Below are 144,179 nucleotides of genomic sequence, written 5' to 3' on the forward strand. Positions count from 1 at the left end.
TGAATATAGGGGGTAACTTAGATACTTCAACATATAAAAATACACACACCACACATGCATATATCAACATCAGGAGAGTGTTATGGTGGAAATTTATTCATTAATATCACATCTTGATAGTAGCCAATTCTTCATATTAATCATTATTGTGGCATACACAAAACTATTTTAAAAGTTATTTTCTAAGTTATATGTCAGCATATTGTAAAATGGACTTAACTACAGGGACCTCCTGTATAGTTATTGCTGATGGCTTATGGTCTTTGGTGGCTCATAGCTGCTGTGGTTAAGGTGACAGGCTTGAGAACTGTTTGAGAAGAGGAGGCACTGAAGTGGTCTTGTCTGCTTTTTTCTTGGATATTTATGCTAATGTCTTCTGATTTTATGTTGTTATCCCCCTCCAAAAGGGGATGGGAATCTGTTCTTTTGTGTCCAGGTGGCTGTGCTGCCTATTTGCAGACCGTTGTGCTTATCTTGTCCTTTGTATAACAAGTTTTGTTACTTGGATGCTTCCTGTGTGCATCTTTATTGCATCTTTGGTGACTGCCTTGTAAAGCCAGTCATGTAAAATTATCTGGCCAGTGACTAAATTATTTTATAATATATCCTTTGATCAATTACTGGTTGAACAAAACAGCTCAAAACTTAAATGTCTACAGTTCAAGTTGCAGAGCTGTGCCAAGTAGTTTGAGAAACTGTCTTGCAGATGTCTGTGCTACTCCAGGCCGAGTGCTTCAGAACTGACTCATTTTTGAGTCACCATCCCTGGAAGGGTTTAAAAGACATATAGACAAGGTTCTAAGGGACATGGCTTAGTGCCAGAGTTAAGTTATAGTTGGACTTGATGATCTTAAAGGTCTCTTCCAACCAAAATGATTCTGTGGTTCTATGATTCCTAAGTAGCTGAAGGTATGTGGAGGCTGCACAGCAGATCACGGAGGAGACATTCAGTAAACCAGCTTCACATGGATTATTGCAGTATCAGGATGCTTCTGAATTTGCCTATATGTTTTGGTTTGGCAAAAGACCTTAAAGGTTGTGGGAGGAGGGTAGAACTAAAAATGAAGAAGTGTGCATTGTGGGATTTAAGAAGTTCAGTGCAGTCCTGGGTAGGTGTCTAGGTCCCAGTAATCTAAATGCTTAAGTATTTTTTAGACTTCACTTGCTTGAAGAAAAATATTGGAAAATCCAAGATTTGTGTGTTGAAAATGAAAGTTAGTTTCCCAAAGTGTTGAACTGTGAAAGCATGTTCTTTGTAAAATTTCTTATATAGTGAAGATTTAAAGATTCAGTGGTTTAGTATTCAAGAAATATTGCAAATAAGACATGATGGCACCCCTGGGTCTTCTCCAAGCTGAACAAACCAAGTGAGTTCAGCCTCTCCCTAGCAGTCCTTTCCTTGAGGCCTTTCACCATCTCAGTCATCCTCTGGACTCACTCCAATATTTAATTGTCCTTATGTTGAGGCGCCCAAGACTGCACACAGCACTTGAGGTGGGGCTGTACCAGTGCGGTGTTGAGTACTGCTGTTGGAATTTGTTAAAGTGGAGAACAATTAGCTGCAGCCTAGCTGCTAAAGTGCTGAGGGGTTTTTTTTTCTTTTCTTTTCTTTTTTTTTTTTTTTTTTCCTGTAAACTAAAAGAAAAAATAGTTTGAGTGAATTGAACAAGCTGAGCCAGTTTGGTGAACGAAACTCCATGCAGGAGTAGGTCTCAGTGCTACAGATTTGGCTGGGATTTGAAAAAAACATTTTAGGACTGTAATGCTTGAACAGATAAACATTGTTTATCTCTGTGACTTACTGAAATAATGACTACTTTTCTGTTACTGAGTCAGGAAAAATGGAGAGCAAAAATTGACTCTTACTATTTCTGATAAACTGATTAGAAGAATTTGTAAAGATTTAGTATTACTTTTTTTTAATAAACCAGTGATAACGTAAATACTTAAAAAATTGTCTGCATTTTTATAAGTAAGCAAAAATTATACTCGCTTTTAAAAGATGCTGCTGCAGACAAGCATCAGATAGGATTCTGGAGAAGCATCACAGTAGACTTGTACTATTATTGTGCTTTTCCTCAGATATTTGCCGTTTGCCATTATGGAGCTGAAGTACTAGGTTAAATGTGCCCTTTCTCTGATCTGCTATGGTTGTTTGTGCTCTAGTGTAAGATATGTAAAACAATTATGTATATATATTTACTGACAAAACTAATAACATTTTTTCCTGATAAAACCCCCTCTTTTTTATCATAATTCTCAAAGAGACCTCATAATACTTATTTAAGTTGTACATTTTAACTTTGATTTTAATACTAGTATTAGACTCTTAAAAATTTTAAATTGGTAAATTTTGAAGAACAAGAAAAGACATATTCAAAGGAAAAGAAAGAGAACATGAAAAAAACCCACAGCGTTTCTTGTAGTGGGGGTGGATTGCGTGAAAAGTAGAGAGATTAATTTCTTCCTTTCAACTTTAAATGCTCATAAATACAACAGGACATTAACTAAAAAGGTTCAGGCAATAAACCAAAGTGATTCCAGAGAGAAAAATTAACTAAATGAGGAATATTGCTCTTGGGGATCGTCAAAGTGAATGTTTCCTTATGGGACTATATCATTGAGAAGGCAGTGGCATCTTCCTAACATTTCTCAAGTGTTACACTGAACCTACTTCTGTGTTAAAAGGATTCACACTCACATTTGTAGGAATTTTTGAGGACTAAAGTTTGTAAGAGCAGGAATTGTCAGAGGCAGTGTATCTGGGTTTCTTTCTCAGAAGCAAAAATTACCTCCTCTAACACCTTTAGCAACATAAGGTAAGTTCATGGAACACCCTTTAAAGAAAGAGGGTGATATAATAGAAACAGCAAGAGTTATAATATTCACATTAGCGCTCTAGCATATTATAAAAATAAATAAATAACCTTAGCTCTGAAATTTGATTATGTATGAAAGCTTGCGAAGTTTTCTTATTATTTCGTGAAGTTAAGGACAAAGATTTCAATATTTAGGTTTTTTAAAACACAAAATACGTTTAATCAATGATGTTGTTCTGTTACTTGCATTTGTATTGAAACAGTCCTTCCCTCCATGAAAGGAGACAAAATTTCTCCTTTAAATATCAAGCATTTACTGAACATTTGCAGCATGAAATCTGAACAAATCAGTACATTTTACTGTACCCTATCCTAAATGTCTGATTTCTGTAATATATTAAACAGAAGAGGTGCTTCATTTTACCTGGGATTTTGCAATAACAGCTCTTTATTTTATTTGAGTGCAAGAAAACTTCAGTTTCTGCTTCATTAACTTTACAGATCTCATTTTGTTCTTATTCGTTGTTTGTACCCTAGGTTTTTTTTTTCTTTGGTATTTGAAGTGGTGGTTCAGTTTTCATAAAAGTCAAGTGGAAATACGACCTGAACTTCAAAAGGCCGAGAGTCAACTCTTAAACAAGTAAAGCATTAAGTAAATGTGTATTTAAAATGCCATACATATTTCAGCTCTTTTCTCTTACTACTGTGAAGACTTTTTCCCTGTGGGTAAATATTTATTTATATAACCTTAACTTAAGCCAATTAGAATACAGTTCGAGTGTTCTATCAGACTTAATGTAAGAATTTACATTTCCTCATCAAGCTAAAGCTTAAGAGGTCATCTAGACACGCAGGAATTTTTTCGTCTTATTTTCACACTGCAGCTTGATTTAGCTACGTCTGGACATGTGCATAAAATTTTGTAATATAGCTTTTGTGTTCTTTCAAGGTTAATTTTTTATTTTGCTGTCTTGGTCTATCAGGTCTAAACAAAACACTTTTAAAGCACTTGGAACAGCTTTTCAGACCATCATAACCCTAAACCACTGTCTTCCATTTCTAACAGATTCTGGAAATGATATTTGGAAGTTTTCTTTGTATTTTAAAAACGTTATCCATGTATGCTTCTTGATTGTACATGTGTCTCAGTTAAGCCAGAGAGATCAGGAAAATCTATTTGGAGTGAGATTGTGGTGCAGTTATCCACTTCTGTCATTTTCGTAGGACTTCAACATCAACTTCTGATGGAGTATGAATGCTAGTAGATGAATGATTTTTAGATAGGTAGTTTATTTAGGTTTGGGAAAAAACATGGTAGAAATTCCCCTGGACCTTTCCATGATGAATCATTGTGACTCTTGCTATTCTGGGGACTGGTTTCACAGGGTGAACTTGATTGACACATTAATGTCAGGTCCTGCATAGTTTACAGCTACTGAGGAGGAGAAAAATGAGAAAATACTTGGAGATTGTGAGACCTCTCGCTGATCAAAGGCTAATTTTGCCCTTCTAAATACTGGAAAGAAGAACGGTAGGCCTGGATGGAAGCGTGGATCTGTTTATAATCACAGACCTGCTCCATGTTTGCACAACAAGAAATTTGAGTGAGAGACTTTGGTATCTCCTTCCAAAAGGGGCATGATTCAGTGTCCCTGAACTCATGCACCAGACACAGGAATGTCTGAAAATTCACACTTATATGTGTGTAAATGCACAATGATCTGTCATGGAACCATATGTCTGTATTTGTGTCATCCTTCACCTGGGTGATCAAACCAACATTCTGCTGTTCAGGAATTGTTTCTGTTGTAGGTGAAATAGTTGTGTTCATAACCGACACTGAGCAGATCTAAGAACCTGATGTCTAAAGCTTGATTCTGAATGTCATTGGCTTTATAATGGTCCTGCTGGAGCATTTGAAATACAGTGGATGGCTGTAGAAGTGATCTTCAGTGATTATTCCTCCCCCGCCCTGTATTCTTACTGTCAGCTTAGCACTTAGGCTCTTTCTGGTTGTTTCCTCCCCACTACTCGCACACCTATCACACTGCTGGTTATTAGATGAGTTGCTCTGTTTGATTGCCTTTAGTCATTATCTAGCACAGGTTTAATTATAAATATTCTAGCCTGATTGCTTTTTGGACTTCATTGGTACTGGAGATGCCATAGCTCACAACCACATTTTTAGATCTGCTCTATTAGATACCGAATGGACACTTGTAACAGTGCTTAAAATAACTTGTTACTAACTGTCTTGAATTACTTATTTGTTTTCACTGACATCTGCATGCCTAATTCCATCAATTGCAGCTCTCTTTGAAATAGCAGCAATTTTTTATCAGTTCAAAGACGGTGTGTTGTAGAGCAACACTCAAACATATATTTTAAAAAATAGTCATTTGGAAACAGCCTTGAAGGACACGTTCCATTACATACCATTGATTTTACAAGAAAAAAGCTACTCTCTTCTAACAGTAACAGCAGAATTCTGAAGGATCTGGGGCTGTGCAAAAGATTTTCTGGGAATTCCTTTCATGTTCAGTTCAGAGAAGCGTAAGTAGAAATTGCAGAGTGGCTTAGACTTTAAAGCTCGGATTGACAGCAGGTATACTGTTTACAATATGTTTAATATTAATACAATATGTCTGGGGCTTTGAGAAGCCTGATCTAGTGGAAGGTGTCCCTGCCTATGGTAGGGGGGTTCAAACTGGATGATCTTTAAGGTCCCTTCCAACCCAAACCATTCTATGATTCTATGAATTGTGTATCTTGGAAAAAAAAGGGGGCACATAAGAAAAAAAAACCCTCTCTCCCCTTAGTGCAAAAATAAAGTTCAAGTATGTTTGAATTTTTCTCATAATAAAGACATTCAGTGATGATTTAGTTTAGATATAAACTTGAATGAGTTAATTATGTATTTACATGAATATCAAACTACCCGTGCTAACTTTGTTTAGAACAATAGTCTTCATCAAATCTAACTGCCAAGGGTTCCTCTGGTAAGGAGCATTCCTGCTCCATTTTCAAGATTGTAGGTATTCTGAAATTTCCATAGAGATAAAAAGCTAAAGGGAGCAGCTGAAATTTGTTAAAATAAAAATGAAATAAAATTTCAGATGGTGTTGAAGTGCCTTCAGTGTTACCGCTGCATTTGTAATGTAGTTGTTGCTATTAAAGGTGGCTTCATTTTTGATAAGTGATATCTTTTGATATTTCATGACATTTCAGATGCGAAAATAGGTGAAAATTGTGGCTGTTATTGTCACTGCTCCTCATGTGCTTATTTATGTTTATGAGCCCTTTCCATTACAATCAAAATGTGTTTAAACAAACACATTTTTGTTAACAAGAACATTTGATAAAAAGCAGTGAAAGTTCTGTGAATGTGTTGTGAATAAATGCTACATGAGAATCTTTTAACCTCTCTGCTTTTAATAAATTCTATGTTTTAAGCTCAGAGAAAAGAACTGTTAGACTTGGTTAGTAGAAGAGATGTGTTAAAATTGTATGTGCTATTATGACTAATTTTTTTTTTTTTTTTTTTTTGGCTGGGGGGAATGTCACTCACAATTAAAAAGGATTTAGAGATTAGATTAGATTAGATTAGATTAAAAAATGTTTGTAAACTGAGTTTGAAGCTGTTTATATTTTAACTTCATTCCATGTCTATTATGTTCACTTTTAGGGAGCATATTGCAGGGATAATACTTGAATAATGCCGTTGGTGCTACAAATAATTATTTGCAACAGCACAGACACTCTGTGTGTAACTTGCATATGCCAGTTCTGTGATTCTTTCTCCAAATCTAGCCACATATAGGTACATCTGCAAGCTAGAAGCGGACATGGAGAAGATGTAGCTGGGTTTTAGTTAAGAGGAAAATAACCTTCGGGTATGAGGACATTTTAGGTGATCAGTGTGATGCAAAAATGAAACTAGTGAATGAGGCCCATGCAGTGGTATTCTTGCAGGATTGTACATGGGTTCTCACTTTTAAGCAGCAATTTTTACTGGTTTGCTTAGAAACTTGCAGTTTGTGATAAGTGATATAAAACAAACAAAAAAAACCAACAAAACAATCAAGATTAAATTTATTAATGGTATTTCATTTTTATGGTAAGGATAGATATCTGGCTTCACTTACTGTTTTTTCCTTATTAGGGACCTTCCAATGCTGGCCTTTACAATCTATTAGTCTTGAATGATGTGGATTAGAATGAAACTGTGTTCCTTAGTTGGTACCAGTGTAGCTCGTGATGCCTCATCTCTAATTTGCTTAGTTTCTCAAGCCTGATGTGAGATGCTGGAGTTTGATGTTGGCTATATAGATTCCTTTGAACACATTTAGCAATACTAAGAAAAGAACCCAGCTATCCATAGCTCAGTAATTTAAGAACTGCTGTTGGGGTTTTTTGCCTGTGTTTTTTCTTTATCTTTAAATTGTTCATCGTAATAAAGCATTGTAGTTACTGTCACATTAAGATGAACTGAAGGAAGGATTAATTTCTCTGGTGTTACAAGGTCAGCTTCTTGAAAGTTGTTAATGATGAATGCTTTTTTTGTTTACACTTTTCTTAATGAACAACTACTTGGATATCAGGGATTTTTCTCCCATGAGTTGCTAATAAGCAGTGTTAATTTTAGAGTTCTAGTGATGTGCAATTATAAAGATTATTGGACATCTTAGCAAAGACAATATCAAAATTTTTCAGATTGTTCTTCTGTTCAGTCATTATTTCTCAACTTTGTTTTGAATTCAGACAAACAAATGTGCTGTTAAGCAACAAAAATATTAATGTGAAAAACACAGTAAACACTTTATGGGACCGAGCTGCTGCCCATAGGAGACTTGCAATCCGGTTGAGGATGGGGCATGGTGAAACCAGACTGGATAGCTGGTAACTTTCATGCAGTGTGCTTCTAGTCACAAAGAAATCCAGCTGGAACATGTTCATGCCCTGTGAATGTAGTACTGTGTGATAACTGCATGGTTATTTAATACATTTTCTTCTGGTGTCTGCAGTCCGAAGAAATCTCAGTTATCTGCTGATGAAGCCTTCCATCCTTCCATCCTGGCTGTGCTGGATGAGGGCCCCGTGGGGAGCAGGAGGGAGGTAGGAGTCTGAGGGGCAGCAGAGTCCGTTCACCTCTTGGTGCTGGGTGCTGGCTGGGGCAGCATCTGATGAGGCAGATTCTGCTCCCCTGGGAAGAAATGGCTGAGCTCTCCCTTCACCTCCCATACACATTTCACTAGGTTGGTTGGGGTTTTTTTGTGTGTGTGTGTGCGCGCTTTTTGGTTTTGTTTTGTTTTTATAAGCTGCCATTTGTACTCTTGGATAATTATAGCACCTGGGTAGCTATCACCAAAGAGTGCAATTCAATTTAAAGAAAAAAATATGTTCAGGCTCCTACATTGCAGATGGTCATGCTGGGCTGCTGAAGGCCTCTGTGCCACTATGTGGGCTGTTCTAGTATGGAAGCCAGACATTGTTACTGATTTGAGACCTAAATGATTATTTAAATTTAAGCTGAAGAGGAAATTAGTTTCTCTTTAAAGTATTCTGTCAGAATTAGTGCAGGTTCATTCTTTTCTTTCTCTGGTGTGCCTTCTTGTTGGAGAAGACCGTCTGTTTGTCAAGGGAAGTAATAATAATATTTGACGTGAGATTTGCACTAAAATCCTGACATCTAGTAACTGCAGTTATGAAAACAATTATCTGTAATGTGCGTAATTCATTTATGTTTTAATTTTAATCCATCAGTGTCAGATAAAATAAGTTATTTTTCCTTCTGTTCCTGGGTGGCACCTATAATAGCTTAATGTTTTCTGGATAGTAAAATGGTAAGTTTTGAAGGCCTGCTGCTAGCCAGGGGGCTTTTTTGTTGACAAGAGCTGCCCAGATGAAAGCTGGTTTTGGAGATAATTAAACTTTGTGTTTCTGTAGTTAATGATTGTATTCCATTTCTTAAAAATTATTTGCCTATCACAGTTGTTGGAAGCCATATGTGAAGGGAATATGAATTAAGGATAAAGCAAAAGCAGGTACAAAATTCTGTTTGGATATGTGGACAGTGATGAGAGTTGAGAAGAAACAGATTCTGTTGGCTAATCTGAGACAGTTTCTTTTGTATGTTGCAAATATCGTAAAATACATGGAACATTAACAAAGCAGTTGTATGCTGTTCCAGGTTTTCTAATTTGTCTCATCCCATTGGATTGGTGATTGCACTATTCTTTCAAAAAGTTTATATTTACCTCATTTCTTTATTTTCCAAGGTTGAATACCAGCCTTTGAAAATATGTGGCTTGGATCCGTAGCTTGATAAGACATCCGTAGATATTATCTGAACTACTTCTCAAGGAGTTTCTATAAATGCAGACTTTGTATGACTTTCAGAAATTATAGCTTGTTTTTAAGGTCAGAGAGATGCTTTTAGAAGAATCAGAGTTATCTCCTTTTAGCAAGAATCAAACATCAGAAAATAGTGTCCCTTGCATGATCTTGCAAGATGATGATCTAGGCTTAAGTCATGACATCATATTGTTTTCCACAGTGGTTTGTATGATGATTTATTTTCAGTGAATTTTATTTCAGGCTGTTATTTCACTAACCTTTTTGTTAGCCTTCATATTTTTGACCCCCTTGTTAGGTGTGGCATTCCTAAATTCATTGTTCAGCTGAGTCTGGCCTTCCCAAATAGCACCAGAGAGACATGTGCTCACACACTTTTGCCCGTAATGATGCATCAGGATCTTAAGAAACAAAAGCCTACAAAGCTTATCTGTTTCTTTAAGTAGTACTTTCGTATCTTGAAAGTAATTTTGCCTTGAAGTACACCAAAGGGTGTGCTGCCTGTTTATTCATAGTCTCCCAGCTAAAAAGTGACAAAAATATATAAAGTTCAGTATCTATTAATATAACCCTGTATAACCCCATCTTTTAAATGTTTTATCATATATCAAAGTGAAAATTGACCCTTTATTACCACTTAAATGGTAACTACAATTAACTATTTCTGGAACATAACCCAACTTATACATAACCCTCTCATTTGAACTCCAATTATTTTTACAAATCAAGACCTGTCTCCTCAAAAGGGCAAACTTTCCATTGATCTCATTATCAGCTTAAACATCTTTGAAGATGTGGGCCCAAGTGCTTTTATCATTTACAAAACTTCTTGAGCGTATTTGAAACAACCTGTCCTTTTCAGGCCAAACTGGGTATGATTTAGGCCTTCAGCATTGCAAGGAGTCATGAATAAATAGGCATGAAGTGTTAAACAGGGAGACAGAAGAATCCTGCCTTGTTTTATGTGTGCTTTTGATCTGCTATTGGCAGAACAAAGGAATGTATTGTAACCATATCCTCTTTTAGACAAAAAGTGAAAATATGACAGCCACATCACACAGATTAGTTCAAGAACTTTTAATCAGTGAAATATTTTTCTTTCTGTTGCTTCAGACTCAGGTGTTTTCTTCATAATGCCAAAGGCTTTACAAATTTTATTTTTATAGAATATTCTGTGACAAATCCTTTAATCTGAAAGTTTGATTTATAGAGGACTGTTTCTTCTATTTCATTAGTTTCCACAATGCAAACCCAGAGGTTCTGACTTCTGTTTTACAAGAGACGAGTGCGGTGTATTTTATCTGTTGGTGCACTAAGCTTCTTTTCTTCACTTGTCTCTTTACTGAAAGTAATGCAGCTATTCTTGCTATAAAACATCCTTGTGTTACCAGGAAGCGGGTGTGTGGCAAGCAGCTTTGTTCTGAGGTGCTGACAATGTGATTGGTTTTCAGTAGCAGGCTAATTTGCCTATGATTGTACTGAAGCTCTTCATATAGATACGGTTAAACTAGAAAAAATAACATGATGAATTCAGAGTTGTAATTTTAACTTTCTGGATTCCATGTGCATGAGCAAAGACTGTTTTTCTGTCCATCTTGAAGATAAGCATAGCCGATAGCAAGACTTGAGAGACAGAGCTGTAGGTGTGACATACTGTGGTCTGCTGGTCATCCTGGTCAGTGCAGCCTCTTCCTTTGTGGAAGAGGAGAGAGCTGGTGCTCACTTGGGTGTCCCTCTCAGGTGGACTTGGGACTACATCAGGGAACACACCTGGTATGGGTGTAGAAGGACTGAAAGTTGGCTTTGATTTTGATTTCTTTTGTACCAAGGAACAGTGAAGTTGGTAGTTTCTTGAATATTCAAACACCTCTCAAATGTTTTTCTATGATGTTGTCTTCATGAATGAAAGGAGCTTATTGTAAACAACATGCAGGAGAACTGTTACTTTCCTTTGTGACTGCAAAGAAATTTTATAATGCCATGACAGTTTGAAGAAACCACCAGCAGAAATACAGCTTAATTGTTGAGGGTGTGATTGTATAACTTTACCTCTTACGCTTCACAGAGTGAAATCCGCCTCACTGCTTAAATTCCATTGTTAAATGACATATTTCTTCTAGCACAAAATGCCAAATTTTGAAGAATCCTCCTCTAAAAATGTACTCCCAATTCTATCATCAAATTAGAGAGTACCCATTTTGTACCTGAACCTACAATTATGAGAGAAATAAAGATATTTTGGAAAATAGACAGAAATTACTGTCTGCTCTAAAGAAGGGGTGCCAAATACATGCTTTGTCAGTTACTTACCTCCAAATTTAAAAAAGTATTTTCAGATTCATTCAATTGTCCATTTCTGATGGCCATTTTTGCAAGCGAGGAACTGAATTAAAGATTGATTAGTGGTTAGAAAATGATTTGGTTTTATTCCTTTATATCAGAAAGAAAATATAATAATCTCTTACAAATGGTAAAATAACTGCCCTATTTGTTTCTTAGTGTGCTTTTTATGTACTGTTGTTAAAACAAAACCATGTGGAATAGCAATTTTTTCTGTCAAACATCAAAACAACAGTCTTAACTATATCATGCATGTTAATTTAAGAATAGCTAATTAATCAGTCTGATCTTTGCATTCCCTGAAAAGAAATGCTAGTTTCCATTCCATTACCTGCTGCTTTGCTCCTACAGTTTGAAGAGTCAAACCTCAGAATCTGATGGTTCAGTTTAACTAGACCTAGGTTTGGGACTGGGCTCTTCAGGGTTTTTTTTGTATTTGTTTTCCCCCATTTCAATGTATATTTCTTCTGTGTGTGCTCCATATACTCCATATTCTTAAACTATGTTAAACAGTCCAAAATGCCGTTAATTATTCTATTTTAAAAAGTCAATAACCTAAGTGGCTTTATTTACGCCCACTGTAAGCTTCTTTGTCTAGCTTTGCAGAGAGAAATACCTACAGTGTGTCTAGAAAAGATTTTCAAATACTATGCTATTCACTAGATACTTAGGGACAGTACATTTAGAACTAGAGTGGATAATGTGTATACTTTGCTATCTCCTTCTGGCACCATCCATTCTGTTGGTGTTCATGGCAGAAAATAGCTTCAATAGTGAAAACCAGGGTTTTGTAAGAGGAAGAAGGAAGAATGGCACTTTCCTTGCCATTTCAGAATCAGTGTTGTCTCATACATACAGCAAGAGAGTGAATTTCTTCAACTGAGAAATGTTTTACTCTAAAAATGAGGCAGCGTGAGACTCTGAAGTGGCTGACGTTTTTGTGCATTCAGCTTGTGTTATTTACTGATATGTGTTATCTGAAAATCTACGTTGTTTAACTTCACTTAAATAATAAAAGAATAAATAAAAGATAACAAGAGTAAGGTCTATTCTTTTGTGATGGCCTAGATTCATGTTTTAAATATCTTGTCTACCTTTTTCTCTGATATTAAAAAACTGTTTTAATTTTGGAAATCTTACAACACTATGGTTTCCAAATATTTCTCTATTAGGAATACCCTTTAAATATGCTGCTGATGCTCAGTCCTTTGATACTCTCTCCAAATAAAAATAAAAAGAAACAGTGATTTCTAACATTTTTATGTATGGTAGTCAAGATCAAGAGAGAAGATTTCAATAGATGGTTCCACAAGTGCTACGTATTCCGTCTTTAGGATAGTTCTTTTAACTTTTTATGATCTGGTCTTCCTTCCTACTGTTTGTTCAGTTTTCAACATCGTGGAACAGGTTTGGTTGCAGTCTGTAAATTTGACTGACACGCCAGAAGGCTGTGCTGCCATCCAGCGGGACCTGAACAGGCTGGAGAGTTGGGCGGGGAATAACCTAATGAAATTTGACAAGGGCAAGTGTAGAGTCCTGCATCTGGGCAGGAACAACCCCAGGTTCCAGTATAGGTTGGGGAATTACATATTAGAGAGCAGTGTAGGGGAAAGGGACCTGGGGGTCCTGGTGGACAACAGGATGACCATGAGCCAGCACTGTGCCCTTGTGGCCAGGAAGGCCAATGGCATCCTGGGGTGTATTACAAGGGGGATGGTTAGTAGATCGAGAGAGGTCCTCCTTCCCCTCTACTCTGCCCTGGTGAGACCACATCTGGAATATTGTGTCCAGTTCTGGGCCCCTCAGTTCAAGAAGGACAGGGAACTGCTGGAGAGGGTCCAGCGTAGGGCAACAAAGATGATTAAGGGAGTGGAGCACCTCCCTTATGAAGAAAGGCTGAGGGAGCTGGGTCTCTTTAGTTTGGAGAAGAGGAGACTGAGGGGTGACCTTATTAATGTTTATAAATATATAAAGGGTGAGTGTCACGAGGATGGAGCCAGGCTCTTCTCGGTGGCAAACAATGATAGGACAAGGGGTAATGGGATCAAGCTCGAACACAAGAGGTTCCACTTAAATTTGAGAAAAAACTTCTTCTCAGTAAGGGTGACAGAGCACTGGAACAGGCTGCCCAGGGGGGTTGTGGAGTCTCCTTCTCTGGAGACATTCAAAACCCGCCTGGACATGTTCCTGTGTGACCTCACCTGAGCGTTCCTGCTCCAGCAGGGGGATTGGGCTAGATGATCTTCTGAGGTCCCTTCCAATCCCAAACATACTGTGATACTGTGAACTAACTAAAATGCACAAAACCCTCCCCCCTCTTCAGTTTATTGCATTTAAACAAGGAGTAGGTATTTCATCTCAAGAATTTGGCCTAGTTATGGATTTGGTATGATAATGGAAGGTAACTCAAACATTTCCTTTTTGTTTTTTTCTTTTTAGTTTAAAATACATGACCAACCTGCCAAACAATTTTTTTTCATACAGTTTCTGTCCTCATACTTTTACTGTTCATACAAGTATGTTTACTCAGCCACTGTGGTTATTTCTGCACACTCACGTGTCCCTCAAACACTAAAACAGAGTTTGACATGTTAGTGATGTGAACTTTTGTTGCCTCTTTTCAAACCAAAGGAGAAGGCTGGTTGATTATTGTCTCTGATTCATGGTGAGGAGCCTTGGGGAACAGTCCCACTGCTCTTGGGAGGTTACTGTGTTACAGTTCTGAGGTGATTCTTCTTGTTGTTGTTTTTCTTTTCTGTATTCAGTAGCATTGAGAAACATCACACCATGACCTTTGATTAAAAATTAGAAAGGGGTTGTGGTATTAGTTAGTTTTCTTGGAGACTTTCTCTTTTACTACTTCTACATATTCTCCTGCCCACCCACATTTGCCTCTTCTGGGGGTGCATAGCAAGGCTCCCAAAGAGCAGGAGGTAAAATACTGGACCACCCATTAAAATAATAATTCGTAGATGTCTCAAGGGAAGGGGTTTCTAACAAATGTGTCAACAGCTAATTAAAGCTTGTTTGGCTTTGTATCCAACACTGACTTTCTGTAATTTGTTGACAATTTTTTTGTATGGCTGTTTTTTGAATTTCAAACAAAAATTTGGTAGCAGACTATCATGTTTCAGTAATCTCCCTTTCACTCTACTATTCCTCCAATATGTAACTGTTTCACTACATCTTATCTAAAGAGAAGCCTAAATCTAAGTCTTTACATCAGTGTGTGGGATTTATACCATCTTTGTCACAGTGTCACTAAGGATGCTGCTGTGGCTCGCACTGAAAAATGAAAGAAAGTATCTTTACAGAAGTGGCTATTGCTTACATAGACAAAAGGTGGGGATAATGAATTGTTAAGTACTTTATTTTGTTGAGAGAAAATAAATCAGCCCAAGGTCCCATGGAAAAATTTGGGGAAAATTAAGTGAGTAAACCTGGATAGCACAAGCCAATCTGTTGCTTGTATTACTAAGCCTTTGTGTGTAATTGAAGATATGAGTTTTGTACGTTCTGCCTCTGTCGCAAGGCTAGTAGAATATTCTGGAATGCAGTGTGGACTTTGTTGTCCGTAGGTGGTAACAATGTTGACTCTTTCAACTTTTGCATTCTATCTCACTCCCACTGAATGCCTAAATAGCACCATTTGTTTATTCCTCTGTGAGAATCAATGTTGCTAAATGAAGTTTTGTGTAAAATGTGAATTTTTCAAACTTTAATAAGATCAGATTATTTTCTTCAGTACAAGTAAGAGCCCAGAAAGTGTTCCCCCAGCCCCTTTTTTTTTTTTTTCAGTCTTGTTTCACTTCTTACTGATGATTTGATGTTGTGTAGTTTTGGTGTTGTGTTTTTTTTGATGTTGTTTTTGTTTTGTTTTGTTTTGTTTTGTTTTCCCAGACTTATATCTAAATTAGCCAAGAACTGTCAGGTACACAAGCAGAACCTGCTGCTAAGCAACAAAGCTGCATTACCTGGAGAATAATATTACACTGCACTGAATACTGACAGAATTGGCAAATGGTCTCGAAGGAAGAGGATCAGTCACCGTTCTGTTACAAATCTATAAATACAGATGGCAGCAGGGATTAGTAGTCAGGAGTTTTCTGGCTTAATAATTTACAGCCCATGTCTTTTCAAGACATGCACTTCCATTGAAGTTTGTGTCATCTTAGCCCTTTAATATATTAAGTGTTGTGGAATCTACAGACTAGCAATTTCAAAGAACACAGATAAGATTTATCAGGCTATGAAAATTTAGTTTAGTTTTTATAGTGTTGAGAAAATTCTTTAGAAAACCCAAACTTGTAAATGTTGCAATTGCCTAAAAGCCAACATAAAATCTTTTTAGTTCAGTACTCAGTGATGTGTAGGTTAAAAATAAAGACCATTTGCAATGATAAAATTATCTAGCTATGGATAGCTGCATATTATTCCACAGTAAATGGAATATCACTGAAGAGGAAAACTGAAAATGAGTTTTTCTGAGACTTAGAACAGGCTTAGATCTGGTAATACGCCATTTTATGCATTTCAATATATACTACTTTGTAACATGTCTTATGCATTTTTCTCTTTATCTATGTGATTTCTTTAGCTGTATGATGTATGGCTAGGTAAACCTCAAATCCATGTATTTGCTTTCATGAATACCTGTATTTTTAGGGACACGTTAAAATGATTGAGATTACACCTCCCTTTTCTGGAGCTTGCTATGTTGTGTTGTTTTTTTGTATATAATGTCCCCCAAAATAATAATCATAATCTCTCAAGTAAATGTATTTCTCCAGTCTCATTCTGTTTCTTTTTGGCTTTTCCACATAGGAAACAAATTCTTTAATTCTGGAAGCACCCTTTAACGTGGTGGCTCATCACAGTGTGAAAGGAAGATACAGAAAATGAAGTGGAATTGAACAGCAAAACACAACTGTGTCAAATATTAAATAAGCTAATAAATACTTATTGTTACTTTTCTATGCCATTTGATGCATAGCCAACATTCAGTGTCATTCTGATTTGGTGTCATGCTGTATAATACACAGAGACAATCACTTCTATGCATACTTGAAAATACGTACCCTCTTTTTTAGAAAAAGCTTGGTGTCCTCCTACTTGGTGCAGTTTACTGCTGCAGAATGAGCTGTTGAGCCAGCAGGTCCATCAATCCATCATGCATTTTCTTTGAGAAGACTCTTCAAAAACAATAGGAAGTTTTCAAGTAACTGTGGCTATGAAGTTTGTGATACTCTTATTTAACTAAGTTTCCCCCTCTTTAGATGAGCCATGAAAACAATAGTTGGCATTTCTCTGTCCCTTTATTCAAGGGTATCTATGTATATGTACAGGTCAAGGAGACATAAGATGCAGGTATTTCTGCTCTTTCTATTGCACTTAGGAAGGAATTTTTTGCATTTCATTTTGATTTCTGACCTTTTTCAGAGACACCGGTTTCTGTTGTGATTGTGATTCTGATAGATGGTGACATTTTTAAGTTTCCTGGTGGGGTCACTGAAGGGACGTGTTCTTTAAGTAAACATTTAATCTTCTTCACTCCCTGTCTCTCCCCTGCCCCCTTTCCCTGTTACTGGTCCTACAGTACACTCTTCAGGTGGACATTATAGGGGGTGGTTTTCAAGCATCCCAAAGCTTGTCAAAATCTTTCTCTTTTCAGATAGGTTAACATTATAGCTTTCCAGTGTCAAGTTTCTAATGGATGGTCACATGACCAGTACCACACCAAGTAATTTATTCAGCCCAGTATCTGTTTACAATCTGAGGATGATGTCCAACAAGACTACTTCATCCTTCTTTGCATTTTACAATTTATTCAATATATACTCCAAGGACTGGCCTATGCATTAGGCTGTCATCAAGTTAGTACCATTGTTCTGAATCAGTAATGCAAAATTTTCATCATTTTTAAATGAACACCAAACCTATTCAGGATGACAGACTTTGGTAATCTTGGAAACTATGATATATGTTCATTTTAGAGACAACTGATTTATTATAGCAGTGCCCAAATGTTTTGGGTAGAAAGTGACTTACACTGTTTTATTTGTTAAAATACATTTATATGACTCACTTTTGTTATTATTACTCTTAAGCTATTTTTATTAGTAGTAGTATATTTAATGAACACTTCTCTGTTTTGTAGCACTTTGGAACTTCATTGATGAGTGAAGCACGAAGTCTTGGATTTTATTTAGAAAGGCAGTCTTTGCTTCGGAGAGATCATGCTCAAAGGCCTTATTAATTATTATTAATACTTGCCAGATAGGTAGATTTCAGATAGTTTTACGAAAGGGATCCCATTTATAGACAGTTCAGGGGAGAATTAAAAGAGTTTTGAGAAGGCTATAACAAGTGAATAAATGTAAAGGTAAATTGGGAATTTATTTTTCTTTTTCATTTGAAATTGCCAGTATTCAAATTTTATTGTGTAGGTTACACTATTCTAGAGAACATACTTTCAACCTTATTTAATTATTGACATAAAGTTTTAGCGTTTATTTAAAAAGTATATGTGTGAAAAATCACTCATCTTCTGGAGGAACATCCTCATCTTTCAGTGTTACTGGTATTATATATCTTCAATAAGACATGATTATTTCATGTGCAGACAAATAATAATGCTTAAAAAAAATCAATTAGAGCTCTTTCTCTCTGTTTTGAAACAAGAGTAAAACATAGTTATGGTTTTCCATAGCTGTAATAATGTGTGTGTGTCAGCGACAGAATGTCATCATACTGCTTGTTAGCACGTGTGGAGGCACGCTCTTCTAAAATCCCAACATTGGTTTTTCACTGTGTGGTCTGACTTAATCTCTATTTCACAGCTACATATGGCTGCTGGCAAGACTGAACTTTAGCAGGAACAGCAAAAGCAGCTATGTGGGAAGACTGGGGTCTTTCAAAATAATTTAAGAGGTTTTGCTAAGCAAGTGTGAACTTGATAAGTACTGGAAGAATACAGTTGTCACTAGATGTACCTTTGTAAAAGAGGTACTTTGTTGTTTACTTCCTTAACAACATGTTTTCAAAAGAGATATTTTGCTGTCGTCTCCAGTGAAAGCAGAGTTAAACAGTAAGTGTATATATGGATGCTTTTGACAAATAACTCATGTTTAATTCTAGAGCTTTTATTGAAAGTGTCCTTGACACTATCAGCAAACTTCTTTCAGCTTTTTTTTTGATTTTTTTTCTTTTTTCATTCTGGACTGAAAAAAAATGCATTTTGAATATTTTCTTGCAATTGATTTGTGTCAGAAAAGATGCTCTCAATTCAGAAGCCTCGATTTGTCTCTTTTCTTAAAAAGTTTCAAAATATTTCTAAAACTACTAAAAAACATTGTAGGAAAACAAAATGTTTCCATTACAGTTTTGTTTTCAATGGAAGGCCATAGCTCCACCTTCTGCAAATTTTGCAAACCATTTTAAAGCTTTGCCTGGAACAGTGGATTACTTCTTGGAAAGACTTAAATCACTATCGCACAAACAGAACTTTCTCTAGTAAAGACAGTGCCAAAATTCATATGGAAAAGGGAAAAAAAATGATTTTTCTCAACAAATAATAGTAAAATGAAAATTAATTATCACAAAGTAAGAAGGTAAGGCTTAGTAGTGGGGTATTTTGTTGTTTATTTCATTATTATTCAAATTATTCATTAAATTCACATCAAATACTGAGCATCTTGTTCCTCTAAATTTCTGGATGTTGAAACAGGTTTTAGCACTGGGACCAGTGTATGACTCAACATAAGATAGGGAAGGCTGCTGTGTAGCCAAGTGCTGCCATTCTGTTTGGATCACATGCTCAAGTACTTGTACTGTGCATTCCTACTGCATGTCATTGTGAATGGATGCATCAAAGTCCAGGTGCCACATAGAGGAGACGGCAGGAGAAATATTGGAAAACCTCACTTTCCGTTCTAGTGTCACATACAATCACAGAAAAGGCAACATGGGTGAACAACTGAAGTATTTAATGGTTTCCCCTTCAAATTGTAGCTTGATGTTAATATATCCTGAAATAGCTTTTAATTCTTCATTATACTTGTAATTATGCAAATTTTTAGAATACTATTGTTATGTATAAATATTCATTTCCTTATATGAAGGTATTAAGGTACATAGAAGTCAGATTAGCATACTGCAGTGAATCACAGCTGAGGAAAACAACAGTGTATGTCAATGTGTTTTTAACTGGAAATGGGCAGTGAGAGCCGCTGCAGACTGAAAGGACAGCTGGCATGACAGCATTTGACATCCTGTGTGTAATTGGTTTTGAATGCTTGACAGATTTTTATAATGGTACAGAGGCACTTAGACCAGCAGGTAACTGTTGGGAATAGATTGAGTGGTGGTGAGCCCACTTTCATATCACTCTTACTTGAGAATCCTTTAGACACACTTGACATCAAAGTTATGTTCTCTTTTAAGTTCAAGTGCTTGTCAACTGTTACACCCTTTTTAATCAAATTCAAGAAAAGCAGAGCAACTTAAACCACCTGCATGTTATTTAATTAAGTGGTCATTGCTAAAGATGAAATTTAATGTGCAGTTATATGTAGTGGGGTGGGACACTGAGTATTGGCTGGGCAACCAGCCTTCAGATTCTATGTTTGAGTTATTTTTGTTGGCAAACCCTGAGCAGAGGATCACTTGTGAAATGGATGTCAGAATTAGATCAGCCAGCCTGACAACTACAGTCAGGGACAAGACCAGCTGCTTCTGTCTGTTGGAAGTGATGGCTTTTTTATTTTGTAATATGTGCCAAGTAAACTGTTCAAAATAATACAACAATTCTTAGAGAGAATTCTGGTTTTGTTTTCCTTTTGTGTTAGGTGACTGCAAATTGTTAAGTAAATACTCACCTCTCTAAATAGGCTTGATTTTTGCATGACTTTTCTCTTTTTTTTTTTTTCCTCCATCTGTGTTTCTGATTGAATGGAAGAATACACGGTTCACCACCAGGATTTTGGAAAAGGATTAGATACCTTCATTCTGGGATAGTGAATTTACAACATGGTAATGGAGTTTGCATGGCAAACAGTTAAAAATACTGTAGTGTCTGAAAATCAGGCTACCTGGAATCAAACACCCAGATACTCAAGATTCAGATATAACAAGTTGCTGTAAAAATCTAGGTCATAAATTTCTAGGCTTTTGGTCTTTAAACTGGTGAATAAGTATTTTGTTCTCAGAAAATATTTTTTTTAACTCTGTCATCATTTGCTGCTGCTGGTTTGGCATTTCACATAGAGTCCTTTAAGGTTTGAATCTAAGAGGATATTTGAATTTGGGACAATAAAATATCTCACTGTAAATATCCAAAGCAACTGCTATGTTAAATTTAATAGACTGTGCCAAGCAATGTTCATAATATTTTATTAATAGCCGTGAATTGGATCTAGAAATCTTTATAGTGGTTGGTCTGACCACTCATCCAAAAGATGGAGGCACTTAATTGTGTCTAAGCAGCTGTCAATTTTGTATGCCCTTAAGATGTCCCTTTCTCACTTCGTTGATCACATCATGTTCAGAGCTTCTGAAATGTTCAGATTGAACCAGAAGGTAAAGTTTTGCTTGTGACAAAACTGTAACAGCTTAACCATTATGGTGTGTGTCTACATCTTTATATGTCTCTGAAAAAATACCTGGAGTTACAGGAAAGGACAAAGACAACTAAAGTAAACTTTTATAAAAATCTAAATATCTATCTTGCAGTGTTTTGTGTACTTGCGAAGTAATTTGTTCAGTGGTGAAACGAGCTATTTTGATAAGAGATGAGAATTCTTTCCAAACAGAAATAATCAGCATTGCTGTGCTCCTTAAAACTCTCTTTTTCACCAGAGGCTATATCTTTGAACAAAACCATGAAAAGATGGTGCACTGGTGGCCAAAAATTCACAGGAATGGAGGTCAGTGGACTCGGTATTTTATTTTATAAAGTTTATCAGGTAATTTCAAGTCAGATCCTTTCGGTTGTACAACTGTTCTTCATTTTCTGTTGTAAAGATCCGTGTGGTGTTTTATGTCAGAGTAAAGATTCAGTGCATTCTATCTTAGTGCCATTTGTAATTATTGGGATAGAGGAGGTAAAAAGGATTAAATTAGGAGACGAAAGAAGAAGATCTTGAGTGATCCTACAAAAAATAATATAGCATGGCAAAGCTAACAAGTGGTATGGTTCTGCTAGTAACTATAGCAGCTCTTAGAAATTACTTGAGCAATTATACATTTTACCTGTTCAAAACTCATTAGTTTAGAGGTCATAAACAGCCACTTAAGTATTAATCTTATCACCTCTACTGTGTCATCATCTTCTAAAGATTATTTGGATATGAGAGGCTTTTCAACCCATTTGAGGGAGATATTTCACTTCAGTTAGGTATTTGTCACAAATGTCAGATGAATTGATTCAAAATTTCTTCTTTAATGTTGAATAATTTAAAGAAAACCCGTATTTTTTGCAGTTATTACAAAATAATTTCTTAGCAATTTAGATTCCCTAAAGACGACCCAGAAATCTCAGCTAAAATATTGCTGTAAAATAAAAAAAAAATCTGCATGACTTGAAGGATGTTTATTAAAGACAAGACATAGTTGAGATACCCACTAATCTCCTTTTGGTTTAATAATTAAATTGTTTCCACATAAGTAACTATAGACAGCCCTGTGGTTATATATGAGAAAGGTGTTGCTCTGGTCTGAGAGGCAGTCCATAGAAAATTAGGACTAGTCCATAGAAAATTAGCCTAGATTAGCATAAAGTGCAAAAAGTACTATTTACCACTAGGAGAGTCACTAGTAAGGCATTCTCAGAAAACACGTTAAAGTCATGCTCATAAAATGCAAAACGTGTAGGCTGATGCGCTCTATGTAATGCTGGCCTTGTTCTTAGCTGTGTTATGTTCTGTTAAAACACATAAGAAGGTTGAAATATTTTTTCCTTTTTTAAAGTAGAAATATATGTATATTTTCTTCTGTGTGTGGAGGGGAGGGAGGTTTGTGGGTTTTTTAAATTTAATTCATTTTTGTTTGTTGTGGGGTTTTTAGTTATTGGGGGTTTTGTTTGTTTGTTTGGTTTTTGTTTGTTTTGGTTTGGTTTTTTAACTGGTTAATTTCATTGTTCTTTCCTCAAAGTAAGGGAAATCTTACTGTTGATCATAAAAACCAAGAACTAGGGTGTACTTATCCTCCACAGTTTCAAACCTGGGAAAATACTCTGAGCAGAAACACTGTATCTTGCATTAAAATGTGACAGAGCAGTAATTTAAATTATGTAGGAGGGCCAGTTCCCACTGAAGCCTATCTAAGCAGAATTTAGCATACCTGTCATAGTCCATTTCATTTTCAGGAGCGTTATACATCTGCTGCCTCCCAAAAGATAATCTTGGAAAACCAATTTGTATCAATATTTGACTTACATATTCAAAACTTCTATCCTGTCCAAACCACTACACAGACTGTTTTAAATATACTGCATTCTATCAGTATTGCAGCTGTGAGTTTTGGATGATAAAAGTAAAGATTGTCTGAGTATATGGTTGCAAAAATGTGATGTGCTAGATCCTCCCTAAGGTATTTTATTTTGTGACCATTAAACTAAGATAAAGATTATTTAGGTCTAATTTACATACTAAAATGGATTATAATTTTAAAGGAATATTCCAGTGTTGTTGGGAAAATTTTACATATATTCCACTTTCTCTAGGTAACTATATCTAATTTTTCTCTCTTAATTGCTGAAATTCAACTGAACGTGACTTCCAGTGGCCAATATTTTAAAAAGTATCTAGCATGAATACTAGCTCTGTTTCTTTTTCTGTCATTAGGAACTAGTACTGCTACAGTTGGCATGAAGGCAGAGCATCCACACAACTGTTTGATTCTTCAGGAACATTTGCAGCTTTAACATATATAATTATATTCTTTAATCTTCCAAGAGAAATTACTTCATTACCATATGTGTGGGTGGGCCTCCCAGTACAATCTCTAAGAGAACTGCATCCCATCGTAATGCACTAAATACAGTCTTTAATAAAGGTCTTCAAAGGACTTGCAGAAATAGAGATACTTGACCCCCATTTAAACTGGATGGAAGATCATGGTTATTTATGTGTTATTTATGTATTGTAATGACCATGTTTGGAATAAGAGGCTTAGCAGGATTTCAGTTTCAGGATTTCCCCTCCCTTTGTCAGGGGGGAAACACTTGTGAGATGTGAGCACACATCTTTCCAACCACACCTTTGCCCTCGCTTTATTTTCTGACAGTAGTAGGATAATTTTGCTTCTGCTGGCATTTTGACCATGTTCTTCTCTGTCTGTAAATTCCTGACATGTACTATACTGTGTTGTCTCGCTTCCTTATTTCCTCTTCTTCTGCTGCTGCAGCCCCTTTAATTTCCCTCTAGTTCAGGTAAATCTAATCTAGCTAAGTACTTGTTTTATTTTCCTATTATTTATCCCTGTGGTATCTGGGCAACTTAAAGCTTTTCAGCTTGGTTGCAATAAAAATAGGTTTAATCTAACGTAAGTTTCTCCATGTTGCTTCTATTTCCTGTCTTGTACTATTTCCATTATGGTAGAAAAGCTAAGTTAAAAAAAAAAAAATCAAGTATAGTGTTGAAAATTAGGATCTCTTTGGTCACTGTGTTTGCTCACAGGATGTGCCCAGTTTTTCTTGTAATCTTGAATCCTGAGGCTTTGTTCAGAGACAATGGTCTGTTCATGGAGAACTCTTGAGTTTTAACAGAATTCTTCTCTGTAGAGGAATAAGGTCTTAGTATTTTCTCACAACAAGTTTTACAGCTGCATTAATTATTGGAATAACCTTTGATTTCTGTATGTCAGTTTCTATTCCATCTTCAAGTCTTCTGTTATCGTTTTTTGTTAAATCTTTCTGGGCTGGTAAAATGGTGAAGTCTTCCAGTTAAGGACACTTTATTGAGTCAGTGATCAAATCAATGGTGTTATATCATGAGTGAAAGACGTTTCTTCCCTTCAGTTCATTATATCTGTACCATAGTGAAGACTGTCATAGGGTACCAAAGTTTTAGAGTTATGCTTCTAATCACTAAGTTTCAGGTGAAGCTTTCTCAGTACTTGATGAGCCTCCGACAACTGGAGAACTTTGAAGACCCCCAGTGTCGGGGGTTAAGACCCCGGCATGGGTTCGGGCCTACGGCGACGGAGGAAGAAATACAGCCATCCGTTGCGGATGATAAACATGCTTCGTTTATTGACACGAGCCACTGGCTTTTATAACAGTTCTATTAATTATGCCTACTTGTCAAACACCGATTTGATAGCATACGTAATGAGCCCATCCCAACATACATAATGAATCCATCCCCTTGAGTCCATCCCCTTCTGTGGCCCCCCTGGTATGTGAGTTCCCTCGTTATCTCGGAGCTGCCTCCTGGTACTTGTTTATCCAGGCCTTTCTCAGGAGCTGCCTCCTGAGACTGTGAGACTTGTTTATGCAGGCCTTTCCCAGGCAATACCTTCTCACCCACCCTTGCTCAGCTCATGCTAACTGAGGCCTACTCATGCTAACTAGAAGAGATCCTCTCCGTAGAGAGGGTCTCATGCCCTTTCTCTCTTGGCCATTCTCCAACACCCCAGCACTAGACAGGATCTAGCATGCAGTATTAGTAACATGAATTAATCTCTGCTTATGAAAAAATGGCTATAATCTCCTACATCAAAAACAGTTTCAAGGGAAATTCAGAACAATAAAGCATTTTTTTAAATTAATTTATGCTTGGAACTTCCACTTTCAAATGTGTAATAAAACCAGGATAGTGTTGAGTGAAAAATGTTGTAAAAATACAGAGATTTCTCAAGTCTAGATCATAGTATTATTTTATAAAAAATGATTATAAGCCTCTAAAATTAATATCCTATTCAGCATTGAAGGCGAATTAAATGCAAATGAAATTCCTCAAATGAACGCATAATGCTTACTGCATTGAGGTTTCAAAACACATTTGTGCTGCTGAGCAGAGAAAAAAATCAGCCTTACATTGAATGTACTTTGCAAATGCAAATGTCATCATCCATTTCTTTTTATGCTTTTCTGGTTTGTGTTCTTTGTTTTGCAAATATGGTAATTGTAATGCAATTGTGTTAAAATTGGAAGAAGTCATCAAAATTCACCCAGCAAGCACACTGTTCTTCCAAAGATATTTGGCTCAGAAGTGTAAAAATCGCTTTGGAATATTTGAAGTTACCAGTTTTCAAGCTTATCATGTTACATTTATGTATTCTACTATGGCATGAATGAGATCAGATATACTGACACACTAGTACGGGACTACAAAAAAAAAAAAAAAAACCAAAACAAAAAACCGCATGTGTTAATGTGCAATTTATTTTTTTAAGCAAGCCACCTGAAGAATTTTGTTTTTCTCAAGATAAATGTTTTACTGCATATATTGAGACCTGTACTTAAACTTTGTATGGTGTACTTACATTTGCATGTTTATTTTCTTCCTTCAAATATTTTGATTTCAGGAGTTACCTTAAAATACCAATGTCTCTACGCAAGTCCCATAGGAAATAGCTTTTTAGGCTTAATGAATTACCTTAGAGTAAATCCATTTTACAGTTCTGTTTATCCATAACCCGTGATGCCTGGCAGTGCTGGGAAGAGCTCTTGTGGCTGTTGCACCAGCACTGACTGCAGTGCCCTGTGAGGCAAACTCACCGTGTTGAAGAATCTTTCTGCAATGCACTGTTAAATTTGGTCCACAAACAAGTGTACATTATACTAGGCATTTTAATCTAATGTTAGTTGTGACTTTGTGTAACGTATGCCATTGGACTTTTGGGTAAGGAAAATTCAAATATCACCCTATGATTAACATTGTGTGTTAACGACTTGCTAGGCATCAGTCAAAGCTGACAAGCTCAAGACAGCCCAAGTACTGGCATCTTAGCAATTATGTCTTTTCTAAAAAATAATACATTTCTAATGTCAGATTTTTCTGAGGTACATGTTGCACCAGCAAGAAAGTAGTGAAAAGTTAACTGGTACTGTCCATCTGGGATTCACAGCACAGATAGCAGATCAAGTCCATTAAGAAAGTCAAATTTCTCTAAATGGCTGAAAGACTTTATTTTGCTATAGTGCAACTGGAAGATGCTGGAGAAGAATAGCAGTATGTCAGGTATGTGGCCTGTAGTGCTCTATCATAGATCCTCAGCTTTGCCAAATTCAAAAATAAAAATAATGTTGAAAAAAAAGCCCAAACCCACAGTTCTGGCAGGTCATAATTAGTGACAAGGCATGCAGTGCACAAAGGTTGGATAGAAGGCTTCAGAAAATTGACCAGCAAGAAAGGTGATTATCATATAACTAAACACAAAGCACAAGAAAAAAAGCTTAATTTCATGCACAATATCTGGTGAACAAGAAAGCTGGAGGAACTTCAGGGAACTGATTATCAGAAAAAACCCTCAAAGGATAACAAAAGTTAAAACATTTTGTGGGAGATTAAAGTTACACCCTGTGGTGAAAGAGACTTTCAGTCAAAGAAATATACCTATGTATTTTCATTTTGCAGCATAGCAGCAAAATCTGGTTTGATCTTGTTTGTCTAGTTACATGTTTCAACCAACTCTGTGTCCATTGTCCTTAAATCCTATAAGAAACAGGTTAAGATCCTGTGTGCTGTTTGTCAAATTTTAAGATGTAAAGCAATGCTCTTAGAGGCTTAGCAACTTCAGTTAACCACAGCATGGTTATGGTATGTGGTTGAGAGGCTGAATGAATATTACAAGGTAAAGCAGATCTTCAGTTATGTGGCATTTGATTCGCGGGGAAATATGAAAAAAGTTGTTTTGCAGTTGCAGTGTTTTCATGTTTGTCATCAAGTAAAAGGAGACAGTGTCCTTGCTGTACGCAGCTACCAGAGGAAAGAAAATCTTGTGAACAGCACAAGCTACACCTGAGGGCCTAGAATCAGACCGACTGCTTGGAAATAAAGCTGAATTGTTGAGTTTATAGGAGTCTCTACCATCATTTGCACAGGATTTTGGAATTGCTGCTGTTCTTGGATGGACGGGTAAAGAAGAAAAAGGAGGTATTTCTGTGTGTGTATATCAGCTACTGGTAAAACCTCAGTGACAGTGTAAACACAACTGTAGTTTTGACACTTTCTTGTAATGTTTTAGTTGTGTACTCCAGTCTATTAGAAATATGCTTTAGCTGCTGACAGTCTCAAATGCTAAATCTTAGTTTATCATATGCTTGCTTTAAAAAAATCTATAACTGTTGACATGGGAACAAAAATGCTATTGAATGTCCGTGATACTGGGGGCTGTATATTTTATAGAAAATATCTATATAATATAAATATTGATTGTAAAATACTTAATTATTTTTGACCATGAAGTAAAAAGTGAGCAGATGTGATCAACCTCTCAACTGATACAAATACAAATTAGGGTAATTCTGTGAATTGGTGGAGTTATGCTGGCTTGCCCAGGAGGACTTGACAGAAAATCTGTAAAAGCTGACATGATTGTTGATCTATATTGGTTAATCTATTCAAACAATTTGTGTCACTTTTTTTTTTTTTTTTTTTTTAATAGAGAAGTTGTTTAAAACAAACACCAAAAGTGCTTATGAATGAGGTGGTTTCAGGTGCTACATACACAATGATGCTTAAAGACTCACAATATCTTTTGTAACAAATTCTGTCATGGAGTGGCCAGCTAAATCAACAGCAACCAGTAAACCATTGCCAGGCAACACACTGGATGATGACCACAAACCAGGAGCAGGTTTGATACTATGCAAGTTATGTGTGGGAGGAGATGCCGAATATGCCAATGCAGAGTGCTTGTTTGCACAGCCGCAGGCTGATGATTTTCAGGATTTTGAGTATGGCCCCCTCTGACTGTTAGCTTTCAATAATCTCTTTGCTTTTTGACGCTATGTTCTTTTAACTTCTCTTTACATACATGTCTCTTTCTTAATGACTCTGTGCATGTGGGACCTATAAAAATACGTTCTAGTTATAAGAATTACAAAAAGTAAATACAGCTGGCCTTTCGGACTGTACTGATTTGAATCACTAAAATATGTAACTGCATGTAGCAGTTCTTCAGTAGATGAAGACTTTTTCTCTGAGTCAGTTGTGGGTAAATCAATTTTCCAGCATGGTGGGTCATAATCCATCAATGATTCTGCTGTCTTTAGGGCTGTTTTCATTCAACTGAGATGTAAACATGAGGGGAGTTCAGTGAAAGGTTTATTGTGTAGCTTTCCTCGCTAACTTTTTTTTTTTTTAGTGCATGTGTCAATGGACTAGAGCTGTTTGCAAATAAATTTATATACATATAGAAATAAATTACATTGTTTTATGCAGTGTAATCAGCAATAGTTAAGAACTTTCAGTTTTGTGTATTCTTAATGTCACTGTTTTGTTCCAAAAATCTGTTTTTTAAGGGCTAAATTATATAAAACATTTTAGGTTGAGTTGGTAGATGCAATTAATTTCAAAAATATTCCTTTTCAGGTCTAGCTGAATCCATAATTTTTCCTTGTTTTTGTCAGGTTAATCCATACTTTATTCATTTTTGTAGCACTAAACCTGAAATCCAAGCTAATAGCACTTAAGATCCCTAAACAGAAAAAAGTGTGCACCTGGCTTTATTTAGAGAATACTAAGTCCTGTTTTGCAGATATGCTGATGTTTATGAAACTATCAAGCTTTGACCATATTGGTTGATCCAATTTAAAGATTTTTAGAATTCTAATTTAACCTTCAGCTTGAGGTGATCACTGGTGATAGTATCAGAGAGAGAGAGAGAAAGTGATAGCATATTCGGAACAAAGACTATATACGAGCATTTGCAGCTATTACCATTTAAATAGCCTTTGTCAACCTAAACAATACACAAGGGTTTGGATGACATTTTTTGTGGGAATTGGATTCCAAGGATCTTTATGGTATGATAAGCACGAGATCCAAAATGACATATTGTAGAGATATTCTGAGCTGGGGCAAACACATCTCAAGCAAAGGATGATAGGTAAAACTGCATCCCATACAGAAAGAGCAAGAAGTAACAAATAGATGGAAAGCACTTTTAACTTTGTCCTCCAATATGTACAGAACTGTATTGTGACATTCATCACAGAAATCTCATCTTCCAAAGCTGCTTCCAATTTTCTGCAGCCTATTTGAATAGATCAACTTCTATTAGCACCAAATTTAGTGGACAAGTAGAGTTTTTGTTCTAGCTGCATCTGTACTGCCAGAAGACTATCTGTACAAGTCCTGAACTCTGATTTCCTCAGTCTCTAAATATCATACATTTGCTTACAGGTACATGCCTGAATAACTCATTAAGGTTAGTGTTTCAAATACAACTAGGAAAGAATTTTCAAGATTGAGGATTAGGGAAAATAATATTTTTTTGGTTTTGTTGCTTTTACTGCATAAACATTCTCTGTAGATTTTTTTTATGAGAACCTCCAGAGGGATACATGCTATAAATAAACCAAGGTCTGGAAAAACAAGGTTTAAGGACTCTTGGAGTTATAACCCTGCACTTGGAGCGTTAGGCTGGAAGGAAGTTCCGATGCTTGTGACCCAGTCCCGCAGTGCCAGGGGCTGCGGGCGGAGGGTGGGGAGGCCGATGCCCACCAGAGCTGGGCAGGGGCGAATCGAGAGGGAGAATGCAACCTTTGGTGTCAGAATCTGCTCTCTAGGTTGATTTTTAGAACACTGAGTTTATGTTAAGTTACAGCTTAACACTTAGTTGTCTAAATGTGACACTTTCATGATAAACACAGGCTGCCTGGGTTCATCTGAAAACAATCTTACATGTTTGCTTCATTTTATTCACGGGGACATTTTTTATGTCATCTGCTGAGTGCGTTTGGTGCTTTTCCTCCTTTTTTGTTCTTTTGCAAATCTGGCTTGGAGAACTTGCAAGGAAAGCAGAAAACAGACACTAAGAGCATTTAAAGTTCTTCATTGTGAGAAGTGTGCCTACAAAATTTGTCTTACAACTTTGAATATTTCATTTTTTGTATCATTTTTGAGATCTCAAAGATTGAGGAACATATTTTTTTGCTGTATTCTTTATCTGTAAAGTTGTTCGTTGTTTAAAAAGACATTTTTTAAGAAATGGACAAGAACACGTTGGTCAATACTGACATCTACGAGACAGTTTCTATTTGCAAACAAAGTTTTACTTAATGTTCCTGTCACATGAAAGGTGACGTGTGGCACTAAGAAGTACAGACATCTTAACATTGACCTTGCCTTCAGAACACCATAGGAGAAATAGTGTGAATGACAGTATTGACAATGTTATTGTGTTATTGTTATTAATTTCTGTAGATGTACTTTAAAGTGATCTATGCCTGGGAGTCTTCCTGATTAAGTACATTGCCAGTGGTTTAATTAACAGTGCTATATACTGGTGATGTACATTGTAATGTATTTGAATGTTCTTTATATAGATGTCAGTCCATCACCTGTCTGTGAAGTACTCTCTGAAAAAAAGATTCCTTACTTTCCTTGTTTCAATATCTGGTGACACAGATATACATATATAGACATATATAAATATGTACACGCAGCGTGTCTGCATTTGTGTGGGCCATGAGAATTGTAGAGATGGTTGTTCACACTTCAACTACTTCCTATAAACCAATTTTGATTTTAAAAGCTCATTGTAATATAAAATATGCTTATGATGATCTTTGAATTGAAAGCTAGTCTGACATATACTGATATCTTGCTAATAGATGGTGTATGACACATTTTCAAAGAAGAAAGTGTACCATTTAAAAAATGGCATTCAACATTACTGGCAATGTTAAATGATGCAGCCCCATCGGTTTTGAATCAAGTTAGATTTTATCATCATTTATAATTCATTTGAATTCCTGTTAAAGTCTGCTTCAGGCATCTCCTAGGTGTTTAGACTGCAGAAAGATAAAATGCATAGATGTATATTGCTGCCTAATAAATCTCTTTCATGTTTTTCACTAGCATAGACAGAGTAGCCTGACCTTGAAAAAGGGCTATAATCTAGTGTCTTTATAGAGATGAGGAAACAGCTTTGACAAGTAGAAGTTAAACCCTAGATGGTCCAGGACTATCTAGCCATTGCTTAATCTTCTTAATATGGTAAGACAAATCCCATTCTTCATTTTTATATTAACATATTTCAATTTTATTACAGTTTTTAACTCTTAAGCAGAGCTGTAGGAGCTTGGATAGAAATGTCAGGCAAGCATACACATTAAAGAGAAAAAGAATTCTTCAGCTCAGCAAGCCCACAAATTTCAAAAAGCTTATTTTAAATGGCTGTGAGTGAGAAAAAATTAGGGCATTGAGCAAGCCCACATACCTGCTGTAGAGACAATATAATAAGGTGTATAAGATGAGAATTAATTATTATTAAGAATAAAATACATTTATCCTGTGTAGGACTTGCTGTCAGGATAGGATCCCAAATTGGGCACAGGCTTAGAAACGTCCACTTCTGATTGTTACCTGCATCATCAACAAGTTTCATATTTGTGGGAGCAGGACATGATTATCTCCAGTTGTTTCTGAAAAGGAACATATAATGTCAAGTTTAATCTTCATGAGGTAACTGCCGGTTATAATAGCCTGTTACAGTGCACAGAGACTGACCAGAAAGGTTTCACTTTCAAAACTATTTCTGGAACTGCAGCTCTCTTTTTTTCCTGGATCTCTTTTTCATTTTTCCCTCTTGAACTAGTATAATAGATATTATTTTGTATTTGAAGAAATTGTCTGCCACTGAGTGGGTGACACGTGCCAGCAAAGCAGTCAAATAACTGTGTCATGGTTGAAGTTGACCTGATGATTAAGGACATACATAATATTTCCAAAAACCCATACCTTTTATTTGAAGAATAGTTATATATTTTATGGTTAACTTAAAAATACTTTGAGTCATGCAAACATAGGGAAGGAGAGTCTATGGTGTCTGCCCAGTGTATGCTTTGGATATTTAATTTTGTGATTTGAGCTGTAGAGTTATCTCTATATGTCACTGTTTGTGGTGACTATCGTTAGATTGTATGACATTTTCTAGGAAACTTGTCCACTTCCGGTTTCATTTCTTCAGTAAATAATTATGTTTCTTCTGTGAAACCAACAAAATCTACTACCGTTTTGAAACCATCAAAAGGAAATGTTTGCTTCATAACTCTGTAACTAAATTGTGGAATTCCCTGTCAGAGTGTATGATGGAGATATGAAATGTAAAAAGGCTGAAACGGGATTTTCTTATTTTGTACTGTAATGAATAGGCCCAATATCTTCAGATATAATTCCTGCTTCTACTTTCAAATACAATATCCTGTGGAAGGACACACCATTCTGTATTTTCCTAGTTTCTTACAGTATTTCCCAACTGTTGACCTTTGTTCAAACGAAATATGGCTGTTGTTGTGATCTTCAGACATTTGTGAACAGGATCAATTTTATCACGATAAACAGTTTCTCTGTGAAGTGTGATATTAAATGTTTGCATATGTTTACACTTCAGTCTTGTAAAGTGCACCTGCAAGACATCCATGCAAAAATGTGCTGTGCTTGAAAAGAACTTATCGATGGTCCATGTACTTTCTTAGTACGTTTATGCACATGAGCTTTGCTGTACACTGTCAGTATTTTTGGCAGTCATGGGTGATGACAGGGACAAAAGTGTATATGCAAATATAGGGACTGGGCTTTGCTGCTGTGTGGTTACTGTTGCTTTTGTTTGGAAAAATTGCTTTTGATAATACAGTTACATCAGCTGTCATCTTGAACCTTTGGACTAGCAATTTTATGTGGCTGGAAATTAAAATCAAATAAAGAGTAGCACAGATCTTATCTTTTCCTGTTTGGGGCCTTGTACCCCTTGAAATGCTCCGTTACCAAGTTGCAGATCAGTCCTCAACTGGGAGCTGAAATTTATCCATTTACTTAGACCTGCTTTTTTTCCTTTCAAATGAAGAAGCAGTTTGAATGATTTTGCAATGCTCATACTACTAGGGATTTTTGGAGCAGCATGTAGCCTGTTTCTCTCTATTTACTTGCCAGTTTAAGGACCTACTAATGATTTTAAGGTTTTTATTTTTTGTTCTTTGCTTTTGTGATCCATAATAGGCATTCTGTTACTTTATAGTAAAAGATACAATTTTGTGAATCTATGCCAGGTCTTTCAGTTTGCAGGTTTCCTTTTCTTGTCATAAGGAGTTCCATGGAATGGAAGAAAATGGGCTAAGAAAGAACTAAGACAGAAGGAGGAGAAAATAAATTCACTAGAAATCTGAAATAGCCCACGTGAGAAAATGTATTGGCAGCAAATTCTACAAAGTATTTTTCGTACAGAATGAGGAAGAAACATATTTGAGAAATAGAGGATGCTCTCTGATTCCCCAAAGCCTCCTGTTTCTACTTTGGCTTGAATTTGACATGTCTGGCATGTCTTCCTCATAGCAAAAATCCTGGAAAGTGAAGAGTGGTGTAGCTGGTCCCTGGCTAGTTCATTGCTAAGGGGAAATCGTAATTAAAGCTGCCTTCATTATGTATTAATATGTCCTTGGAAGGGATCAGATGTTACATAGAATATTGCATGTCAGGGACAGCTTTAGAGGATACTGAGCAGGGAATACAAGTTCTTTGGAGCATTAGGTGTTTTAAAAATAGATTGTGGTAAGCAAAGGTAGACTTTTGGAAAATTTGGCCTTTGCTTTGGATCCACAGTGGTTTGGGCACTCTGCCTCTAACTGTGCACTCACATCCTGGAATTTCTGCCAGTCACCTGCCACTTGATGTGATAACATTCAGACACGCTTCTGTCCAAGTCCCAAGGGACTACTCATTGCTCTGTGCTCAAAGATTTAAACCAGATTAAAAAGTAGCCACGGGAACCAGAGCATGAAAAGAATCGTTAAATATCTGGGGAGCTTACACTGGCCTCTTATAAGTCATGACACATTTTGGCACCATACAAATGATGTGAGTGCCAATGGATGTCAGCTGAGAGCCAGAGCAAGCTGGTGATGCATACTTCTGACAGCTGCTGAGGAACATCTAGCTCTATTGATAGTTTAAGCAAAATGTTGCATTGACTTGAAAACAATATTTTGCAATATTGCAACTGCAGTATTTCAAGCTGGGATAATTCTGCTTGAAATTTATATGCAATTTTAATTTTCCCCATGGGGAAATAAAAAACTGTTGGTCAAACTCTTCCCTTGCGTAGAATACTGAAATGGCATTTCTTAGTAATTGGTTTAATAGAAAAATACTCAACCGAGTAACGAGGAATTTGAGATTAATATCTCTGACTAAAAGTTGTCTTCTCATCCAAATAAAAATTCTTCCACTTTTTAAGCCCCTTGTAGACTGTACACGTAGGCTCAGGCTTCTGTGTGTTGACATAAATGAAGGAACAGTGCTTGTTTAGTCTTCTGAATTTATAAATCATTGTTTTATATTTGTAAAAAAACCCCCACTTTTCATAACTAAATCATAGGGGTGAAGAACTTTCATAAAATATTTCATATTTTGCTAGGGAAGCTTTACAAAGTCTTCACTCCTGAACAGATTGAATTTAAAGGATTTGTATTAAGCATGAATATTTGGCCCATCCGTTTCATTTTGCAGATACGTAGTAAAGTCTAGGAAGTCCAGTTATTTCTTTTCAAATGTATTTTGCTCTTCCTCAGGCCTTTTTAGTGTCAGTGATTTCTTAAATCTCATAGTTGATGTATTTGTAAAACTTGTCTCATGATGATAGAGGACACAGCCTATTAAATCACACAATGCATCTGTCAAGCCAACTGGGTGAAGAGGTGATTTTACTGTATACATGTGTTTCTCCAGATACCATTGTCTTTTGCTGAGAAACAAGTGACTCTAGCCAAATACATGAACAGACGATACTATTTGTGTAGTGTTTGTTAATGGTATCTGCTGGAATACTTTGCTTCCATTTTCCAAATAAGAAATGTGCAGGCATTCTCAGATATATTTCAGTAACTGTTCTGTAGCTCAGTGAAACAAAACCTGCAGTATTTTAATTTGTTGTTGTTGTTGTTTTTGTTGTTGTTGTGCTGGTGGTGATTTTTTTTTTTTTTTTTTTTTTAAATTCACATGTCTGCGTCTCCATAAAAACAACTCCAGTGGGATCTTACTGACACTATTAAATCTTTTGAGAGTATGGTACATATCAGCAAATTCAAAGGGAATTGGAGAGAGAAAATGGATACGTTTTTAAATAATTCAGATTATTTTGAATTGTCAATATTAGCTTATCAGTTTGGCAGTGCATTGACATATTTCACCCCTCCGCCTCCTTGAAAATGTTTGCACATTTGAAACCGTGTGTCTGCTCAGATATAAGTACTCTTGGCTGTATTTAGCTTATTATTGGTATTTCCAAGGTCAGGCCCACTGCAACATTCAAGGACTGAAGAAATGAATTCCAGTTTGAGCCTTAACAGTGTAAACCTATGGCAAGATACAACATTTTAGTGGGTTTAATTTGACTGTATTTTTGAGAACAGAATATTACTTTTATTATTACACTGACTACAATTTTGTATGTTAAAAAAGTAAAAAAAAATGTTAACAGGCTCAACCTACTTTAGAACCATCATTTAAGCCAAAATTCTTTAAAAATAAGTTCCACAGAAGAAATCCTATTGGCATTTCAGGCACCGACCTGAAATGAAAAACGCTTTTATATACAAAATGCTTTTATATACAGATTCATGCCAACAGCTTTCTGTCCAACAGGTGACTTTCTACATTAAAAGGTTTGTAGAAGTGGAGACTGTAATAGGATGAACAACCTTGATAAAACACTTTGATTCTTATCTTTGAAATTTTTTTCCTTATTACATTTGCCTTAGCTGGTGCTGCTGTAGTTAAGGGGATGTCAATGCTCCCCTTGTAAATGCCTTTCATGGGGTTTTAGGACTTCATGTTAAAAAAAATAGCTTTTGTCTGAAATACAGTATTTTCTTTTAATAAGTCTTTGTTCAGTTAAATAGTCAATGTTAACTTGAAAAAAAACACGTTTGTTGTAAATGAAAGGGCAATCTTCAGCTAAGTAATATCAACTCAGATTAATAAAAATGACAGTATTTTAAAAATCCAATTTTGTTTTCACAGTTAAGGTTGTTTGTTTGATTACCTTTTTTGCATTGCACTTTGTTTAGACAGGGAAAATCGATGAAGTTAGTTTCGGTGGGCTGGTAATCATTTTCCCTCTCAGGTTGTTAGTGCTGCAATATTTAAGATGCTGTAGCTGCAAGGTAAATTTGATGAAAACAGCTGCATATATTGGAATTTTCTGAAAAGTTCTAACGTTATATCCATCAGGTTTTGGTTGCATTTATGTGTCACAACACAGCAGCATTCACCTGCTCAGCTCTCATTTCTCCCCTCTTGCCTGTGAGTCTTGCTGCAAAGAGCCCAGCTCTCCAAGATGCTGTCTGGAGTTCTTCCTTTCTCCCAGTTCTGAGAGGCCGTTTTCACAAGCAAGAGCTGGAAAGGGAATGAGGTGGGAATTCAGAGGGGCAAGCTCCTTTCTCCGCCCTCCTTGTCTTGTTGCCTTGCAAGCCCAGGCTTCTCCCTTTCTTGCTACCTGACTTGTGACAATACACTTGCTTTGTCTGTTGAGTTCTCCTGGCTTTTGGGTTTATGTTCTAAGCAGTGATTTTGCTGTCGTGTAGCTTAGCAAAATTACGTTGCGATGGCATGTCAGTCACTTCTGTCTCAGTGGCCTCAGTACTGGAACAAATAACCTCCTTGGCAGACGTATGAGTTTAGTGTTAACAGGTTCTGTTTGGGGTAGCTATAAGAAAATGGTGATGCTTCCTTTCAAATCTTGGTGTTTCAAAAGTGCTTTTGTTTTTGCCTACAGGGTTAACGGAGGCAGCAGATTTTAAAGGCTTTTTCTTGTGAACCTACTGTAAGAATTCAGGACTCAGGAAAAGACAAGTCAGGGGAGTGGAGGCAGCTTGGAGGTCTTTGGGCTGTCAAGTGCAGCTCCCTTGTGGAACAGGTTGGCATATGGAGGGGTTTGCTCTTCCACTGAGTGCTGGGAAACCAATAGTTTTTCTCTCCTTGATTAAAACACATCAGAACAAAGGCCTGTGTTTATTCTTTCTTTAATACTCACAGCTCAGATCTTCAAAGTCCTGTGAGCTCATTATTTGTCTTTATGTGCAAGTTTATGCAAGGTACGTACTGTGAAATACAGGAATGAGCTGCTAAATATGTAGTAATTTGTTACTAAGTATCTTTTTCTTGATTGTGCTGTTTTCCCCTTGTTTACAAAACGGAATTAACTACTATTGTGTCATTTCCTTAGGATGGTTATACTGGAGTTTCTGAATAGCTTTCTCTATTGGGTAAGGTCCTATCAAAGGGTAGCAATGGTAGTATAAGGAATAGCCTGAAAACCCTTGCAGAGACAGCATTTAATACAGCACAAAATTGTGTCACTACTGTCGTTAGCAAACAGGACCCATTAGATTTGACTGTGAAGTGTTTTTAAATGTGCCAATCCTTTAAGAAGAGATTTTCAAAATGCCTGTCTCAGTTTATTGAAAACTACCCTCATTTGAAATTTGCAGACTTGAATATATTGCTTTTGTGATTCAAAACACAAGGCAACTTTGTTTTGTTTTGTGTTAGGAAATATCTGAACCACACAACAGTTATATGAAAGCTTTAACTAGAAAAGGTTTAGATTTGTAATGCAAATGAATTCATGGAAATGATCCACTCAGAGTAGATGAATAATGGAGCTAAGTTATTGGAAAGTAAAGATAATAACAGTATCTCTCAGATCTCATTGTTCAAGAACTGCCTATAAATATAGTGCATTATTGCTCAAGCATTACCAGGTTGACTTCATATTGCTCAAATTTCTGTGAAAGACTTTTTAGTATCTGTGGAAAAATGGTCTGAGAGGACCTGGCTATTTTGACTTTTGGTTGCTCATGTTTGTCTCATACAATGCAGACTGAAAACAATTGAGTTTCATTGCTAGAATCAAGTAACATGGTTATCTAAAAATGAGCTTGAGACAAGATTCATTTGTTGCCCATTCATCATGAATAAGGAACTTTAATTCAACTGTGAAATGAAATAAGTGAAGATAAACTTTTTTTTTTTTTTTTTTGGTATGTAGCCTCTGCAATCCCTAACACCTCACTGACTTCTGGATAATCCTTAAGTGAAAACTGTTCTTTCATTTACAAATTCTGCTCCTTCCACCTTCATTTTGAAGGAAAGGTTGAAGTTGCCTACCACGTACACTCAGGAGGGACAGGGACAGCAGCCAGGAGTGAGGGTTGCAAAGCACAGGGGTTGTCCCACTTGCCTCTGGCTGAAGAGGAACCACCGGGGAACTATCCCTCTTCCAATGGTTGCTTTATGAAAAGTAATTTACAGAAGAGGCTGAGATGTTCATACGTGCAGATAAGTGGCCTAACCACTTTCCCTTCTGGTAGTCCATCTGTTCAAAATGTCTCTGCTGTGCAGTGGGATGATTGCAGTACAATTGTGTCTACCAGTGACAGCCCATAACTGAGTAGCCACAATTTTCTATACCTGATAGGAGACGCAGTAGTAAATCCTTCAGCAGAGAAAGAAAGTACATTTTAATTTTCTATACTCATCTGTATGATCATCTAAATTACAGAAGTATTGACCAGAAGTGTGCTCAATAAACCTGTTTTCCTCACCTGACTTTTTTTTTTTTTTTTTTTTTTTTTTTTAACAAGAAAAGCACAAGTTTTGCATAGTTTTTTGGAAGGAGGCTGCTTTTGGGGAGAAACCTCAGCCAGTTTACTGCAAATGAAGCCTCTCCTCAGCCATCAGTGAAGTGCGGTTGAAGACCCATGTGATTTCGCCCTCCTGCCAGGTTTCTCATGCCAACTGCAGGCAGCTCTGCTCGCTGTGCTGGATGGGGTGTTTTTGTGCTTGGTATGGGCCATTGTCAGAAACTAGGTTTGGATTTAATGATGGGAGATGGCATTTAACAGATAGTAGTCACAGAATTTATTTTTATGGTATTCTGTTCTTTTTCAGTACAGCACTATATGACAAGGACATTTGTTCTTTCCAGATATGATTAGGTGACTTCTCCATCTTTTGTGAGGCTGAAACGGCAGATATTTTGGGCTGTGTATGTGAGCCTCTATTCTTTAGGGAATAAAGTATAAGAGTCTGTAAAAACTTCAGCTAATGAGCAGTAAATTTATCTGGCAAGGTATTGTCCTTTTCCCTTGGTTTATTCTTAGGCTACAAAACTTAGTTTAGAATACATATGGAGAAGAACAGATTCCCTTGACTCTCTGGCACCCTCTCTGGGCTTCTCTGTGGTATGGAAGGGTTAACATTGAATGCAGTTGTCCCTGTTTAAAAATAAATTATTGGCCAGTCTCTCATCAGGGAAAGCATCATAGATCATGGGAGAGGGTTTTTTTTAATTTGCTTTAGTATGTGTCTATGTGAGAACAGGGATTTTGAGGCAGGCTGGTGTTCTCCAGCTCCTGAAGTCTTACTGGTATCAGTAAAGCCAACACTTATTACACCTCTAGTAATGCTTCACGCTCTAGTCCTGTTTCTGGTTTTAAGGGGCTTCATTGTTGTGAAACAATTTGAAGAGGTTGAACTGGGTAAATGTTTTCATTTTCAACCAGCAAGAGAATAAACAATATGACCAAACTATTAGAGTGAGAGAAGGCCTTGATTCCTCAGCTGAAAGTGTTACAACAATATGGACTGTATATAGAAAGTAAATGTAACACCACCTTACTGCTTGATTACCTCTGCCTGACTCTCTCTAACTGGCTTCATTTTAATTATTATCTCCTTGCCTCTTCCTTTACCAGCACATTTCTATTTCAGCAATTATTTACAAATATTTCAGTGTTCCTGCATTGTATCAATTTGGCTATACTGGAAATGTTTCATTTATGCATAAAAGCAGTATAGCAGAGACAGTTGAGCAACTTGTTGTGGTATGGGAAGGTACTTGTTTCTCATTCTAGTTTTAGTTTTCCTCTTCAAGCTGCTTTCTGGCATGTTATTGTTATTCTCATGGGGTTTTTTGCTTGTTTGTTGTTGTTTGGTTTTTTAAACAAAAATAAGCAAACATCGCCCCCCCCAATCCCAAAACCAACAACAAAGCATACCTACCCATATGCTATATTTTCATGCTCCACATCACGACTCACAGGCCATCTGAAATGACGTTTGACTTGGTCAACTTAAGCACACTTTCGAGTGAGTATTCCAGAAAACCAAACACCATCTTCCAAAGTTAATTAATTCTATTTATAGCTAACTTTTTTCCTTACATCATGATCTTACATTAAGTAGTTTTTTTACAGTGTATTTTTACTACGAGGAGGCAAAGTACTTTTTGAGATGGAAATCTCTTGCTGGTTATGCCTCTCCAGTCAGTGCTTCTGTTATCTGCTTATGCAGAAATCCAATTTTAACACTCTTCCTTTCCCTTTCCCTAAAATGTGATCACAGATGAGTTGGATGGCACTAGTAATCCAGCAGAAAACTGTAGAGGACAATTCAAGAAGCAGCCAGAATGCCACTGGCCCAGAAAGCCTTCCACAAACCAAACAGTTTCACTTAATTGTTCATCCCTCCCTCTCTTCATCTTAGACTTATTTTAAAGTTCTTTCATGTGTAGAGCATTTTCAGAGGAGTTAAGACCTGTCAAAGCTGGAATACCAGAGAGAATGCTTAGAACCTGTGTGCTGAAATGGTTTTCATATGGTTGTGGAGACTTGGTTGAGGTGCTGCAAATATCTATTCCTTATTCCTCTGTCTCAACCTCATTCTTGTCTCAGCATTATAGAAAGTAAAACGGCCAGGACCAGTAGGACACACCATGAATCTGACTGTTCAGTGAGTGTCCTAATATATAAGGGCTTTTATATTTGATCTCACATTTTTAATATATAATCATGAAAAGTTAATTTAGTTCAAGTTCTAGAAATATCCATATTCTTAGCTGTTATTAAAAGGTAGTTTAAAAAAATATAAACACAAGGAAAAAAATCAATGCAGTGTTAATGTACCAGTCATGCTTTTTAGAATATTTTTTTCATTTATTTCTATACTTCTCTTTTATTAAGTCTTTTTCTATATCTGATGCAATTCAAGATTCAAGACTGTGTATTATAGCTCAGCTTTGCATTTTAGTGATTCCGTTAAAATGTAACACATACTTGCTTACATCTTAGCCCCTATGTCTCTCTGTGTATACTAAGACAGAAAGACTTGTCAGGTTACTGTGTGATTAAATGCTGATATGTCCCACAGATCTATTTAAGACTGTAGGTTTATTAAAACATTCAATGTAGATTAAAAAAAAAATCACCATATAATAACCTGAAGTAAACTTTTCCTTGGAATATTAAGTAAACACAGAAAAATGACACATTACCTAGGTGCATGTGTAGAGAAAAAATAATTTCAACAGTTTTCATCACCTGTTCTAAAAGGAGAAAAATGCTTTATGGTACTTTAGATAATGCAGTTCTGAAACAGACCTTGCTGCCCCACTTCAAGTAAAATCCATAGAATGGCTATATTGCAGTGAGGATAAGATCATCTTATAAGTACCATAGAAGTGCAATCTGCCATGGTTTCCCAGTTTTTCCCTTTTCCAGTTCCTTTTTTAATTCAGACTTAAATAAACTTGCAGCAGCAGTTTATCTGTGCTGCATCAGAAGATAGATATTTTAGGTTAGTGATAACAAAAAGCCCTATAGGTAGTAATTGCTGCTCTCTCAAGAACAATTAGCAAAGAACATCTCATTCCTCCAAAAACAAGAAAATGAAGTTATTTTCAGGCACCCTTGCAAACAAAAATAATCCTGAACTATGTATTTTAATAGGGAAAATACTACTGGCATATGTAATTGGAAAGGCATATACCTCAATGATGAAAGAGATTTGTTATAATGTTTAAAAACATTAGTGTTGACAAGGACAGCTTTAGAAAGCAAGTAATATTCCATTTTAATATAAATTGTGGCATTTATTGATATTGTTGAAGCCAGGGAGCATATCTGCAAAAATCAAATGCTATAAGAAAGCAGTACTTTACCAAGTGCTTCCTAAAATGGACATATTGTCCAGCTACATATGTTCTGGCTCTGCCATTTATAATATTTGAATCGTGTACACAATGTATTTGTTAGCAACATGTCTGGGTACATTTAAATAAATAATAATGTAGGAAAAGTGCTTTTCAAAGCACTGAGGAAGAGATCTGAAACTCTTTTTTATATATGCTCCTTAACATAATGATTCTGATGAGAGTGTCTGGAACTTTCCATAGCTATACATCACCCTGATAAATAAGGGTATTGTACCATCGCACATTTTCTAGGTGTCATTTGCCTCCTTCACTAACTTCTGCAGAAACTTGTGGGTCGCTGATATCTGTTGCATTTATCTTCTAAGGATCAGCACCTTTTCTCCAATTTGGGCAAGCAGGGAAGTCTGTTTATGGACAGTTATTTACCATTGTACAAACTCTCACAACTCTATAGCATTGTTTACCGACCTGAGATGCTCAAGAAAAATTATTTCAAACTGTGGACAGGAGACACAAAACCAGAAAATAGCAGGAAGTCTTTCCAAAAGGAAAATATTATGTTATAAGCTCTTAAATAAAATTGAAATTTATTTCGTTTGAATGAGAGAAGTGCGGCAAACAGTGTAGCCTTCAGTTATTACAAGGTATTGTTGTTGCATTCTGAATATCTGACAGCATAAACCAGCCGGTTTTAGAGGCAAGTCATTGAGGACCATGCTTTGTACTGATGGTCCAGGTAGGAGTGATGTTTTTCTTGTCATCATACATGATTTTTCTTAGATAATTGTTGCTTGTGTCAGGGAAATGTGACCTGTCCTGGCCTGAAGACACTTTTAGAGACATCTGAATGCCTGTTAAATTCCTGCACAAAATTCAAATGGAGTATGATGTGTTAGGTGTTTAGTTTCCTTTGCATACCCCTGGAGGACCATTGACATACCTGTCCAGAATTATGTGGAGAGAACATATTTCAAAGTAATTTGGGTAAAGTACCTTATGTGGAAAAAAACAACCAATCAACACCCTGTTTCCCCAACCCCCCAAAAACAAACAAACAAACAAACACACACAATTAAACAAACAAAAACCCAAACAAAACAAACAAAACCAAAGCAAAACAACAAAAACCCAAACAAACAAACAAAAAACCCCACAAAACCAAAACAAACCAGCAAAACACAAAAATAAACCCAAAATAAAAGCAACTTCTCAGCTTTCTTTACCAGTTAGCAGTGGCTGAAGCTCAGAAGAAAGTTCCACTGAGTTTTACCCTCTTCAAGGGTTTTTTACTAAGCTTGAAATCTACCACCACTGATGAGTGTGTCTCAGGATCATGTTTTGACCAGACTGGTGTGAGGCATTTACAATGGATAGTTTGGTTTGGTGCCCTCTTGTCTTCATGGGTCACATTTCTAGGAATTCCTTCTGAGCACCAACATGGAAGTACGTTTGGGATCCCGCAGCATGCCCTGAAGGTTGCTGCTCCCACTGGGGGCCAGTGAGCAGGGATCCTCAGTAGCATCTTGGAGGCAATAAGAAGTACTGACTGCAGCCCAGGTGCGAGCTTGACTGCTCAGCTCTGTCTTCAGACTAAGTTGTTCCTGTGTCAATTAATAAGATATTAGTCTGATCATCAATGAGTTATGGACCCTGTCAGTACTGCATTATGAATATCCTCAGCTTTGTATTGGATATATAACGCTTCTGATTATTTTTAGTTTTGCATCAGTAGTTGAGTGGAGAAAACAAAAACCCCTCTTATTGGTTTATTTTTTACAGCAAGTGTAGTTTGTTTTAGATTTCTGTCATTACTGGTGCCTGAGTCCCAGCTTACTTCACTGGTAACTTATCTGTGCGTTAGGGCCAAATGGTGTTTAAACATTCCCCAGCCATTTTCTTTATTTCCACATATTTTTCAGTTCTACTAGAGATTTAACTTCTCCCTTATCCCATTCAGGATTTTATTAGTTCATTTTATTTCTACTACTGCATTGTTTTCCAGCAATCACTAAGAGGCGGGATGTTGGGTAGTCATGCTTTGCTCAGGATCTGAATTCAAGCCAGAGCCTCAATATAACAAAATAATTGACTCCAAATCAGTTTGGACCAGTGACTCTGAAAGATACAGTTCCCCATCTGTGACTCTGCTTCTGTTTCTTGTTCTTATCCAGATAAAACACCTTCTGAAGTGATGAACTATAGGGGAAATATTATCCCTTACAGATCATCTACACTGTTGGGTACTTAATACCCAATCTGTGGCAAGTATGAAGATGTATGTCCTAAAACGATAAATGAAACATGGAAACAGCGCATTTCCTTCCCTGGTTTGTAAAGCCAAGCAAATGGGCCTTGTGTAAGAATTATTTGACATGTTCATAAATACAATGAAGTGCCTTATTTCTTGAAGTATTTTAAATTTCCATTCTTTCTAGTAGGATCCTCCTCTTTGGAGGATTCTTTCTTGAAATGACAATTCAACAGCAAGTAAATTCTTAGACACTAGGAGTGAAAGTAAAAGCTCTGTTTATTTCAGAGTGTCACTCACCATTCTGTCCAGTTTCTTCAGCTGACAGCCAAACTTCAGAAGTCTGTGGCATTCTACATTGCGGATTTCTTTTCTTGGCTTATTGTGAGTCTCCCTGGTTTGGCTTGAGAAATGAAGAATCAACAGAAATTTTCTTGCAGTGACCTACTGGGGAAATAATGCAGGCACTGGACCAGAAGTTCTTAGTATTAGAGATGTTTTATGGTACAGAAGATGAAAAGGTGTAAGTTGGGGAAAGGTAACTCATTGGAATGTGAAGTGTTTTCACTGATTTCTGTTTAAGAGGTATACTGTTATTCCTGCTAGTGACTTAAATTTCTGAGGGACATACTTTTGCTGATGTGAATCACCTTGTATCATTTCAGCAGTCTGCACTACTCTTTGCATTTTCGAATGTTATAAACAAAATCTCCCAAACTTCTTTGGCTGGAAGGATCTTTTAGCATCTGTACTGTAATCTCTTCAGTTACATAGGAAAAAAAAATCTGCTGAAATTGTGAGCTCTCACTGCTTGAGTGATTTGAAACTCTTGGTCTTATAGCCAGTTTCTACATGTTCCATCTTTATTGATACTGATTAACTGAATTATAATGTGGTCTGCCAAGCTGCTCCGAGACTGCTGTGCTAGGAGCTGTACAGCCACAAAGAGGATAGCTTCTGCTTCAAAGAACTTAAAATAAAGTATTTTGTTTACTGATAAATACACAGATGATATTACTTGCTCAAGGTTATTAATCTGGTCAATGAAGAAGCTGTGTAACTCTAGCTTCCACTCCAGTTTGGCATCATGTAAATAATTCTGCTGAACCATTAACCATTTTTTTTCCTTGCCAAAATGGAATATATTAAAAATAAAACCTTTATTTGGCATTTTCAATGAGAGGGTTCCGTTGAACTACCGATCTCCAGATTGGTGGTAAAGACATAATGGTACCTCTGCAGAGCCTTCCATCCACCATATATCTTGTCTTTGCATATTTAACTATTTTTTTCCTTACTGTGACACTTACAGACTATGAATTGTGGGTAATAATAAACTTTGTACTTATTTGCTCCTGTTCTTTGTTTTCTTCTTATTACTGTGACTGGGTGATACAGCTTTCTTCTAGTCCCAAAGAAAATATTTGCCACCTTGTTTGTATTATGTGTTTGTGTTTTAATATTTTCTCTTGGTGGAGCTCTGTACCACCTAGTGGGTTTCTGTCTACAAAGCTGAATCAAACCTGTAGGTCAACGCAGATTTGCACTCAGCAACCCCTCCCTTGTTAACCTGGCTTTCCACCTCAATTTAATCACTATGAATTTTACTCCCTACAATCTATAACAAGATATGTAGACATTTTTTTGTATTAGACAAGTTACCTTGCAAAAGTAGGCTGATTTTTGTTTCTTGAGGGGCATTGTGAGCTTTCCACGATCTTGAGAAATCCCAACTTCAGCCATAGAATGCATAAACTTGTTGGTGCCTGAGGCAATACAAGATAAGAATTTATAAACTCAAATGTTTATACTTTCAGGAATAAAGCCTAGCCACCATAATTTCACAAGATGATTCACTTGCCCATGGCTTATTTATAAAATGCTTAAATGTTAAACACAATTAGCATAAGCATCCTACTCTCTCTAGAGACTCTTTGCTCATAGTATTGCTTGGAGGCTGTGTAAAGTAGACTGGAGTATTTGATTTCTTTGTTTTTGTTTGCTTTTATTTTTTGAGGCTGAATAGGAAAGGAAATCTCAAAGATAAAGTATTTTCTTTCTTCTTGCAGGCTACTAGGCTCTGCTGGTGAAGGTGTGATAGGCTGGCTCCCTGGAGCAACATGATACAATCTGGGTACCTGTGGTTTTAGTTGTATTGGTTGGTGAATGTATATGTTTAGTGTGTATGGTATGTATGGTTTACATTTAGTACGTATTGGTGATTGGTTTTTACCACCATAGGAGACATTGTAATGTGGCCTGTATGGGACTATTTCTTGTCATTGGCTAGAGAAAAAAACTATCAGTTTGTTTATTAAGTAGATGACGATGCTGGGAGAATGTAAAACTAGTGTTTGCTGCAGCACTGGTCTGTGTCTGCCTAGGAAGTCTGACAAACTAGAGAACCTGCTGACATTCTTTAACTGCCCTTTTAGTTTCCTACGTTTTGGTGGTGATGTTTGTCTTGAGTGACTGCAGTAATTGGATGAAAGGAGGAGTGGCTACAGTGGGATTTACCATGGCAGCATATATGACATGAAGTAATGATGAATTTACATTTTAGGTGTAGCAATGTACTTTTTGATTAATGTTAAAACATCTGGAGTGTATTTGATACTTACTAGACTTTCAAATAAATTAACTGTTCTTCTGATATGCACATCACTGATGGCTAGCAGAAGAGGGTCATCCTTCCAATTGGCACTTCTAGGCTGCTGATAGTAATTCACACATGGACTCTTACACACTTAATGGTATGAAAAGAGTGATTTTAATGAGTAGACACTAAAAAGGACCTCGTAGCTTCTCATCTTTGTGGAAAACTGTCAGCTTATGGGTTCAGTGTAAGCTAAGTTCATTTATTTATTTTTTTATCTGTTAAGACAGTTAAAAAATGTGGATGGTGGATGGAATTTTTTTGCAAAATTCTGAAGGAAAACAGTAGGCATTAAGAATTTTGTGTCTCCATGAAATCTCACAAGTGAGAGCTTAGTATCTGCCACAAACATGGCTTGGGTTCAGGTCACTTTGAACATTGTATAAAAGGAAGGCCAGATTAAACAAAGCTTGATGTAAAGGTGATTTGACAGCAATAGAAATTTCTCCTTAGTCTTTGGTGAGTTTTAGGGCACTTTTTTTCTGAATTTTCTGAGGGCTCAACAGCAAAGGCAATTAAATCTTGAATAATAATAAAAAAAAAAATCAGGCAAACATTTTTCACAGTTTTTTTTAACCTAATAAAATCGAGTTTGAGTGCAAAGATCATGCGTAAACAGAAAAGCACACAAATACAACAAAAAAACTACCATAGACCTGAAGGAAAGCTTTATCTGAGTAAGTCTCTCTAAGAATTGTTTATGGATGGTAGCACTGTTTGCTGAAAAGGATTTCTGTTTCTGGGCTTTATGGAGGAAACCTTTAAATAAGGATTTCTATGAAAAGTGAGACAAGACATAGTGAATTGCAATGGATATTAGAAACCAAGGAAGAAGAAGAAATTGTGAAAATGGGAACAGGAGAAGTGACGTAAGAGCAGAAGCAAGTTTGTTCTTCAGCTCCTCAATATAGTTTTTGGGTACTGATCTCTTCAGCCTGAGAATGTCTAGTCAAGGGAATAAAGGCATTAAGGCTGGTCATGTTGATAGTGAGGTAATGTCTTTTTAGTGAGGATGCAGGACATATCTGCAATACTTTGCCATACAGAACCTGAAGCAGTATAGTTAGATCTTTATCATATTCCTAGAAAACGTTATTTCATTCTGCTGCCGCTGATTTCAATAGCAGTGATCGTGCTTTTAATTTGTGACTGATATTATGAACACAGCTGATGACATCTAAAATCCCTTCCATTTGTTTAGCTTAGGATTCTGCTGCTATGCTTTATCTTTTGGCTTTTATCCTCACATCTGTACCAAAATATGTGTCTCAAATGAAGATATATATGAAATAACTTTACCTGTGACAACAACCAGATTGTAAATGAGATCTGACAAGTCAGAGGGTGGATATTCTGGTTTAATAACTACAATTAATCAATCGATCAATCACTCTATGTCCCTAGGGAAAATGGCACATTGTATAGTTGCAGTTGCCTTATTACGTTATTTTATGATCTGTTGCATTGCCCTTGGTGAAGTCCAGGTTCTCTGTGTGATAATCATCTACTCAGAAGTGACAGCGAATTTAAAATACCACCTTTACCACCTCCCTAAGTTGTTAGGTCGTCAGATTTGATGATATAGTCATGAGTCAGTGCAGATGGTCTAAGCCTCTGTTCTACCCAAAGAAAGTAAGAGAAGTTTTGTTGAGGTTTTCTGAAATTTGACTGTAATAGAGCAAGATAAAAATTAGTATTTTAAGATTTCCTTTATGATTACATACACTTAGTTATACGAACTGGTGAATATAGATAGAGAATTAAAGTAGATGGATAATTTAACAGAAACTCTATCCAGGTGTGTCTTTTGCAGAAATCCTAATTTAGTCTGAATTACAGGTATGGTTATGTTTTGTTCTTAATGTTAAACACACCCTCAAATCCAATTCATTTGTCTTTGATCTTGAAAAGTGATTTCTTGTCATGAAACATTGAAACCCTGCAGGATGAACTGAAAGGCAGTTTATTCCTGACAGGGAACATTTTGGCCCTTTTTCACTAACTATGACCCCCCAGCTGTTTTAACATGACACAGATAGACTCTTTTGTTTGAATGAACCATGTAGAAAACAGCCTGATTGAACAATTCTGTCTGTATGTATCACCTACAGAGTACTTTCTTCTTGTTTGTGTTTTTTTTTTTTTTCTATAGTTTTTTCAGAAATAATATCTTTACCCCTTATTGCAGCTTATCTATTCCTGCATTTTTTCCCTCACCTGGAGAAATAATCCTCTACTTGCAACAATGTCAGTATCCCCAGGGTAACCAGCTGCGATGTCACAGACAGCAGTGGATTACGATTTCTACTAAAGAATATATATAATTTTCATGACTTAATGTACATATTAATGAGAAACTAGTCTTGCTGGTCATCCAGATAACAACATTAACATCCAGTTGCTTTGAATGTCACGGTACATAAATATAATGAAGAATACTTCCCACGATGTGAGCAGTATATTGTTGACAAGATGGTATCCTCAGTTATTCCATTGAGGAATAACTGTCCTTTTGTTATTATTTAGCTCTGATTTTAATAGATTTAAAGGATAGATAACCAAAAATTAAGTATAAGCAACTGTATTGCTTCAAAGAAGGAAAGATAATGTAGAGTAAGGAAGAACTGTTTCTGAACTATTCCAATTTAGCACTGTTTTGTTTTCAGTAACACTTAGAGGGTCTTGCGAAAGCAACTTGCAGTTGTCTGCCTTTTAGTTAGGACAGCAGTTCTGATTTTTTCAAGGAATATATTTTCTCATATCTTTTCATAAAGAGTATAGTGTGGTTTGAAACATTAACCCATTTTGAATGTATGAATTGGAAAATCTACACAAATCAGCATTTCAGAGGAGGGTGTTTTATTACAATAAAGTAAGACAAGTATATTAAGAATACTAAGCAAACAATATAAAAAGATTAAATTTTGTTTTTTCCTGCTTTTATGCAGTTCAAGACCATTTAAAGTCCAACTGACATTTGAAACTCTCACTTTGAAGTTAAAACCAACAAAACGTTACTGTCACCTGTCAGGGAGTAAGTCAGAAATTTAAGGTGTTATTCCTGATTACCAGTTATTTTCCTCAAAAAGATCTTGTGTGGTCACTGAAAAGGAGTCTTGCGAGTATACACATTTAATTTGGTCATCCTTCAGGGTTTTTTTATCTGAACAAGAATTAACTGATAATTTGTAGCAAGGCTTTCAAAAGATAGAAAGAGAACAGGGATAGTCAGGAGCAAATTAAAGAAGAAACCAGTCCAAACTAGTGTTTACTTTCCTGCAGCCTTCTTAAGCTTGCCTATGCACTTAGCCAATAAATGGTCTGCGTTGCGAGTCAGACTCTGTGAGAGATGGCCTGACAGATTGAGTGCCATCTTGGTTGTGTGTTTCTTTCAAAACAGTAGAAGCATCCAAAGGTAGCATAACTATTAGGTGTAATGGAAAACTACCACAACTCAGTACATCTGATACATCAGTTAAAAAAATTACAGACCAGATAGGATAATCACAATAATTTTCCTTCAACAATTGGAAATTTATATACGTTTGGAACATATACAATATGTACAATAATTTGTGCTCAAGTTTGAGCATGAATTTTGTTGATTTACATCAAGAATGTGGTTTGATCCAGGAGATCAGTGAATAAATTGCAATAAATGGCAAACTGTTTTTATTAGTTTAGGGTACATTCTCAAAGAAATGATGATGAGCACTAGCAATATACCCATTGTGTAGAAAATCAGCCAGCAGAAATGTGAAGGTTGAATTCATGATTTCTATGTATGGAACACACCAAATTGTGGCATACTAGAAAGACTTACAAATGTCTCAAGAACAGAAACTCACTGCAGCAAACAATTTCTCTAACTTTCAAAACAACTTAGCTGTGTTACCATAGTATTTGTAGATGCAAGAAAAGTACCTGAACTGAGAGGATGGTTTGCAGAAGGCAAGTTAGTTGATTATTTTAGCCCGTGGTTTTGTTAGCTTGGCAAGTTGAATGTGTCAATTCAGTGGTATGAAGTTTTAACTCTGGAATTTTATTCCCACCTATTTGGGGGTAATTCACAGTTGTTGTCCATGTCTTGCTAGTTAGGTATAGTTGCTTGGATATGCTGTGGGATCCTGTTTCTACTCCTTGAGTCCGCAAATACTATAAGCTATGCAAGTATTTTTGGTCATGAGTGTATGTAAATAGAACTAACTCTGAAACTCACCTTCCGTAGACATTCATGAATTAAAACTTGGTTGTATGTGTGTTTTCAGAAAGTATCAACAAAGCCATTTAAAAATAATAAGTGAGTTGAAATGGGTATTGTTACTCTTTTATGAGTGAAGTGATTCATTATGCTTCAGTGGAAGAGTGAACAGCTGACCAGATTTTTTGACTGGAAGATTTTTCAGGGCATAGATTTCCTCTCCTTTATGAGTTTTTTCTTCTTTTTGAAATAAAGTGAAATGGTGTGCAATTTCTTCTACCTTGAAGGATTTAAGAAACAGCTCATTAGGAAATCCTCATTTTTTTCCCGCTCTAATCCAAAAATATGCTTTCCACATTAAATTATCCTCTAGTTCATAATGAGATTTTTTGAGATTCGACTGCCTAAAGCAGAGCTCTAAAACCTGTTCATTTGTGTAGGTAGGAAATGTCTTTTTCACCCACCGTTTGTTCAGAAGAAGAAAACATGAAGTAACTTCAGTAAGATATTTGTACATTTAGAAGACAAGAAGATCTCTGAATTAGGCAGGAGTTTTTGTGGTTTTGAATATATTTCAGTAGCCTATTAATTTCTCTGTCTTTAGTCTCAGTAATGCTGTCTAAATGCTAAAGACTTGCTTAATTTGCAAAGGCAATAAAAGCTTCATGTTCGTACTCTTTTCTTAGACGAGTCGCTGAAGTTTCATTATTTTTATTTTTATGACCCAAAATAACATTTTTGGATGTATATATTGAAATGAAAACCCACTTCAACAGAATATCTATGAGGAGAATTTTCATTGCCTCAGATACTTTCCCTGGATTGTGGCATGTGCCTAGTTTTAAACAACATTTTTTAATATTCTCTATATATGTATGTGTCACACTGCGTGTAGCATGGTTGTTATAAACAGTTCACATCCCTTGGTATAAAACTAACCATTGTCTGTGACCAACCAGACTGCACTGTATATGTAAGAAAATCCTGGATTTACTTAATATGAGAATGGTTTGATCTATTGGTCATAACAAAATTTTCATTATTTTAAACTGTCTGTCATTTACATTAACTAGGATGTGCATAAGAACCATTCTCAACGACTTTGTGTTATTTCAATTAAGTTTTTCTTGGATCAAATCAAATAATGGTAGGATTTGTTGATCTGTAAAACTGCCTTCCCCATATGGATTGGTATGAGATTATCCCACCAGGGGTTTAGTATCCAGGAAATTAAAAAAAATATATCTGAATGACTAAATGTTTTCAAAAGGAGAAAACATCTATGATAATGAAACTGAGTCTATTTTAAAATGCAAGGCCTCCTCTGAAAGCTGGTATTAAGCACACTCAAAGAAAACATTGTGCAGTAAATACTGTGCATTATGATTATGAAACGAGGTCTCATTTAATCCATCAATATTTTGGTATGTTTAATATTTAAAGGGTCTTTTTAAACCGATACTCAGAAAACCCTGGGATGAAATGATTTTGGAAATAACAAAGCATATAAGAATAGAAGATAATTTGGCCTTTATCACTGTATTGTCATTGGTAAAAGAAATTCAACTAGAGCAGTAGTCTGCATATATATGTAATCTTCATCTTTTCAAAACAAAAGAATACATCAGAGCATTTTCCATAATTTTGAGACTTTTACAAATCAAGTGCATGAGACTGTAATAAATGCAGTTATGCATCCCAAATATATGCCAAATGTGTTTTCTTATTTAATACAAGGAAATGCAGATAGTTGAAGGAGATTTGTTTTTGCTGTAATCAATAGAACCAATTTTAAACAGTACTTACCAAAGCTGAAACACCTTTATTTTATCATAATATAGGAAATATTCCCTTATCAGCTAGAGTAACCTGAATATATGTTTTTCATATTCTGGACTTAGTTTATAAAATAAAAATTATTAGAGGAAAAAGATATGTTTTTAAAAAAGGTAATATGACTATATTGTATGATTTGAAAGAACATCTTTCTGTCAGAGTTGCCTGGGACACTGTTTCATGTGTATCCTGTCTCAGTGAGTGTTACTGTTAGGCTGGGTGCAGGCTGAAAGGCATCCAGGAGGTACTGAGTTGTGTGAAGAAACACAAACTGAAGTTGCACTTTCACCACTTCTGTGCTCTGCTGTGCACTGTTTCAACACAGTATTTCATAGTACTTACTACTACATACCTTATACAGATATTAAATCATACATATAGAAGTTATGATCTATAAGAATTCTAGTAGAAGGCTGATGATTGTTTGCTTTGATAAAGGTCTTAACTACACAGATGTGTGGCTTGGGTAGCTCTTACCATGCTAAGTTGTGCGTGCATATGTACACCCAAATAGTCCCCATGTGTATACCAAATAACACCATGGTCAAATTAATATGAAGAGTTTGGCAAATCCTTTATTGGTGCATTGATATTATGGTACAGTCTTTAACTTAGAGGATCACATAATTGCCAACCTCTCAAATGTATGTTGCTTTAATAGTTATGAGGATATCAGTGCTTTAAGTTGATGTAGGATGTGGAATGTAGGATGTTATCTTTGTCTGCAGTTGAAGTTCACCTTGGAAAACCCCAGCAACAACAACAAAAAAAACCAACAACTTACGAAAAAAATTAATAAGAGGTATTCAATTAATAAGAGGTATTTTGTTTGGGTTTTTTTTGTGTTTTGTTTGTTTGTTTTCCTGTGAAATTTTCCCCTGTATCATTTGAGTGACTAACAGCCACCAATCAATTTACTATCAGGATGTAAAATAGTATTCCCTTATCTCCAGTGCAGAACTGAGACACAGAGAGTACATCTACCCTGTTATCACAGGATGACGGCAATATGATACACAGTCATTCACAGAATTTAAACAAACCAGTAGCAGCTTGTCAATGATGTGTGAATTCACTTTGGACTATTTATCCTACTGCCCAAAGCTAGCTATGCACAGCATTTTACTTCTCCCTGTAGTTCATTGTCCCTGCAAATGTAAAGGGTTTACACTCATTTTATGAGTCTGCTTTAAATTAGTCACTTTTCCTGAGTATTCGGCATCCTATGGCACTTTGAACGATGCAGCTGATACTACATAACTCAATATAAGGCAATTCTGCAAAACAGGCCTCTGGATTCAATAAGAAGTTTAATGTCTTAACCCCTGTGAGTAGAAGCTGAAAAAACACATTACTGAGAGATAACTATGAACTAATAGCAAGTCATCTAATTCACACAAACTTGGTTATCTAATTATATGTATTACATTAAGCAGATCTCTATTCGTAGGTTAAATTATTCATGTGTCTTCATGTGACAGAGCAGAGGTATTCAAAGCAGTTTTTTGAAGTGACATGAAAGACCTGTGGCACCCCATTGAATAATAGAGATAGAATAAAATAAAATACTTTTTTTTTCATTAGGTGAGCATCATCCATCTTATTTACCAAACAAGTTACAGTCCTGTGGAAAAACTAACATGTGAATCAATGATTGCAGAATTGCAATTGAGTATTAAGTTATCTGAGTTATTGCTGTTCAGTTTTGCCTTCAGCTGAAAACCAGTAGTCCTTCACTGGACTATGGCAATGCTCCTAGTCCATGTCAGACCACAAATTAAAATAGTGTTGCTTAGAACATCTCTGGTGATAGTTTAAACCAACTACTTCTTCCTCTTGTGAATAGTCACGACGTCTCAGGGCATATAATGGTAACCACCCAGATAGCTCAGACCCAGTTCCAGGAACAAGTCTGTGCCCTACATAGCAGCATTGTCAACGGTGTGTGCTCTGAGCTCTGGTCCTCTCACGAGTAAGAAAAGCTTGGTAGCACTGTCAGCATCAGGCAAAACAATGTCCAATTTTATGAATACGCATGTAGATTTTCCAGCCATGATTAAGAATGGAAAGAGAGGAAAACAACCATTTTGTCTGTCCTTGGTTATTTCAGCCTGCCACTAAAAAGTATTACAATAAATTCAATTTATATGTTTGTAAATGTCGTAGCATGAATCATACCACTGCTGACAGTTTGAATTGCGCATGCTCTCAACTGTTTGGAAGAGCTCTACAGCCTAGAGTGTCACATGTCCTTCCTCAATAGAGGATAATCAGAGTTAATTATGCCCAAGAGTAGCCTATTTATGCAGCAAATAATTTTTAGAGGTATTTCTTTCATTGACGCACTAGCTACCTTGAGCAAGCTTGCCTTTAATGAGCTCCTCCTCCTAGTAGTTCCTTATCTTCAGTTTGTTTTGTAGACCCTGAAGACTATTTTGTCCCCTGTGTAAGCTTAAACCTGTGATGTGCATCCCAGACCTCTTCATGTTTATGGTGGTGCATACGTGCTTTTCATTAACAGCAACATGAGAAGAAATAAGGAAAATTAAGTCTACATACACGTTGTCTAGTATTTGACTTGTCTGTTCTCTGTGTCCCCAAACACCACTATTGAAGGCAGTCCATCACGCCTAGCATCGAGCCACTGGGAGAAGCACAAATGTTTCAGCATGGCAAGGGGAGGGGAGAAGGCAGATTTTTACACTGGAGTCTGCAGTATAAACTCTTTTTAGTGTCCAAAGAAGACATGAAGGTAAGAGAGTGTTGCATGGCTGTCTGAGTCTCTTTGGGCTTTATGACATGAGAAGACATTACGTGGCTCAGGCCTTGGGTTTTTCCCTTTACTGCAGTGGCAGACGTCTGTGAAGAGCTGTACCTAGAGCTTCCAAGCAAGCCGTAGAGGGACATTTGAGTATTGAACATGGGGGTAGATAAATGTGTACAAATTAGTTACACATTATGAGATACATAAAGTTTAAATCAATGTAGATGTCTTAACAGAAACTTCAGAGAAACCAGGCCAATTATCTGTACGCTGTATAAAGAAATCAAATAGTAAATGGCTTTAAGCATGTAGAGATTCTAAGTTGCCATGCATATTTTTACAAATAATAACATGTATATTGTGAATTCATGCAAAGGTCACTTAGCATTTCCTTTGTAAAGAGGAGAGAAAAAAAAGAGATATCACAACCCCTTTTATATTATTAAAGGCTTTTTTTTGTTTGACTGTTTTCAAATATTTATATGCCACTCTGTATTTGGAACTAACTATTTATAGAGTAAAACCCCTGCATTTTTAAACCACTATTTAACTTCAATTTTAATAAGTAAATAAATACAGGAAGCAGGAAATGAAGATTTGGTTGCAGAAGGTGGATTTTGTTTTGAAGATTTTTAAAGTGAAAATGAGCTAAGTATAATAAGAAATCCTGTTTGTCCCTTTGAATATTCTCTTCTGTAGGGTATCAATGAGGAATAGTATAACTCATAGGAAGATTTTAATAATCTGGTCTGGTAAGTAAGACAATTTATAAGTGTATGATATTTGTCAATAACTACCTTATTTTGACTACCTCGTGTTTGATGTTGCAAAATACTGAAGAGTTTATGTATGAAGTTAGTGCTGTTTTCTGACACTGGGGCTTGGCTCTGCATATTTGTGTAACATTTATGAAAGACTTGGGTTTTTCTGCAAGTGCTGCTTTGACTGCAACCTCTGTAAGATCTCTTTGCAAAACCTGGAAGAGCTGCAAACTATGAATGAAATGTTTATCCTGGAAGGCTGGAGAACCACGTGTTATCTGGTAAATGTTTAAACTCTCTTTCCATCAGTGGGAATGTGGAAGGGCCTTAACAGCTCTCTGCCTCCGTAAGCTGCAGTGTGACTGCTAACAAACCTAATCAGGGTTTTTCTGTCTGACTGCTAATTGCTGGGATTCTATTTCTGTCAGTGCTTGTAATACCTGTTTGGAAGCAAGTGGATTCATGGCACCTGAAGCTCTGGATAAATTATTTTCAAATTTCATTGAGATTCTGTATGAACAACCAAGAAAGAAGAGAAAATGCATTTCATTTTTGCAGCAGGTCACTGGAGATGATGACCATTTGAAGCAGCATAATGCTGCCAAGTGATTGCCAGGGAAGAGTGTTTCATTGACAGCAGGTGCTCAGTGTAACACTGGGCACAAGTAGTAGTTAACACCCCGAGAGGTAGAGGTAGAGAGTGAGCTGCATTATTTTGCTGGCATTGTGGCACCAACTCAGTTGTGTCTGGTTGATCCTGCATTTTATCAGATAATGAGAACTTGTGTTTCTGAGTCTTGCTGTCACAGGTTTGGACATGCTTTATGTATTTTTGTCCCTTAGTAAAGGAAGGTAATTACAGACAAAAGGCTGACTTTCTGAAGTGACCTCCTGATGCGTGTGAACATGTGTGCAAGACTCTGTGTGGGATCTCTCCAGGATCACCAAGTGTAGAACAGTAGTGCTGCCTGGGCCAACTAATCCAAAAGTGACTGTTTAGGCCTGTGGTTTCAGGAGCACTGAGAAAGTTGAGGTCTCTGCTGTGTGGCAACTCACTGCCCAGACTGTGTTTAGTTTATAGTGTGTATCACAGTATCACAGTATGTTTGGGATTGGAAGGGACCTCAAAGATCATCTAGTCCAATCCCCCTGCTGGAGCAAGAAGAAAGGGTCCCTTTGTGCTATTAAAAGATATGTATACCTGGATTTTTAAAAAATATTTGGCCACAGCTAGACTGAGGTTGGCAGGTAGCACATAACTCATCAGAAAACGTATGCGTGTGTAAGATTTAGTGGATTTTGATTACTGGCTGGACCCACAGTTCTTTCAGTGTTTGGTAATAAAACAAAAATATCTTATTTTGCCTGTAAAGTGGTTTGATGATTATTGAATGTCTTGTGTAAATCATCTGCGGGCCTTTTTGTTCTGCAATATGGATATCTGTAAACTAGGCCATACCAAGCACTACCAGCTATTTCACTAGCTGACAGTCTTGCAGGAAAGAACAAGGTGAGGATGAACATAGAAAATGAATTTTTCTTTTATCCTGCGGGAAGGTTGCCCCTGTCAGGTCTGGGTTTAGCTGTGTGGCTGGGCAGTGGCAGGAGTTTGTGCTTTCTAGTGCTGACTGTTCTGAGAACAAAAGGGTTCAGTTTCTGCTGATGTCAATCTGATTCCTTTTAGAAGCACTAAATTCAATTTTTAAAAAAAAGACAAACCCAAAACACAGCTTTATGGCATGCTTTACATTAATCTTCACCTTTGGGATACAGCGAGTTTTTCTTTTTCTTTTCACTTTTTAATTTGATTATTCATTTTTTCTTTGATTGACTTTAACTTTGTCACCTCTATGTCTCATCAAAACATGTTTCAGACTTGAGGACAGCTTGACTTCTCCAAGTTCTTTCTTTGAACTTTCAACTCTGGATTTTAATGAGCATCCATCTGATTCTACTCAAGCTGCAGCAGGTTATTACATCTGCTGTGGTACTGATTTAATTGTGCGGCTACATCACTATGCTGAGATTCCTGAAATCTCTGTAATCACTTTGATTTAGTGTATGTTTAAATATTACAAAAATTTCTAAATTTTTTTTTCCCAAGTTAAGGAAAATGTTTTCTAATTCAAGTTGAAACTATAGAAGGAAAAAGGAACGTGAGGAGGCAGTGAACGTGTAGTTTACTGATACGTTGGTGGTAAGAATTTCAGCTGCAGTGTTACAGAGTTGTGCTTTTCATAACATGACAAAGGATTTTTATTAATTGGCGTATTTGGGTTTAATTTTAATTAGGTATTTGTAGCCTCTTCCCCTTGATTGATTTTAAGTGGTAGCATGTTTTTGGACAGCTACCATTACAGTGTTTATGCTGCTGGAGGTGTCATGATTTACGTAGCTGAAAATCATATGCCTTTGATAGGGAGGAGTTGCTCTTAAGGCTTTTATTGACAGGAAACCTACAAACATCATTAAGATTCTTTGATGCAAATACCTGTAGTTGATTTTAGCTTCTAAAACTTACAGCTCTACAGAGAAAGAGTTCCTGTTATCACTGAATTCACTGTTTCTTTTCTATTATGATAAAGTCTCACTTTTAGTGTCATTTATATTCTTTTCCTAGTTCATCTTTGTGGTGTGTGTTTTGTTGTTGAATTTTTTTTCCTGTATAGTCATTAAGGGCTTTGGATCAAAACAATGATGTCATTAGGTAAAACTAATTTATGGAAAAAATGGTTCATAGGCATAGCACAGATGAAGCAACAGTATATAGGGAGATTTTTTGGTAGCCTGGTTAAAATTATTTTCTATTTTTCTTTGGAAATAATGGAAGGAAGCTGCTATGTAGCATAAATTAACATACCATTTGATATAGAAAAAGCCTATGCCTTCCAGTTGTGTTCTAATAAAAAGTCGACATTATGCCCTAAGAAGAGGGCACTGCAAGGTACAAAATCAAAACATTATTATGAAAAATGTCTAAATTTCTCACAGAAATTTCTGGACAATATGGGGATCTCAATTTGAAACAGGGATGCTGTTGAATAGGAAAGAAGGGTGGAAAAATATTATATTCTTTAATGGTGAGATTGAATTCCTTCAATAAAGTACTGAAATTGCTTTTCTAATTGAAGCATCTTCCTCACTTTCTGTGTAGCCAGCCTGCTATGTTAACTATTTCTCTGATATATTTTTAAAGCCGAGGAGCGATTTTAATCACTTTGAATCTCACAGGATTAATTTTGTGTTACGCAGTGATTTACACACAGCCCCCTTTCAGAAATTTCTGTATCTCCTCATTTAATATTTATATCTGAGGATCATATTTTTTTTTTCTCTTCATGAGAATGATGTACAATTTTATTTGACATTTATCTTGATTCAAGGACAGTGTTACTTCATCTTTGCTTGGCTTTGTAATATCTATCATTCAGTGGAAGGGATTGTGTACATCTCTGTGGGAAGGAAACTAATTTCTTTACTTGTAATATAATACTGTTTTAAATGGAAAGATTTTTAATCTTTCTTTACCTGACCCTATGTTGCTGATTATTTTACTTCAGATTCTGGACTAGGAACTGCCAGTTTATTATCTGACATGTTGAAAGGTTGTCTTTCTTTACAGAACATTGGTGAGGTATGTCTTCTGCTTTCACTCTCTGATGATCTACAATTCAAATTTTCTATTTCAGCTATGTTTATGTTTTAGTGTGTAGCGGTATTCACATACCTTCTGTTAATTAGACATAATTTACTGTAATAATTTCCTCTGTGGGTTATGATAATTTTTAAGTGTCCCAAGTCCTTTGGTGGAAGGGCATAACATTGAAGGTTTCTTCCTCTTCCAACTTAGGTATACTTGGTTTCCTATGATCACCAACACGGTCTCATTTGCTCGCTTTTTCTCCATTGGTCTACAGTTCCTATTATATCTGAGTTTATAAGAAGTTATATATTTTGCACGTGTTGGATTCTTTGTTTTAGCTAGAACTGTTTTTACCCAAGACTTCAACTTCATCTTTTTGTTGACCAGAAGCTGCCCACTAGCAAGTTGTTTGTAGCCATGAGACATCCCATATCATCCTATGCCTGTGCTTTCAAGACTTCCCCTCTCTTCCCATGCCTGTTCTCCTGGATTTTTATTGTAAGGTTATATACATAGTTCATCCTGCACAGACTATGTGCTTGCTATTATCTATTAGTTAAAGTATGTATATAACAATAGATGGTACACTATCCAGTTGTACAAAACAAAGAAAACATAAAACTAATAAGGTAATATTCATTGGCTCTTTAGACAGTGCTGTTGCAGCTAACAAGCTAAAGCAAACCTCCAGGCAGTCCCAGTGAAATCTAGAGAGTCCTGAAGTGTACTTTGTTAGCTTAATGCAAACCCTGTAACTAGCAATAGCAGCCCCTATTTACTTAGTTGCTAGACTATTCAGAAAATATAAACTGATTTTTTACTTCATAGAAAAAAAGAAAGATTTCTCATGTTTGAATGAGTTTTGGGAAGAATCACTTATGATGTCAAGAGCAGAACACAAAACATCATTTTGTCCTCAGGTCACACATTCTTAAGAGTTTTCACAGTCCCTTTTCAAACTCCCACTCTCCATGCCACAGTTACTCTTTAGTGGTCTCAGCCCAGGCTCTCAGGTGGGAGACAAAGCACAGAAAGCTGCTTGAAGGACACCAGCTGATTGAAGAATCTGAGAAGTGTAATCATGGGAGGAGCAGATGGGCTTGTCCAGATGAGCAAGAGATCTCAGCTCCTCTCCAAGCAGAAGCCATAGTTATGCTCTTATCTTATCCCCTTAGTCCCAGATTTAGGCTTTGTTTGTGTGCTCTGCTCAGGGTGGAACCATGTTCTCTCTGAAGACAGAAAGGACTTTCTTGCTTTGTATACCTACCAGCATATATCTGGGGCAGGGGATCCAGTCAAATGCAGGAGAATTAGACCATTCTTGCTCTGTTTCTTCGGAGTATTCAATTACAAAGGATAGCAATTGCAATTACATGAAAGACTTGTGTATGTTAGATAAAAATCTTTATTCTATATAACAAAAATGTATTATTTCTCTTATTTGTAGATGAGATTTTTCTCCAGATAATTAGAAGTTATAAATTAAGGGAACTGGTGCCATCACTTCTCAAGCTTTTGGAACAGAACTTTGTTCAGAAATATGCTTTTCCTTTAGAGTTGCCAAAAAAGAAATATTGAATTTGTCTTTTAAGGAACACAACAAGAAAAACTGGATTTTGTTATTTGCCATCTACTGGGAAAAAGATCCACTTCTTTCTCCTCTGAAATAAGCAAGTCTGTTGGTCCCAGAATGTTTTAGGTTTGAACATGTATGCAAGCGAAAAGATCAATTGGGTTATGCAGAAAGTAACAGGATAATCTGAGCTTTCTTAATAGGAAAGTTTCTGAGTGTCCAGAAAATTACTCTACCCTACTAACAAAGATGAATTGTATCATTTAAAGTTCAAGACAACACTTAACCAAATCAGTCACCTGATCGTGAACTCAGCCCTGATGTGGCCCCTCTGCATGCATCATGTGCAGAAGCCGTGCAGGAGACAGAGGCTTTATTCAGTTCAGGGGACTGGCTGAACTATTTCCCTCCCTTGCACTTATGTGTGTTTAGTCTCTTCTTAGCCTTTTCCACAAGTGCAACAATTACGTGCTTCATCTCTAACTTTTTACAGTCCTCAAGAGTAAAGTGCTTGCTTATGTTAAATGCCTCCTTCTTTCAGAAGTCCAAGTTGGATATTGTACGTTACCTTTTAAAGGTTAAAATTATATTGGAACTACCTTTTAAAATCCTCATAACGATTCTTCCAGTTGCTAATGTGTATCTATACACATCTAAAACTCAAATGCAGAGCATAAGTGCCCTGCATTTAGTTCAAGATACTTCACGCTACTCCTTTTCTAAAGCTTTTTCTTTGATTTTTAGTTTGTATTACCATTGATTTCATGGTTTCTCCACTTCATTTTGTTTTCAATTTATGCAATTTGATTTTAGATTATTTTGAGTGGAGAGCCTTAAAAAGCTCTGGAATTGTGCTTCTTACCTATAATGTATACATCTAGCCATGTTGTATTACAGAGATAGATAGGGATTTGATTTTAGTTACTTTAAAAAATATGATCAGAAAATAAGGCAACTCTTGTGATTTTCTGTCCGTTATTTCTAATTAATTGCTTAGACTTGCTGAATGATACGCCTGTTGCTGATGCTTATAATTGCGTATTGATCTATTTATTTTCCAAAGTGTCTTTAAAATAGAAGTTGCTGTGGAATAGTCTGTATGTGTATGACATGATGCTTTGCAAACTCATGTTGGCAATTCTAAGGAAATTCTATAATTAAATTGATAGACATGGCTAGAAAATATAGTATTCTCCATTTGTGTTTAAACATGAAAGCTAAGAGAATTTTTGATACTACATTTACGTGAAATGTTTGTAATTACATTTCTTTACACTGAATCTGCTTTAAATGTTATACCTGTGTTGCCATGCAAGTAGTTGTGAATTCTGGCTATCTTGAGACTGGGAACAAAAGAAGAAATCATACAATTCAGTGCAGAGACAAAAAGGAAGAATTTATACAACTAATTGTAGAAACCACATAAGTGAAGTATTCAACTCCTATTTATCATCGATCCTCTTATAACAATTATTGCGGAAAGAGAACACTTACCTGAATGAGTTGTTGCATTTTATATAACATCTGAAATGTTGTTTGCTGTATGACATACAACATGCATATATGTGTTTGTTTATAGCTTGAAAACTTTCTATTGTAGATATTTGTAAAACCTTTCAAAATCTTGCATAACTAAAGAGGGTGAGTATTCTTCCAATTTTAAGCTTTTCTTCCTTAGGTACAAACAAAACACCACCACCGCAACAAAAAAACCTTCTCCCACCGCTCCCTGCACCACAACCCCCCTGTCCACCCCCCCCCCAATTAAAAAAGAAAAAAACAACTAAAAACCAAACAACAACAACAAAACAAAACCAACCAAACAAACTACCCAATAAACAACTCTGGTTGTCCCAGGCTGTTGTACTGTACCAATAAAATATGATCTCCATTATAATAACCTACTTTATGAAGATTAAATGGTTTTGCAATTCAAACAAGGTAAAATTGGTTTAAAGCAAAATCAAACACTAGTTTGCTAGTTTAGGATTTGAATAGTGGAATGAGTAATCTTTTTTTATATTGCTATTGTGCACTGGTCAGCCAAGAAGTAATTGCTTTTTATAAGGCAAATTTGCTTTTACTTTTCCAAAGTAATGAAATGAACCTGAAACATTTCCTTTGAAATCAAAGTCACTATCACTCAAATGTCACCAGCACAATTCCATCATATAGTTTCAGCGAACACATAATGAGAAAGTAGGGCTTGGAAATGATTGACAGAATTCTATTAGAAAGCTTTACTACACATTCATCCATAATTATCTCTGTTGTAAATCAATAGTAATTTGATTTTTTTTCATAGTTATATGTTACTAATATGTACAGAAAGAGACATCTGGAAGGGGAATACTTGGAGAGGAATAGCGTCAAGATATAAGTTGGAAAACCTGCAAACGCATTGAGGGAAGATGGTCTGAATTTCATTTTCAGTTTTTAAACACCTAATGAAATTCTGTGCAAAAAAGTATGCTTATTGACACAAGAAGGTCCTAAAATATGAAAAGTTATTCAAGGAAAAAAGTAAGACTGAACCAAATCTTTAAACAGATATGCATAAAGGTCTAACAAAGAAATTATTCCCGAGAGTAAAGATATTCAGTTGCATAAAATCAAAGCTTCTTAAGGGAAAAAATATGTCAAATATAGTTTAGCTCCTCTCCAGTCTAATCATCTGTTCAGAAGAGGAGGCTTTATCAGTGGTCTGGGAAATGCTTATTGGGGGCAGAAGGACAAGGGATGTAAATTCAGTCTCTGTGGAAGGGCTCCATGCTTCCAGCAAAATAGAAAGATATTGGAAGGAATGCTGCAGTAGGCACATAGGGTAGAACAGTTTTCAAGCCCATCCCAATGATTCTGATGTATTTCTCATTTTAAACAAGAACAGGGTGAGGGCTATAAAGTTAAGATGTGAATTAAATAAACATGATTTCATGCTAATGTAAAACTATTATGCCATTATCGTGGGAGACTGCATTTAGAGGATATTCTAAAAGTCGCTCAGCAACTGAGGAGGAAAACTGACAAATATAATACCATTATGACAACACTGAAGCCCAGCAGTACAACTCACATGGTTTGATGCTTAGCATATTGGGTAAGACTTAAGTGGCAGAAGGGGAGGAGAATGATGTTGTATGCCAAACACAGTTTTAGCTGTGTGAATTACCAATATCTTGGGAAGCTTCCAATGACAATGGATAAATCTTGCAAGAACTGAAGTGCAAAATGGTAACAGTGGGTGTCTGCTTTATAATGATCAGACCCAAGAACAGAATGATAGTTCTGTAAAGGCTTATTTATATGTAGCAAGAAAAATATATACTTCACTGTGGATATCATGGATGTTTTGACATTAAATTTTCATTCTAGAACCTGCATTCAGTTAACATGAAAGTAATTTCAAAATGTCTCAGCATTCTAGAATACAATTCCTGACTCGGTTGCACGCTGGATATTGCTAATAAAAAAATATTAATTTGGACCTCATCCAGGCTGAAAATGAAGAGACTGTCACAGCTTGCTAAAAAGCATTTTACAGGATTCTGCTCACTTAAGAAATGTGATCAAATGAATTAGAAAATTAAATTGGAATAATAGAAGAAAAATGGAAAGTTGTATAAAATATTAAATGAGTAGCATAGAAGAGTCTAATGCAACATTTGATACAGAAGACCCCTTTTTACTTTTGAAGAAAACCAGCTCTATTTTAGGGAGAAGTTAGATGCAACTCCATAATGTTAGAAAACTGGGTTTAACCAAAGGAGCAGTACATAAATAGAGAAATTACCAAGTAAGGGTTAAGAATTGCAGGAAGACAGATGACAAGGAACAAAATAATATAAATATATATATTTATATATATATATATATATCTATGGCTGGAAGATTTTGATTAAATGGGTATAGTTCAAACATAAAAAAAAAATCTAAGGCTGGAAGATTTTCATTAAATGGGTGTAGTCCAGTAGTGGTATTGAATCAAATTAATGTACCTGAAATAGTGAAACTAGCCTGTTATGTTATATTGAAATGGAATAGTTATGTGCAATTGTCAAAACTCAGCTGAGGATGAACTAAATTAAACCTCTGTATCACACTCATGATTGATCATGCAGTTAACAATACATGGAATGTAAATATGTTAAGAAAATGTACATTAAAACATACATAAAACCATTGTCTGGCAAATAATTGAATGAACATGGCAAATGTTACGAAAAATGGAAAGGCATTAAAAAAACCCACCTAATTTTCAAAGATTTCTTTTTAAAGAGTGCCTTAAGAAGATCTTCAAAGTTGACATTTTGTTAGGTTTTTTTTTTTTTTTTCAGAAAAATGAAAAACTTTTCTTTCAAGAGATGAAAAGAAAATTAACACTTTTTCCAAGGGTTATGAGTCAGTTTCAGAGTTTTCATCTTAGCTTCGGTCCATGTATAATAATGGAATCTTTGAGAAAAGGCTTTTGAATAATGAATTGTAAGTGGGAAGTTTGATTAATGATTCCTGAAAAGGCTTGATGGAAGATAGATCTTGCCAAGTTGGCTTGGTATAATTTTTGATGTGATTTAGATTGCCTGAGCCAGGCAATGGTGTTTTATGTGATTTGTTCCTGTAAGCACTTAAGATTTTTGCTTGAGGAAGTGTTAGGATGGTAAGTCATGTTGTGGACCTTGAATAAAGTGAGTTCATAAGTTAGTGATTTTAGGAATCACTGGGCTAGTAATAGGCTTTTCAGACTTTTCTCAGTGACCAGAAACATGAAATGACTGAAAGTGATACTGCAGTGACAGAGGTATGTGGGGGAATGATGATTGTGAAATCATACTGGTGCTGATCTATAGTCAGTTGAATGTATTCTGCTGCGGTGATATTACGGATGAAGGATAATATATTTTTAGGTGTTGAAAGAGAAAGTCTAAGTTACAGAGATGCTATTTTCACTGCATTTGTCGCTTTTACAGTCAAAGTAAAATAGTGTGTTCAGTTTTGGAGTCAACAGCTCAAAAAAATGATGCCAATAAATTGAGACATGTTCATGAAATGGTGATAGTGGTGGAAAACATGCCTCATGGTGAAAGATAAAGAGTATTGCATGCTGATTGTCAGCAGAAAGAGCGTTAAGGATCAACTTGACCAGTATATAAACATTTCCAGAGCACACACATCCAAAAATACACAATGCTTGGGATTTACTGTTACACACTTTTTTACCTTTTTTTTTTTTTTTTTTTGCTTTAATTTAAATTGACATTTTCTACAGAAAGAGTAATGAGCCATCACAGAAACTACTATTCTTTGCTGTTTTTTTTTTCCTTTCCTACAGGACCATGGTGTCATTTATAGTTCTACTTCAAAACAACTTGTAGAGAATATTCTATTAATAACATTATTGAGGAATTCGCAAAATACAATAATGTTGCAGTGTTCAGTTAATAAAGTACAGTGGGATTTTGTCTGCATCACTGTGCAGCCTGTAGAAGGGCTCAGCACCTGGAGATGCAGGAAAGGTGTGAGGCCTGATTCTCCTGTGCTGTGTTCCTTTTGTTAGAAAATGCTGCAAAGTATTGTTCTTTTTGTTTCTGGGGTGTCGAAGAGTCTTGTTTGTTGGAGCTGTCTGTCATTCACCCAGAACGGATGGCTAGTGGTGTCATTATCCTCTCTTTCTCCAGGCATACAAACTATGGCAGTTGGGAACAGGAGCATCCGATGAAGCTGTGCTGAGGTCATGAGGAAAACCTTCAATGCCCTGCTGAGGAAAACAGCTTCTCCACAGTCCTGCCATTATCAGAAGAAAGAATAAAAACCTGTCTATGCCAGAGTCCTCCTTTTGGCCAAGACAAGGCCATATGCTGCCTGTGTAGCTCTTGCATCCTCACTGTCATCCTTGTACCTCTTTTCACTGACTGAATTGTTAAAATAGGCATGAATCACATGACAAAATTCCCAGGATAAAAAGTAAGTAGACGATGAACAACCTACCTGTGGCTTACTGTTCTCTCTTGTGCTAGTTCTGAGGCTAAGTGTTGTAGTATGAAAAGAGAAGAAACTCTGGTCTTTCTTCCTTTGGTTGGTTTCTTCCTTTGAGAAGCTCATCTAAAATCCACTGACTTTGTTGGAAGTCTTTAACCTTTTGTTACCAGCTGTTAAGCTATTCCATAGGTCTAGCAAAAGTATGAGTGTCATATTGCTTAATCCCATGACTTGTTCCCATACTCTGTATTAACCTGATATTTACTTCAGTCTGAAGGTACTGTTCATGTGCTTCGTGAGAGAGAATGAGAAAGGTAAAATCAGATTTACCACCAACGTTCAGGTAGTTCTGTTTTTACTTTCCTCACTGTGCTTTACAGATTTACCCACTACATTGCATTGAATCGCCAGAACCATCACCCCTGCATTTTTTCTTTTTTAGGGGACAAGAATGTTTGGCAAGAGAGAGTTGAAAGATGCTTTCATAAATATCCATTTTGATTTCAAATCTTAACTTTTAGGAAGGTAGAGAAGGAAACTGAAAAATCAAATACAACTTTCTGAACAGAATGCATGTTACAGTCATATTTGCTAAAATGCTGCAAAGAATTTCTGTAGATTTCTTTGCTCTTAACCAAAAACAAACAAACAAACAAACAAAATAATAAAAACATTTCATGGCTACTGCATGACCTTGTATTTATGAAAGTCTATGCTGATTAAACCACAGCTAAGAATAAGATTTCTCTTTCTAAAGGGCGCTATCACATTGTCTTGTTTGGTACACATTTTGCCCTTTAATGATAGTTTTATATGTTATAGCATTAAATAAACTGTGACATTTTTCACTACATGTGGATTAAAATAACTTCAGCTGTCTTACAGGTAAGTACAAAGACAGTAACCTGCTGCAGGTAGAACAATGTGTGAAATAACAATGCAAGGTACTAGCAGAAATGATCTGATTCATTAACATGCTTGCCAAATATATAGAGAGATATTGATATACTTATTTTTCAGAGGAAGAATTAAAACATCAGTGATACGCTGCTGTCAGCAGAGAAGAATCTTCTCCTTTCTGTGTTGCTGCAATCAGGATCGGCTCGTTTCCTGGAGTAATCCATCATGTTGATTTACAAGTGCTGCTGCCGTCTGTACCGTGCTAATAGGAAGCTCATGGCATCTGTCCTTGTGCTGATAGTGAGCCAGCAGCATAAACCACATGATTATTAGATGATTAGATGGATTAGGGAGGGGAAAGTTGGGCAAGATTCTGGGCAATTTCTGGATCTTTGTCAATGAGCTGGAATTATATGACTTTTTTTTTTTTCATAAAAATGTCTCTCACCTCCTGGGTGAGACCGTGCAATTCTTTAATGTTCAGACTGATTACAGTGTATTGCACGTCCTTGACTGCGTCACAAGCCAAACAGGAACATTTCGATTGGTTGGTTGTTTCTTTCCTACAGCTATGTGTGTCTCTGCTGGCTGCATGGGCCTGGCTAACACCACCATAATTAGCTGTAGCCTCTTCGCTAATCACCATGAAGATGGATGAAACATGTTGCGCAGACTTCTCCTATTTAATCCTATTCTGTTCTATTTCCTACTGGTTTAATACATGGAGAATTTGATTTCTGAAATGAACAACTTGACTTTGCCATCTCAAAAGAAATCTTTTTCAAATCTCTCTTCTTTTGCCCCCTTTATGGATTTTTTTTTTTCCTTCTAAATTCTGGATGTTGGTATCTTTTATGTGAATGGGAAGCTGCATTTTACTTCTGTCTTTTGTCATTTTTCACTTTTATCTCCATAAAAGCCCCTAATTTGTAAGTTGCAACTTTTTTTTTTTTTTTTTTTTGCAGGTGGTCTGTTCTGTTCAGAAAGACCTTTTGCAAACAACACTGCAAACCAACATTTTAAGGGACCCTAATTTAAGTTTCTTTTAAGGGATCAAGGCCATTATTCATTTCTGGATTTCGAATGATGCCTCGTTGATATGAGGTCAGACACTGCTAAGAATATCAGATGCTAAAGTGAGAGCATCGTCATTCAAAGTTCTGTCAGTTCTTTCAAAACTGGTCTTGATCCAGTACATCTCTTTGGTAAATAAATAGCAGGATTAAAATGTGCTTCATGCTCTGTGTGATCCACATTTACCAAAAGAAGTCAGAAGGGTTTACTGCCTTTTTGAGAGCTGGAAACTGTGAGAGCTTAGTACTCCAGCACGTGTGCAAGGTCTCTGAGAATTGTTCAGTATCTTAATGATTTACCTGGCTGAGAAACTGTTCTTCTATTTGAGGCATTTCCTGTGTACACAGGCACACTTTGGACCTGAAGTGTTGGATGATTGTTTGTGTCTGCATCTGTTTTCTGTAGCTTTAACTTAAATGATGTGTTTTGAGTGATCTTTGGGTGTTTTGATGTAAGTCAGTCATTTTAAATGCCCGTTCGTCCCAGTAGGTTGTAAAATGGGATGGTCTTAAGGAGATCTGATATTAGTGGGTTAGTGGAATTCATAATATCTTACTCTTCCTAGGGGCAGCAGTGAACTACTGGGTATTACAACCCATGGGTTGTCCTTCTCCAAGTAGCATTTTTTGGTGGTTAGGGTTTGGGCTGTCTACCCCACCCCCCTAGTGTTTGTGATCAGCAAGAAATGTTGCAAGTAAGAAAACATCTGGCAGTACCAATGGCAAAAGCCTGGGATAAATGTGACTGACTCTGACACAGAGATTTCTTAATAATGTATGCCAAGGCTGTGCTGTACTCTGTAAAAACTTCAGCAATTTCATACAGCTGACAGCTTGTTTAATCTAGATTCTCTTTTTCTGGGAATTAATTTGTGTAGTCTCATGATGAGGAAATGTCTTGTTGTGCAGAGACTAGTTTGCTCAAAATACCTGCAACTTCTATAGCAACAGGAGGGAAACTTCAGGAGATGAGTTCTTTTCAATTTCAACTACAAATTGAATTTACTCGTTGAAGTTACAAGTTACAGGTGTTATGTTCTGTAACAAAACCCACGCTTTGGATTTCTGTTCAACAGCCAGAGAGTACTTAATTCTTTACAACGTAAACAGGTAAATGTAAATACAGCAAAGTTTTTTCAGAAAGTAGATGTTTGTCTGCTCTCTATTTAGTCATCTGTCTCGTTAGCTCAACTTTCTTGAGAATTCTGGGACAAGATAATTTTATGGTAGGAATTAGCTAAAGCACATGTGTATTCCTCACGTAGTATTTTGAAAACATAGCTAGAAATAGTACAAGTAAAATAAACTGTAGGATCACATCAATCAGTTTGTTTTGTTTGCAGAAATACTCTCAGTACACTGCTGAAGGCTGGGACATTTAGGAAGATCCCACTGTGGCTAGGTAACTCACTTTTCTAATGAAACTGAGAAATTTGGTTTTTTTTTAGTTCATATTGAAATACTTTGGACATTTTTCAAGGAAATCATGTTGATCCTTTTAAATTAAAAAACCCCAGTTTTCTTTTCAATGGCAACTTTCAGAACTAAAACAAATCTTGAGTTTTTCTCATGAATGAAATCACACTTTCTAACTTTCCTTGTGTTTCAGCCTTCCATATTTGAATAAAGCCATGTAGAGATGTGTGAAGATAATCTGTCATCTGTCAGATGCTGTCTGACTTGTGTCAGATGCTATTTACTAATTTTGGCAGTTTAGTTAGCATTAACATACAGGGTATATACAAAAGAAGACTAAAGGAGATCATACATGGTTCAGCCTGGATTGAAAGGCATAAGAAAATTAAGTATTTTACATTTGAACTATCTCCTCCAGTGCTGTAAATAAAAGAGGAAGCTGGAATGCTTTTGGGACTATTCCCAAGGCTCAGGCTGTCTGAAAATTATGAAAAGGTTGCTGCAAGTAACAGACAAAATGGGTACTGCAGTAAGGTATCAACAGCTGCTGGGACCTGGCACATTAGAATCATTCCTGGAATCCTAATTCATTTTTCTACATTTCATTTGTGAATTAGCAAGAAGCTTGAAACCAAACCTGAGCATCTCCTACATGTAATTTAGTTTTGTTTGCTGGGAGGAAGGAAGATGCTTTTAGATGAAAAACATGTACTTATTAGATGTATGTTTATTTAGGAACCTGAGAACTAAATGTGGTTGTGACTTGTACTCTGGTTTTGGTGATTGTGTTTTTTTGGTGCTTTTTTGTTGTTGTTGTTTGTTGTTTTGTTTGTTGTTTTGTTTTGTTTTGCTTTTTAAGAATAACTACTATCTGATGAAAAACAAAAAATATTTATTGTCATATGTCTTGTAATTTTATGTTTCATTATCTTGTTTACATAACTGGTGACAAAAAGTATAACAATTTAGATCCTCACTATAAGCGCAGAATCACAGAATGGTTGGCATTGGAAGGGACGTCTGGAGATCATTTAGTCCAACTGCCTGCTAAAGCAGGTTCACATAAAGCAGATGATATTTGTTTAGATCACAACAAAGTAACTATTTTCTTATATTTATTATATGGTACGACACCATATAATAAATACAGGTTTCCCAGAGAGGTGGTAGATGCCCCATCCCTGGAAACATTCAAGGCATGGCTGGACTGGGCACTGAGCAACCTGATCTGGGTGAAGATGTCCCTGCTCATTGCAGGGGGGTTGGACTAGATGACCTTTGATGGTCCCTTCCAACCCAAAATATTCTATGATTCTATATCTTCCATTTACAAATTGCACCACATTAGACAATACCTGGAATCTGCAAAGCATCAAAAATGTATGGAAAGATGTACAAATAAGTTATCTTGCTACACTACCACTCTTAGGTTTTGATTCAAGTGGCTGGCATTACTGTGGTTCACCTACACTGATAACTGCAAATCTACCTTGTCCTAATGCCTGTGTTCTGCTGCTTAACACTTGGAACCAAACAGCTCCACCTATCTTGCATCTCTTCTCAAAGCCGTGTTCTGCTGCTAAATGACAATTTTTGAAGAGCACAGCTTAACCTGAGAAACTAATGTGTTCTGGCTCTTTAATGAACTTGAAAACTCTACTTGTTTAAAGCCTTTTTTTGAAAGAGAACATAATTTCTAAACTTTGCTTTTTGAAAATCCATAAAGGTTTGGGTTTGGTGTTTGTTTGTGGTGTGGTTTGTTTGTTTGATTGTTTCCCCCTGATTTAAATAAAAAGCATGTTTGGCAAAGCAGATATTTGCTATAGTTAAGAAAATTGTATCTCAGAACATTTTATGTAGATGCTTTTGAAGATGTCTTATAGACGGGGGGCATTTAAAAGCATATTTTAAAAATTCAGTAGGAACAGGCTGATATATTGCCATACACACCTGTGAAAGCCCCCCCAAAAAGTCCCAATTCCTGACTTAGTGTAATGCTAATATTGTAAGTAGCATTATGTATAGTCATTCAGTACAGAATTTGGGCTTTTGCTGAGCGAGAACTTGGGTAGTATTTTGCTGAAGCTGCAAATATTTTTAATAATAAGCATCACAGAATAACTTAATAACAGATGTGTCATATAACAAATCTTGTTTTCTGAAGGAAGTGTTTCAAGAGCCTAGAGTTGAAACTTCTGGGGTTTTTTAATTTGGTGCACAAAAGGGCATGTGAAGACAGGAGAATCCATAAATAATGCTAGGTCCTAGGCAGCCTGCCGTTCCGACAGCGTATTTTATAAACAACCATAAATAACACTCACTGCAGCATATCAGAGACAATTACACCATGCCATCAGCACCATTGTTCTGATTTACTGGGGTCTTTGAAGAAAGAAATACTCACCTGTCATGCCAAACTGCAAAGCTCTAGTGTGGCTGATATTTTTTTCTTGGGGTTCATTATGTTTGGCTCTTATATTCTATGATATTCTGCTTGTTTTGTATTTCAAAATACAGCCAAGAGCAAACATCTTTTTTTGTTGTTGTTTTTGTTGGGATCTTAATGCCTGAAATAATGCTCTTACAAGAAGAGTGTAACTGTTTTTCTTCTGGCTCTTCTGAGTGAAATCATTTTCTTTTGTTTTGGATGTGGTTCAAGGAGCAGCAGCAAAATAACACAGGATTGGAAGGATGATGAAAAAATTGCAGGGCCTGCGGACAGAAGGAGATGCTTCCTAGGAGCATGTTTCTGTGATGCACTACAGTGAGGCTTGGGTGTCTTTCTAGAGGAGAAGTGACGTGATACAGTCAGCAGAACAGTAGATTGGCTGGTAGGTTCTGCAGCAACAGATGCCAAATAGCTTAATTGGTAAATGGGAAGGTTTTCTAAAAAGGGCACAAATTCCTGTCAGACATTTGTAGAAATTAGAACAATCAGTTTTAGATACCTTAACATTGTCACCAAAAGTAGAAATGTCTAGCCCTGTTAACTTGGATATCTAGTACTTTGAGACTCACTGACCTTGTATAATTTTTTAGAGGAAAAAGTGTGTGGAAATTCTGTATGTTTTTCATGAGTTAAGAGGTCAAACAAAAGTGTAGAAGTTACATATGGTATGGTGATCCAACAGGTGATGTCTATGCTCTCATTTTTCCCTAGTGTTAGGAACGTGTAGGCTTGAGTTGTTTATGTCTGCTTTACCATCTGTGTGAATCTTGTTTAGGTATACTTCAACTTCTTAACAAGGGGAAGCTTGACCTGGCAACCTGGTCAGAATGCAGGTTAAAAAATTTGTTTGGTTCACTTCTGGTTTTACAGAGGCATGTAGTCTTTGGCCAGTGTTTTGAAAAGCTCTGTAATGTCCTACATAATTTAAAAAGCTGTATTTCTCAGGTGAATTAGTTTTATTCTATAGTTCAAAAAGCATTCAAAGAAGGGGTTTGGAAAACTGAAGAGTGTTATCTAATGCCACTGTATTTCAAAGATGATGCTGTACTTCTGGAGTGAATAATAATAATAAAAAAGCAGCTATTATTTAGCTAACCCACAGCATGCAAAACTTGGAAACCGCAGTTTCGTGATTTATGGACACTTTTGACAAAACAAGATGATCTGTCTTAAAGGAAGTATGTATCAGTAAGAAGTATAATTTAGCAAATTAATGCAAATAGATAGCTGTTAGATGGTAGCCATTGGGAGTAGAAGTAATATTGCATGGAAAGTTTCATAAGATGAGTTTTGTGTGTAATGGATAGTGGGTTACTCTGAACTGTCTGGTTTGTACAGAAGTACCCGTATTTTCTGAAGTTTGAGCCTTCTTGTAAATGTAAAACAATTATTTCACTTTGTAAAACAATGATCATGAAACACTTCATTGCAAATAGTGTTTACTTTATCACTTGCTAAACATGTTGAGTTCTGCCTAATTATTTTACACACATTGCAGATTTCTGCAGTTGCAATAAAATATTTGTGGTATTGACTGATTAGAATGAAAAACTACTAAAAATACTATCTGAGGAATGATAGTGCTGAAAGTTAGTTTGACCAATGAAATGGGGCAGATTCACATGCCTTGACAAAAGGGAATCCTGGATAATTGCCAAGATGCACTTGGGCTTGTTCTTTTGGATTCTTCTGTGATTACAAGAGAAACTCATCAGTTCTGATAAGAGACTTGGCCGTCTTTTGCCTTTGCAGGCTGTTTTTTGACAAGGTGGGCTAATATAAATTGACGATATGCAAGATTTTTTGGAAAACTCACAGGATTTATGATTAGAGACCTGGTGCCATACATTTTTTTTTTTTTTTTTTTTTCATTCTGCATGCTGCTGTGTGCACTAGAATGCCAGCTTCAATTGTGCAAGATACTCCCATAGGACTTTTCCAGTACACTCAGTGTTTAATCTTTTATAAGACTCCTCCAGCAGATGGCTTCTGCATTGTGCATATTCTTTGTAATTTCTATGAACACAAACATTTAATCACTTACCTCTGAAACAAATTCAGTGTTCCTTACCGCTTTCTATCAAAGCTTCTAATTCAAGGAGGCTTTTGACAACTTCTTGCTTTCAAAATGGCTCTTTGTCTGTTGAAATCCAGGAGCTGACCTTTTATATTGAAATAAAATCCCATGCAGATGTAACTCAGCTGACAATTAGTTGTCAGAAGTAACTGAATAGAGTCCAGCCACCTCTGGATTCACTGGCTCACTAGACTATATCTAAGTGAATTAATTAAGATCGGATATGTACAGATTCCCTAGCTCAAAAAATAATTAAATAATATTTAAAAAATTAGGCAGGCAGTTCTTATTCTCTGTAGAATCTTAAAGTCCAAATCAGAAATCCATACTGCTAAAAATTATGTAGTAGTTATTAAAATTAATGCCAGGAAACCTAGGAGAAATATGTGAATTTTACATAGATACAAAAAGGAAAATCCTTTGTCCCCTGATTATGGCAAAAATGATTCTAAAAACAATCTCTTTGTGTTATACTGATGTGAATGATGTTCTAGTGAAAATTATGTGTTAAGGTATGGTGTTGCCTAGCAAAAATGTCAGAACTGCCTGTGGGAAGTGCAAATCATTGAAAAAATTGATTGTAATTTTTTTGACAGATGAATTCTGGAGAAGAGAAGGAAAAAAGAGAGAAAGAGGCGAATCAAGTGTCTGTCTTTATATAGTACTGTATTCTGGCTCAGACGTTTTTTCAGAACCAGGGTTACTTGGCTAATGCTTAATTAGGGATTAAGAAAATAGGCTGCAATTCCAAAACAATGCCAATTTTGTTGGTAGAATGGAATAAATTAAATTAAAGTGTTTGTTCCATTTTCCTTGTGTGCTCAAAGTCCAAATTTAGCACGTTTTAAAGCCTTTTTAAATTTTGTTGCTGTTAATATTACAGAAGTTGAAGAAGTGTAAATGTCAGATTATACTCATTTACCCTTGCTAATAGGAGGGAAATGTATTCATGTTGTGGTAGGAATGCAATAACTCTATATGGTCGTAGCAGTTTTTCCTTACTTGTTCTCATTTTGTTTTGTTTATAAAGATTCAAGAGGGTCTTGCCCTGGATGTCTTTGTCCAACATATTTTATTTATGATGGATCTTTCCATATTCAAAACAGTAGGCAGACTTCTTAAAATATTGTATATTGTATTGTTATTTCATCCCAAGAAACAGGGCAAGAAAATTTTGTGAAAGTTCTTTTTAAACTGTATTTTTGCAAACTGAAATGCTTAGTAAACTTACAGTATTACAGAATCATATTTAATATCAATCTTTTAAATTTTATTTCTGCTTTGCAGCTGCTTTTCTTTTGCTTAATAATAGCATGAACAGAGTTTGATATTTTACTAATTTAGCAAGAATCACATATGCAAGTTGTTAAATGTATTGAGCGTTTTAAAAGTTTATTTTAGTGGAGTAAGCAGGATCATGGAGTAGAGAGTAGGAAATGAATTCTGTAATCTTACCCAGAGCATACAGGGTCACAATCTTTATTTTTACTATGGTAGTGTCAAAGGATCCTATTTTTCAGAAAAATCTTGTGACAAAGTGGGGCTGGCAAGGTGTGGGAGGAGAAAACAGAAGAGAATAGCTAAAATATAGTTGAATTAGACAAATACAATCCTTTTTCAATTCTGTATATTTTGGGTAATTGCATCTCATGGCAAACTTAAGTTTTATGTTACTTTTAGTCCCTTTTTAGTTTTCCTTACAGAAAAGCCCCTTTGCAGTTAGTTTGTGATTACTGCTGCTGTGCCCTAACTTCTTTTAGATGTCCTTGTCCTGGTTTACAGAATTTGGGACATCAGTATTAGCTGTGGTGATGTAATGTGACATTCTACTGAATCCTGGAAGAAGTGCTTTTTCAACTGAGTGTCCATTTCATGCAGCACTTCTACTATTCAGTAACTTTTATTGGTGCCTGTCATTGCCTGATCTGAATGTTGTTCCTCTGTCGTGCCTGTTCCCTCTAACTTCTTAGCAATTTAAATTTACAGAGAGGCCAAGAAGGCTTTTGAATCTCCATATTGGAAAGAGAACCCTCACTGGATTAAACTTTCTTACCGAATACAGGGGAAGCTGCTGGGAAAAGAGCTCTCTGCTCTGACGGTTTCCTGATGTGTTTTCGTTTGTTTAATCTAGGCAAGTTATTATGTAACGAGAATCTAAGTACTGATGCAGGAAGTACCTTGAAAGAGAAGGATGCTGACAGTTGGCCCTGTAAGGCTGAAGTTGAAGGGTGTAAAGAAACACCAGGACCAAAGTGAGGAGTGAGTGTGGCCCTTTCTAAAGCATCTTCCTATCAGGGGGTTGAGCCTCACAGTGGGTGCTTTAACCCAAATGCTAACCCCTTCTCGGAGGACTAAAAAGTTACAAGACCTTCTGATCCTGTTTATGAAACATTAGCTGTATTTAAAACAAATCCTTTGATGCTCATTGCTGCTCAGGTCACTGTAAATATAAAAGGTGGAGGAATGGAAGAAGGTGAAAGATGGTGAAAAGTACAAGCAAAGGTGCCGTGAGAGCTGTGACTGCCAGCGTGCAAGGTCCTGCTGCAGTGCCTGAATACACAGGATGTGAGAAATACTGACACTAACTGCTCCGTTAAACTAAAATAGATTGGGCAACGATACAGATCACCGGTAGAACTGGCAGAATAGGTCAAATGAGCAGGGATAATTTTGAGAGCTGAGCAGGTGGTGAAAAGGGATGTCAAAACGCAGAAGGGGGGAAATAGCAGGTTTTTAAATAGAGCAATATGTACTGCTCTCAGAATTTAAGTAGTCCTAACTAGACAGGATAGAGTTAACCTAGAAGGTCAGAAATTAACCTTATAATAAGTGCTTTTAATTCATGTGTTGAAAAGTGTGTCTTTGAAGTGTAAATGAGAAGGGAAAAAAAAAAAGAATTGTGAAATCTATGTGTAAGTATCATGACTACCATCAATGTTAAAACGAAGTCTGAAATAAAGGAGAGATGGAGACAAAGGTTAACAAATGAGAATAGATGGTTAATAAACAGGTTTTAAGACTATTGAGTAAAATTTATGAAATAACAGTAAAGCACTTAGTAATAGACATTTCAGATACAAACATACTAAATAACCTTACTAACACCAGAAAATCTTATGGTGGGAGATACTTTGTGCTGGATAACTAAGGTGGGTGTTGTTAAATCTTAACTACTCTTTTCTTTCATTCATATCACAGAAAAGTACTCCAGTCCAACCATTTGACTATCATTAGTTATATATTGTTTAACTTTGTCTTAACCATTTTTGATTTTGTTTCATTAGCTAATATGCATATTTGAAAAAAAAAAGAAAGCTAGAAAGGTTTTTCAAGGTCAGTTGTCATGGCTGAAGTTAAAGTCAGAGAAAAATATGCATAAGGAATATGTAATAAGGAAGAATAGTTCCAGTTTCAGGTGATTCTGTTTCTAGACAAGAGCAACCTTGTTCCCTTGGCTGAGGGTAGATATTTCTCCCATAATTAATAATGAAAATAATTAGTAGATTACCAATGTACAAAGTCTATTTTTGTAATATTTTGTATATAATCTATAAATGCATTAAATTTGTTGTGCCTATAAAACAATATTCTCAGATCTATAAGACACAAAGGTGAATTGATCAAATATTTAAAAACTATATTGCTTGAGAGTTTGTGGGGTTTGTTTTGTTTTTTAACATACTAGCAAGTGCAGGTCTCTAACACCAGGACTTCACTTTATGCTGTCCTGAGGATATTCTGAGATATATAGTGATTAACAAATGGTGTGGAAATTCTCAATTATGGAAATATCAAAATACTACTTACATATATGGTATTTAATTACTTTTTAGTTTGATAGAAAAGGTTCTTTTTCTTATAAAAGGTCTGATTTGGCAATTTTAGAAATGTGTTATAGTGTTTCTGAGATACGTATTTATGAAAGCAAGCTACCCGCCATATGAAATGATCCAAACTGTCTCTAGAGAATCTGCCAGGAAAGAGCAGCTTAATTTATGCATGTTATATATGAAGGTATTCATTTTCAAACTTCAATTTTTTTTTTTGTTTTTTATTCTTCACTAAGTATTGCCTTAAACTTATAGGAAATACAGCACAGACTGACAGGGTGAACATGCTACCTTGGATGTCTAGAAGGGGAAAAGTTCTGTTAAGATGGCAGATTGTATCCTAGCTCATTCTCTATCCCATGTATACATTGAAAACTTTACCAAACTCTTGAAATTGAATTTTTTGCCTGGCTTATAGGGGATTAACTTTAAGTAACTCCTTGGGTATACAATTCCCCATGAGATAAATATGCACATAGGGGTTCTTATGACTTATAGAATGCTCTCAACAGAAGTGCCAAAGGCTTTAACGACATCCAAGGTACACATTATACTCTTAATTGCTGTTCTGTGCTGCTGTGGACAGATGCCTCTCTATAGTTTCTGACAGAGGAAAATTTATCTTGGGAGGAGATAGCCAGGTTAAACGCTTGGTGTCCTTCCTTTGGTAGAAGTTCTGTCTCTTCCCTGAACATACATTCCTTAGAACAAATATATTGTGTATACTACTACATTTTAAACATTTAAAGGATGATTGTGACAGCTGACAATGGAAAGATCTGGTTTTGGTCTAGCATCAACATTCAAAATCAAAGCAAAACTTAAAGTAATTCACAAGGTCAGTGCAAGAATTGATTTACTGTTTGAAGAATGCATTGAAATGTCTGATTCTGTGCTATTAGGAGGATCAGGTCTCATAACAGCTGTTTTATTAGCTGGATTTGTATTCAAATATAAGACATCTCAAGTGAAATTTCAGGATATGTTATTTAAGCGTGTGCTTAAAATGAGTCTTTACCAAGTAGGTATGCTTTTCTAAATAACCTTGCATGATGTTTACTCCTTCCTTCTTTCTACATTAATTTTTAATATCTTCATGCTTATTTCCTGTTTTTAAGCTGAGACTCAGATTTTTGGGCAGCTTCCTCACTGATGGCTCAGGTTTGCAAGAAAATGAAGGCTGCCACCTTCCTTTGCGCTGCTGTGATTCAGGGACATCCACCTGTATGTGGGTATGTATTTATTTTATAGGAAATAATCCTTTTATTTCTTTTTCTTTTTTCCTTGTCCTGAGCCATCATGCCACAATCAGACACTTTTACTTTTTTTTTTAGTTTTGCCTGTGACTCTCTGCCTGACAGCTGCTCCAGAAAGCACCGCATGCTCTGCTCTGCTGCACAGCCGGGCTGGATTGAGGAGATGAAATTGAGATTTACATTTCTGTCTCCCCTCATAAATTGCCTTGTTATGTAAGAGTTTTTGCCCAGTTCTTCCCTCTCCTCCTTATTTTTTGCAAAATGAGAAAAAAAAAACAGTTGTTAGGATGCATGCGTCAGGGCCCTGAGGACACTAATAGACCGTAATGGCCATGAGGAGCTTCACCTGGGGCCCCCAGCAGGGCCTGTTAGCTGAGCCCTGGGCCCCCAGCACCCGCCTCGGTGGTGCCCACAGGACCAGGGTCCCCAGTTTGCCAGCTCTGTGGTCTGGAACCCCACCCTGGCATGGTTTCCCAGCTTGACCTCATCTCCATGGACCTGCCCAGTGGTCACTGCACCACAGCTCAACCCTGACCCACAGAGTGACTGCCCAGCTTGACCTTGGTCCTCCCTCACTGCTGCCTCATGATTTGGGCTGGTGGCCGGAGCTGGCTGCCATCTCTGGGGCTGCCCTACCTGCCACATGGGTGTTCGCAGCCCTGGCCTACTGCACTGCCTGCTGCTCAAAGTGTGAAAGTAAATTGTTAAATATTGCCATGTATTTAGTCAGAAAATGTGGTATAGGAGGGAATTTGGTTAGGGAAGAGAATTGCTTAGTTGCCATTTGAGTATTAGCATCTATGTTTAAGTCAAGCAAATGTATTACCAGCTGGTTATAAACTTAGAGAAACTGAAAAATACAAGCTTTTGATAGTACCACAAATATGCTAACCGAGGTCCTGACACACAGGGAGTGTTTTTTAGAGGGATTAATTAATGTGAGAATAGTATTCTTCCCGGTGGAAGAGAAAGCCAATTTATAGCTTCAGGAATCGGTCTCAGCTGAGGAATACGTTATCTGTTTGCAGATCAGCAAAGTGTGTTATGCCATTAGGTCAGGAGTGGGAGTGGCCAACTTCATTCCCTCCTGGTACTGAGCACTCTAATTAGAGGAACCTTCCTGAAACTTTTGGCATCCTGAAAATTGCTCTAGGGTAGTATGAATTTGCAGCATCCTGGATGAGATAAGTTCCAGGGTTCTGGTTTCCTAGATGAAAAATAAATTTCTCAAAGCAGTGAATCACAATTATGAACAACCATGCGACAGTTATTGACAATCCCTCCAGAATATGCTGTACAGTGACAAGATACTTTCTTCTTCTAATAAGGCCTAACATGACATAAGGTTCCATCTGAAGGACCTTTCTTGCTTTATTAATCTCATTATGACCACTTGAATTGCTACATCCTCTGTAATGATTAAAACATTTGACTCCCAAGTGTGACATTATAATGAGGATGGAGTTCATAGAATAAGGCATTGTATTATTCTGCAAGGGCTGTCAGCAAATGGAAATATAAATCAAACTCCTTGGTGTAATTTCCCTACTGTCTCCACAGAAGAGCAAATGCAAATATTTTACATACACACCTATATATGCAGGTTTCTGAATCCAGCTAGGAATGGACAGCATGGAAGATGTATTTTTGCATATTTAAATCTTAAAAAATATAGATGCCTTGAGCACCAAGTTTAAAAGGAGCGTGGTTTACTTAGACTTATGTGAATTGCCAAGGTGAACCTGACCACTTGCAATGTGGTCAGAGGGCAGTATGCACTCCTCTTCCCACCATGTGTATATTTTTTGGGAAGGATTGGGGCTGAGTGTGCTAGCAAAATTCCAGTTTGACAAATTATATATTTTCTCTTGTTCTCTGCACTTCTCCTATATTTGACAATTTATAAACTGTTCTCCGTTTTCTTGAATGTACCATTGCTCAGTGGGAGTACATAATTATGAAAACATGTTTCTGAGTATGTATTTAAAAAAAGAAATCTTCATCTGTTAATTAAAAAAACTAAAAAATCCTGTATGAAATTTGGAATCCATCTTGTTTGGAACAAGGTGGAAATGAAACAGAAGAAAGATAGGAAATAAAAATTGTCATTCTTCAGCATAATGTTGTAGAATAAAAAAGCATGACACATGTTGGTCAAGCAGTCCTCAGGAGTGCTTGAAATGAATTAGTAACTGGAACTGAGACTAACAGTTTTACTTTAGGTCTTGACTGTTCTTTCAGCTTGGTGGAAGTGGTTGTGTTCTTTCTCATAGAATGAGTTAATCTAGCATTTTCCTGGTTCAGGAGAAATTTCTGTGGGTGCAATTGCTGCCTTAAAAGCTTTCAGCCTTGGCTCTACTCAGCATGATTTTCTGTCAGCGGTCCATTTTTCTCAGCACCAAAAACCCAGAGACTTCAATTAACTGCGTATTTAGTTTCTTTTTTATGCTCTTCTTTTTGGTCTAATTACCTGTCTAATGGATACATCCTATTCCCCAAGCTATGTGTTGTTTCCTAATCTTGGTGAAAGCAGGAAGGGAGCATAACAGAATACTATATCATTAGTGGAAAAAAGATTGATATTTGCAGGAGAAACTCCTGCTTTTGAAACCTCCTGGGAGATATTCTCCAGGTGATCAGGGAGCTTGGGGGTTATTTGTTTTGGGTAAAATTGATCTACAACAGACTTTGTCTAAGGCTAGAAACTTGCTGTCCTTTCAGATAGTCTTCGTTCCAAATTAGCTTTTTACTATTTGGACTTTGAATGAGTCAAATCTTGCTCAGACTTTTGCCTTTGCCTTGCTATTTGCAAAATTCAGCTGTTCAAAAATATTAAGGGCATGGCACAAAAGTGTTTTCAATAGCTAAGTAGAATCTGATAAGTAAGTGGAATCTAATTGTCGATGAGGCAGAGAAACCACCATCCTGTCACCTTGGGTTTGGTCTTGTCAGAGGCAGTGTGTAAGAATGCTAGAAAAACCAATCAGAACATCATTTTCAGCATGCCTGAGCACTTCATACTGTATGTACTACAAAAGAATGTAAAAGACACTTCCTCTTTCCCCTGCCCCTGATTACTAAGGTAAAAACATAGAAGCAAAAGGATAGATTCTGATCAGCTATTACAAGAAAGCTAGAAAAAATGCTGAGATAATATACTAAGAGATTTTTTTTGAGGATCATTTCTACTATGAATTATTTGTTTTATAAGGTCACTTCCTTATGATGCTCTTTGAGAGCATCTTATGCACTGAACTGAAAATAATTTCCTTTATTTATTGCATGGAAGGAATTGTGAGCTTTTGGAAGCTGGTTTGGTAATTATATCATTGTCATTCAGGTGTCAAGCTAACTGAATTTTCCACTTGGTCTAGGATTGGTTAGAATTTTATTCTCATTAGTCTTGTTAAAAAAGAGCCAACAGTTGCACCAGGAGGGATCATATTCTTCTTAATGTTCTTTAAAAATGTAACTGCTTCAGGTCATTGCAATACATGTGTGTGACACAGAAATACTTTATCACTGTAAATTGGGCTAAGGCTGACTGTTCTGGTTTGAGATGTTAACTCAAATGTCAACAGTGAGCCTGACTTTCATATTTCTGCATAGTTTTCATGTTCTATTTTGATTTCATCCTTACTATTAAAAAAAGTTCTGCTTTGTCCTGTAGTACAGAAATTCATACGTGATATATAAGGCAGCCATAGTCTTGTCAAGAAGACAAGAAAGCTTTTGTTTGGTTTCTAAGGTAAAGTTTTCATAAGGAAAATCATGGATGGAATAAGGGGGTCTAAGCTTCATTTTTCTGTACTCATTTCTTAGTTGGCAGTTCAGCCTAAAGTTCTAACTGCACTGACGCAAAACTAGGGTGACAACTGCTCTTACACATGGAGTTTAAAAAAAAGAGGGACTCTAGGCTCAAAATTATTTGTTGCTGTTGTGGATTATTTTTTTTCCCAAGAGGACAAAAGATGATGACCATTTGACATGTGTCCTAGAAGCTGATGAAGATATATCTATCATCAGCAACCAAAATCAGATAAATCTGAGCAATCCAAGGTATGTTGATCTGATTGTATGGGAATGGATGTATACTAAGATTGTAAGGGTAATGTTTTCTTACTTTATTGTGACTTAGTATCTTTTTTCTGAAATGATCAGACATGGTAGACAAAAGAGAATTTTAATTTATAATTTCAAGAAAAAATAGCTAAAATGGGGAAATGAAATTATTCTGTGCATTATTCGTGAATGGTGAACAAGGTCTTACATAGTGCTTTTTTAATTCTATCCATACAGTAAGATATCTCTTAAAAAAGTTTTCAGGTGTTTCATTGCCAGTAGTCGGTTCTGATTTGTGCCAAAAGCTGCTACAAGCCATCAGCTGCTATAGACTTGTTTCTATAAGGTATTACTTTAATTAGCTCTTTTTTCCAAATAATGTAGGCTGTTTCTATATTAATAGGGCTCGACTTCTAGTTTGTTACTGTCCTTACTATTTAATGGTTGTTTAGTCCTAACCAAAATACTGAAATTGTTAGATGGATAAACATGCTTGTAAGCAAACAGAGTACCTTGGAAGTATTGAAAGAGTGTAATGTATACACATAGCACTGTGCGTATAATGCAATGTCATAGAAGTGTTAGTACAGTGCCATTTTAAGACAGTGCCAGATGCCAGAGGCACACAACGTGATTTGCTGTTTAGCTAGTCCTGTTATATAGGTAGTTGTGGACTTGTGGCAAGTGTCCTGCTAATCCAACTCCTGCACCTTAACTTTTTTTTTTGGAGGACATAATTTATCTAACACATATTTCTCAACATCACTGATCTAAAGACACTTTATGAGTCTAAAAAGACAAGAATAGCAAAGCTGATGATGAGAAAAGGAGTGAAGACCATGTGATTTGTTTCTATTTACATGACACTGGTATTCAGATGGAATATTCTATGAATCCATTATACACCTTTAAAAATGGACTGCAAAAGGCTTCTTCAAATAGGGATTAAAAACCACAAACCAAAAAATCCCCCAAAAGCCACCAGATTCTTTCTGAACAATTTTGCAAACATCAGTGTATAGGAGACACTTCCACTTCATATTCAAGTAGTTTTACTTGTGGGAGACTGTAGATTGTAAGCCTTGCACTGTTCAGGAAAACCATATTTAATATTCCAGGTATATTTCTGCTGGTTTAGGGCTGAGTTTCCACATGTGCTGTCAGTGGTGACAGGAGCATGTGAGTGGAACGGGTTGTTTTGTGTTACTATTCTAAGGAATAGTTTAGTTTACTGTAGTACTCTACTGTTTGTAAGTTCATAGAAATAGACATACTTTTAGCAAGAAAACAGAATATGATGGGTCAACTTGTTAAATTGTTGTTTTTGGAGATACACTTTCCTTAGAGAGAGGGATAAGTTTTACTTGGGTAATGTCACAACAGCATGCCATTCTTTGTAAGGCAGGAATATGGTAATGACCACCAGGAGAAAATTAATGTGAGAACAAGAGGGTGGTGTTGGTATTTTTATAAGTTACTTGAAAAGACTTCTTACTAGGAAAATTCGTAGCTGTAGTATTTTTATCTGAGACTGACCAGACCACACAATGTCATATTCTAAAAGTTTAAAGTTATGTATTTAAACATATGCATCCTCATTGTTTGCAAACAGTTTACTTACAGTTGGGAGACTTTGCTCTGTGCATAATTACATATACAATATTTTGAAATTGTGAAGATAGCAAGCATTCTAAATATGCAATTTGGATTTTAAAATTGCTTGGAGGAAAATGGTTTTTTTATATCTATCTATTATCTATCTATCATTTATCTATCTATCTATCTATCTATCTATCTATCTATCTATCTTCCCCTAATTTCTGCCATGGGCCCAAAATTACATCAGCTATACTGTGTATTCATAAAAACTATTTATCTAGCTTTTTCATAAATGTTTGCAATTACAGGCAGTGAAAACCTCACCTGCCAGGCTGTGATCTCATCTGTTTTTTTTCATTAGAATGGCTGTTCTACTTAGTCCAAAGTGTTGCTCACTTATAACAACACTGATACCTTCCATCTTATTGATCTGTATATGTATCTGAGTTTATTTACTGCATGTTATTTCAGACTTTGCTGTGAAGACAGAATCATTAATTTCTGAGGTGTTCATCAATAGAAAGATTAAGTTTTTTGCTAATTTTGATGGTTTTTTTTTTCCAATTCCTCTGTAATTCAAGAATCTGATATCTATATCTTATAAATTAAGGAACTATACAGTCAGAAATATTTGATAATGCTGATTTTTACATTGAAGTCCATTTTAGAGTTTGTCCCCCACCCCCAAAGCAGTTCTTCCACTGATCTTACTGCAAGCTGTGAGAGCTCAGTTCTTCTGCAGGTCACTCTAAGCTCCCAAGTCTATGTGTTTAGAAAATGAATACCCAATTAGTACCCAACTTGGAAGAAGTGATCCTCACCTTGTGATTTGGTAGGTAGTATTGGTGCCAGAGCTATGCATCTGGCTTTTACTCCACTACATAAATTGAAAGAGTACTGCTGGGATGTAATTATGGTCTACGTACTCCACCTTGGAGGCGGGAGCCCATTCTGCCCCCCTCTCTGTTACAGTCCCTTTGGGTATGGGCAGTCATTTTTTGAACTTGTGTAATACAGTGTCATTCTACTCCAGTTCAGGTCACAGTGGTTTTCCAAGAGTGCACATGCTGAATTAGCAGTAGGATCCAAAAACTGGCAGCCACAGTAGAAAAGTAGATTACACTGTGTTCCTCTGATTAAGCTCCTGGATACACGGGGTGGAATATTGAAGTCCTTACCCAATTTTCTATCAAGCTTTCCTGACAGGAGAAAGTTTAAACTATGAGCTCTGTTCAGGCTCTGGAAAGGACTACACTTGATGTGAGGACAGGTACCCTGGCTTACCTCCTTAGCCTGTGTTTCCCAAGACAGTAAGTCTGTATCTTCTGCTCATTCATTTCTTATGACTCCCGCTATATCCTCCTTCCCCGCAGCTCCTCTCTTCTTTCATTCATCCCAAAATCCTCTAGACATATGGTCTGTTTACTTTAAGTCAGTGGTGCTCTGTGCCAGCCTCCAAGAAAGCTCTCAAAGGCCTGTTTTTCTATTTCTGAGATTGACTGGAAATCAGCTCTTCCTCATTGCAGGTCTTAACTCTCTCCTTGCATCCTTTGTGCTATGGAACAATCTGAGTCCCCTCTAGTTCCTTCTGCTCTTGTCCTGATGTGGTTTTGACCAAGATGTAATGTGAATAGAGTGCATGGTACCTGAAGAAGTTACAATCACAGCATGACAAAAGTTCAGCCCTCATGTGGTGATTTTCTCAGCATCCTTGCATAAGCATCTCTCACTAAATTTAGGTATTCACATGGTAACTTCGTGAATGTGTATGGCAGGTAGGGCTGACTTCTGCTTTACTTGAAGCTACCACTGAGTTCCATGGGATTAAGGAGGACAGGGTCTAACTGTTAACATAATTTGTAGTCCCTTTGGGGCAATGAACAGACTTTTGAAGTTAACTCCACTGTTTTCTGTATCCTTGTGATTATTCTGAAGGAGAGGAGAGTAAGATGAAGTAAAAGCAATCAGAATTGTAGTGCCCGCTTGGCTTTTTCTGCAGTTTTGTTTTCCACTTCTTATCTCCTCATGTAAAAAGCCACTAAGAACTCTATTAAAAAGTTATTTGATCAGGGTCAAAGAATTATCAAAGCCAGCAAAGTAAAAGTTGAATTGGCAACCAGATGCTTGGAAGAAATGAGCACCATTTGGCTGTGAACTACCTTTAACTAAGATTTAATTACAATATTCATTACTTCAGAGACTACAAAAATTCAATATGACAATCTTAAGGGACCAATAGTAATAAAATAATGGATGTAATATTCTAAAAAATCAGCCAACTGAGAGAGTATATCTATATCAGTAAAAAAAACCTGTCATAAGTAAAACAGTTATTTAGTTTCAAATGTGATTGTTTTCTGTAGTTTTAGAGAGAAAGTATAAAAAGAGAAAGCACTGAAATATGTCTGCTTGTCCTCCTGCTGGATGCTGAAGGTGGTTGTTCTGTTAGTTATAAGCGCTTTCTGCTAATTTGCATCAATTGTACGTACATCTTGCTCTAATCACTGTAACTTTATATTCCTTATTGGCCCAGTTCCATTGCCATCACACCGATGCTAAATCCCAACCCATCTGGTAAGTGACAGGAGAGCCCAAAGGTCAAGGGACTGCTTTTGCAAAATATACCTGATGCCTGGTCATAACGTCCTTTCTTGCAAAATGCAGATAGTTATTACTTTATTTTGTTTTAAAACAGGTAATTTACATGTGAGACACTTGGATGCTGCAGCAGAGGAATATTTTGAGTTTTAATTTTGTTATAATTTCTGCAGAATTTGTTTTAATTTTTGTTTCATGATAGCAAATACATTTTAATAAACTGCCTATCAGCTCTGAGCACCTCATATAAATTGTAAAACTGACCCAGGGTTCAAGTGTCAAATAGTTGTTTTCCAAATGTCATCAGTTTCTGAAACTGCATTTATCCTGGCATTAATCTTCTTATTTGCCTTGTGCTGTGAGATCCTGACATTAATCCATTATGTATATTAAAGCCACATCTTTTGTAGGTAATGTCGTATTGCCACTGAATGATTTCAGGTGCTGTTTCTTGCTGTTATGTATATCAAGCGGCTGCCGTTGTCATCACCTGTAAACAGCTTAGGCCTTTCTGAAGTACTCTTATTGATCTCAGGAGAGGTTTATGGTAACTTGTGAAAGACAACAAAAATACTTCTTTTTAAGCAAATATATTCAGTATCTTTTTTACAGGTTGCTACCCCGTTTATTTTTTTCTGTTATACTGGCTTTTCTTTCCTACATCACAATAGCCAAATACATTTTGAAGCCTGAAATATTTACTTAAAAATTAATTTCCTTCCCATCTAAAAGAATTTTTTTTTAGACAGTCTTTCAGGTAACATTGTTTTATCAGTAGGTTTAGCTAATCTATAGAGGATGTAATTTACTCTTCATACTGCACCAGGCGTTTTCTTTCTGTATGTTATATACATACGTGTGTAAGAATAATGTAGTCCTGTGACTGCTATTATCTCTTTCTTTTATTGGTATTTCATTTAGTACTATTTGGCCCTCAGGAGCAAGACTGTTTAGTTTCATGTGATTGGATTTTAAAATCTATTTGATGAATCAGGTCCACCGAGGCACACCTCTGATGTGACATGAGCTCTACAGAAAGTATTTGGGATGCATAGAGATGTACTCAGATAATTAGTTTTTGAGGTCTGCTCCTAAAAATGCACTAGATTTAACCTAAACAAGTGAAGAAATAGAGAAACTAAATAGTGTTCCTGGCATGTTTTTCACAACAATGGCATACTTTATGGTCCTCTATAAATCTGCTTTAGTCGAAGAAGGTTGTGGGCAGATTATGAAGGGGTGGTAAATCCAAGTAATTTTTAATGGACAGTCATCAGAGCATTGTGCTTTGAAGAAAATCTATGCAATGAAAATTCCTGAAGTCATGTGCTCTGGGCTGTGTAATGCTCAATAGCACTTCACTTATGAAAAACTATGAAGTGTCTTTATTTTCCCCACAGCCAAATGTCAATTTAGCTTATAAATAACACAGAGGTAGAACTTGGACCCAAATATGGATTCAACAATTTCTCTGAACAGGAGCTGCCAGTAATAAATACATCTTGGATTAGACTTGGCATCTTAACTAAAGATGTTTGGGGCATCTATGTACAGAGCTTAAATAATACAAACATTTTTCCAAATATGTGGCATTAAACATGTACATTAACCTGTATACATGTCAAAATGCAGTAGTTTATTTCCTTTGATTAACATTCTTTTGCTTCAATAATTTAATCTATTATAAATAAAAAGCACTGCAATCATTCTGAGGAAAGTGGCATTTCTGTGAATAAATTCCCTCAAATGATGAAGAGAGGAAATCAGTGTATATATTATCAGAAATTAACCTAACAGTATTTTCCAAATAGTACATAAATGAGATGGGAGGAAGGTGGAATACAACATGACTACTTAAGACTGATTTTCTATTAGCAACATTATGATTGCAGTGTAGCCTGCGTCTTCCATATCATCTCTGTGCAAAACATTAGTACCTCTTAAGGTATTAATAACAGCCTTAGTTAAAGCAAGTGATGTCAGCAATTCTGGAAGAAAGCAGGAAAAGAATTTATTTCTTAAAGCAAAAAATTGCTCTGGCATGGTCAAGGAGGGACAGGTGTCTCATCGGTCAAACAGAAAACTGAAATGTAAGTAACCTGAGGGTGTTTTGTACATTCATGAAATCAAAGATGACAAGGCTTAGTCACAACTTCATTAACTTGATACTTAGAAAGAAAATACATTATAAGGAAAATAAATTTTAAAAAAACAGCTCAATTAAGAAGGTGTTTTTATCCTTCTTCAGGGGAGTATTGAAGGCAATCTTGGGAGAATAATGAAATAGGTTTTCAGAAGTGCATCAGCAGATCTCTTCCTGCAGAAAGGAAATGTCTTTTTGGCATGGATTGAAAAATAGATATATTTATTTTTTTATTTCTCCTGGGAACTTTTAAGCATGGTGTAAAAACATAAGAGGGGAGAAGAATGGGCCAGGACAGTATCTTTCCCTGGTCCCTCTACTTTTAAAGTTTTAAGAGAACTCTGAATCATGTTATGTCAAACTGTGCATAGGCACAGACTCAGCTTTCACTTGTCCTCATTGTGGTCTTTGTGTGCAAACACAGATCTGTCAGTTACTGTTGCCTTCCATCAATACATTACCCCAAATCCATGCCAGTGGTATCTCCTTAACAACATGAGACAACATGTGCGTGGAGGAGGGGCTTGAGCTGCAAATGCTTTCAAGGAAAGAGAGAGATGATTCTATGAGAAAAGGTGAAAGCCTGGCTTGTTTTGGCTGGGAGAATTGGTTTGCATGCTAATATGATTGCAGTCTATAAAGAGATTAATATTAAGAAGGAGGAAGAAGGAGAGGGATTTGTGTGTGTGCATGTTTAGGCAAAAGTCTATTTTGCTGTATAAGGATGAAGTAATTTGCTTTCAAACATCCATACCTAGGTTGGAAATTACAAGAAGTCTGTATCTGCTAACATGCTAACACAATGTTATGCTCAATAGTCCTCTGAGAGGTAGAGGAAGGAATACTTTATAAGATTATTTGTAGCGTAAACACTTGTGGCCTTTAACATATATTTATGAAATATGAACTCTTGCGGGGGCTGTTGTTTTTTTTTTTTTTAATATACCACTGTTGTCTGCAAGGAATAAGATTTTCAAGGGTTTCAAGTTCTGCTGACTAGTGCTAAGGGAGAGGTGTTTAGTTTGCTTGTTTTGACCCATTAATTTTCTTAGTTGCGTTTTGGTAAAGTAAGATATAATTATTGACCAACTGACCAACACTTGATTTTCTGTCCTACCTAAGTCTTTTCAGTAATTTCTTATGGTAAGGAATTCTGAAGATGATTATTTTTTTTTTAATCCTTTGTTCTTAAATTGCTGTCATTCACTTTCTTGAAGGATTTTCATATTGTTGACATCTGTGCAAACAATATAAGCTATGTCTTTACCTTGAGGAGTTTTGTGGAGGTTACATTCCTGAGAGCATTTCATAAATCTCTTGACTGCTGTATAAAAACTGAGTATACAGTGCTCCTCCAGTATCGCAGATTGTTCATCCGACAATGGAGCTGTTTCATAGGCTACATTAGAATGGTCTGAGAGTTTCACAGATTAGCTGAATGCTATTCACTCTAACACTATTGGAGAATACAAATCATATTGTCTGAAGTGACTGTTTCAATTTTCTTGCTTTTAGGGTCAATGGGTGTTTCGGGCCCACTTGATACCACTTACTGAAAATTCATTCTGAAAGTGGTTCACTTGCCATTGTGATAGAAGGTTTGAAAAGCTGTGTAAACCCAAGAACTTTTCAGAGATTCTGTATTAAATTTGAAAAGTGGTTTCCCATTAAACAAAACCTAATATTTAAGTACAAGATTGGGAACTGGGAATTTATGGCTCTTAATTCACTGCATATCATACTTGTGATCAGCATTTTACATTTAATTCTGTATTTTTGGACATGTGGCTTCATAAATTCCTACAGAAACCAATCAGAATGTCACTTATCTTTTCTGGATTTGTAGGGTGTAGTTTTAGCATCCAATGGTGTGCTGAATAACCTTTATAATAAATAGAGACCAAAAAAGGTATTCATTATGACATTGTTTTCTTTCTTACATACTGTTGAATATATTGTACTTACAGGTACAAAGCCTTTTAGGTTCATGTACATGATTCCATGTATGCTCGCAATGATCTTATTTCTGGTGGTGTGTTGTTGGGATTTTTTGGTTTGTGTTTTTTTGGTTTTGTTTTTCGTTGTGTTTGTTTTGATTTTATTTTGTTTATTTGTTTGTTTTCCCTGAGATTGTGGATCACTTTGTTCTCTGTAGGATCATGTAGCTGAGAACACTCTAGAAAGATGAGATTAAAAAAAGAGATTGTTGCTGTTGTTCTTGTTATGTATAAATCGTTGACTGAATCTTATTCAGCAAGATTTTAAGTTCATTCCTGCAAGTTTCAAAACAAAACGGATCACTCATCTTCATACTGAAGGTTGAAGTGATGTGACTTAGCAACTATAGCTACTGGGCTCTTTATAGGATGTCTTGCCAAATAATAGTGCAATTTTCATGTAGTAGCAACTACTTTTGTGTCATCCCCCTGCAACCAGAATAAATTTACTACTATGTGGGTGATGATGTGTATCCAGGTGTGTCAGTGCAATAAAATGCATGTAATCTGACTTGATTTCTAAACTGAAGTAAAATCTAGTTCAGTCCCTGGATTGAACTAGACATAAGCCACAATGCAGCCACTTTAGAAAGAGGTAAATAGGGAAGGTCTTACTGAGAGATTATACGAATATCTATCAGGGCTTACTGAAATAGCTGTATTGAGAACAACTTTGCATTTCACTAGATACAAGAGATTTAGATATTGCATTTCTAAAAGTACACACATGTGCAACACATGGATATGGGCATACAGCTGTGGTCTCATTGCAGAGCACTGATACCTACTGTAGATTCATCCTTTGGTTACTGTTGCTTCCTTTTCCTTGGGGACAAATTAAGTTGCAACTGTATATGAGCTTGTTTAAGCATACAAATTAATATTAACTTTGGGATGATGCACTAGTGTACCAGTTCTTTGTCAATATTCATGTCACTATACTGTGTTAAATTTAAGCAGCTTTGAAAGTCCGTTATATTAATCAGTAAAAAGGCACTCTTTTGCTGAAATAAAAGTAGTTTCATATGTCAACAATTTCTAACAGCATATGCATAAGCAAGGCCACTTTTTGAGTCAGAGTATTGATGCAGGCATTTTATCCGGTTTTGCTTTGAAGATTATCTTTGGAGCTGCCTTTGGATTTACCAGAAGTCTACCACTGCGTTTTTTGATAATTTGTTTTGTTACTAGTTCTACCAAAAAAAAGGAATCGTTCGTTCATTCATTCATTCATTCATTCATTTATTTAAAATGCTAAATTAATGAATAGCTTCACTAACTCTTGCATAAAAAATTGTCCCATTGAGCCCCAAGGTGGGGATTTGGCTGGTTCTGATGAAATACAGGTGTGTGTTTGTACCAATCTGACTTATTGCAAATCTCATTCTAATGAAGACTACAAGCCAAACTGGCAAATGGGGCAAGCTGAAGAGCAAAGAAACCAGGACTAGGAATGGTTTAACTAAATTTTAATCCCAAATTAATCACAAATATGAATGCTTTGAGTTTTTTATGTCAGAATAGTTCACTGACTCTCCTCTGCAAAAAGACACATATGGACTATGAAGCATAAGGAGAGGTTTTCAGCGGCCCAAGGATGACTGTGGTAGAGTGAGAGAAAGGAAAGGAGATGCCCAGATTATTAAGTATATCTTTAATGTTTTCATGGACTTTTAAAATGTTTACAGATATTTATTTGGAGAACAGTGAAAATTGACAGAATTTTTGTTGAAAAAGCAAAAAACTATGGAGCTTCACAACTGCCTAACATATGCCTGGATATAAAGATCATTCAGGCACAATACAGAAATGTGAGTAGGGATTCAGTGAGGGCACAAATTCATGGCAGAATGTCACAACCCTTTCCTGCCCTGCAGACAAGAGGATCATGGGTTTCCTGTGGTGAAAGCCACTGCGCCCACTGGAATAGGTAGTGGCCTTACTGCCAGATCTTAACTTCTGTAACATATATTGCAGTTCCAATGAAGGTATGTATTCTCTGTAAATGTGAAGACTGTTTCAAAGGGGTAAGTGTGCAAGTATTTGCTCTCCTGGTGCAGTGGGATATGAGAGTATAGAAACCAGTCAGTATGTATACAGTGTATTAGTAAATATAACAACCCTATGCACAATGAAAATGCATGTAATAAATAAAATGTAGTCTAATATCCACCTCTCATCAAAAGTCTGTATTGTTCTTTTTTTCCCTTTGGCTCAGTGTGCCCATTTATTTTTCATTATTTTCTCTCATTTTTTGTCAGATTTTTATTAGATTTATGGATGCACAGAAGTTTTGCAGTCCTTGAGCTGAAAACAGGCATAAGCACGATTTTTTCACTTATTGTGAGAAAATGGACACAAAGTATTAAAATAAGTTTTTACTTACAACTTCATTTCATTTTTTGGTAAACTCTAAAATATTATCTTTGTCTGAGATTATGCATTTGTAGAACAGTAGGAGTATACGGGTAAGTTAAATATAATTGCCATGTTCATGATTTTAGAATTTCCAAAACAAGTCCAGGCTTAGAGACAGACTTTTAAATTGAAAAAAAAAAAAAAGTGAGAAGTGTTGTGTGAAGAATAATTCCCATCACTATTCCAAATCTATGTGGTATATGCTTATTACGGATGAAAATAAATTCGTTGCAGATACTTTGAGCTTTAATACGTGGGATTAATTCCAGATGACTCTAAATAACAATATGAATATTAAGATGTCAAACAACAGAATGTTTCTATATGAACAATACCTGTGCTTTAAGAATGTTTAGAATGTTTTACTTTGCTTATATCTGTAGATTTTTCAAGAAAGGATTCTAATAACTGACCAAAGTCTCATTTCGTATTCCCAGATCTGCCGAGTAACTGATTTTCAGCCTTCTCCAAAGTGAGTTTTGTGCGAGTTTTAACCTGCATGCATTTTTGATACGTTTAGAAATTGACTTTCATTTCCTGCACGCCTAAAATAATTCCATGTCTTGTTAGATTAATGCCATACATCATATTTACCTTAATAAGTTAAGAAAATGTCTTCAGAAGTGTCTCCCTTAGAGCTAAAACTGGAATTTGGTCTTAAAGATTAATCAGTTACTGGCTAAGTTGCATTACATAAGATTGAAATAGAGGCTGGAAATAATCATGTTTAAAACAGCGTAGTTATCCCTTGATATAATGTATTTTCATACATTAATAATCTTTGATTTTAAATCTGGATAATTGCCACTGGGGCTAGCACATGAAGTCTATTTTTGGTTTATTCAGAAAATATTGTTGAATTTAAACCCAACTAAGAAACTCTTAATCTGTCACCTTCTGTGATTTCCCACTCTGCCTTGCAGTTGTGTTAAATGTTAATAACATGCATGCCAATCACAGAGAACAGGTGACTGTTTTTCCCCAAATACTTGATACAATAATCTTTCATTGGTTTGTTGTGTTACTTTCTCCAGTTGCAAAAATGGATATATAACCAAATTATACCCTCTCAGGCTATTTCATGGTTCTTATAGAGAACAATGAATGAAACACGGATGTATTTCCAGTGAGAGATAGCCTGGAGAATGAAGACATGGTTCGAAGCCCCATGGAAGTTAAAATTTTAAATTTCAAATTATGTTATTTCAGCAAAATCAAGAGGCTTGAAGGCATATGCCTGTTTGGAATACACAATATGAACTGTGCAGAAGACAGTTGTTGGTGAGTTTAATCCTGTAATGGATAGCAAGGGTTTAAGAAGCATAATCTCTCCCTGTAAACTAAGGTTTAAGTGCGGCCTAACTCCTAGTTGAAATAAAGAGCTAGTAAAAGCAGTAGAGATTTTTGCTTTAAACTTACAGCAACATAAGACTCATAGATTTGAAATACTTTGTTGAACCCTTGCCTTAGCTCCAGTTCAGATCTGTAATCTGCTACAGAAAGCAGTTCTTCATGATTATTGGATACAGAATGTGATAGCCCACGTAATTTCCTTATTGGTTAGATGTTCCCTTGAATTTAGACTGTGTGAGCCATACTGTCTGTCCAGAAGGAAAAAAACCACAACATTTCTTTGTACCTGTCGTAGTGCTGTACTGTCAAAGACATAATCAGGATTTTGCAAGTGCAGTCTGGTATGTGGAATACAGTGTCCAACATTATTAGCTGCAAGTACATGCTTGCATGTATTTAGAAGTGAGATGTCTGTTACTATATCCTCACATCTAAAGAGAAGTTCCCACTGACATGAATGGAGTATTCAGAGAAACAAAGGTCATAATGAAAAGTTGTGTCCTTGCAAGGGAACACTCTGATTTTCTTGAGAACAAGAGACTGAATTCTGGTACCTTAAATACTAACTGAAGAAAATATCCTTAGTGGGCATGTTAATAAGGTTTTTAATCCCATCTTTACAAGCATCTGCATAAGGCTTTTTTTTTTCTATGTAAGGAGCTTGCATGTTTACTGTACTATTGAACTAGTTTGTGGTAATAATCTTGCCTAAATTGCATTTGTCTGACACTGTCCTTACATCTGTAGACCTGATGTTCATTTTACTGTGTTTGTTTCACTGTGATGAGATTGTGACATATGTTTTCCTGTCCACTGCTTATGACGCTATCAATGAGATAAATTTATCTTCACTTCCCTTGCAAAACTAGTGCACTGGGGGATGTTCTCCATCAGACCTAGATTTTATCTACAAGTTGAAAAGAATAAAAGTATAGCACTTAAAAGCACTGTTTGCCTTCTCAAAGGGCTGCAGGAAGCCTCTTTGTAGAAACTGTAAAGCTTTTCAAACAGCTTTTTAAAGGTTTTGTGTGTGTGTCTGTAAGGACTTTGTCCTCTTGGTTCCTTTATGTAAAAAGCAGGCTGTGTAAAATGGGAAAAATGTTTTAAAAGTTTTACTGCAATATATTTCTTTGCCTAGGAGCATGCAGGACTTTATTACATACCTTTTGCTTTGCTCCTTTATCTTTCACAAGCCGTTCCCTGGTCCTTGGGCTCTGTCAGAGGGAGCAGTGACGTTCTTGAGTTGCATCCTGCCAATAGCAGGTCAGATGGTTAATAGCGTTAGATTGGGGAAACCAGCTGCTTGGTTCTCATACCTGCTTTGCATTTATATGAGCCATTGTTCTGTGTGGTTGAAAGAAGAGCCCCAGCTGAAAAATAGCTCACTTACAAAGCATTCAAACAGTTTTAAACAAGCATTTGGCTGGTTCCCAGACTGTAACCTGCTGTAATTTCTGTCCTTCAGGGAGCGGGGAAAGGTTCTCCTGTATAATTACAGCTGTCGTTTTGCAGTAATATGGGGATAACTATGGGGGGAAAATCCTTTCTACAGGATATATATAACAGCAGGATATATTTTAAAACCTATATGTGTAGATGCTTTTTTTTTTCATTATATGTAGAAATATCAACATAATTTAGAAAATATTACATTAAACTAGAGTAATGTAATGTGTATTCATACAGTGTTTCCTAATTGATCCCTACAAAATTATACTGGGCAATTAGAGCTTTATTCATTCTAGAATAAAACTTAAAATTGCTAATCGACCAGTCTCAAAATGGAGACTGGTAAAGTATTTATTTTATGATTACCTATTTCAGATTACATATGACAAATATTTTGCAAGGACAACATGACTTCCAATTATCTATAACCCTGAACAGATGAAGGTGTTGTAGGCTGTTAAAAGACATGGAATGAAGAGCTTCTGGCAGGGAAAGAGAAATATCTGGGTGTTCCTGCTCTGGCAGGGGGATTGGACTAGCTGATCTTTTGAGGTCCCTTCCAATCCCTAACATTCTCTGATTCTGTGATTTTAGAATCTAAAACTTATCACTGATTAAAAGATTGTATGCACTGTATCTAAAAGTTGAGAGTGATTTACAGTGGTAAATACTTTTACCAGTTCATTAATGGACCTACCTCTAAAGCTGGAAGCTTTCTTAAGTCTGTTGTAGACCACTTGGTTTTCTAAATAAAAATATTAGAAAGGAATTTTTTTCTTTTTCCTTTTCTTTTTTCTTTCCCCACCCCGGATCTCTGCAAGCAAGCTTTGACTTGGCTTCTGATGTTTTTTATGGCCATCAGTGCAAAGAATTTTTTTTCTGATCTGCTAAGATTTCTTAACCATTGGTGGACTGCAGTTGCTTAACCTTGTCAGGAGGTCTTACCCCACTTACATGTAAAAAAAAAAGAGAAAAAGTCTTTCAGTAGTAGCAGTGAATTGCATTTAATTCTTCTATTTTGTGTACCTGCCGTAATATCTATGGTCAAAGTCAGTAGGAAAGGAAGAGAGCCTTCCTCCAAAGGATGGTTCAGAGCACTTAGATTTGGTTGAAAAGTTCTTTGGAGAACGCGTTGTCTCATTATGGCAGAATTAATTACGGTTACTAATTTCCTAATCTAGTAGCATCAATAGCTTCTGATAGTTTTCAAAAGCAGAGAAAGTTTAAGGGGCAGAAAAGTAATTTTCAGGCTGAAATTAGGCTTGCAGTCTAAGTGACAGGAACACCTCAGTCTTTGTGCCAGAACTATGATTGAATGTGGGGTTTTCTCAATCCGTCTTCATGTCACTAGGGATATATGTGCTTTATTTTGCACATTAGGCATCACTTCACTAATCCTCAGCATATAGTGTATATGTAAAATGTCCTAGAAAAGAAAATGATTGGACGTGATTTGAGATGTTGTGGGGAATGAAGCTTAACAGCATGGGGGGATCATGGATATAGTAGGTATAAGAATGAAAACTTCAGCATGACTGTCATCTATTTCTATAAGAATTTTTAAAAAGTGGAAAAGTCAGTGTAAGACCAAGTATGGAAACATAAGGTCTGCTTGCGTTTTTATTTTTTAGCTGTTTTCTGCAAGCACATGTTCATGCTCTCCTGGGAATCCTGATGAATGCTTGACCACCACAATCACCACCACACGTAGAAATTTTGCCCCTTAGCTGAGTCATGATGAGTTTCATGTGTGGTCTTAGCCTGTTGCAAATGCCAGGCAGCTTTGTCTGCATGCTTGTAACTTTTGGAGAGAAGGAAGCTTGTTTCCTTGGTATTACATGAATGGTCCAATAGCTGTTGAAATATCTCTGAGGGAAGAGAAGGGAATGGCCATTGAAATACAAATACAATGCTGTTATAATCACTAATCTCCTTAGGATAATCAGAATCTACTTAGGATAATCAGATAAGAGAAAAGATACATACAGAGAGCAATACTTGGAGAAAACAGTTCATCCCAGCTTATCTTTTTATTCATACTGGTTGGTACAGTCACCACCAAAGCTGCAATTTTCACATACAAATCAATTGGTCCACAAACCAACTGAAAACAGAACAAAAATTAGTTTTCTGGCTGTATATTTCCAGACTTGCATACAAAATGCTTTGCATCAAGATTCAGGTTTATGGTCAGTTTATACATACATTCATTTAATCTGCAGAGTTTAAAATCAATACCATGCTGGCTACTGTGTGCCCCTAAGGGTACAACGGAAGAACAGATAACTGCTTTTTAATTAATGGGATCAGGGTTGTGGTGAAGCAGTTTACTACAACAATGTAGGCTGGGACTAAATTATTCACTGAAAAGCTGTTTTGCATTATATAAGAATATCAGTGTGCTTCCATAATACAAATGAAAAATATGAATTTAAAATAAATTAGTGTTAGCTCCATGCAGGCTTTTACAAAGTAGTATGGCTCTGATTTATTTGGAAGAGCTTCAAGTAAGCTTTACAAATTTGTGAAATGTGTCTTATGTATTTTAAGCTTTATTTGATCCTTTACTGCATGATCTTCTCTATTTGTCACTGTCTTCCCCTGCTTCCTAGGAAGCTGTTGAATTCAGAAAAGAAGTGTTAATTGAAGGCAACCCAAAGGTGGATCTTATATTCTAATGGCATAACTTTATTTGAACTTGAAAGGAATCACACTCTTCTCAGGCTATAGGAGGTCAGAATTTCCTAACTCTTAACTTCTCAAATAAAGTTTGGAGAACAAATACTGTAAAGAGTGGTAGGGTCCTGATAATAATCCTAATACTCTTTAATAGTTTATGAAATACATTTTTTCATCTCAGTTTTTGACCTAGGAGGAAGCAATTTATTTTAGAGCTCATTACAGAAATTTGGGGAAACAACAGAGATCTTATCTTTCTCGAGTACAGCAAAGAATTGCATAACATGTTTCATTGAGAAAATGTTTTTGTAGAGCACTTTAAAGGAATAGCTGGGTACTGCCTTTGGGAGAGGAATCTGGTGACAAATAATGTTCCTCAGGGACCCATTTTGGGATCAGTGTTCTAGAGAAGCACTTCATAACTTTGCATGAAGTCTGTATATTTTTGGGCCACCTAGCAGGGAGGCATGTCAGGTGTTTGTTTCTATTTTGAAACTGCATTACATGGTGGTCTTGCCTGCTTAGAGTAAGCAACCTTTACTTTCCAACTGGCAGCATATTTTTTTGTAGAGCAGTAGTTTTGCTGTAGTATGTAACCTTTTCACTGTCTTTTGAATCACAGTGTGATTCCTTATCTCTTGGTCTTTTTTCCTTCTCATTTCTCTTTTACATTTGTATTATGTCTTTCTGTATCTTTCCTATCATTCTCTTCTCCTTCCCACTGCTCTTAATCTTTGTAGAATTTGTCAGTGTCTGCTGACAATACATAGAGGATTATTCTGTCAGAGTTTGGACCAGTAACACTGAAGATGATGGAGATGTTTTCATTGAATTCAGTGAGCACGGTTCAGAATTGAAGCTGTGGTAGTACAAAAGCATATACAAAGGGACAATACCTTTGGGTCTTACCGATACCCAGTTCATGGTATCTACTGTATGAAATTTCAATCTCTTGCGGTAATACTTTGTAGGCAGTTATAAATAGTGTCACTACTGGCAGGCTAGTGAGTATGGCCAAACATGAGCAGCCATATGAGGGAAAGACACAGAGTAGCAGACAGATTGTGTGCACCTTTTAAATGTCCTCAGGCTCATACTTCTGAATCTCTAAATCTCTGTTACACCTGCATGAAGACAGGTAGTTAACAGAGAAGAATCCTGTGCCTATAAACAAAATTTCAAACAAAATACTGAAGTTTATGCCAAAGGTTATTTTCCTTATAATATTTCCATATGGTAAGAGATTAAGGTAAACTCAAATATGTTGCAAATTTTTGAGTGCAACCACATTGAGTTTTCAACATGTGGAAAACAATAAGGTTTCACTAATTTCAAAAGGGCTAGGAATATTTACAGCAGTCAAAGTTTTGTGATAAGTTTAGCATTTATATAACAGCTTCTGTTTGCACTAAAGAAAATCAGTCAGCTTCATTCTGTGTTCATAAAGAGTTTCCCTACTATAAATCACCAACTGGTCTGAAAATCCAGCAATTATTTAATACAAAAAGTCTAATTTTTCTGCAGTAGAGTAATCTAAAGCTATAAACTAGCAAATAGGTAAACAGTAGAATATCAATTAATAAATGTAGGTCCTGAGATGTCCTGGAACAAATGGCTTTTTTAAAAACAAAGAAAGAAACAACCCCTCTGCTATAAATGTAGGCTTATGCCTGTTAGAATAATGTAATTTCTAAGATTGTTTGACTATCAAATGTTGCTGGTTTTGTTCAGGAATTTCTCTGTTACCACCACCTTTTTTTTTTTTTCTCCTCTTCCTTCTTGTGTCAAAGGGAAGCAAAAGAGCCATAAGGTTTAAGGCAATTAAGTAAACCACCTCCAGTTAATACAGACAATGTTCAGAAGTTAATCACATAATGAGAGGGAACTTGCTCAGAAAATGGAGGCTAAATCTCTCTTTGTGTCAGAGAAGAGCTGGATGAGGTCACACATCACAGATATATAGGGCAAAACAGTGTGTTTAATTCAGAAAGAAAAAAATAGGGGGGGGGGGGTGATTGAAAGAAATCTGTTTGAGTCCAAATCTGGAAAACTATTTTTACCATTTATCTTTCAGAGTGTTTCTCCTCTCTGCCCTTCCGCTTGTACCATACTAGTCTGGCAGCCCAGGATGTACTTGAAATGCCTTCCCTCACTGCCTAAAATGATAGCTTTTTATTTGAGGACTTGGCTTATTATTATTTGATCCTATAACCCCTTAAGGCCAGCATTAGCAGTTGGTGTCAGGAAATCCCAATTCCCAGTGCCAAGGGGTTAATTGCTTTTTACTGTTTGATCTTTTTATACCCACTTGATATGCTACCTGACCCTTTTACCGTCTACAGAAGGTACACAGACTTTTCTTTGCTGGTCTCCTTCCTGAATCTCCCCATAGTTTTCCCCACTGCTTCCTTGCTAGTTGTATATTATATATTTTTCAAAAATTGCAGTTGACCTGATTTTTTTCCTTTTTATGCTTTCAATTTTTTTGGTCATTTTATATCTGGGAAATGTAATAGCTAGATAGGATGGACACAAACACAATTAAAAACAAAGTTGAATATAGAGTTATGAAATGTGGCTGCTGATGTGTTAAGTTGGAACACCTTTGTTGCATAACAATAATGTTTTCTAAAAATCAGAGCTCAAGTGTGTGGGACAGAGGGGAGGAAGCTCACAAAATTAAATGGAGTTATCTTAGATTTTATTACTAAGTTAAGTAATCACATCTCCAAGTGAAACAGATTATCAGATTTGTCAGAAGTATTTGCCTTGTCAAGGTTTACTGTACATTCATTGAAATTTAGGGTTGTTACAAGGTTACAAGCATAATACTTCAATTTCTTTAGGTCTGCTTTATTTAAAATAGCAATTTCATTTATACTTTCTTCATATTCCACAAAGGTAGCAATCAAGCTGATGTTCTGCCATAGTGTGCTTTTTGAAATCTTTGCAATTATTTGTAGGCAATTAATTTTTTTGTGACACATTTCAGTTGACTTAAGAAAGTGACAAAAATATTCAAAATAACAGAGAAAATTAAAAAAAAAAACCTTATTTCATAGATTTTAATGGTTACAGTTCTGGGAAATACTCTATCTTCTCAATTTGTAATGCCATTGAAATTTTAATATGACCTTCCAACATTCAGATTTTCTAAAGTATGATATCATCTAGTAAAGTATAACAGCATAAATAGGGAGGAAATTTGAATAGTATATCTGTAGGGGAATGGCCCATAACAGTTCTTCAGTGTAAAAAAAGTAGCTTATATGGGGGAAAAATAGTTCTACCAGCACTAGAAATTACACACATTGCAGTGTATCTAGGTCTCGCAGTAAATTGTTCTCAGTTTTCAATCTTTCCTCCAGTTTATGATTTTATTAAATTTGTTCCATGAGGATTATCTGGTATGACAGCTGTGGGAACTCACACATCAAGAGTTTTCCTCCAGCAGGGTGCTTAAGTCTTGTCTCTAGTCTTTCGGGCTACCTATTTTTCACAACAGCAGTAGATATTTTATTCTCTTAGTCATATTCGGGTTTGATAAAAATGTATTGCTAAGTTAGAAAATTATTTTTTAGGAAGAAGTAAGAGGCAGAAGAAGAAGCATGTGAAAACCCAGTGAATTCATGTGAGATTTATTGACTTGAGAATATAGATTAAAAATAAAGTTTTAGCTTTTGTGCATCATGGTGTATTTTAAAAGCTTAGCTGTATTGTGCTAGTTCTTTGAAATATATTCCATAAGATTGTGCAGATCTTTCAAAATGTACCTTTATGCAAAATTTACATACTCTTGAATTTTAGTACGAAGAGAAAAACCTGCAAAGATCATTTGAGTATCCACAGGGGAGTTAGGAACTTCACAGACCTTTATGCTGGTGAATTTTGCCTATTTTGAGTTTATTTATCTCCTCCTCAGTGACAATTTTCTTCCTGTACAGGGAAAGGAACTAATGGTTTATCACCCTAGAGGAAGCTGTTTCCATCCTGGCACTTGCCTTCGAGAGGCCACAAGGATAGAGCCTCTTTTCCACGGTGCAATTGCCTGTCCCCTCTTCAGCATTGACCGCCTTCCAGCTCTTCCTCAGCAGTCAGAGAACAGGCATTCGCATTCAGGTGCTGCTGTGCTGGATCCTTCTAACTCTAGGCTGAATGGCCCCTTAAAGAGCATATGGCCATTATTGGCAGCTGGGAATTTCATGAAGCCTACATACTGCCTACAGCAAGTTCTCTCTTTAAAGATGACTCTCTGTAGTCGGGTACTTTCCACACTGGCTGCTTCACAGGATGAGACCGCAGGAAGATGGGGGATGTTAACGTACGTGGGATGGCCCAGCCCTGCCGACTGCTCTTTTTTGCGGTCTCTCTGGATGTTTTGTGAGTAAAGTCAGAACTGGCTCCTCCTTATGTAAGGTGAAAGTTAGAATGGCAGAGGTTAAGTAAAGCTTTTTATTATTACTTATGTATTTCTAAAAAAAAAAAAAAAAAAAAAAAAAGAATAATGAAGATAAAGTAGTGATTTCTTGGAAGTAGGCACCCTATGGTGTTGGTAGATATGTTTAGTATTTTACATAGATTCTAGCGCTGTCTGGAAGTAGACTACTTCAGTGTGAAAGCAAGAAAAAAACAAGCCTCATCCTACAGCCATGTATGACGACCAGCAGAAAAGAGCATCCCATGAATTTGTTTGTAAAAAAATAATTCTGGCAATGTAATCCCCAGCTTACAAATGTCTTCATGTCAGCTACCCTAGCAATGGGTCAAGAATTAGGCTTCTACTACCTTTCTCATTCATTATCCAGACTTTTATCTCACTGCACAATAATAACTAACTTAATTTCCCTCAGGCACCTGTAAGTTCTGTTGTTAGAGAATTGCAATTGCTGTATCTTCAGATCCTTTGTGGATGTCAGGTTTTTTCCTCCTCAAAATGCAAACTGAGAAGTATAGTTGGTAGAAAAAATATTGGGAAAATAGAAATGCTTCATTTCAACTTCTCGATGCTGTATTTAATATCTTTTATGTTGACGTAGCTCAACAAAATTGTTTATTAAATTTCTTTTCCAAAGGGCAAACTTAAGACTTCATTTTGTAGAACTGATTATAAGTTGGTCTGAAATGTTGCTACAAAAGTTATAGTGAAGAGATTTTTTTTTGGATGGACAAAGCCAAAACATAGAAAGAACAGTGGAGAGTTAGTTCTTTACCAGAAATGTCTTGCTCAGTTGCCAGGTTGTTTTTGCAGAATCATGGAACTATACCTTTTCAGAAAGCTGAATGTATGGAGAGACTGTGAGGTGTTTGGGAATGATTTCTGTGAGTTCAGGGAGTTATCAGAGGTGGATACACTTGGCTTCTGGCTCTTAGCTAAACCATAACTGCTAAGGGATTTATGGTAAACTGTTGTCTAAACAAACGGCAACAAAGTCTGAGCCTCTGAATGACCTACTTTTCTCATCTCTTTAGCTTTCGTGTGAGGAAACAATACCAAAAACACTGCTGGGTTGAGGAGAAGGGCATGTGAGGTCCAGTACTCTGCCACTGCACATTCACTCTGCTCTTCTGACTATTTTCCTGGACCTTGATAAAAGGATTTAAATAAATTATTTATTTTTGCCATAGTAGCAGTTTGCAAGTTACAAGATCAAGGTAGTTATGAAAATCTCTGAATTTCTGTGTGCTTGAAAGCCAAGGACAACCCTGGAGTGTTTCTGTGGGCTCTAAACCTCTGTTGTGTGGTGCCACATTTACACGTCAAGCTATTACCTAAAGTGTCTTGTAGCTATTCCACTTGTAAGTTTAACTTTGACCTTTTATTATTTTCATTCCCATGACCTCTTTGCCCCTCTTGTCCAATTTGAAGGACGTCATATCTGTCTGGCACCAAATGGTTCCAGTACTCAGGGGCTTGAGTAAATGTTACAAAATAAGAACAGCTAATTTAAAATCTGTAGTGTTGACATCTGTTTAATATGTGCAGTATTTCCAGAACTTGATATCAGACCACCTTACAGTAGCAAAGGTCTAAGTCAGACTGTTTAAATAAAGTAATAATGAAGTATAGTGAGATGGTTGTAAACTTGGAGCTGTTCCAAATGGAGTCATAAAGTGTGCTAATTGGTTCTGAGAATTGTAATGCAGTAAAAGTCAAATTTTGCAACAGTGACTATTATAGAATGGAGTTAACTTAGCTACTCTGGAGGTTTTAAATATACCTAGTCATTAAGAGGCAAAGTCACAAGATTATAGGGATTTTACTCAAATAACAGGGAGATTGACATGTCCATCTTCATCCTCGAAAATTAAGATAAAAAGATCAACTTAATTAACACAGTTAAATGAGGGGAATGTACAATGCTATTTGTTTGAACAAAGTAGTACCTACAGGCTCGATTAGGTAAAAAGTTGGAACATTACCAAAAATTTAAGTAATTATTTAAGTTGCTTGTTAATAACATATATTTAATTAGTTGTACTACCAACGTTACAGAGCACCTTAATTTCATTAAATTCATTAAGAAGTATAGAGATTACTACTATGATAGTGTTGCAACATCTATAATTTTTAAGAGTATAAAATGCAAGCAAAATAATTTGATACTGAATTAGTAATCTTAATGAAATGCATTACATGTGACATCTCTTTAATATATTTCTGCATATTCTGGACGAAAAGGAACTGTTAGAGAGTTTCTACTTCAGTGGCTCCTGCTGCTTGAGGCACTCCGTTTTCTGTGGCAGCAACTTCTGAGTTCATTCAAACCTTTTTTCTACTAAAGTGTTGTGTGTTGTTGGTTGGTTGGTTGGTTGGTTTTTGTGGTTTTGTTTGTTTGTGTCGTGTTTTTTCAGTAGTTGGGGATTGATATGGCAATTTTTATTACAACTTAATTAAAATGTCACCATTTATGTAATCCTTTCTGTTTCTGTAAGATAATGATTATTTGAATCTGAAAATGGACAGACAAATCAGTAAGTCACAGTTACGTCAATCCACATCTTCCTAGTTCAGAGCTCTCCCTGCCCAGTCCTATATCTTTTCTGATCATGGGAAATACAGGCTTGGAGGAAAACAAAAAATACTGTTTACTGGACACTTATACTAAAAGTGGTAGATAGGGGAGCATTTTGTTGCTCCCCTGTTATTCTCTGCATCTGTTCTAATCTGAAGTAATTCTCTAACATGAAATTCAGTGTTAGTAGTTTAATTAAAGCCAACTATGTTCTGTGCAGTGGTAGCTCAGTGGTAGGCACTGGAACAGGATTCTGCTGGACAGGATCTGGTATCTGTAGAGACATCTGCTACTATTAACCTGTTTCTGAATGCAGAGGAGCTGTCAGATATGAAGCAAACACCTGTTGGAGAAGGAAGGCAAGTAGTGGACACAAGCAAGAAGGTCTTTTTCTTTAAGCTTTTAAATTCTCCATATCATATTTAGAAGAATACACTTTAAAAGATGAATCATAAAAGTCATAATGAGACAGGCATTGTTTGCAGTTGTCTTCTTAAGCTGTACTGAAGCAAATGAAAAGATAACTTTAATAGACATTTCCCATTAATAATTCAATTAGAAACAGGTGCAACCATTGAAGTATTTAAACTCCACGAAGATGATGCTATTTTAGTATCAATCAACAGCTGTGGAGTAATTGTCCTTTTAAAATGTAGTTATAAAATTGTTGGCAAAAACAACAGTAAGCTATGACCATGTTGCTAATTTGATACTTGGATCACTAACAGATGCTCCGAAAAGCAGGGATTCAATTGATAACTGAATTTGTGTGTAGCTTTTTTTGCAAACATGTTATTGTAGAAATGATCATCAAATAAAATGTGTTTAGTCTGCTAAATTTAGATAAAAGCTTACCTTTTTAATGTACTAAACTGTTCAGCATAATAAGATGTGAAAGGAAACCTTGTACTTGAGCCATTTGTTTTGAAAAGAAAATATTTTCATGTAAATATTGCAGACCTAAATGGAGGCATTGTAAAAGGAATCTGATTCAGTTCAGATTTACTGTAAGGAAAAGCTTGTATGAGGCTTATATGATTCTGACTTGCTGACACAGCAGATGCAAAGTTGTTAATACTGTCATGCAGTGTACTGCCAGAAAACGTAATATAGAGCTGGGCGACATCAGTGTCTCCATGTGTGAATAAAAAATAGAAAAGTAAGTTTATTGAGCTGTTTATTGAAAAGTCTGGAAGGAAAAGCTTTAGAGTGTGAATTGTTTTAAAAAACTATGGAGTTTTAAAGGCTGCTGGAGGAATTCTGCATGATGTCAGGATAAACGCACATTGTCAAGACCTCAGATGTTTTTCAGTAATGTGATGACTAGAAACTGAATGCTGGAGCTTAGTGGGAGAAAATGGGGCAGTAGTGACCTATGTTTTCATTTGCACGTCTGGCACTAAAATGGAAGAGGAGACATTAGTTAATTCAAAATGCATATTTTTATTGCTGGTTTGTTAATATGTCATAGAGGTAAGTATGATAATAAGGTGATTCGAAGAACTGTATGTTAGTTTTCTGAGAAACCCAAAGACTCAAGCTGTTGAGCCTAAGCTGTGCAAATCTTTATCAAAGCTGAAGTTATCTTTGATAGGATATAGGTTGATTTACTGTTAGCAGTGTGTAGAACAATGTGACTGCTAGGCGTTTTGCAGTATCGTGGGCCAGAAAATTGTTTCATTTCCAACTTGAAACTTCATCTGCATAAACTTGTGAACTAATATGAAGTAGAAAAGACACGATTACATGAAATAATGCTTCACTTTTTTTTGTTAGATGTTGCTACTTCTTGCACTGCCCTAGTCATCAAGAAGAAATATTAGTGCTGAGATCTTGTTTCATTTGATTTCAACTGTAGCCTCTAGAACAGAGAGTGATAAGATTTCAAACCAGCAGGTTGCCTGGGATTGCTGCATTGTTCTGGCTGCCATTCTTCTGGAAAAACTGAGAAACCATTTGCTTCTGTATTTTCACCTCAGTGATAAAGTCTGTTGGGAAAGCTGTTTATGAGCTCTCTTCTGTAACCTTCCGTTGTTTCCCACCAAGAGCACACTGCCTGTCCTGAGCACCCATTTGTCGTGGAGTTTGTAATCAGCTTACTGTGTCTTGCCTGTGAGGGTTACCAGAATTGCACCAGCAACAAATCATCTTTTTGTAATGATTAGAATTATTCTTTTGGAAGAGCAACTGGAGAAAGATGGTTTTTGTAGAGTTTACAGGAAGCCTTGTCAGTTTCCTTTCACCTTGCCATCTGCAGAATGAACTGGCAGTAATTGCTGAAATTCTTCACCCATTCTTCTTTTTAGAGTTCTGTGGCAATTTATTCTAAGAACAAATAGAACAACTTTGAATATATATATGCAATATTTGAATATGTTCTTTGTATTTATCATTTTTTTTCCTTTTCAATTTCACGTGACATTAATATATTTTTTTCTGATTTATATTTAAATCACATTATTTGGGCACCTTTCTGAAATTAGGGCTACTTTTCCATTAAAATGTAGATAAATCACTTTACATTTTTGTGAAAACAGGTTTAAATTGTCTCATTAATTTCTCTTTCTCAACTTACCAGTTTTCACATGTCTTAAAAGACATATAGTAATTTAATGGCAGTACATTTTTCTCTCGTTTAAAATGACCTTTTGATAGCATAATCCTACTTAGTTTAGCATATTAATCTGACTATAGGAATCACAAGGGGTTATATAATACTTCAATCAATCAAATTTTTGAACAATTCAAACAAAATGTCATTGTGTGTTAATCCCAGTTTTTCATTTTTGGTAAAATATTTCGATAGGTTCTGTGATACAAAAGGAAGCATCCATGAATTTAGTAGATATTTCCTTTGTAGATATGTTCACCGCTTTTCCCAGTTACTCTATTTGGATCACCAGGTAAATACAGCTGTAGCAGAAAAAACAGGTAGCACTTGGGTTAAATCGGTGAAGAAAAGGACACAAGTATTAAATCTGAATTTCTTCTCTAAATGTTCAGTTATTTTCAAGCTGATCTTGCAAGGACAGAGATCAAAAATGTAAAGACATTGCAACTATTAACAACAAAATGTTGCCAGTGTGGGTGGTGCCATAGTAATTGTGTACAGAGTAGGACTTGGTTTAGGTTTTTGAGGGAACATAATTTGAACAGGAGTTTTTGTGGGGTTTTTTTGTTTTGTTTTGTTTTGTTTTTTTTTTGCTTACTACCTGAACCAAAACGTGTGCAAGGTATAAAAGCAGTTGGTTGTCACAGAGGATTTTCAAGCTTATAACTAAATAAACCCCCTTTGGACTGTTATATTTCAGCAGCTTTATTTCACCTAATTCTCCTGCAAAATAAACTCTGTGGTTTTGAAGAAAAGGCTGGGGAAATGCACCTCTATATTGCAAAGAAGTGACACAGTTTTTCTTCTTTCTGATCTCTTTTTATCTTCTGTCCTCTACTTATGTTGTTTTTTGTGTTTTTTTTTTTCCTCTCAGGCTACAGATACTGTGCAGAATAGTGATGAGGAAAAATTCAGCATAAATTAAGGCAGTAATTTCCAGATAACAGCTTTGGTCTCTAATCAGCCAAAGAGTGTTTATTTTCAGCAGATGAAATTGATTCTATTCCATTCTCTGTAGATTCCATATGAGCCATATCTGTTCTCTCTGCTGAGTAATGGGGTCAGCTGGCTGTATTCTCATTGCTGACCTGCTGAAGTATTATAAATCGTGGTGTTGTAATGTTTCTATCATGAGAGGTAAATGACAAATGTGCTTATAATTACCTGTTATGAGAAAAAAGTTTATAACCTTAGTTCTCAACATAAGTCTATCTAGCTTGCAAAACCAGGACTATTTTCAGTTATGAAGTACGTATTAATTCTGCACTATAACTGGGTCATATAGGTGTGTGAGAGAAAAATAATGTGGTAAGTATAAAAATAAATTTATAGCACCTAGATTGCGTGGTGACTGCTGCTCCATAAATATCTTCAACAAAAATTCACATATTTCAGGTGTAAGTGGAAATATATCTGAAAATGAAAGGAAGTGACCAAAAATAAAAGTGGAGGAGCCTGTCTAATAAGAAAATACTGGAGAAGATAGAAACTGCGTGGCTTCACAATCCCATATCTCAGCACAGTTAGAAAAGTAAATAAAACTAGAGAGGATTTATCACAATGGTCAACATTAATCTTGGTTAAAAGATCCATTTCTAGTGCTATGGAATGGTTTTGTATTCCAGCAGCACTGCAGCAATCACCAGCATTACTGAAAAATCAGATCAGGCTACAAGGTCAATCTCTTTTGTGATGAAGTCTGTTTGCACCTAAAGCAACAAATGTTCCAAACTTTATTTCTTTTACAAAGTCATACTTTATTGCTGAATCAAGCATTTGACTTTGGAGTTATTAGTTGAGTGGGATTGTCTGAATCCTCTCCAAATTCCACTCTGTAAGAGTGTGAAGCATCATAAGCTACAAACAATAGATTTCTGATACTTAAGGATGTTTTATAAACTCATAAGTAGTCAAACAAAACTGCCCTAAAAATAGCTACCTAGTCTTGTACCAGTTATGTTTGTTAATGTTTAGCACCAAAGCAATAATACAGAAAAGCAACACAGACAGGAAAAGAGAGAAAATAAGAGTTATGAGAGACAAAATGGTGCTTTTTTAATTGAGAAAAAGGAGAAAAGAAAATCACTTTCAGAACTTAATTTAGGACAATAAAATTTAAAGCGCTGTTACTCTATCATTTTAAGAATCTAAACTTTGCCACCATATATAATTTATTAACAGGAGGCAGGATTAACATTATGTTGTGGTATTCTTATGTACTTTGGATTATATCAGATCAGTTTTTATTTCAACGTGCATGCAAACAGAATCTTAAAATGAATTCATAGGTTTTTATTTTTTAGTTTATTTTTTTCGGTGTAATAAGTGTGGAGGAGTGTAATAAGGTTTGGGGTTTTTCTGTTTCATTAGTTGTTTTCTTTCCTTTTTCCTTGAGGTTTCATTTTTGGCTGATGTACATTATGGTAATATTATTATCATTGGTGCTGCCACATGTGTGTATTGGGCACCACCTCAGTGGTCTGTCTAATCAGAATGTTTATATGTACCTGGGTTGCTTTTCTAGCCAATTTTGCTTCTGTCTTGGATAGACCAAAACCTTTTTTTAGTTATTCCCTTCCCTGCCCCCGCCTCCCCCCACTTTCTTTTTGGATACCCCTAATATACTAGGTAGCACATATAGCTCATTTACTCTTTGATTAATTTGCCTTTTCATATAATCATTGCTATTTAGCTGGTCAGCAAGCAGATCTCTTTTTTATTTATTCTTCCTCAAAACAAAGAATCCACTGATGGAAGCTTAGTAGTTGATCTGAAATGGGATGAACAGAATCATCCGTACCCAAACACTAGCTCTTTAGTTCCTGACAGCTTTTGGTCTTCGTTTAACACTAATACAGGATGAAGTGGTCAGTACTGTACTGGCCAGTCTACAACAATTCCATATATGGAATTTGTAAAATTGAGAATTGATTTTGTCCCAGCGTGGAATGTTCAAAAGAAATGAATTAAAATCTTGATGTACACTGTGGAAAACTGTGATTTAGATACTCTTACCCACATGCAGAGAAGTTTGTTTTTTTTCCTCCCAGATTATAGTGGAAAGGTTAAACCCAACAAGGGCAGCTTTAACTTTAGAGAACACTCACAATGGTGATGGGGAGATAAATTTTTGTTGTCTCTGATTTTGGAGTAAATTTTCTGTGGCTGAGAATATCTTGCCTGCCTCTAACAATGATCTTTAATTTTTGGCATCAGGAGTAGTAATACATATATCAAAAGTGTATTACTTTATTAAACATAGTCCAGACATATAAATGAATAGACAGAGATCATCAGGAATATTCTGTGACTGTTCCCTTTTTTTGTTTGTTTTTGAAGTGAACAACTAAAGGTCACTGTAGCAACAAATTAAAGTTTGTTCCTATGGAACAATTTAAACAGCTAACTCCTTGCTTTCCTCCTTCCATTCTGTACATTCCAGTTACACAGTGTTTCAGCACAGCCAGAAGTCAAACAAAAAGGTCACTACCTGAGCTACTTGTGTTTTGGTCCACCATCCAGTAGGTCTGCCTGCTGCATTACATTGTCAAAGTTAGCCTTTCTATTGACAAGCATATTGATTTCCTGATTAATGTACCTCTGTTTTATTGGCGTTTACTACAGGAGACATAATTTTAATGTTTGTATGATCAATAGCTCCATCAACACCAAGAATTCCTGCTGTTAGCCTACACAGCTCTAACTATGGGGAGTTGCATAGTTCTTGATAAATACTACAGGGAAGTTGTAAACATTAGAAAAGCAAAGAAAATTGATGTTCTCTGTGGATTCCTATTGTATTTCACCCCTAGGAGAGAATGCAGAAACTTTCAAGTAATTCTCTATAGGAAAGGCAACCAGCAGGTAGTAGCTCTCTGAGCTGGAATATAAATGTATGGGAAGTAATTACTTTTAGAATTCCCATTGTGTAGTCACTTCATCTCAAATGTGTAAATACCCATAAGAGAAATCATGGCTTTTGTTCAGTTTTAGATTAAGAAATGACATTTTAAATACCCTTAGTTAACTTCATTAGAGGAATGGAATTCTGTGGCTGTCCTAGATGCTTCTAGACTTGCAGATGTCCATAAATTACACAAGGTACCTGAAGGCATCTGCGTAAAATGTAGCTGAAGCAGTTTTTGTTCTTGGAATTGTAATGGGCTTTACCATCTCCTGCTTGTTGCTAAATTATTTTCTTCCTTCTTCCTGCCCACCTGCCCTCTTTCTGCCTTTTAAAACCAGAGAAGGGAAAGAAGAGACTTTTTTTCCACTCAGATAAAGTAGTAAACTTAAATCATCATGTTTTTTTAAACTTTGAAATTAGATAATCAGGAGAATGACAATAAATTGTGCCATTTACCAGAAACTTTGTCTAAATATTTTTCTGATTAGATTCCTTCATTTCATTAAAGTTAATATTCCCCTTTGGTTAGCTGGTTTCCTTGATTGTCTGAAGGAGTTAGCTCAATGGCATTACTCAGTATCCAAGAATGTTCTTGTGTTTGAATATTCTCATGAAGAACACAATTTTTTCGTGAATGTTCTCGTTAAATTAGTGCTGGTTATCTTACAGAGACCAGAAGATGATGTTTGTTTATCAGGTAATTTATGCATTATATAGCTTATGACCTGTTTTTTCAGTCAGGGATCAGAACAAAGGCTATGTATCTTGAGAGACTGAGTATCCACCATTAATTAAGAAAACAAAATGATGAAGTGAAAACTACTGCAAATTCCCCATCTACCAAAAACCAGGTACTGTTCCCTAAACCTTTTGTGAATAAGGATAAAATTGTGTTTAAAAAATCTGTCCGTTTCCAAGCATACAAATTATGTGCTTTGATCTTCCAATACAAATTTCAGATACTGGAGTGTTGATCATCTGCTGCCAACATTGACATATGCCAGCGGATGAACCTCTAAAGCAAAAAAAATACTAGTGCAATGATTAAATCCACTAAAATCAGAGCTATGGATCACTTCATAAGGTGGTCTGTATCCTCTGGTATACAGAACTAAACAGAAATGAGGTCAGTAATGAAGGTTTAGTTAGGCATTGGTTTCCCATATTTGTCTATGGAACTGTCTTTCAATATGCCTGTATTCCTGAAATAGTTCACCAAACTAATGTCGTGCAAATCTAGAGATATTTGTGCCTCTGAAAGTTCATGTAGCAGTAGTGAATGTTTGACTGAAACAATAATAGAATATTATAAGTAGGTGCTGGTCGTGATACCTACTTCTATTGTTGATTTAAATAGAATATGAATTATTCCACTTGCAGCAAGCCAGCTAGTTTGAGTCATAGCTTTCAAGTGATTGTTTTAACTGTTGGAAATTCTTTAAAGCCACAGGGTTCCCTGGGGGGATGCTGGTGCTGCCTTTTAAGTCAGTCGCTTGGGTTCCTGACTTCTGGTTCTTTTTCCTCTTTCATTGAGTGGAAACTTGCTTTTCTGAGGTTTCATTAATTTATTTTTAATGCTGTGGGACTCTAAATTCTTCTTAAGAGGCTGTTGGAGGATTGCGGTCATCTGCCTCCTGAGCCACAGTAGGGAAGATGGAGTTACAGATGGGCATAGTGGTTGATGAAGCACTATCTTGGTGATGTATATACTTGTACTGCAGTGCAGGTTGGGTTCTTTACGTTCACTGAGGGAAACATCTGTCTGTCAATTTAAGCTTTAAAGTATTTTAAGGCCTTAAATGTTAGCTTTGATTAGAAATTTGCTTCTAATTTTGTGTTTCCTTTATAAATCATATGAGTGTGTAAATGTTTGTTACCTAACAAACTGAAGTGCACATCTCTGTACATCTATTTTTTTGTGAAGTAAAGGAAATTAAAATGTAAATCTTTATCTGAAACAGTAATGTATAGTGACTGAGTTCAGGTTTCAGGAAGCAATGACCCCTTTCAGCCTCAGGCATCTTATTTAACTTCTTTGTGATTTATATCACTTTGTGTTAAATGAAGGTAATTTTGTCTGTATTTGATCCTGGAACAAAAAAAAAAAAAAACACAAACTCACAAAAAAAACAACCTGCTTGGGCAAGTACAAAATAACAACAACAACAACTTTTTTTCCCATGGTTTTACCTTGCCCCCTTTTTTATTGTTCCCTCTAATACAGGTACCAATCAAAAAGATTTAACAGAGGAAATAAGCTGCCTTATTTTGGTAAAGGAGAATATACTTTCTTACAAACAGTTCCAGTAGAATCCAGGATAAATGGTGCTTAAGTTTCATTTTTCAGGAGTGGTCATTTATCCAACTTTTAGCCTCAGGGTTTTCCACGGGTCAGCTTTACTTTTTTTTCCTCTTTTTTAACGATCGCTACAGCAACCTAATATTATGTGACAAACAGCACACACAGAGGGCAGATACCCATACATGCAGCATAAGATTAAGAACAACAACAAAAAAACCCAGAGAGCCAGGTAGGCCAGTGAGGTACTATAGTAATCTGTCACACAGAAGATGTGAGCCCAAGCTGCAGATTTTAAGTTTGTTATCAGGAAAAAATCTTGTGAAGTCATCCACTTTAGTGGATATCTCAACTTTATTGGTGGTTTCTCCTATAAAGTTGTCTCTGGCTAAAACAGCAGTGTAGCTCGTGGATGCTGTGACACATAAGAACTGTATGAAACATTGATCAGGTTTTAAACACTTCGTTTCCCCTTATTTGTGAGCAATACAGTGGCACAGGTATTGTAGGGTCAGAATTCTCTGTCTTTTGAAAGCTGTGTTTAGCCAAGGAAAGGTATGTGCGGACAATATGAGATGAGGAAAAGGTAGGCTTTACATAAGTGTTAGGTAAATGCTTGGATTTGTACTTAATTGAAAAGCTCCACAGGCTCTGACAGACTACATCAACCTTTGAAACTTGCAGTTTCACAATACATGCATTGCAATGACTCAGTTCTTCAATCTTTATTCTTATTGATTAGTCCTAAAGAAATAATAATTATAACAAAAGATGGCATTGGAATGGAGTAGCATCTGAAGGGCAAAGCAGTGCTGCACATCTCAGCCCCAGATCTGTGGAGTTGATGAAAATGGCTGTTTTATGAATGAGTCACTTCAAAAAAAGGTTCATCTAATTCACCTTCTGGGTGCTCCTGTGTTTTCATCTCTGTGCAGGAGGAATGTAGTGAGTGTTTTAATTACATTAATTTATTTCTCCTCCAGCTGTCCAGCAGAGGACATTATATCCCTGTATGTCCCAGGTTTTTCTCACAACTCCGTACTGATCAGCCTATTTTTTTTTCTGTATGGTTTGTGCCAGTAAGAGCAGCACTAAGAGCAGGAATAGGTCAGTGCTCAGCTACTCTGCACTTACATTTCAACACACAGTTTGTTACAGTAAAGGATTTTGTTTTCACATGTCATATTAGTTGTGAAAGAAATAACTGAAAACCTGTATATAATATGTGAGAAGAAAGGAATGTTAATGTGCTCCATCTGTTATTCTGGGCTAATACAGACACCCTTGTCTCTGTGGTGCCAATTCTCTGTGCAACTGGAAAAGTGCAAAGAGCACATTTTTAACTTTTTACTCTGAAAGAGGGGGCATGTTTTAAATACCACTTTTCAAGAAATGCCTTTTACTTGCTTTCATGATGGGTGCCAGAATTCTGCCTCTATGCATGCCTCGGTTGAAAAGTAAGGTTAATTGCACCTCATCCTTCACCTTCTGAATAGGTGTTATTTTACACCAATTTATACTAGAATTTTTACTGATGGAGGTCATTGTATTCTTCAGCTCAGCAGTTGTCAATTAATTTTTCTGTCCTCACTCCAGGCTCTGAAAGGTCTAGGAAACTTAGTCAAGTTCTCTCACAAATGCCTAGAGTGGCAGTGCATACATCTGCCTATATTTGGTCTCATTATCCTGGGGGTGTCTAAGTTGGATATTTGCTTTGTGGTTCATGAGATGGGTGTGTGCATCCAAGCTGGGCCATACAGAGGATTTGGAGGAGTGGCTCCATTTCCTTCCAGAGGGTGTGAGGCCCTGCTAGGTGCTTTCTCTGCAGCACAGAAATGTGATAACAGCCACTCCTGAGTGTCCAACATGGGTGATTGGCACATGGATCAGGAAGAGAAGACAGTAGGTTTTTCAGTATGAATTCTTTAGCAGGTGGCAGTGTGGAGGAGGTGATGACAAGGAGATGAGTTAGACTTGAAAGGTCTGTTATTGACAACTATAGGCACTGCTTTTCTTCTTACATTGAGCCTTAACTACATGCTCTCCTGCCACATATTTGAGCTCTCAAGACTCTTGACTTGCTCAAACTCTGAGCTTTGTTTCATAGTTTTGTCCTGTAGACCTGTAAGGACAGAGAGTATGTTAATCTAATGTAATTCCTCACCCCTGCAGAGTGGGGATGTTAGGAGTTCCTAGGCTGTAGAAGGGGGTAAAAAAAAATAATTCTGTACCCAAAAGAGGCTACTTTTTCCTTGTATTTCAGAATACATTTGTGGTGGAGGTGACTGTATCAGCTCATGTTTTACGGGAATATAAATAGTTCATTAAAAACAGACATCAGTTTCCATTCATGTAAAGAAGCTTTGTTCACAACTGTTAGCTGCTAGGTGTTTTATACTATACAGATTTTGAAAGAGGAGAGTCTCAAACCAGTTCTGTAGAAAGTAGAAGATTAAACTACTAATTTGGCAGTTGCAGAATTAATGAGATCTTTACCTTTAAAACCTTTTAAACCCAAGGTAGAAAAGGGAGGGTTATTGAAATATACCAAAGCATGTAAGTACAGAGTTTGTAACCCTCCACCCCTTACCCTGCAGGAAAATCTATATACTGAAAAGCCTATGTTACTAGTAAAATGAAATTTCTCTTCCAAATCTAAGGAACTGAGTAAGACTTAATGTTCTTCTGATGCTTCTTTATCCTAAATCATAGGGGGAATTTGGGCTGCCGGAAATAGACTGATGTGTTTGAAAGTACCTTTGTTCTTCTCTCCTCTATTTAAAACAACATAACAAGCTCCTCAGTCTCTGCTTTCAACCCAGCTATCGTATGCTTTTAATTGAATGCATGAAATCAATATCAATTTACCAGACATCTAAGAATCTATGACTTGAACAGTAGGTGTCTAATGTGAACAGTAGGCATTTGATGAATAGCCTTTTAAGGGTAGATATGTAAAGTTCAAATGTTTTTAAAACAGAATGCAACAAGCTATAAATGCAGTTGTGAAAGGTGGAGAGAGAAGGGGTGCTGATTTAGCAGTGGGGTCAGTTTAGATTGCTTTTTCTGCTGAACTTTGGTCCATAGTCTTTTACCCTTGGAACTGAAATTGCTGTGGAAACTTATACGGATAAACAATATTGAAACTTTCAAGCATGATTTAATGTTACCAAGGTAACCAATTGTAATTAATTTTAAGCATCAGCTGGCTTGTGATGAGCATGAAACCTGACAAACGTTTTCAGGACTGTTCCTTATTTTCTTATCTGCAGCAGTAAGAACATGAGAAATTTCTTTAAATAAAGCATCTACAACAACAAATCAAGACACGGCTTGATATTGGTCAGTTAAAAAGATCCAGGAATAGTTTCCAGATGTAGAGAAACAGAAATGTACAGCAAAAGATTGGGAATTATGAACTTGAATTTCACAGGCATAGGAGACTGATTACAAAATATGATCCTTTAGGTCCATATTTTGAATTTGTTTCCTCTCATATCACTATAAATGTTTTCTTTCCTTGCTAGTTTTTTTTTTTTTTTAATCAACACTATGAATATGGTAGAATTCCTGGACTCCATCATCTAACATTTTGGACAATCATTGTGAATATCCATAAAATTAGCAATATAAATAAGCTCTCATCAAAACAGTAAAACAGAAAAAAAAAAAAATGAGTGCAGGTTTCATAGTCTTTGTGTTCAGTGAAAAGCACAGAAGAATGCAAACTCCCTGAATATTTAGACATTGAGGTAAGTTGCTGACATAGCTTGATTGTGTTACATTCTGAATGCCAGTGTTGGTCTGGAGAGCTTGAGTTATTCTATATGAAGGGGTAACACAACATCAAAACAATCACAAGTGGGGTAGGTATTCTAATCCAAAAGATTGCTATTACTTTATGTGAAAATAAATACCCTATCTTAAATTAAGAAGTTATTAAACTCAAGTAAGTAAAATTGCTCACTTTTTCATTTGATTTGATGCTGATCTCCTTAATCGCAACTGAAAGCTTAAAATTAGTGAAAGCTAAACATTACTTCTGATCAAAGTGAATGTCTTTGAAAAAGAAATCAATTTCCCAGTGCTACAAATACAAGCAGTGCCATACTGGCTATATGTATCTAAGTCAGTGTTCAGAGTTTCAAGTAACTATGGGTAAATAAATGTGGTTTCTACTTTAATCCTGTCCAAAATAAGTTATAAGCTGTTTAGGATGACCCTGACTCTGACCTCATTTATGCTGGAGTACATCCACAGGAAAATAATGAATATTACTAATATTGTGGAAGTCAGTGAAATTATAGCTGAATTATTCCGGAATAACTGAGATAAAAATCTGTCCTATTTATTGTTTTACTTGTTATGTCCCCAATGAGCCACATTTGTCCTGTCTTTCATTTTGCTGGCTAGGACTTCGATATTAGAAAGTCAATTTACACAAAAAGGTGATGCTTTTAGAGTAAATAGGCAATTGCAAACACTCATTACACCAGCAAGTTCGCAGTCAGAATGGATGGGACTAGAGGCAGCCAGTTACTGCATCTGAGCTGACTGGGAGCATCCTCTCAGGCAGGACGTGCCATGGGCAGCCAGGGTCCCCCCTGCAGGGCCAGCACTGGGTGTCTCAGGCAGGGTCTGGATGGTGACAGGGGCTTCTGCACAAGCCCATCCTTGAGCTGGTGTCTCTGGCCAGTTATCTGTCTGGCTGCATTCAAAACACAAAGGGAGGAATTTTGCTGAGATCCTCCTTCTTTTGTGTGCTGCTTCTCAGTATTTTGAGAAGGGGATATATGCTATTTAAAACATTTTATCCTCATTACCTGGAACGGGGGGAAAGCATAATATTTATATCTATATCTCAGTTGTTCTTTGTTCTTGTTAGCTTTTCAGAGCAGCAGCCTGGAACTGACATAATTCTCAAGGGTTTTACTGACACCAGAGTTCTGAACGGGAGTAGTAAAACGGCTCCATCTTACTAATTTAATTCTGCTGTTATATAGAAATGTAGAAGCAACACCAGGAGCGCTTGTTATTAATCTTCAGTATTACAGATCCTTCTCCAAACCTGCATCACAAATAGTATTCTGCTTTTAAATTCATTGAAATTGGAGAATTTTCTGTTGGTTCAGGTCACCAGAATGAGTCCACCCCTGTGGCATGATGACCCATAACTCAAAAATGAAATGTGCAGCAGAAAGAAAAATCTGCAGCTTTTTTGTTTGCTTGCTTAACTTTGCATGTAAGGTATGTTGTGGGGCGTGGGGTTTTGGGGTTTTTTTTTTGGTCCATCTACAAATCAAGCTTCCTTTCAAAGCGTGTTTCTAAATCTAGGTATATAATGCCTGTTAACTAATTATGCTTTCAGAGCATGAACGTTGAAAATCAAATCTTTATTTTGAAAACTGTTGTTCTAATCAGCAGTAGATTTGTCTTACAATTAATTCCTTCTGTAAATCTAACATTACATTTTTGCTGTTAATTTAGAGAAATATTAGCTCTGCTGTCCAAATGCAATCTTGTATATACAGGTAGATAACCATTGCTGGAACACAGATAATGTCTCATTTGCCCTTAGTATACAATAGTTCTTATGTTAAAAAGTATCTGGCTCCTGACTTTCTTGAAACTTAAGTTATTTTTCCTATTCATCTCTAGTCATTCAAGGGAAAATGCAGAAACTTAATCAGTGTTTTTTAATGGGTTTGCCCACAGTTATAAACTGAAATGGTATAATTCAGTGTTAACTGTCTTCATAGAAGTCAATCAAGTGATGTTTATGTACTCATTGAGAAACTGGCCATCAATTCCCACTAGCAAAATGCACACCTCTAGTTTAACAATGATATATAGTCAGCATGATGCATGTTGTGCTTTCTGTAATGAATTATTCATAAAGGTAGATGGATTTTTAATTCTTTTCAGTGCTGGGTTGCATGAAACTTGTGTGTGAGACTCCCTGTGATGGCTAAACAAAGAATTGAGAAACTTCTAAAAACTTTGAAGGATAATGTTTGAGGACTGAGAGCATTTGCAGCCTCAGGCTATGCCATGAAACAGCCACAGCATTACTCTGCCTCAAAATCCACAGCACAGTTTTAAAGAATTGTTGTGGGAATATTGAGGGGAGTAGGGGGGAAGACTTAGAAGTGTTTGACTTCTAGTATTTCTGCATACATCAAGGATAAAAGGCGTTAGATTATTACCATATCTAAAACAGTTTCATTTTTGTGTTACAAAATATCTTTATATTTTTATAAAAGAAACAGGAATGAAAAGATCAGGACTGCAGTGGTGGGTGGAAAGAACTCTTCTGTTTTGTTATTAGGACTTAAAACTATTTTGGAATTATTTTTAAGTTCAGTAGCGTGTCTGCATGTCATCATGAAGAGTCTCTAATAGGTTACAAGTTTTATGACACATACTTAATAAAAATCAAACAAGTGCCAATCAGAACACTGAATTTTGTTATCCCTGTTTTTATTTGTCTTATTAATCCATGCAGCTGAGTTGCATTTTCTCCATATTTGTGTCTGTTCAGTTTTAAACTGAATCCTGGTAACAGCCTCTTGTCACCATGAGGCTTACTCTGAATGATTGTTTCTCACATCGAAGTTGTTTACAGCCAACAGTTGAAATTAAGGGTAGTGTCTGGCAACCCAAGAGAAACAAAATTTCCAAATTAGAGGCTCAGCATTTTTCATTTCTAAGGGAGCCTTTACATCAAATGCTCTCAGAAAGCCAATAGAGGGCATTTTAGCAATTTAGATCTTGGTAAATGATCTTAAGTTGTTTGTTTACTAAATCAGGTTTAGTAGTAAAATAGTGCTTAAAATCAGTTTGAAGTGTGTGTTGTATATATAGGCTATTTACAAAGAAGCAAAGGTAATGGTGGGTCTTCACCCTCTCCGATGTTCTTTGTTTTCATCTGGAGAACTCAGTGTACAGTCTGCGTTTGTTCTGAAGGACAGAAATACCAGGGCTCTCTGGCACATCCTCTAATGAGCCTTCTTGTAGTAGGCTCATTCTTCTTGTATCAGGTATGAATAGTGCTCGCTTTTATTTTTCCTGGCTGTTGTTTTTTTGTTGTTGGGGTTTTGTTGTCGTTGTTGTTTTGCTTATATGTCTTAACTGGATGTTACACAGATTTGATAAACTCCTAAAATCCTAATCACCTGTGAGTCACAGAGCATTACGCTGCATGTAATGATCATCCCGGGCTGGGGCAACAAAACAAAGCAAACAAAAAAACCACAACCAAACCAACCAACCAAAAAACCCAACACACACAAAAATCAGAACAAAACCAAAACCCCACAACCTATAGTTTCTTGCACTGGTGACTGAAAAATAGGGCAGTTTTACAATGTGAAGCTTCTTTAGAAATGAGAGAGTAACTGGACTTTAGGAAAATTATTTTCTTTTCATGCTTAACAAAGTAATGCACCTTGAGATTTCTCATCTCTAATGCAGTTTTTACAGAATAACAGTACAGAATGTACTTGCTCTGTTGCTTTTATCGGTTTATTTGGAGCATAGCATGAGCACAGACTGAAATACAAGCAGCAAAGCAGCCCTCAGAATTCCAGTTCATTTTTCCTCCTATATAAAGCAAGCCTTACCAACCGCATGTAATTTAGAAGTATTTCTTGTAGTGAGGGGTTCTTCAAAGGACCTCAGAAGAGTTGGAAGAGTTGGAAGGCAAAGATTTGTGGTAACACTTCAGAACAGGTGACCTGGGTAAATGAAAGAGCTTTCTGATTTGATCCAGAACAGAGCGAGGGAGGCAAAACCACTGCCTTTTTTCTTTTTCCTTTTTTTTTTTTTTTTTTTTTTTTTTTTAACTTCCCAGTGATAATTCAAAGAATAAGGCCATGGAAATAATAAGCATGGACTCAAATTCTCTCTCTCTTCCCATCCTGTCTCAGTTAGTACACAAGATGAATGTTTGTTGATCATTAAGGGGTAACAGTCTCCACCTCTGTGTTTGGAAAGAAAAATTGTTACAGTAATGTCATGATGTTCCTGTGTTTCTCATGTCCCTTGGTCAGTTGAAAGGCCAAATACTTGCTCAGAGAGAACATTTGCATCAACAGTAAGACAAATTGTTGAGAGAGAATCAACTTCCTGTTGATTTCACAAACATGAGACACTCTTCCTTTTCTCTCTGCTCACTAGGAATGAATAAAGTGTGTTATTTTTCAGATAGACCTAATAGGCTTAGAGAGATCTCTTTATTTCAGAGCAATGTGTACACTCAATGCATTGTTTTTTAGGTTCTATCTATATTTTTTTTTTTTTCTAGATGAAAGCTGAAGTGCCAATGAGGCAATATTTATTCAAATAGAGAACCACACTGTTCACAAGGTTTGCTTGCACAGCATGGAAGAGAACACAGGGTTGAGGTCTTTTCACATGACACAGGACCAATGAATTGCCCCATGTTTTTGTGCTATGGAAAACACACCAGTTTTACAAGGGTGTTTTCAGTGAAAGCCTGAGCTCAAGTAAGAGAACCTCTATGGAGTGAAACAACTGTGCAGAGAGAGTTTTGGGCTTGAGGTCTGGTGTAGCACATGGAACTTTTTCTTGAGCAGAGCTTTCCCTGACGTACCCATATTGCAGCTATGTTTGAGGTGGCAGGTTCACCCACAGTGCTGTTTCCAGCTGCATGGGCTTCCTGGCAAAGATTTCTGTTGGCTTGGAAATCTTCATGCTCCCCATATTTCACTGTGGCCTGGAGCTCTGTGAGAGTAAGGGAAGATAGGCCTTCCCATAATGTTTTTAAAAATTCTGATGGAAACTTACATTGTGGAGAGTTGCAAAGTCCGCATTCATTGTAGAATCAAGAAAGGGCAACTTAATTGTGACTGAAGTGATATATATGCGAGATATACATATATGTGATAGCAGTGGAAGTAACACTGCACTGGCTCTACATAAATATCTGTAGAGGGGGATGAGCTTTTGAGGGAAGGGGCATTTAAAATGTTGTCCAATACTACATGTGTAAAAGCAGAGTGGAATGGGTTGGGAGGAAGAGAGCTATGAGCAGTGAAAACAAGTGAGAAAGCTAAGAGATAAATAAATAAAGAGTGGTAGGAAACAGCAATGCGAGAAGAGAAAATTTCTTGTTGGTATTTTTTTTTCCCAAAATAAACAAGTAATGTATCCATGAAAAACACATTAATTTATACTCCAGGGATTACTGCTAAGTAACTATACACAATGTTGCTAATCTATCTCCAACATCTTCCTTTTTGTAAAGTGAGAACTGTAATTCATTGTTTTTACTGTATTTACTTGACATTTTGAAATATATTGTAGATAATGAGTTCTGAACAAGAAGTGCTCAGTATGTTAAAGGCTATGAAGCTTTAGGTCAACTACTCATCAGGAAAAGTTTTAGTTTGCATTTGCTGTGACGATTTCTTGCCATAGATAGATGCTGAAACATGTCTACAAATAGTCTCAAAATAATGAAGAGCTGATAATGCTGAAAATATGCAGCTATTTCAAAGGTTTTTTTTGTCTGAGCAGTGTGTTTTATGTATGTGTCATGGCATGTTTTTCCCCTGAGGTCACTGTTTTGGACATAATGATGGACCTCTACTGCAGAAGACAGGTTTTAAATGTAAATCAGCTACATATGCTGCTTTCTGGTTTCTAGGTGTAAAAGGAGGTTGCTATTTTTTCCTAGCATGACACAAGGTAATGGATAAACCAAGCTGGAAGGAATTTTTAATGTTATCAAGCTTTGTCCCCTAATACTGCAATTCCATGTCATGTAATTTCTTTCATTAATTTAGAGAGCTTTATGTTTAAAGCACTCAGGAAAACCATGAAAGAGACAATTGATCTAATGGTTAGGATTTTTCTCATTTCTAGCCTACCTGTTTGGGGTTATTCTGTTTGTTTGCTTTTGTCAGCAGTGTCCTCTAGCATCAAAGCAGTTCTTCAGAGCTGTGTACCCCTTGGCCCTTATAGTCAGCTCTTCGTTTTCCTGTTCAATCTAGGGGTCTTTTTCTGTACAAATTCTGGTTTAAATAACTCTTTCTTGAAGATGGTTGATGAGTGTGATATGCATGGATGCAGGGTACCTCTTGTACAATTATATTTTTTTCTTACTTGGTGTCTTCTAAGGTCATATTAGATTCTCTTGCAGCTGTATCATATTGATAGGTCATAGTCTTTTTGCGATCAATTTATCTTTCTTTAGATGCTTTCTGTGCATGAATTCCAAGTTAGCCAAGTAAATTATTTTTTTATTCTATTGAATTTTGCTGCTAGTCATACCATAGTCCTCAAGATTTCCATCACTCTGATAACTTAAGCATCTTCCTTTCTATTAAAGATAGTGTCACTTGCTTACTCCTATTTGTATCCATGCCATTGATGAGAGTACTAAATAAAGTACTTCCCAACAATAATCCTTGAGAAATTTAAAATATCCTGGTTCTTACCAGGTGTGTTCCCTTCTACTGCTTACATTTTCCTTTTCCCTTAAACTTCTTAATAACTTGCATGTTTTGAATTCTGCTGCTAATCCTCTCTTTATGACTTTACTACTAGCTATCTGTAATGCTTTCCTGAAATCCTGTTAGGTAAGTTTTTCTTTGTACCTCACTTATGTTGTATTGAAAATATATAGAAGTAAAGGTGTCAGGTTAGGCTAGTGTGATCCATAGTTGGCAAAATATTATCGTGCTAGATCTTGTTTTCCAGTTTGATCCAAGTTTTAAATTATTTTGTTCTTGCAAAATTTGTTCAAGACTTTTGCATGTTCTTGAAGACAGCCTATTGCAAAGTGGGTAGGTTTTTTATGTATGCATGTGTGGGTTTTTTAATCTCTCTTTGAGTGTGTACTTTCAAAGGGGCAGTAGCATTAATAAGATTTAGCTTCAGGAATAAATGCATTACAGACTGGAAGGCTCCTGAGTGTTAAAGTTAATTGGTGTTGGAAATTAGGTTTTAGGCTACCAATAACAATGCTAAGCCACTTAAGTATATCTAAATATATCTGAGATTTACTCCTATTAAATAATATTGGACCTGCAGTTTTTTCCTGTATGTAGTACTAGCGACTCAAATGAAATTCAACAGATGTAACTGAAAAGGCAGAATTTTATCTGCTTAAGTTTCATCTGAGCCATAGAACACTACAGGGAGAGTACTTCTGGAGAATTTAAAATACTGCCAAAGGTCAAGGAGCTTTTTTGCATCCCTAGAACATTTCCACTTGATGTAGTGAAAGTTGTCATAGTAACATTAAGAAAACCTAAAAGTCACGCTTTTTGTTTTAAAATCTGTGCAATTGAAATATAACGTTGAAATTATCACTGGAACTTTATTTCTTCCTAACTCCTCCCTCGCCCCATTTCAGTGTTTTTTTTTACACATTGCGCCATTGCATTTGATACCCAGTTGAAATGTTTCTACTTTAAATTAGAGAACACAATGCCAAGAATATTTAGTAGCAAAATATTTTTATTCTGTGTAAACACTAATTTAGTAATTTAAGGCAGTTGATAATTATATTGAGTCATTTGCTGAGTAGGAATAATAGATGGAAAGTGGATTTTAATAATATTCTTTAACTTACTTTATGGAAAAATACATCTTGTCCAATGGACCAATGACAGTCCCCTGATTATGGGGAAATCTGGAAAGGTTTGTGGTAAGTGCTTCATTAAACAATAAATTATATATTCTAAGAGACATAATTTGGGCAAGGAAACAACTGTGAGTGCATCTTTTGTGTGTCCTGCAGTAGTTGATCAAATCATTCTCATTGACCATTCTATAGGGAATGCATCTATTGAATGAAAGAACAGAGCAATCTGCTATAGGCGAAAAAATCAACAGGCTTCATTACAGCCCACTCTACTTTGTATTCTATGTATTCATGGACTTTTGAACAATTTTATGGTGTTTTGACTGCTGTGAGGTTTAAAATTCATTTGGAGAGGCTTGAAATTAAACCAATTAATTTCTCTTTTTTTTTTTTTTTTTTTAGTTTTAGAAGGAAGAAATCACATCATTAAAACTGGAGCTGTAGTTACTGTTGTACAAGCATTTTTTACAACTTTCATATAGCTGATTTGCTTTTCATTCGGTATTCTAGTAGATAGATTAACAAAGAGCCTTTCAATTTGTACTTATACTGTCACTGTTTTTCTTGCAACTTGTCTGATACTGTTACTATTCTGATATTTTATTTTTTTATACATGAGATCTGGTTTTGACTTCAGCTAGCCATTAAGTCATTGATACTTCTAAATGTGTACATAGTATCTCGTGAGAAAGTATCAAGTCATTTTGTTACATTTGGAATGAAAAGGCCATAAACAGGTAATACTGTTGTATACTTTATTAGTAGGGTCATTAAATGTATGTCTGCAATGAGAATATTTTAGGCTGAATATTTTAGGCTTCTGAGCCACATGCATAAGAGATCGTGGCTGTTGGCCTGTACTGAACCCTCTGGCAACTTTGTGCTTCCTTTTGTACAGAAGGCTCTGGGTAGGACATGCTTTTTGTGTGTGGTTTCAACTGTCTTTCTGAAGGAGAGTGGGGATTTTCAATAGTGTTGCTGTGTGTAAGTATCTTTTAATTCCTTCCTAATAATTTCTGTGCCTGTTCAACAGGTCCATTCAACTTGAAATGAACAGCTGGTTTTTTTTTGGTTTGCCTCTCCCACGTCTAGTGGGTAGTCTTTTTCATGGAGTGTATAACATTTGCACTTGTTGGATTTTCACTGTCTGTTGGAATATAACTGCTTAAAAGGGTACCTTTTTCATGATGTAGTGTGTCAGTTTTGCTCTTTTCGGTTGCACAGGCTGAGAGTTGTGAATCTGGATAACAGAATATGCAGTAGACAGGTTTAATTTTGAAAATTGCTGTCATGCTTCATATTTTGATACCATATGAGTTTATTTGCTGTGGTATCTGGATGCTTTAAGTCATGTGGAGTGATTTGAACATCAGCATGTAAAAGTTCCCTCATATTCTTTCCCGTAGTAAAAGGAAAATTTCTATTGAACATGCACACAAAAAATTTACTGGGAATAAATCTTATTGTAAGTGGATTTGCCTTGCATTGTGTACCATATACTTTTGTGGGGCTATTTTGTGGAATAGTGTATGTACTTCTGCAGGAATTAGTAAGGTGCCTATTGTAGAAGCATAAGGTGTGACAGCCTTTTCTAATGAACCTGCAAGGTCACTGCTGTGTTTTTTCTGTTTTGGGAAAGCTGATTTTAAAAGATCATTCTGTCCTGCCTTGTGCGACAGGATGGAGGACTTATATTTTGTAATGATTGTGGCACCTAACTTAGACAGAAATACCAGGAACTGAAAATGTTGAAGTGTAACTTTGAACTCACATTCTAGTGATGGGCTTAAACAAATTAAATTAAACAAATGCTAGTTGAAAACTTCAGGTTTAGTGTCTTTTGCTGAAAGGTTGTTTATGTACACATTTGGTATTGGACTAGAGGAAAACCTTTTCAGATCTTCTTGCTTCCATCTCTACGTGTTCTAGTCCAAAAGCATCTTGGTCAGGGCAAAGTAAGGACTTTTCACAGATCATGTGCATGGACCACTTTGACAGTCTCAAGGGAGATAAAGGAAAGACCTTTTCAACTAAGTTGTTGAAACTCACCAGTTCACTGAAAACAAAATATACAGTACATATGGTTGACAGACTCTGCAAAGAGTTGTTATAAACTTGGAGAAGTTTTTATGATAAAGTCAAATTTCTCTACCAAATATCCTGCCTTTCATTCATGTTCATTCAAAAACATAATAAAATATAATTGATTTTTATATAGGCAAATACACTATTTTTCTGCAGTCTTGTTCTTCTAATAATTTTCAACCAAAAACATTATTAAAATAAGTTTGAGGTAGTATTTCTATCTAAACAAATAAACCTGAGCAAAATTTATAATTAGAATCTTTATAAATGAAGGTTGTTGGCTACCTTGACTGTAGTGAATCATTTATTAAAGAACACATTTGCAGTGCCCATGCAAAAATTTGGAAAAAATATTTTCATTAATAGAAGCAGGGTTTACATGCCAGTCTTGTTGTAAGACCCTATTTTTTCACCATGGATTGAGATTCCAGATTCTTTATTTAGTGGAACTCAGTTTTCTCTCCTTATAAAACCAGTGTAAATGGAACTAAATTCCATGCCTTTCAGACTTTCATAGCTCCTTTATATGAATTTGTTCTTTTCCTGCTGTGTAATGAGGATGTACAATGAAAGGCTAGGAAAGCTGCCTGGATTCACACCCTAACTTTACCATACTCTGAGATGCTTGCCAGGATGTCCCTTTACCATATTCCCTCTTGGTCTTCCCAAACAAAAACTGTCAAATATTCCTAAAAAAAGACCCATGACAATTCTTGCTCTAAAATACCTTGTTTAATCTCGATCCTGTGTGAATTTTTCTTCTTGACAATTTTCCTTTCAGAAGTTCAGTATGCAGTAGAAAGGACGTGATATTTGAAGATATATAGTCTTTACAGAAATGCTAAAAATGTGGCAGAAATAGAGTTGCTAAGTGAAAAAATGCTCTCTCTTGTTGCATTCAGGTTCTAGCTAAAAGTTCGTGGGTATATACCTACTGAATAATTAAGGAGAAAAAGAGAAAATATGCTAACTAGAAAATCATATAGTGCAGTCACACTGTGCGCTTGTATTCAAAGAGACCGCTCTTACGTGAAATAGCCAACAGTCACAATCTTCTACAAAGAAAGACCACTACTTCTTGATATAGCTTTTATATATGTAAAATGTCTCACTTTCTGAGGTAGACTTGTATATATATAATGCAATGGTAGGTGGTGATGAGTAAAGAGTATCTAGATTTGCACTAAGTTAAGGGCTGGTCTCTGGTTTCAAGGAATCAGCCTGGACCTGGACTTCCTGTTTAGGATATGTAAGAACAAAATTAGGGACATGGTTTAGTGCTAGAGTTAGGTTATGGTAGGACTCTATGATCTTGAGGGTCTTTTCCAACTGCAATGATTCTCTAAAAAACTCCCCCTGTTTTTCCCCTACACTTCTTTCAGCTGTGCATTCCCAAAGTTAGATGATTCGACTTTCAAGTTTTAGCTCATATCTGAACAACTGCAACAAAATTAGTTTCTTCATTACTTTAAGTAGCTGTGCTCAAACATGCCTATCGTTATGGAATTAGAAACCTATGCAAGTGGAACATTATCTGTTTTTTTTTCCTGACACTTTCTGAGGTACAAAAATTTTGCAGGAACACACCTGATCTAAAAGGGCCTGGGAAATACCCTAACACTAGAATTACAAAAGTAATGTTCTTGGATCTGTGTTTTTAGCCATTGTTTCCAAAATGGATGCATTCATTTCTGGAGCTCTGACAATTATAGTCCAAGTCTATATCGGATAAGTGGTACCTAAAGCAGGGTAAAAACCCAATGGAGAAGCCAACCTGCTAGAGGGACAAAGGGGCAGTCTTTGAGTGGCTTGTTGTCATTATCTTTATCCCTCCTGTTGTGCTAGTAGTCAGGGTCATACATTGTGTATGTGCTAGGTGGCTTCCTGTTTCCTCCTGACTTACTTAGAAGTCAGTGCAGCTCAAACATTGTGCCAGGGTCTCCCAGGGAGTTGCAATTGGCACATTCAGCCTCTGGCTGCAACATTTCTCAAGTTCCTTGGTTGCCTGCTGCTTCAATTTTCAGCATTCTTTTGACAAGTAGTTTATTTAGTGTTGAGTTGTGATGTTAAGACAATAAGTTTGCTAACTTCAGCTCCCCGGCCAAGGGCCAAGAGAGACAAAATATGATGTAGCTCCTGTGACAGCACACTTTTTCTGAGGAAGCTTTTTTTTTTTTTTAGCTTAATTTTGGTAAAGAGAAAAGGGAAGATGCAAAGATCAGATCAGACCAGAGCAAATAGTCCTGCTTAAACATAGAAGTCAAAACCAGTAAGAAGCAGCTGATTTCTTGTCTCCTCTCTGTTCTCAATGTTATTCGTCCCCGTGTGCTTTTGTCACAGATAAAATTATACAAACTTATTGGTGCAGGCAATATTTTCAGCATGAATGCTACTCATTGATTCACTTCCCCAACATGAAATCAGTATCAGCACATCTGGATATCAATAGAGTGAATGGGAAGGTTTTGGAGGGAGGTACAACTCGGTCACAGCTGGTTTTCTTGGACTGACAGCATTACTAGATTGACCACATGTGTGAATAGATGTGCTAGCTAAAGCAGTGGGAAAATTGCATAATTATAATATTCATTGAAAACAATAAAAAGTCAAGCTCAACTGTTGATGGAAGTCTGTTTTTCAGTCACGTGATTGAGAGGCAACTAATGTTTTAAATTCTTGTATGCAAGTGTTTGTGGCAGTAATTCTGAGAAGACTGATGCTAGGAACACAAATTTTTACATGTGACTTTATCATCAGTTGTAACAAAATTTTATTTTCCTATGCAGTGCCAGAGTTCCTATGTGGGAACGGCAGGATGTGAGGTTCCAGCTAAGGGGCCTTGAGTGGGTCGGAACTCTGTCCACAAGGTATGCACGGGAACGTGACTGAAAACAGTCAGAACATGAGTGTGGTGTGTTTGGGATAACATTATTTTTTTTAAAAAAAACATCCTATCTATCCTCTTGATCCAGGCCTGTAACTGTAAATCTATAAATTGAGAACTGTTAATAAAAGTCAGCTCAGCTCTGCCTGGCTCTGCTCTCACTGCTAACAACAACTCTGTGTGTGTGTCTCTGCGTCTGTATACGTCTTTCCTCGTCACTGCATTCCTATAAATGTTGACTATGTTAGATGTTCACAGTATTGCCTTATGTCTATACGTGTGGTATATACCAGTGCACACCTGGCTATGAATACACACGTATGCATGTATACTTTACATGTGACTTCTAAGTACCCAAGGGAATTAAGTAACCCTAACTATAAAGAATTTCTTGGTTGTGAAACATTCACCCAGCTCCAACAAGCAGAAAGCAGAGCTCAGTGAGCAGAGACTTGAACTGCAAACACACAAATTGCAATGAAACTTGCACAAAACTTCTGTAGATCAGTCTGCCAGGATTCGTGTAACTTGAGCTTGAGCCAAGGCAAGCCAGACCTCTTACAAATACAGCACAAATCTGACTGTAACACTACTAAGCTGTTGTTGATGACTTACATTATTTTTCTGTCATTTATTAAATGTTTCTAGTCTGGATGAGTACAAGGTAAATTCTGTGCCGCTTTGTGTTCTTCTGCGTGCTATAGCAGAGTGTGCAGCTGAACAGCTCCTCAGTGAGGCCTGTAAATGTATCCAGCCCTGACACAGACAATTTGTTGATAATCTTTGTATCTGGACAATCCTTTGCCTTTTTTTTTTTTTCTCAGTCTTTGGAAAGATAATACTAATTGTCTTCTATACTTACTGAAATGTGGGGATAAATTTGAAAAGTATAGGGATGTGCATGAGGTTTAATCGCTCCCTATGTGTGTGCACCTTATTGTTAGGGCATGCAATGAGCATTTACCATTGGATTGGATTAATTAGTAATAAAAGATAACCATCACATCTACTCAGATTTGGTGTAAGACTTTCTTCTCTTTCAATTATTATTTCCAAAATAAGCAGCTCATATCCATATTTTGGTCAGTCTTTGTAGAGGTTTTTGTTTAATGTATTGAAGATGAAATTACGCAAAGGGGAACTTGTGAAGAAATTTTGTACTGGTTACTGTCTGTATGCAACTATAATTACAACTTGATATTTCCCATATGTTGATTTAGAATGAGGCAGGCTATGGTTGTCTTTCCAATAATTTATCTTCTCTGATATCAGAAGGTCTCCTGAAGCTGGTCAGGATTATATTTGCTGAGTGGAAAGTTAAAGCTGAAAGAACTCTTTTGATCTTAAAAAGGTTGCTCTGTAATGGGTTTATTATTTACAGTTGTACCTGTGCTCACTATAGTTGACTTATTAATGTGATAGTGCTTTTAAAGAGGAGTGGTAAACTGAAACGGAGGTGTGTGATTGTTTCTTGTGCTGGAATGACAATAGAGTGTTTTGTTTCCTGCGAGCACAAATGGTAAATGGGTATGGTAAACCTGTAGTATATAATCCAGCCAGTGTTGTAACAGAGTCAGTAGCCGATGCTTAGCTTGATGAGACCTGAAAGGATAAATATCTGAAAAGGAAATTACGTTAAACTCTGTATTTTCTCTGTTCTTAAACACTCTTAATGAAAATAATAAAAATAAGCCTTTTTATTGATACTAGTTACATATCATTCATGTAGGCAAGCAAGGTTTGATGGGAAATTTGTAGTGGCTTGGGAATATGTTCAGTTGGTATAATATCTTTTTTAATCTATCTATAATTAAATAAATCTATACAGAATCTACTTTAAAATTTAAAGAAGCATCCCATAGGAACGTGAATCATTATATCATAACATCCTGGGATATTAAAATCCTTCAGTTTATTTGTAGTTCCTGGTTCAAAACTTTCTTTTACATAAAAAGAAAGGAATGTATCAGTATATTTTATTTTAATAGTTCAAGTTTGTGATTTACTTAGATTTTTTTTGAGGAGATCGTCTTACAGGATGGGGATGCAATTCGAACACTGAAACTGGTGTTACTTCAGGTTTATTATACTTTGCTTTTGATTATTCTGTGTTTACTGAACAACAGCTTGATCTTTCCACTTGACCCTCTCTTGAATTCTTCTCTCCATCTGTTGTCTGTGACCTTTTCCTGTCACTTAATTTCACTTATTCACTTTACCTTGGAGATACTGAGAAGTATTTGCTAAGTATTTTGACACACCACTCCGTTCCTCTTTTATATGTTCATTCCTGAGGGCTGCAGATGTGTTCTGAACTCTCCTTTATGTTAGTATTTGATTTTTGTCATTGGTGTTACACCACTGTTGTTAATTGTTGCAGAAATTTCAATGTGGGTATTTGTTCTAAACAATGCCTACATATTTTGATCATGTAATAGTAGTCACAAGTCATGTGTTTCAGTTGCACTAGGACAAGATGTGGGTCACCAAATACTCGATCCAAAACAAAGAGAAGTCAGTGGAAGGACTGTGGGCTCTGTAGAAATCTGGAAAAAAGTCCTAGGAATAAATGTGTTGAAAAAAACTCTATAAACAATAACAAAAAAAAACAAACAAACCATATATTTTTCTGAAATCTACGTTAGTAACCAATTTAATTTTGAAAATATAAAAAATAGCATGCTTTGGGCTACTCTTAGTCTATATTGCAAAGCTGTCAAACAGTAAAGATCATCTTGATATTTATAACAGTTTTGGTGGTGATGTGACCAGGCTCAGGATTTCTCTTTGGAAATGTAATCCTATTAGCTCTTCAAGTTATTCTGCTCTAAATTCTTTGATGTCATTAGGATTTTATCACAGTGAAGAATGTCTGAGATTCCAGCTATTCATGTATCTTTTAAAAATGCAAGAAAGTTTTTAGGAACAATTGTTACACCTGCCAGGCTCTGACAGGAGAAATGTTATGAAAGGTATCACACTGTTCAATTGGATATTTGGCTCACATCTTGATCTGGGAGATTTTTTTAATTTAATCATGAGTAGCCTTGCTGATTTCTCATTGGTAGAGTAATAACTATGTTTTCTCTATGTTTAATTCTTTACTAACGTAACTGTTTGGTGGCACATTTGTATTGCAGTGTTAATGCTGTATTAGTTTGAAAACATTAATTAAAAATGTAAAATATGTGGTATTTCTAAACTTTTAAGTCACTAAAATAGCTGTGAAATAGATCTGAGGCACTAAAATGTTGCATTTTTTTATTTAATGGTTCGGTATACTGAAATTATTTTCTTTTGCAAGACAGTTGAAACTGTGGGGTTTTTTTTCATATGTTTTCGATGTTGAATAGAAAGTATTAAAAACCTAAATAGAGCGATAACAGATTAACCAGAATCCTGAGAATGCAGTTAGAGGAAAAAAAAAGTCTTTCTGTCAGTAAGTGTCATAATGGCACCTCACAAATTGCCATTAAAGGTACTAACAATCTGAAACTCTCTAAGATGTCACTAGTAAAAAAAAAAATAATTCCAGCAGTTTGAACAGCATTAAACTTGGGCCATGCCCCTGCCTAAACAAATAAACAAACAAAACAATCAACCAACCAAAAAAAACCACAAACCAAACCAAACCAACAAAACCAAACAACAAACACTACCAAAAAGCAATATTTCACTGTGATGCGTTTAGAAGGTCAAAAGATTCAACTGAAGCAGATCACAGTGGTGGAAACTCTTGGATTGATTTTTCCTGGGCTACAGCCTGCTTGAAGAAAATCCTACCTTCCATTTACCAAGTTTGTTTTTTCTCAGTTTGTTTTTGCTCGGTACCATTGCACAGCTTTTCCTCAGTTAGTATGGAAAGGAGAGGAAGGATGGTAGGACTGACACTCAGGTTTGGTTTTGGTGTTTTTTGGTTTTGGTGTTTTTTGGTTTTTGTTTTTTTCTCTGTTATGTGGAATTTGCCTGTTCTTGCAGTCAATCAAATGCATAAAATAGAGTTGTGTGGAATATATGTCGAACAGGTATTTTGTTCTGACCAATAATCTAGCGGAAGACTGTCATGCATAATTTTGGTAAGCCTGCAGCTGACTGTTTACAACTGCCTGCAATTGAGATAGAAAATATTGCTCAATTAGATAAAAAATAATTTTGTATTAATTATTCAGTGCTGTCCTGCAGAATCAGACTCTGTTTGTCTAATGGTTACCCAGAAGTGTCCCCTACTTACACATATGGTACCATGAGATCTTGTAATTGAATTCAGCACAGTTGCACCCAAGGAAGATGTGTTATATATTTGTTCTCCTCTAAAAAGTGTATTGTTGACAGCCTGCTGTTCCCTGTATTCTTCCTGTGCACTGGACTGAGATTTTTTCATTTCATGCATCATCATTCACAGCTTGCTGTAGTAATTCTATAAAGTCAGTACATATCCTTAATACACACAAACAGAAGAGGGAACAATATCTTTTTGCTGTTGTTTGAAAGCTGGACACATTTGCATAGATTTAATTTTCCTCCTTGCCTCCTGGTTAACTCTATTGTGGGGGAGCCAACCCCTAGTTGTTTTAGAATATTTGTACACTTGAAGTCCATTACTAATTTGTTTACAGTATTTTGTTTTCTGTATGTTTTTTTATCACTTCAGTGTGGAAAACAACCCCGATTTAAAAAGAGAGGTATTGTGTAGTCTAGCTGAAATCACCTTGGATAAGTGCTTCCTCTGTTAGCGTTAAGTCATTTAAATAATTACTTGTGACATAAGGGTCCTCTTGGCTTTGATCTAGATGTGAAGATGGACTTACAGGTTCATATTCTGCTACATAGCTTTGTTAGTGCATGACTAGGGGCCAGAAACTGGTTCGCTGCTTTAAAAGTTTTCTGGTGTGTGGGAGTTCTCAGCTGCTGAGGAGGAACCATAACTGAGCGTCGGGGATGTAGGGTGGGAAACTGCTGTTCTGTGGGCTTGACCTTGATATAATTTTTCTACCTGGTACAGTTTAAAACATTTAAATTACCCTAAACTATATGAGCCAATATTAAGCTGTCTTTATAAATCATTGTGGTGGGAAGTATAATGTCTTGTTCCTGTAGTCAAGGTATGCTGTGTGCTTTCCTGCCTCAGGCCATAGTGGGAAAGCTTTGGCAGCGATGTCGAGCTGAGGATCCCCCATTGCCGATTTCCCTTTCTGTCCCTTCACTGGCCTCTGGCTTCTTGGTTGTGTCTTTGTGATATCCCTTCAGTTGTGGAGCCAGACTGAGAACAGAACATGAGTGAAGAAATAGTATGCTATGGTAAGGATGCCAAACAGAAAAAATGACTGCTTGAACTTCCTGGATTGTTACAGATTTCTGAAACCTCAGTACAACTGATTGAAAGATTTGGAAATAAAACGATGAGTGTATCATCAGGAGTAGAGGAGGATGTGTTGGTCCTTTTCATTTGTTATAGTTATACAAGGATATGCATAACTTCTGTAAAAGGTAGCTGAACACTGCCAGCTGAAAACTCTTGTCCAGAATAGAAAGTGTCAGGGCTGAACTGAGGCTGAACTATGTGATCTGGAGACTGATGAAATAAACATATGATTTAGGTGCTGATTAAAAATACATGTGTTTATGAGGGAAAACAACAGGAAGTTCTGCAAGGCAGATGAGAGAGAGTAATGGGGAATTAACAGCATCAGGGTCATGTTTTCAAACAAGATGGGAAAGATGGTGGCTGTTCTGGGGCTCACTGCTGACTGTAAAAGGCATAGTATTAAGAAGAAGCCTACTGTTGTGAGTTTCCCATTGTCTAAGGAAAAATGACCTGATATTCTAATGTATAAAGACAACTATATAAAAATACAACATGAGATTGGTCTTTCTGATTGGTAATGTGGAAAAAAAAATAAAAAATATATATATATATATATATGGATTTGGGGTTCGTTTTCTTATTTGTTTCCAAAAGCTGAATGTTATTTTTTCAGAAGCAAAATTTCACACATTCAGTTTTTCAGGTTAAGCCTGATTCAATGATTGATATTGCTCACTTTGGATAGGCATGACCACTCGTGGCAACTGAACCCTGGTTTCTATAAATCATATGTTTCTTGTAGATTTTTTTCTTTTTTAATTACTGCTCTGTGGCTTTGAGACTGCATCAAAAATAATATATGAACTAAAGTAAACTATGTTATTTCCCATTTTAACTCTGTAGATTTCTAGGGAATGGTTAATAAGTATGTGCGTTTGCAGCAACGGGAATATCTCCCAGTTTGAGCAAATATTTACTGCATGTGCATCAAGCAAATGCTGGAGGATGCATCCATCCCTGGATGGTAAGCTTTGTTGAAGGTCACATGGCAGCTCATGGAGTTACAAACTTTTGATAGAAAGAGTTGCTCACCCAAGACTGAATTCTGCATTGGACTATGTGGCAAGTACATGTAGTGCTAGAAATGAGTATTTGTGAGTGAGCCTCAGACCCTGTGTCCTGTGTAAATAGTGTTCAAGGTGACATGCGGTGGATGACTGGTCAGTGCGGTATCTGCACAGGTGTGACCTTTGTCTGCCACATCACATGAGAAGTGATCATTCTAGGTCAGGGCACCTTCTGTGTCCTTCAAGCTTTTGGAAATAATATATACTTAGCTCTATTGGTATCCTGACAGAAAAGAGCATTTCCATGTTTTTAACTGAGTGAATTTAGTCTCAGCCAGTTTTCTAAGCTTAGCTGAAGTGTAAAGGGAAATGTGAATACATGTTGTTGCCATTTCTGACTGCATCTGTGCTGTGTGTTAACATCCTGAGTTGTCCACAAATACTTTTCTAAGAGAAGAAATGAATTTTTTTTTTTTTTTCTAATCTCTTGTAAGAGAACTTCATCTATGCTGTGGACAGAGTTTGGCAGTGAGTGAGAATGTGGGAGCTGGTATCTTGCTAGGGAAACCAAGTTGCAGTGCTGCCACTGGGTGCCTGTGAGCAGCCCCCAGACCTTTGCTTTCCAGCCTTGGGCAGGACCAGGATCTAGATTTTTGGGATATACTCAGGAGGTGGAATTGAAACCAATTAAAGATGTCCCTGGGAAGTAATGATGCCTACATTTCCTAAAGGTTGCAAATTGATAGAAGTATTGCTTATACTGTCTTTATTTTTATTTAAGTTGTTATATTTTAGGTCAGGTGTACCAGTCAGAGACTTGCAATGTCATTAAATGAAATATGCCTTGCTTCTGCTTCCTCAGAAGATGAGTTACTTCTACAAAAATCCCAACCCATGTCTGGAAACTGTATTTGAATTTATCCTATAGCAGAAAGATATTTTTCTTAGTGATTGTATAAAACTTATAAAATTACAGTCATAAAACGTGATTTTTAAAAACTGGGTATTGTATTACACAAGTTCAAACTCTAACATGCCAAAATTAGTTCTGTACCACTAAATCTTAGGTAGCTAGAACTTTATTTCGTTATCTAAGCTTCAATTCACTTAACAGTCATGACACAATCTGATTTTTAGTTTCAATGGGGGAAAAAATAGAAGTGGATTATTTGTGTAACATTTTTAAACTTTGAAAAGATCTCATTAGTTCTACTTTCAAGGATGATCAGTTTGTGTTAGTAGGCATAGGATCAGGCTCAAGGAAATGAAACCAAGAACCATAGCTAAATTACAGTGAGAAATTACCCCTCTCTAAATGTTCCTTTTTTTTTTTTTTTTTCAGACATATAGTTTTCCTGAAGTGTGAGCCTGAATAAAATGTAAAATCATAATTGAATACTTTCATAGGAAGGCAACATAGCAAAAATCTGTAACTAAACTCTAAGCATTTAAATCAGCACTGTATACTAGAAATAATCCAAGAACTGTTTATGCTCTCTTATAATGAGACATGCACACAAAACAAGGTAGATTAAACCCTAAAGTCAAAATTCTGATCTAAATTAATGCTAGCATAAATCTACAGTAAATTCACTGCAGACAATATTACACCAGGATCACTGAAACTAGATAGGGCTGTCAATGTACCACAAAATACTGTGCTCTTCTCCCTCATTTAACACAGTTCCCTCTGTATAATAATGTAAAGCTAATTGCCCAATCCTAAGTTAACACATTATATTGTTCTGTAGGTCTTAATTAACAGAACAGGGCCTTCGAGTCATTTGGAAGTACACTGTATTTTAAGTTCACAAGGAATTTAGGATGTATTAAATTAAAGATAACATCACACTTAAGTCATTAGAAGGACAGCATAATTCCGTATTCTGAAATACTTGGTTTAGCAGCACAGTTCACCGTTGACAACTACATAGACAGCTCTTGCACACCAAGTGTTGGCTGCAGCCCTTCTCCCTGTGGCTGCACGGGCAGCTCCTTCAGGCAGTGCCTGGAGGGTGGCTGGGCAGTTACCAGCTCAGCCACTCTAGGTTAAAATATAAACTAATCTCCTCTGTCCTACCTCCCTCAAAGGTAAGTGGCACTCCTAGATTAAAATCTGACAAATAATTAGTGTCAAAACAAGCAGCCTAAATTTGGATTAATTATGTCACATTCAATTGCTATATTTTATGGGTAAGAGCAACTTACAATTAGCTGTCTTTGCAGAGTCATAACAGTGCAACTGTCAAAAGCCTAGTAAGACAGTATTAATTGGATGAAAACTACTTGTTGTAAATCTTTTCTACAGCGTTACCAGAGTTTTTAAACACTTAGTGGTAATAAGGCACCTTGTTATCATAATGGCACAATGACACAAATGCTATTGTGTTCAGAATATGTAACAAATATGATTGTCACATCTTAATGAAAAAAAGACATTTGTATCATTTTAACATATCCTTAGGATACCAGAGATAACATAATTCTTACTTTTATTATGGTAAGCTAATAACAATCAAGAGGAACAGAAACTGTGATGTCAGATGTGCCTTAGTCTGTGATCCAGTGATGAGAAGACATTAGCCCATGTGGCACACCTTGTGTTGATGGCATGAACTCCTGATGCAAAGTCAGGGCAACACCAGTTGTGATCAGTCCTCTTGAGGTTTTGAACAGCATCTTTTTCAAGCCAGTGTAGTGTTTTGTTACAGAAGGTTTTAAAAACCTACTTGTAAGTTTGAAGTTGCCCTAGTTGACTGTTAGGAAGAGGATGGCACATTCCAGCAGTGATGTCTCCAGGTAACTTAAGGCATTTAAGAGTCTCAGTTTTCCTCTCCAGTAACATCTCAATGGAAATCAAGTTGCAGTGCAAAGGCATATTGTAGATCTTCCCCTTACTCCTCCTTAAATGTAATGTTCATTGAATAGAAAATAGAGTCTGAATACAAACCAGACATTTAAACTGAAACTTGTTTTCCTTCTTTCTTTTCCGAGGAAACATGGGAAAATCAAACAAACATTTTCTAACTTGCTTTCATTGGTTACCCAATACAAGAATCTACATCTCCAAAGTGAGGTATTCTGTTCAAAATGCATAATGTGCTCTGAAGAGTGTGAAGGTCCCCTTCAGTCTTGGCTGCATTTGTTTATCAATTTTTTTGTCACTCTTTGTTTTCCCCACAGATCCCAGCCACAGACTGGCTCATGTGCCTCAGCTAACACCAGACTGTGGGTTGTCACCCACTGACCTCCAGGTGCTGCCAGTCCCTCCCCAGCTCTGGCAGAGCTGAAGCTGCAGCCAGGGAGGCCACGAGCACAAGGCCACTGGACAATAAGTCCCACTCAGTTCAGGCCAACACAAGCCCAGACAACTCTTGGGGCCCTGCTCTCCAGGACAATGGGAACTTATATATGGCCTTCTACTGGCAGTGGCAAAAGTCATATTTACTTGGCTACACCAGACATACTTACGCTGAATTTGAGATAAATGTTGACAGTGGTGTTAGCAAGGACACATTGAAAAGGGCAAGGAAATTGTTGTCTAGCAGCCTAAGTGTGAGAACCTGGGTGCTAGTGAGAAACTAAAACTATCTCCCTTACAACCAGCCTCACACACAATATAATATTAAGGGACTAAATATAACATACTCCATTTGGATTTCTTCCTTTAGGAAGACTCAACTGCAGAGAAGATGCAATGTTTTGTTGCTAAAGCAGGAGACATTCATTAGGTATTTTTTCACACTCGCTGTGTCAGAGGCTCTGT

The sequence above is a fragment of the Streptopelia decaocto genome (assembly GCF_964273445.1).
Source record: "Streptopelia decaocto genome assembly, chromosome: 5".
In the NCBI taxonomy this organism is placed as follows: domain Eukaryota; kingdom Metazoa; phylum Chordata; class Aves; order Columbiformes; family Columbidae; genus Streptopelia; species Streptopelia decaocto.